Source organism: Telopea speciosissima, chromosome 1 (genome assembly GCF_018873765.1).
Source record: "Telopea speciosissima isolate NSW1024214 ecotype Mountain lineage chromosome 1, Tspe_v1, whole genome shotgun sequence".
NCBI lineage: Eukaryota > Viridiplantae > Streptophyta > Magnoliopsida > Proteales > Proteaceae > Telopea > Telopea speciosissima.
Genome location: NC_057916.1, coordinates 83,058,359 through 83,172,741, shown reverse-complemented (window position 1 = coordinate 83,172,741; position 114,383 = coordinate 83,058,359). Strand labels below are relative to the sequence as shown.

The 114,383-nt window shown below is 39.7% G+C and overlaps 5 protein-coding genes across 9 annotated transcripts; 1 reads left to right on the top strand and 4 right to left on the bottom strand.

Annotated features, from left to right (window-relative positions):
• Nucleotides 1-21,082: 21,082 nt before the first annotated feature.
• On the bottom strand, nt 21,083-36,438 carry LOC122642059 (protein DETOXIFICATION 35-like). The gene is made up of 7 exons (XM_043835464.1): nt 36,136-36,438; nt 31,984-32,609; nt 31,787-31,843; nt 30,940-31,178; nt 22,089-22,207; nt 21,869-21,955; nt 21,083-21,260 (listed from the first exon to the last, which is right to left on the bottom strand). The coding sequence occupies exons 1-7, from the start codon at nt 36,436-36,438 to the stop codon at nt 21,180-21,182; spliced, it is 1,512 nt and encodes a 503-aa protein (XP_043691399.1). The 3' UTR covers nt 21,083-21,179.
• Nucleotides 36,439-44,080: 7,642 nt separating this feature from the next.
• LOC122643336 (G-type lectin S-receptor-like serine/threonine-protein kinase SD2-2) lies at nt 44,081-46,859 on the bottom strand. The gene has a single exon (XM_043836973.1). It carries the CDS (start codon nt 46,805-46,807, stop codon nt 44,144-44,146), a length of 2,664 nt encoding a protein of 887 aa, XP_043692908.1. The 5' UTR covers nt 46,808-46,859; the 3' UTR covers nt 44,081-44,143.
• A 3,216-nt stretch (nt 46,860-50,075) lies between these two features.
• Nucleotides 50,076-63,716, bottom strand: LOC122669378 (probable E3 ubiquitin-protein ligase RHB1A). 5 transcript variants are annotated; one of them, XM_043866142.1, is made up of 6 exons: nt 62,409-62,585; nt 61,463-61,467; nt 52,205-52,332; nt 51,163-51,595; nt 50,886-50,995; nt 50,076-50,573 (listed from the first exon to the last, which is right to left on the bottom strand). In XM_043866142.1, exons 3-6 carry the CDS (start codon nt 52,268-52,270, stop codon nt 50,550-50,552), a joined length of 633 nt encoding a protein of 210 aa, XP_043722077.1. In that variant the 5' UTR covers nt 52,271-52,332; nt 61,463-61,467; nt 62,409-62,585; the 3' UTR covers nt 50,076-50,549. The 5 variants fall into 5 exon arrangements, with proteins under 5 accessions (XP_043722077.1, XP_043722090.1, XP_043722100.1 ...); XM_043866155.1 differs by lacking the exons at nt 61,463-61,467; nt 62,409-62,585 and adding an exon at nt 63,543-63,716 and having other exon boundaries at nt 52,205-52,329; XM_043866165.1 differs by lacking the exons at nt 61,463-61,467; nt 62,409-62,585 and adding an exon at nt 63,563-63,716 and having other exon boundaries at nt 52,205-52,331.
• A 2,526-nt stretch (nt 63,717-66,242) lies between these two features.
• Nucleotides 66,243-69,075, bottom strand: LOC122669411. Its single transcript, XM_043866172.1, has 6 exons — nt 68,770-69,075; nt 67,890-68,016; nt 67,642-67,796; nt 67,449-67,511; nt 66,748-66,819; nt 66,243-66,652 (listed from the first exon to the last, which is right to left on the bottom strand). The coding sequence occupies exons 1-6, from the start codon at nt 68,959-68,961 to the stop codon at nt 66,581-66,583; spliced, it is 681 nt and encodes a 226-aa protein (XP_043722107.1). The 5' UTR covers nt 68,962-69,075; the 3' UTR covers nt 66,243-66,580.
• Nucleotides 69,076-99,545: 30,470 nt separating this feature from the next.
• LOC122647570 (scarecrow-like protein 8) lies at nt 99,546-101,541 on the top strand. The gene has a single exon (XM_043840943.1). The coding sequence runs from the start codon at nt 99,613-99,615 to the stop codon at nt 101,515-101,517; it is 1,905 nt and encodes a 634-aa protein (XP_043696878.1). The 5' UTR covers nt 99,546-99,612; the 3' UTR covers nt 101,518-101,541.
• Nucleotides 101,542-114,383: the final 12,842 nt, after the last annotated feature.

The window sequence follows — 114,383 nt, the reverse complement described above, 5'->3', positions numbered from 1 at the left end:
TATTAGAAAAATTATAAGATGTTTTTGTTTTTTTTCTTTAAATGAAAGTGTAAATTTTGAATCACACAAATCACACACCAATTCCAAAAGGTTAATTGACTTTTAGGATCATGGAATGGCAGATATATACAACACACATCGCACTCACACACCCGTAAACCCACACATCTCTTCTTTTCTTTTTTTTTTTATGAAAAATTATAAGATTATCTACAAATGGGTTTCGATTTACAAAAATTATCCACACAATCTTTGATTTAATCAAAATAACTAGAATAAAGAATGGTATTACAAAACTAGCCAAAATAGTTCTTTGCCCTGCCTTGCCTAGTTCTCCAGTTCCTTTAACAGGGGGGATGGTGAACCCCACCCGGGCAGGGATAGGATGGTCATTCCAACCCCCATGTTAGAGGAACTGGGGAATTGGGCTTGGCAGGAACCTGGAGGGAATAAAGATCCCCAAAACAGTAGAAAATGGATCATCTGCACGTACGAACAGGTGAATGTACATGTGAGAGCCAACCACCTGTCCTATTTTTACCATTTACAAGGGGAGGAGAGGTTTTAATGGAAACAAAATTATAATGTGATTGGCTCTCACATGTATGTTCACCTGTTGGTACGTGCAGAGGAACCGAACTCAAAACAGTACTCATGCATACTTCATATACTTGTTTTTTTTTCTACATATTTACCCCTCTTCTTGGGCCTCTTCCACCATCGTCTTCTAGTGTTGTTGGTTCTAGCACTCTCACATACTTCCTCTCTTTTTCAGAAAATTTATCTGAAGTTGGAATCTCAAACGTGGGAAATGGAATAGGTGAAGCTCTCTCGCCTTTGGTTGTTACATTGGCGAGGGAAATCCTTAGAGCTTGAGCGAGCTCTTAGACTTCCAGCTCACCCAATCTAACGTTTACGTTCATTTAAGCAAGTAAACAAAGTAAAGCACCCTCAAAGAAAAGGTTAAGAAGGTCTCTTCAACAATCTAGTGATAGAATAATTCATGCGAAAACATACATGGAGATCAATGAGCATACAAGCATAATTATGGAGGTGTGATCAGCGTACCTGAATCCATGGTTGTGGAAGCCTTCGTTGCACACGAACTGTATTGATTTGGTCTACCCTCTTCCACAATACTTTAGGTTTTCTTAGGTTAGTCAATTAATGGGTCAGTGATAACTATTTATAGTGGTGAGGGTAGGGACCAACCTTGCAAAGAAACTATGATTTTATTCCCATTAAGGAAACAATACTTTAGGTCTACATATAGAAACTGGACTCATATCATTAAGGTAGCTCCCATCAACATAACTACACCGGTTTTATTAAAATAAAAGTGGGACTATGCCAGCTTACCTTATGAAAATCTTACAATCTCTCACTTGGGTTGCATATGTCACAAGTTTTGATTTTGAAAATTTTTTAAAATGACTCTCCGATTTAGACAAACTGATTGTGGCCACAAAAGATAGTGTTGAATGGAGTACACCTTAAATCTGATGCCTTGGTCCGAATGAAACTACAAACACCCAACAGTGCAGATCATCACATCTAAAGAGGCAAGGGACCTAACACGTCAAAGTGTTTATGGCTTCACTGACTTGGGATGTACAGTATGAGAGTGTGGTATGAAAAATGCATGAGACTGTGATCAATATGCCAATTTTCAAATTGGTCCAGGCTCGAAGCCGAATGAGCCCCCATGAGAGAAATATGTTGGGAGTGATTCAAAATGCCCTGTCCAGATCTTGGCTCGGACGAGGGAGCGATGCGCGCTGGCTGGTGTGCAATAAGGAATTAAAGTTGCACCTTTCCTCACAAGGCGTCTTTTGGGGGATTGGCAAGCGCTTAATCCTACAATTGGTATCAGAGCAGGTGGTCGCGAGTTCGAGTCTCTCCGGTGCCATGGGTGCTTTGTTATTGGGCTTGCATTTAGGGGGGATTGTTGGGAGTGACCCAAAATGCTCTGCCCAGATCTCGGCTAGGGCGAGGGAGCGATGCGTGCTGACTGGTGTGCAATAATGAATTAAAGTTGCACCTTCCCTCACAAGGCATCTTTTGGGGGATTGGCAAACGCTTAATCCTACAAAATATTGAAAACACTTCACATGAGGAAGTTCGTTGGGACTAGGTCCGAATGTTCCAACATACTAGTACACGTCTTCGAAATCGAATGAGGCTCTTTTAGTGAATAAAATGTACGTGTATTTACTTAAGGCCTCAGATACCATAGGAGGCAAATACACCACATAGCCTCAAATATATAAAGGAGGCAAATAATCAAGTGTACACAAGAGAATCTGCATGCATTTACTTAATGCCTCAAATCCAAATGAGACTTTTACTAATAACTGGATGTCCGTGTATTGACTGGAACCTCGTATATCGAATGGGGTAAATACATCACACATATGGCTAATGAGCACATTTATGTGTGAAATCTTAGGGCCATAGAGCATGCAATTTTATACTTGGAACGGAGCTACTCGAGGTTTTTGTTTGTATTTTTAGGTTTTAGGTGAATTCTTATGAAAATGGAGCAAATGAAGCTAAGGAAACATTTTTAATCTATTTAGTGGTGTTTGGCAGTAGTCGGAAGCGCCCAGGAGTTGAGAAAATAAAGTTTGGATTGAGTACTGAAAGAATCACGCTAATAAGTCAAATTTGAACGTGATTATAGTGGGCCCCTTTACATTTTGAGGTGTTAATAGTATGAATGCGTAGCCCATCGAGTTAGCTTCGCAACGGTTCAAACGACACTTGATTTCAAGTTGAAACGAAGAAGTTACAGCCATTTTCGTAATGACGCGCGAAAATGGCCACTGTTTTTAATTTTTATGATAAGGGTTTGTTTGTAATTATTGAAAATCATCAGAGGACAAAGTGAAGCAGAAGTTCAGATTTGAGGGGCTTTAGCATAATTATCAAAAATTATCTTCCTGTTAGCCGAAAGATTCCATTTGGAAGGCTCTGGAGCAGTTCAACTTCAACTTGAGATATCTTGGGCTCCCGAACTCCAAATTGGACGAAATTTGGGTCTATTTTGGGTGATTTTTCGCAAGGCATGCAATAGTGAGGCCTATATAAGCACCTCATGCTCCAATTTTTTTGAAGGACAGAATGGATATTTTATTTGTTGAGTGGAAGCATAGTCATTATTTTCTCTCCTTCAACTTTTCAAGGGCACTTTTGGAATTTTACTATGGATAGATTTCTTTTGAAAAATATTCTCTCATCCATGGAAGGTTGAAAAGTTAAAGATACCTTGATCTTATTGCTTGGAGAAGACACCTACAAAGAAAAGGAAGCACAAGTTTAGAATTAGAAAGTTACTTTTTGAAAAATAGAAGGTTTATGTAGCTAGGATTTTTATCTCTCTTAATTTCTATTTTTATCTTTTTTCTTGGGATTCAAGTAATGTAAAGAAGGAAGGAGAAGAGAATTCTCTTCTCTTCTCTTAGGGAATATTTCTCCTACCTCTTCTCCTCTTCCCCCTATAAATACCCCTTGCCTTTTGGGTTGTAACTAGTTAATTTTTAGTTAGTTCTAGTACGTTCAATTTTAGTTCAATTTTTAGTTCAATTATTAGTGGAATTTCTTCTTCTCTTCTTCTAGTTTTTGGCTTTCTAAGTTCTAATTTGATTTTATGATTTCAATTCCATGGTTGTAATGCTTTTGATTCATGTTTTAATTTTATGTCTTCAATATGGTTGTAATAATTCTAGTTTAGTTTCAAGCTTTCTTGTCTAGGTTTCTAAATTCTAGTGAGAATATTTAGAGACTTGGAAGAGAAAGTCATGGTAGGATTATTCAAGTGTTCAAGCTTCTTCAAATACATTCATGCAAGGCCTAATTAGTTCATGCAATTCAACTTTAGTAGAAGGGAGTATCAATTTCGTATTTTTATTTTTGTGTTATTTTTCTTCTTAATCTCTTAATTCTTCTAGTTTCTAATTTTTTCTTATTCTTTATCTCTTTCTTCTTCTATTAGTTTTATTTTATTAGTATTCTCATCTCCATTAATGCCCTCCATTCTATTAGGAATTTTTATTCTCCATTATTTTAATTTTCATTTTCATTCTCTATCTCTCTAATTCAATCATGCTTTTGGGATTTTTTTTTTTTTAGTTACTATTATCATTATTCATTTAGTAGAATTTTAATCTAATTATTATTGTTTTAATTTCAGATTTAGTAGCGCCATTTCAAGTGTGACATCAACTTCAATCCGGTTCAAGCTTCAATTAGTTAGTTTTATTTCTTTGATTTTTAGTTTTTCTTCTATGTGATTGTTATGTGTGGCTGCAATTTATTTCTTCGAATTCGCGTTAATATTGATAGGTTAGATGCTTGTGTGTTAGGACGTCAATTCAATTCGCTAGATGGTTGGGAGTTAGGATGTGCTAATTTTTGTTAGTTTAATTTAATACTTTAATTTGATTCACTTTGCATTGCTTTAAAGTGAGTAAAATAGAGTGGTGTATATCTCCCTGAGTTTGACCCGTAACCACGATTGATTCGTACACTTGCGGTTATTATTTCTTACAAACAATGACTTCAATTCTGTACGATGCAATTAATCAAGTATATACACATAAATAAATGGCCATAACAAAATATGCATATATATTCTTGAGACTTAAATCAATTGCAACTGAATAAGAAAGACTCCCACTAATAAAATGGATCAAAAGAACTATAAAGTTTCATATTTCTGACATGCTCTTAAAATTTGTTTAGAGTCAAGTCTTTAGTGAGAAGATCAACAATCATGTTATCTGTAGTGATGTACCCTATTGAGTTCTGTGACTAACATATTTTCTTTCTAATAAGAAAGTATAAATATCAATTATGCTGAGTTAAAATTCCTTAACCATAAAATCTGAATAGTGGCATCATAATAAGCCACAAATCCTGTATGCACATAGAAAAACAGTCAGTGTCTGTTATACACTTTTCTAACATATAACACTATCTGTCATCATAAAACAGATATCCAGATGTGGACTTTTAGGTCATGTTGGCAGTTACCTAATGTGCTACTCCAAGATTGCTTAAATATCTACTGAGCACATTAATAAAATAAGCAATATCAATTCATATGTATGAGGTTACATTAAATTACCAACATTAGATGCATAAAGAATATTATTCACCTGAGTTTACTGAGTGTTGGCAAATCTGTCCTATTTTATAAGAGGTCTTTTTATGACAAACCAAGAATGCATATAATTATATTACGGTAAATCTTAATGCTTAAACATAAGAGACTTCACCAAGATCTTTTTAACAAAATGGTTACTACTGTTTTGTCTCATGTAAATGGATAGGATTATTACTTGCAACAAGAATATCATCACTATAAAATACAAGAAAAGATTATCTAACTCCCACTGATCTTCATATAAATGTTCTGGTTCGTAGTACTTTTATTTTATTTTATTATATTCATTCTTTTTACTAAAATCTTTGACTTCAAGTTAATTCTAACTTTGAGTAATATAGGAGATCATCAAACTAAGACAAGAATAAATGAATAATTTATCATACAAGAATCGTATTATGTATTTTATCTCTACTTCACCTAACTTGTATGACATAATTAGTAATTTATAATATAGTCACAAATTCTACTCACACCATCATAAAGAGTGGGTGTAAACATCACAACATCCATGTAAGTGATCTTTCCAGTCTATCATGAATAAGGAATCTTCTATTTATAGGTATAATGAGTTCTTGTTCCTTAGCATTCTCAATCAAAAGTGACATTTTTCTTGATGACCATGTTCATAATGTATTTAATGACTATCAGATATAATCAATCTGACTCCTCCCACTTTTCATAAAGAACATTATCTTCAATGGAGCTATCAGTCAATAGCTTGGGAGGTTCGTTAACTGTAAAATGGCAAAATCCAGTCTCATTATAGCCATAAAAACACTAAAGAATTCCTTTTTATATCCTAAAATAGAACCATTCCAGATTTTGATGGAAGATAATTGAAAATTTTAAACTGGTAAACATGATCACAAAATTTATAAAACATACAATATGCAAAAATTGTAGGCATATCAATATCCCAGTAATATAATTAAAACTGATTAATTTGAGTTTATTAATCAGATTTATCCCAGTTTTATTTTCAATAACTGTAGAAAAATAACAACTGGGGAAAGATCCGACATCATTGGGATCACACCTGTAGTAGCAAGATTGCCCAATACACAGTGGACTCTTTCATATGCAAGGCGAGATGCTTGAAACAACATCACTCTAAAGATTTCGTCACCTGTGGTGGCAGGACAAGAACCTCAAAAGTAGCGAAGCCAAAACATCACCCTTATACCATCAAGTGAAATCAATCAAATGATGACTCACCTGTGGTGGTAAGAGCACATCGTTTGCTATATTGTTTCTTTGACTGCACTCCATCCGAATAGTCAATGATGATCTCACAATCCATATAACTAGCCCACTAAGTGGAAGCATAATCACTTAAATCATGAACCCCATAGACTTAGATTGCTACTGAATGCCCATTTTATTTCAATAATTTTCATCAAGATTATTTTTATCATAAAACACGCATAGCCACTATATTTAAAGAAATGTTACCTACTTTAATCTTTTCGTGACGTTTTGAATTATCACAGGATGTTAATATCATGAATAGGCTACATGTAATTCCTTGTGACGAAACTGAATGTCACAAATTATATAGCACCAATGAGCAAGTAAAAATACATCAATTTGGCTAAAGATTCATAAAAGGCAAATGTAATGCATATAAACCAATATGTAATGCATTCATCACCCATAGTAGGATAGAATTTTATTTTTTTCATGATGAAACCATAAGAAAATTTCATATAAGATCTAAAATTTGTTTACTTTTGAACTAATCAACCTTATTCAAATATGTCATAAACCAGTATGATCAAAATCGGTTAAAATCAAAAGCCAAATGGACAACGAATCTTTAGATTCAAAAACAATTCGATGGGTTGGATTATTGATTCGATCCAACCTAGTGGAACACGATGGCGAAAATATTGATGCACAATAACATGACTAACAAGTTAATAGGTTCATAATTATAACATTGTAGAGGTTCTAAAGTAATAACTGTAAATGCAGAAAATAATCCATAAATATTTCTTGATAAATAATTTTCAGGACCAAAAAAGATATGTAGAACTAATTTACAGAAGCGATTTTTAGAAATGAAACCAAACACAATAATCATAAGATCATATATATATAATTCAGAAATCATTTCAACAAATCAAACTTAAACTGTATGATTTCTGATTCACTTCCATAAACAATTCATGATCAATCCATTTATTAGACTTTTCAAGTAGGTTTCATCAAAACTATGATGAAAGTATTTAATCCGTACCTTTATAAGCCCAAGCTTACTACTTTAATGATCCAAAATCTCAATTATATGTGGATATCATCATGTCCATCTTGTATAGAAGTTACAAAAATTAAAATTTTGATGCCTTCACATATTTATAAGATTGCCTAAAATAACTTTATGGTATAAAAAATGATGGAACATGTGACAACAATATCCCTTCAATGACAAACTTGTAAATACCAGACATTATAAGATTGTGTTTTTCTACATGTCACAAATAACCAAAAGCGTATATCACTGATTATAATACCTTATGACAATACAAAATGTCACGAATTTCTTAATATATTATAATATACATGTGGTTTTATTTACCGCCTTGTGACATAGTTAGATGTCACAACCTTAATGACATTGAATCCACACTTAGAAAAATCCAAAATGTAATGTTGCATATTGTATATGTGTGACATAGCATAACGGAAAACAAAGCATAATAATCATAATAAATAATTAAACAATTAAACAACCAATATGCAGCCAAAGAATTCTTTATGTATCTAAACATAATCTTAGAAGGCTAAAGAGATACTTAATGCCGCCAAACGAACCCTTATGTAGGAATTTAATTTAATGTCCCTTAAATTAAGAGTATACTTTAATATGTTCATGACACTGTATGGAACATTAAATTACCCTTGACTTAAATTTTATATTCTCACCGGTTAAAAAAACTCTTTAAATTCATAATCAAAACTGTTCAAAAATTTGTTTTAAATAGCCTTAAATTAATTCTGAATTTTTTTTTTTTTGAAACTGTTTCTAAAACAGAAATAATTCTCTTATGGGAATTGTTTCTCTAGAACAGAAATAGTTTTCTGAAGCAGAAATATTTCTCTAAAATGTTTCCAAGAATTATTTCAACTAAAAATTATTTATGTGAGTAGAATGAACCAAAACAATTTCTTTGAATAATAAATAACCATATCAAACAAATTGAACCAAAATCTATACAAAGTTCATGATTACATTGTCCCACTGGTCGAACCATATAATCGGCTCGGAGTATATAATTCTATCCTCCTATCGATTCGACCAGTTAATATGACAATGTGCTAAACATGGCATAAAAATAACAATAAACCCTTAATAAACAAAACTAATATAAGCTTGTATCTATATTACACATTTTTCAATTTAATAGACTTTATAATAATAAGCCACCAAAAAACTGAATGAGTTCATTTCCATTGAAAATCCTCTTTAAGTATGTAACAAGTACCACAGTAAATTCCAAGTGTTACCATGCATAAAAGTTTTCTATCGTGACAAATGGAACATCACAAGGTAATATGAAATATGAAAACTAAAAAATATTCAAAGTATGAGCATTTATAGTATTTATATTGTGATAAAACTTAACATCACAAATCAATATGGAACACAATTTTCTTAGTGTTAGCACTCAATAATGTTCTCTATCGTGACAAAAACAGAACATCACGACATTTATATATATGTCCTATCGTTACAATATATAACATCATAAGATAAATATAAAATTAAAATAAAATAATAAATATCTTGTGACACAACTAGATGTAACAACTTTAAATCCTAATAAAAAAACTGGTTCATAATTGTACCAATTAGAAGAACCCAAAAAAAAAGAAAAAAAGAATTGAACCAGATCCAAACCAAAATAGAATTGAACCATTCTTGAACCAGAACAAGATCAGATCGGTCAGAATCAAAGATTGACTAATCAATGGGTCAATCGGCTCGGGTCATGAATCACAAAATATGGACTGGTGGATTGGGTCTTCGGGTCGGGTTAACCCACAGTGCATTTTAGCATCATAAAACCGGCGGATGTTAGCATATCCATCATCATGACAAAACCTTTCAATTATCATTGTCATAAAATAAAATAATAAAACAAAAACTCATCCACCGACAAAAACTCATCCATTATCATTATAATGGGATAAATCTTGTTTTTTTTGGGGAGGAGGTGGTAGCAGCGCGACAAGCATTTTTCCTTAAGCGCGACACTAAGCGCAACGCTTGAATCTGAACCGTTATTTTTTTTAACTTTTAATTGTAACCGTTGAATAAAAAAAGCCATTAACCGGTTCACCCTCAAAGCAGGTTTCTTCTTTTGTCTATTCTTCTTCTTCTTCAGTCTTCTTCTCCATTGAGTCTTCTTGCCCGGAGGGGTTTTCTCCAGCATCGATCGCACCTCCCTCTTCCTTGGACTTAGATCTACTATACTGTGGTGGCGGTGGTGCTGGGTTTGCCATGAGGTTTCCAATCCATCACCATTATCTTCCACAACAACAACAACAGCAAGCTGTTGCCGCTGGAGTATTGCCGACAGCGCATCCACTTTTCTTTTTTGACGCATTTGTTCGGTCGGAGAACATGGGCATGAACCTTCACCGTCTGAGGTTGGACCCAACTACTGCTGATTTTCAGGCTTCTTGATGAGCACATTTATGTGTGAAATCTTAGGACATAAAGCATACATTTTACCACATTGGACAGAGTTACTTTGGTGCTTTCTTGTGTTTTTTAGGTTTTGGACTACTCTGGACTATCAGGAGCTGCATGTCCCAAGTTACACGTAAAGTTGTCATTTTTTCTTCCATGGCTATAAGAGGACTAAATTTGGAGCAAGTTGGACGTGGCGGAACGCAAGTACACATTCGTCTAGCCCACCGTACAATTGATTATTCTTTTCAGTCCAAGAGAGGATAATGTGTCAAAAAGGAGCTGTAGTGCAAGCCCATAGTCAGTCTACCATTGCCCAAGGACGTTTTTGACATTATAGAAGATATTTATAAGCAATGGTGGAGATCCACTGCAAGTACATGGCCGTTTTGGCAATTTTGCATTCTTGAAGAGAGAGAAGAACTGCTACCCACATTGCCATTAGATTCCATTAATTTTGAAGACCCACAAGATGTCCACGATTTTTATGGGTTGCATTTAATGTCCCATGATTTTTAGAGGACACATTGGGAATTTTATTATTTGGTTGAGTGGAATCCTAGTCATCATTATCCTAGTCATCACTCTCTCTCTCCTCCTCCAACTTTTCAAGGGCATTCCTGGAATTTCACTTGGGGTAGATTTATTTTGAAAGATTTTTTCTCATCTATGGAAGGTTGAAAAATCAAAGATGCTTTGATTTTATTGTTTGGAGAAGATATCTACAAAGAAAAGGAAGCACAAGTTAGATTTAAAATTTTACTTTTTTAGAAATAGAAGATTTATGTAAACAATATTCTTTTCTCTCCTTCTTTCTATTTTTTTCTTTTTTTTTGGGATTCAAGGCAATGTAAAGGAGGAAGGAGAAGAGAATATTCTCTTTTCTTAGGAAATATTTCTCTTACACTTCCCTCTTCTCTTTTCTCCCCTTTCCCCTATAAATACCCTCTACCTCTCTTGTAAAGTTTGCTCATTCACTTAGCGAAATTTATTCTCTTCTTCTCCTTCTAATTTGTGATTTTTGGTTTTTCTAAGTTCTAGTTTGCTTTTATGATTTTTAGTTAATGGTTATAATAGGTTTAGTTTATGCTTTAATTTCAATTTAAGTCTTCAATTGGGTTGTAATTTCTTAATTCTAGTTTAGGTTTTAAGCCTTATAGTCTAAGTTCTTAAGTTGATGACAAGACTTGAAGATTTAGAAGAGGAGACCATGATAAATTTATGCAAGTATTCAAGCTTTTCAATTACATTCATGCAAACACATCCAGGTTTTACTATCTAAACTCTCAATCTCATTCTCCATCTCCTCTATCTCTCTCTATCTTCTTCTTCTTCTCCCTCTATTTCTTTTATTTTAATTTTATATGGTTGTGGTTTGTGGATGCAATTTTATTCCCTTATTTCTTTTTATGTGGTTAGTATGTGTGGCTGCATTTTTATTCCTTTCAATTCGCTTTAGTTTGATAGATTAGATGCTTATGTGTTAGGGCGCCGATTTAATCCCTTAATTTTGTTAGAAGCTTATGAGTTATGATGCATTGATTTTCGTTAGTTTAATTAGTTTAATTTAATACTTTAATTTGGTTCACTTTGCATTACTTTTAAGTTAGTTAAATAGAGTGGCGTATATCTCCTTGTGTTCGATCCGTAGCTACGATTGACCCGTACGCTTGCGATTTTATTTTAACTCAAACACTTCTTTTGATGCTTGCGGTGGTGGTGGGCTTCAGAGCGATTCTGACTCGTCCTCAGTCGTCGATTTCAGCCGCCACCCACAGAGTTCTCCTAGGAGATTCGATTTTGACCTGAATCTCCCCCCTGCGTCGAAAGTTGTTTGATATCTCAATTTGGGCGTCGCCGGTTCAGATGGGACTTTTTTCCCCCAAAAAAAATATTTTTATTTCTCGCTCCTTTAATTTTGAACAAAAAACCGAGAGCGGAATTATATGTAAATGTTTTTTTTTTTTTTTAATCCAACACTGATTTTTTTTGCAACTAGAAATCAAAAGTTTCTCCATGTTTTTTTTTTTTGGGTGAATAAAAATTTCTCCATGTTGTTCGTTACTACAGCTATTGTAACCTTTTCACTGATGATTTCTAATTTTTGTTCTAATAAAACATTTGATGATTTCTCTTCATGTCTGGTGTGTTGTTACCATTTTTTTTTGTTCCTTTTTTTTTTTTAAATGGTAGAAAAAACCTTTTTCTTTTGTCGGACAGTGGAAGCTAGTCGGCCGGCATAATCCGAGTTTGTCACGGAGATCAGTGTGCGAAACGGTGTGGTTTTTCATAACAGACGTATGGATGTCTCTGCAGATGAGTTTTGGGTTGCAGATCAGTATCTGAGGAGACAACAGACAAGGAGAGCGAAGGTGAGAGGAGCAAAGGGGCCACTGTGAACAGAGAAGAAGAAGAAGCCGGCTAACCTAAACTCCATTTTCCCTTTCATAAATATAAAAAATAAAAAAAAACCCTCCATCTTGCCGCCGACAATACACAGGAAGGGCAGAGGTGAGAGGAGCGATGGGGGCCACTGTGGACGGAGAAGAAGAGGGTTTTGAGAAAAAAAAATCAAAACAGAGAGAAAATCGAGGATGAGAAAAATGAGAAGGGAGGAATAAGGCTCAGATCGAAGAAGAAGAACAATAGAGGTGTCTTCTCCGGCTAAGGGGATGGAGAGTTCTGTGGCAATCGATTGAATCTCAGGCGTCTTCTCCGGTGAAGGGGTTGCAGAGGATTGTCTCCGGAGATGGGTTTTGGGTTGCAGGTTAGTAGCTGAGGAAGAAGACGTGAGAGCCGGTTGCAGGTTAAAAACTCAACGGTTAAGATTGATTGATTAAATCTCAACGGCTGAGATTTAAGGGGTGCGTTTAGTGGTGCGCTTAAGCTACTTTACTAGTCGCACTACGACTTTTTTCTCTTTTTTTGGTGAAATTTATAATGAGATAATCATTATAAAAAGACAAATCACTTTTCCTTTATAATAAAACAAACCTTTTTAAATACAACAAACTTTTCCATATCTTTAGAATAAAACAAAACCTCTTTTTGTTTTATTACTAATGGAATAAGGAATAATAGATTACCTCTCCTTCTTCCCCAAAACGCAAAGCCAGAAAACGAAAAACCAAATAGGGTTTTAGAAAACCCACTACCGCTGGCTCCAGTGATGGCCGAACCATGGCCTGGCAGCCTCAAAAAATAACGGCAAAGGATCGTCTCCCTCCGGCGACCATAACCCTGCCTTGGTTTCCAGTAAGACCTAACCACAACCAAAATTCAGGGAAAACCTCTTTTTAGGGTTTCAAAATACCACCGTCTCTTGTTACGGCGGCCGAAACAGGGGTCGAAGGCCAGGGAAAAAAAAGATTTGAACAAGAAGAAAGTTCGTTTTTAAGGTTTCAGCAGAAAAAATAAAAAATAAAAACACATGTTGTGGCCGATGCAGGCAACCCAGTGCCTATAAGACCCGAAGAACATACAGAAGATTTCGGTGATCAAAACCCCTTTATCTGACGGGCAAAACACAACATAATCCACTCAAAAAACCTTGTGTGAATTAAATGTTGGGTAATTTACACATATCACCCCTGAGGTTTGACGAAAGGATAATTTTACCCCCCAGTTTCAAAACCCTTTCAACCCTTAACCCTTTCAATCCTTAAGAAATTTAGGGTTTCAAATTGGGAAAAAATCTCAAATCAAAAACCTTTTGCAAGGAAGGAGCACTGGCTTCTCAAAACCCTTTTGCAAGGATAGAGTCTGTGCAAGTCTTCCAAAACAGAACTCTTCATTTCAACTTTGGAGTCTAGGGTTTAATGTTTCAAGTGAGACTTCCATGGAGAAAGACAAGGATAAGCTCAAGGACGCTTAGCTTTAAGGTTTCACATTCTACCTTTTTCAAATTTCACATTTCATCAAAACCCTTTTGCAAGGATGGAGCACTGGCTTATCAAAACCCTTTTGCAAGGATGGACTTTGTGCGAGTCTCCCAAAACAGAACTCTTCATTTCAACTTTGGAGTCTAGGGTTTAATGTTTCAAGTGAGAATTCAATGGAGAAAGACGAGGATAAGCTCAAGGATGCTTAGCTTTAAGGTTTCACATTCTACCTTTTTCAGATTTCACATTTCAATTTCTCTTCTTTTTAAGGTTATCATCTTCAAAAATAGAATTAGAATGTTTATTACTGAAACTTATTTCACTCTGGTGTTGCTGGACTAACACTGTTGCCATAAAAATCGGCCATGATGGATCTGACACTCACATCCGAATGCAACAAAATCCCCGAATCTTCAACCACTCGAAGATTAGGGTTTCTCCTATACACAATCTTCTATTTCCACTTTCTAGCTGGTACCTTTCGATCGCTAGATTTAGAGAGAGAAACTACAACAGCAAGAGAGAGAGAAGAGAAGAGAAGAGAAGAGCCATTGAGTAGTTCGTTGTTTCGCTTTCTTCCTCTGCAACGAATATAAAAGACAGATTTTGTGGAGTCTAGAGAGAGAAAGGAAATGCTTTTGCTTCTCTCTCTCTTATGTTTCTGCTTTAAATCGGCTTCGTCCCTGTCTACTGTTTCTACCTCTTTCTAAAAATTTGTTTTTTCCACTATACCTTTTACAGCGGCCGAGTGGTTGATGAAGCCCAAAATGGCTGTGCAGTCACCATCAAAGTTTAGCCCCCGAAGACCTTCTCAAAGATGTCAGAGGCTATGCTCTCCCACCCCATTATCTCATCTGTAAAGTATCCAGAATCCTTCAGTCTCCAGCCACTTCTGACCCCTTCTTCGAACTCTCCAAGTATCTGAACACTTTAGCCCTAACCATAACCACCTCAGAAGCCAGTGAAATCCTCAAAGCCCTCACCGGAGATGTTCCATTAGAAGCCATGGATGGAGCAATCGATGGGATACCTGTAACTCATCTACCCCAATCCATTTGGGGAAGATGAGTTGCAAGTTTTTTTTTTTTTTTCCCTTGAAGGGGCATTTTTGTCACTTTATCTTTTGATTTTAACAGTGTTAGTCATAAACTGACGGAATGGGTTTATTTGTTACCGTTTATAAACCTCAGGGGGTATGCAGAATTTTCCAAAACTGGGGGGTAAAATCATCATTTCGTCAAACCTCAGGGGTGGTATGTGTAAATTATCCTTAAATGTTTTGTAGTTCGAATCTGAATACTTGCCAAGAAAATAACCGACAAAACCTGCAAGTTATAGAGGCTCAAACCATTGTAGATAACGGCCAATCTTGGTTACTACCGACCATAAAACTCAAATCTGGCGATCACGAATCCGGTAATCCATATTTTAAACCAAAAATTTTTTTATTCAGGTTCATAGAAGCTACGACCATGGTTTCATCCATGGTTGCGGCAGAAATTTATTTTATTTTAATTTTTTATTGATTGACTACCATTCATATATAATAAAAAAATAATTTAGAATTTTAGCCTTTTGATCAACCATGATCCAGCTTTGATACCGTTGATAGAATAATTCATGCGAAAACATACATGGAGATCAATGAGCATACAAACATAATTATGGAGGTGTGATCGGCGTACCTGAATCTATGGTTGTGGAAGCCTCCGTTGCACACGAGTTGTGTTGATCTGGTCTACCCTCTTCTACAATAATTTAGGTTTTCTTAGGTTAGTCACTTAATGGACCAGTGACAACTATTTATAGTGCTGAGGGTAGGGATCAACCCTGCAAACAAACTAGGGTTTCTTTCCCATTAAGGAAACAATACCTTTAGTCCACACAGAGAAACTTGGCTCATACCAGTAAGATAGCTCTCATCAACACAACTAAATTGATTTTATTAAAATAAAAATAGAACTATGCCAGACCACCTTATGAAAATCTTACATGTAGAACTTGATTGTTCTCACTCATTCTACCGTAACCATTCTAACAGCTTAAGAAACTAAAGTTTTAGCATTTCTACATATATTTTAAATGGGAAGAAACATTGAAACTTCATTAACAATTCAAAAACAATAGTAACAAAAAAAATAGGCCAACAAGAAAAAGTGAAGAATCATTACAAAACTCACCCTAGTGGAGAGCAAGAGATTTCTTGGCGATACACAGCTTCGGTCCCTTTTTATCAATGTTGCTCTACATTCACAAGGATTTCTTCCGTGAAAGCAATAGAGATGGACAACTATTGATGGGGATCTACCCCTAAATCTCTTGACAGCCAGCTTGAAGCGTGATAAACCCCTCCCGTCCTACGACTTTGGCCCATGTAGCACACAATTCATGTAGGATTTTTAGCCATTGTGCCGAGGGGCTCCCAAACAAGGGAGGGTTTTCTTTGTTCTTTATCTGTGTGTTTGCAGGTGATGTTGACCCAGGTGCTGGTGGCATCAAGACTATCGTCGGTTCCGAGGCTCCAATCGCCGTTCAATCTTCACCATTGCTTTCTTATCATCGGATGAAACTCCACTTGCCGATCCATCAAATTTGTTTGAAAGTTGGTTGTGGCAGTGCTTCTGGTGGCCTTCATATCATCGGTCGAAGCTCCATTCGTCGATCCAGCAGACTTTGGTAGATCCGGCAAGTCTGTTTGAAAGTAGATTGTGGCAGCGTGTTGACACACATGGGCGTTTTGGCGTTGGACTATTTGGCACGTAGGGGGCCCCCTCTTTTGGCACGCTTGTGCATGCGCTTAATTTTAAGGATAAATTACAGATCATCCCCTGGTTTTTGAAAAAACTCATTCGTCCCCTCTACAGTAACGGTGTCAACTAAAATCTATCTAAAACTTGAAATGACAAATTTAACCCCGAATTTTATTCGACTTTTCATTTTTTTTTTCCATTTCACTTTTCATCTGTCTCCTCTTTCACAATAATCTCTTCCGGCGATGGAGGAGCAGCCCCCGGCGACGAACTCGTCTTCCCCTTCCCTCCTGACCCTTCTGTGATTCTTCTTCTTCATGTTCTCCTTTTTTTAGGTAAACTTTGCATATCTCAAGCTCTGCAATTCCTAGGGTTTTTATTTTTCTTTCAGCTTCTCATTGAGCCCTAAAATCAGAGACTGGTTCGAACATTAACCTCCGGCCGATCGATCGAACGATTTGTATCACTGCTGATCATCTTCTCAGGCCTAAAATCTCACGAACAGAGACACAAAACACAGAGAAAACAGAATTTTTTTTTTGAGTGTAATTGGTAAACCTTGATGAGATCGGCTCTTAGATCAGCGGAAAAATGCAAGCAAACCGAAATTCACCTTGAAATCAAAGCAAATCTAAAGCATCCTTGATGTTCCCCCTTTTTTTTTTCTTTTCCAAAAATCGAAATTCACCTCAGATGAAATCAAAGCAAATCTCCCACTGCCGCTGCATTTTTTTTTTTCTTTTTTTATTCTTCTCATTCTTCTTCCCTTCTCTGTTCCGTGTTTTTTTTTTTATACATTTTTCTCCTCCTCCTTTCCCTTCTTCTATCTTTGTAGCAGTAATGATGGCGGTACCCTGTTTTGGGGTTTTTTTTTTTTTTTTTTTTTTTTTTTTGATTTATGAAATTAATCTGAATCTGACCATCAGATTCAGTTGGTTTCTTAAGGCTTATTCCACCCCTTTGGAAGGTCTTTCCTTCAGTCATGGTGAAGCTCAGAGCAGGCATGAAGATCTTTCTGATCTTGGCTTGCACAGATGGGTTCCTTCGGCGAGGTCTGATATGGAATATGATGGAAGATGAGCGTCGTAATGGCCATAGATGAGGAGTTGAGAGAGAGGATGAGAATGAAATGTTGTTGGAGTTCAGAAGCCTTGCAAGAAGAGGGGGAAGAGATGCAAGGACCAGTGACGGTGGGTTGCAGGTCATATGAGGAAGATAACTGATTTTGGGGTTTTTAGTTACAAGGGTAAAATCATAAATCAACAATGGTCAAGGGTAGTTTAGGGATTTAAATTTATTTAACTGGCTGACATCATCACTTAACATAATAAAACTAACCTTAGGAACTAATTTGTCATTTTGAGGTCTAAATCAGGGGGTGATTTGAGTTTTTTCAAAAATCAGGGGGTGATCTGAGTTTCGATTGAAAACCAAGGGGTGATCGATAATTTACTCTAATTTTAACTGTATCTATAGCTTTTTATCTAGGGAAGTGGTTGTGACCCATACCCCTAGTCTGGATGATCCAGTCAATGGCATGTGAGACTGGGTTAATTTCATTCCTTGGTTTTGGATTCCGTATATCCATATCTTTTGTTTATCATGCTCTCTATCTCTTTTATGTATTTTGATTTCCTTTGGTTGGCGTTGGGCGCGCATGAATGAATAGTCTTCTTTTTACTAAAAAAAAAGAAAATGATTTCTAAAGCAATGACTCCCAACTCTAACTAAACATGCATCACTCCATGAGTGTGTTGGTTGTGTTGAACAATGAGCAACCACATGACCAAGCCACATTGATCAACTTTGTACATTATGGTGTATGAATTGGAAATTGATATTAGATGATATATTTTAGATGACATGTCTATGAATTTACAATGTAGGGTTGTGGAATATATATGCATTAATTTTTTATGTTACAGTTGTTTTGAGAAGCAAGTATTTCAAATAAAAATTCCTCAATTTATATAAGAATAGTGTCATTTTATGGTTTTGTTTTTTTTTTTTTTTTCGAAATATAAACATTTAAAATGCTTACCAATTGTTTTCCGTTTTTTACCGTTCTCTATTGTTATTTATCGTTTTATTTAACCGTCTATTTGTAATTTTACCGTTTAAAACGTGTACCGTTCGTTTCTTTTTTTGGCTGTTCTCGTTTTTGCTAACTATGGTCCTAACTCGCAAGAGAGAATGGTACAAAAAAGAAAATTGGAAGGAAGACGATGGGCATTTCTGTAAAAACATTGTCAGCCGTTTTTGCTAGTACAAGCTGGGCTAGCTTTGGTTGGATTATAACCCTAGGTTAGCCCTGGACAGGATTAGGGTTGAGGGCTTAGGCTTTGGATAAAATTCTTCTCCAATTCTCTAATCTCCAAGTGTGGTGCCGTGCTGACTTGGCCTCCGAAATTTCAGAGTTATGCAGTTCTTTTGACTACATCTTCTTCAGGTTTATCCGGCGCAGTGACAACTGCCTACCGGACTTTCTGGATCGTGGAGCCTCTTCCCTTCAGCTTTCCCGTGTTTGGTCTCCCCCCCCTCCCTTTCATTGTAGTGAGCGGGGGATCTTCACGTACGTGAGCGTACGTGAAGTTTCACCAGACTCTTCTGCCGGGAATCTCTCAGGCTCTTAGTCAATAAATTTTGTCTTTGTCCAAAAAAAATAAAGTGTGGTAAAATGCGGGTCTTGATACACGACACGTGGCATTTTCTAAAGCCAACAGTTAGATCAAAAGAAATAAAAAATACAAAAAAAACTGAATCAATCAATTAACAATAGTTTTTTTTTTTTTTTTTTTTTTTTTTTAATGAAACCAAAGAAATATATTAATTAAAAAACTTGGTAGAACACCGATTGTTTCTCTTGTGCACGAAACGCAAGGTTTAGCTAAACACAAGTCATCTTTAAGCATAGAATAGGTAATGTCTGACGTCCTATTACTTATATACATTAAGTGTTTAACAATAGTTGGATTTAGAAGATGTTCTTCCAAAAAAAAAAAAAGATTTAGAAGATGTCATGTGTTGTGTCTCCAGACTGCATTGTATCGCACTTGGAGATCGACCCCAGTATTACTGGGGGTGCTGTGCGCATCGTGCGGTGCAGCACTACCCATGTGTGCACAGTGGGCCAACGATGCGCACAACACCCCCAGTAATATTGGAGGCGATAAATTTCCGAGAATTAGAGAGGATTTTTATCCGACTTAGTACGATCCAGTATGGTCCATGTTTTGAAATGGACTTCCTTAGACCAGGCTAATGAGCATGCATGCTTATCTTCCCACAAGTTATTATTTTCTAAAAGAGTCCTGGCCTATCTAGAAATTTTATTATTTAGTTAACAGTAAGACATTAAATTATCTCATCTCTACCTCATGGATGATTAGTTAGTATTTCCAAAACCTAGTTATTCTCAAGTGTTTAATATTACGTGGTACTAATTTTGAAGGATTTGGGCTTAAATTGTGTTCAAAATTTCCAATAAACGGATTCCTTGGCTACCAAGGATGTTCAACAAGATTTTGAAGACCTGAAGCTCTCAAACAAATGGAGAAATGTTACAGTAACTAAATTAACAATCATGATATCAATTTTCTGTGTCAAAATATGAACTTCTATGGAGAAAACAGCTTTTGCTGAGATGGGAGAAGGACGAACTAAAAAGGTAACACAGACAGGATTTAAATCCTCTCCAATTCCCCCATGGTGCAGTAAGGTGCAGTTCAGGGGTGGAGAGGTCGACACCAGCTGGCAGGCATAACATCCAACGTACGGTCGGAGCTTGGCCTATCACTTCATCCGAATTGGGGTCCATGCTGCCTCACCAAAGAAAAGGTGCATGTTCAAATCACATCCAAGTAGGTAGCCAAAAAGAATGCCTATCACTTCATCCGAATTGGGGTCCATGCTGCCTCACCAAAGAAAATGTACTTTTTCAAATCACTAGGGTAGAGGGAAACAGATCCTCTACGGCGTAGTTGCCCGAGTGGCCATAGCAGTGCAGGCACAATGAGACGTGCAATGACCGCCTTACCTCTGCTCGGGCAAGGTGCTAGGACAGGGGTAAGGCGGTAAATGCACGCCACACATGATCTGTGCCACTATGATCGCTTAGGCAATTGGGTCGTAGAAGATCTGAACCGTGGGTAGAGACATATCTAAACTTGGTATAGGCTTACAATATGACTTTGGTTAGGTCTTGTCAGGCTGCAAGTGAAAGGGAAAGAAGGAAATTGAATTTTTTTTCTTAAAAAAGAGAATGAAAACAATGTAATCATGATTATGTGATTAATTTGAAATATTGTCAATATATGATATTAAATGTTTTTTTTTCAAATGGAAATTCTTATTTATATATATTAAAATTCAAGGAATTTGATTGAAATGTAAAATAAAATTTAATTCTCAAAGTTAAAAATCTTTAAATAATCTCATAATCATTGTAAATAATGGTTACAAAATTTTTAAAAGTTAAAAGTTCTACATCATCAATGATTACTAAAGTTAGATCATCAAGACCATCCATATGTTCAATAGTGAAAACATGTACTACCCACAAAAATGATGAAAAAATGGCCTTTAATTTGCCAGTTTAATATTAATTAAATATGATCTAACATTTGCAAGGCTCCAGCCATCCTCCAAAGCCTAAAAACAGATACTTCAAAATTTTACCTTCTCTAACAAGAATTTGTCACAATTTTTTCATCTTCCTTGTCTTGCCCACCCCACATTCGCACGCGTTCTGTTGCCTGTTCAGCCTGCAAATTTAAATTCTCAATTACATACCATAGATGTTCAAGGATATAAAGGAACCCCATAACTCAGCGAATCTATGTTCTAGAAATCAAGACCTAAAAGATTCCAAACTCCATAAATCAGCTTGATCATTACTCCAACCATCTATATTACACACAATTTTATGAAGCATTTTAAGGATAAGGTTGGAACATTGATACAAGCTAAAATTACCATAAAACTAGTCTCTTAGGTCTTGCCCATTGGGTGTCATGAATTAACCCCCAAAACGTGGGACCTCATGTAGCCTAAAGGTGTCAAGCGGATGGTTCAGTTCGGGTTCAATTCGGTTTTTTCGCTTTCGGAAAGGGATATATGTTGGAAGCTATAGAATTTTTGTTTCACATTGGTTTGTTCAGGTCCTTAGTTACTTCAGATATTTAAGTGGCTCTTTCCACCTAATCCCTTAAGGTTTTGGGCTGAACCCTCTAACATGTATTAAGTTTCGACATCACTTGCGAAGTGAACCCACATTGATGAAATTGTAAGAGCCCAGTTCATAGACAATAAATCATTTATCCATATAATACCCCCATTGACTAATTAAAAGTAAGGATTATCTAGTATTTACCTCAATCTTCCAGTTGGTTTTCCAAATGATGAACAGTAGAATCAACGTCTGCAGTGCAGTTCCACAGAGCATACCAGACCAAATTCCCTGGAGCAGAGAGACCCATTAGTATATGTAGATGTTCAATTACCTTATCACTCCACTATGCAGTTCACAAATTTTATAGATTTTAGTCTACAAGCATTGGAGAGAGAGAGAGAGAGAGAGAGAGAGAGAGTACCTTCACTCCCATATTCAATTTATAGCCTAAAAGGAACCCAAGAGGAAGCCCGAATATATAATAACAACCCAGGTTAATATAAGCAACCAATGCTTGCCACCCACCTCCAACAGCAACACCTGCAAGAAGATTCAAACAAAAATACCTTAGAACTTAATTAATAGATGCATTTTTTCGTAACAGGAAAAACTTATACCAAACTAAGATGATGCATTATCCATGATTGAATACCAAAAAATAAAACAGTGGGACATTAGAGCTGAGTTTGGTATGCATCTTGTAATGCATTCTAGGTTGATTTTGCATTCTCGGATAATAAAAATAGTTGTTTTTATCGTTTGAGACTGCAAAATCGACCTAGAATGCATACCAAACACAACCTTGATTTTTGAAAGAAAAAGAAAAACCTTAATATTGGGAGGAAATCAATTCCCAATTAAGACATTCTAACTAAAAGAACTTGGAATATCATGTTATTGGTGAAGCTTGATTTTGGTCTAGAAAGTGGTTCAGAGGATCTTCGGAGGGCCATTTCGGCCTCGAAACGATCTCGGATTGTCGAAAAATGGCGTACATCCCTACCAGAGGCGATGAGTTGTGTTGGGCTTGTCAAGACCTTCGAAATGGTATATTTTGGGATATATGTTATGTTTTGGTCCGACCCTGTCCGATTTGGCATTTTTGGGTCTGGGGGCATTTCTGTACTTTCTGGGTTAGGGCTTCTCTATATATTGTTCTTTTTTCTGGGAGGACTGCTGCGAGGATTTGTAACATTTCCAAAAGATAGTGAAATCTGTTCTATTGCTTAGTTGTGGACATAGCTTCCCATCTTAGGGGTGAACCACGTAAATCTCTATTGTTGTGTGTTGTGTGTGCCTTCTTTGTTTCTCGTTTTCTTCTGCAAATCGCCATTCTGGGCGTTGTTGTCTTGACATATCAGAGGCATTGTTGACTCATGAAGAAACAATTAATTTCTCTATATCTCCTACTTCAAACAAGCAACGAGGACAGCAGTGAAATTATTTCCCTATTGTGATATTCCTAGTAGAAGAAATGAGAGAACTACTTATCTTCTAAGTACCTTAATTGAGACAGTTTATATTCTACATTAATAATTAATTTTAAGAGAAGTCTCCTCAACTAAGCTACTTATCAGCCGAATATAGCAAAGCCACGAATGGCAAGTTATATTCGGTCCAGCCTTGTGAATCTTTGTGACAGCCTTGTGAATCCTTGTGAATCTTCCATATCCAGATTTACCTTAGGTGGAGAGCACAAATGCAGCAAGTTATCACCATTGATATCTTTCCTATTATTTCCTGTAAACATGTATAGCAAGTTATCAGTTGAGAATCTTCTCAATCGTTCATGTATTTATACACCATTGTAAACACTTGTAATTGGGATATATAATCAATACAAACACCATTATTCTCTCTAGTTTATCATGGTATCAGAGACAGCCTAATATCTCCAACGAGTTTACTTTTTTTTCTCTTCCTCGCGTGCCATGGGGGACCCAATACATCCACGTTATACCCGATTATAATTAAATATCATTTCTTCTCGGACGGTAGATACCGCGCCATGTATGCGGTGACTGCTCTCCATGATGGTCAAACCTAGCTACAAAATCGGACACAAGACGGGTTTGCGTGGAGGAAAGATTCCTCAACCGCCGGGGGAAAGTTCCTTCCGACTACCCTCCAAGTACCAGCCGAAGCGAGGAGTTCGGAGAGAGCATCTCGACCGTCACCTCACTGGATATTTCGTCGTGATGAGCTTAGCGTTGCGTGCGGCTCGTCGGGTCATGGGTAATAAACCATGACCTAGCCTCAAGTCTTATTAATTATTCTTCCCTTGGTAACCTCGAGGCGGTCCGGCTTGAACCGAGCTATTTCATGAGAGAAGGGAATAAATTAAGTTCGGGTCCCGCTGCACCTTTAGGAAGTACATTGGGGACTTATACCCATCTCATATGAGCCCATCTAAGAATGGGCTTTTCCTTAATTAAGGTTGTGGGCAGGCCCATTTAACCTATTGGCCCAATGATGGGTTATTCCATCCACTTACCCACATAGGACTAATGGGTTGACCCATTAGGCCTCATGACCCATTTGACTAAGGGTACCCATAGACCCATTTATTATAAAAGAGAGGAGGAGGGGGAGAGAACATTACTTCTTCTTCAACATCCTCTTCTACCCTAAATCGTGGAGGAGAGAAAGAGGAGAGAAAGAGGAGAGAAAGAGAAAGAGGAAGGAGAGAGAGGCTTGGGGAAGGTGGAGACCCCATCTCTTGGCCGAAATCGTGGAGCTTTCATCTTGGGGGTAGGTAAGCTTCTTCCTTCTTCTATTTTGGATTTCAAAAAGGGGTTGGGTAATGGGAGAGATTGACCTAGATCTCTCTTGGAACCTAGGGAGTAGATGGAGCTTTAAAGCCAAGCTATGGTGGAGTTAGTTCACTCCATTATGAGCTCTAATGTGAGGGTTCTCATTGCCATTTGGGAGATTTAAGGTTGGACCCTAAGGAGCTTAGGATAGAGTTTTCTAGAAGTCCTTGTGCCTTAAAACCACTTGAAATGGGGTCCTTGGAGGGAATCCTTCGGATTTTGGACCTAAGGTGTGAGGGTTACATGTGATTTCGCACTGCAAGAAACCCCCAAACTACCTTCCCGAGATGGATTCTGTGAAGGTCGGATTTACACTCGGATTCAGCTTTTTCTAAAACCACATCCGCATCCGACCTTGACAAAAATTGTCCCGAGCCCCTGTGAAGCTCGGATTTACACTTGGATTCAGCTTTTCAAACCACATCTCGCATCCGACCTTGACTAAAACTGTCCCGTTTCCTAGGATTTACATGTGGTTGCAGATTTGGGCATGAAACCACTCCCGCAACCACTTCGTCTCTCAAACCTTATACTTAAGTGTTTATGGGAGATCTTTTGGGATCCGCCTTTCGCTCGCTTTAACCTTATTCCACTCTTTGTATAGGTTAAAATATTCACTTTTGTGGCTTATTGCTTGATCGAGGCGACAACCGATAAACTGGTGCTTGGCGTATACGTTGTGAGTGGGTTTGGTTGTTTGGGCTTGTTATTACTATTGCACTATATATTATGTACTCATTATAATTAATAAGCATGTTTGCGCATATTGCATAATTTTATATCTATTTGTTATAATGTTGATTGGTAATGTTGTATCTTGATGGGTCTCGTGCCGGTGGTACCGGTCCAACCGAACTCTATAAACATTTATGAAGAAATTATGTTGAATGTCATGTTGAATCAGATGCGCTGGTCGTACGTAACCGGCACTAAACCGGATGAAAAGTTGATGCGCCGGATTACCTCTCGGACGATAGGACTTGCATGTAGTATATTGTGGCTAGGATTTCACACCCTTATGCTACGACCCTTACCAACAGGGGTTTAGGTGTTGGGTAATCGCATAATCGGATTCTCGGAGGTGGGAGAGGCCACCATGGTAGTATTGGTTATCGGGTCCGCCACGAGTGGTCTTGGAGGCTTCGATCGGCGTAGGTCCCACGTGACAATTGAGGTTTCATTGTGGCGATAAGTTAAGTGACCCACAAGGTCTCCCGAGTTGTCACAAGAGCATATGCCATTGACTTAGTTGTTTGTTAGGTGGAAAATGGACTTAACATGTACATGCATCATTGACTATGTGAATTGCGTGTTTGTGCATTCCCATCCCCTCACCGCTCGAGCTAACCCCCTCGTGCGCACATTTTTTTAGATTATGGTGCAGTGTGACGGATATCTCGCGGGACTTGGAGTTCAGCCCGGGATACGATGAGATCGGTGAGGAGGAACCGAGGCCGTGTTTGAGGAACATGGCGACAGTGTCCTTGCGATGATTGTGCCTACGGGCATGAGGATATTCTGGGACTCGATCCCTTTTTGATTACTTTTGAGGCTAAGGCCTATGGTGAAATACTTATCGTAATACCATTTTCGATAGTTATTAGATGATCATTGGAAATGTAACTAATTACCGTATTTATCATCTAGCTTTGAACATCTTGTAACTATTCGATTTATACGCTCCGCAATACTACTCATCCTTGGAATGTAATATTCCTCTTTTCTCGCATTCGATATTATATTGTGTTAATATTGATATGATCGTGCGTGGGACACGTGTCGTGATCCGGGCGGTTTAGTAGGATGACACGCGTCGTCCTAGTCACCCTTTATATGATATTATATTCCTTGTCTGGAATAGGGGCGTGACATCCACACAATCTTCTTCAAGCACTACCGATCTGCTGCAGGCCTCCACCTCCAAAACCCCTACGGTTTCTTCACCTTTACCATTGCTGAATCATACTTCCACTATAATAGATCCCATTATCAGCCTTAACCAGCAGTTATCTCCATCCGTGCCCAATGCCCACCATTACATATCCATTAAGCTTTCACCCAAAATTTTTTTATATTGGCGTACACAAATTGAAGCCTTCCTTCAAGGACAAAATCTCTTTGGGTTCCTTGATGGCACCAATCCCTGCCCTGTCGATCCATTAAGTGCAGCAACTTGGCGTCAACAGGATGCGGTTCTCCGCAGTCTTCTTCTCTCCTCTCTCACAGAGGAAGTCTTTCCCCTTATCATTGGAAAGACCACGAGCAGAGATATTTGGGACACCCTCACCACAGCCTACGCTTCTGCATTTGCTACCAGAATCCTCTCTTTGCGTCTTGCCCTCCAACATCTTGTGCATCAGCCAGAAGAATCCGTTGCTTCCTTTTTGCAACGTGCTAAAGCCATTGCCGATGATCTTGCCGCTATCGGGGCACCGATTTCAACTACGGATTTTAATATACACATTTTCAGATCCTTGAGATTAGACCTTCGTGATATCATACCTACACTTGCAGGGCATTTGACCCCTGTATCTTATGATGATTTGCATTCTCAGCTTGTGACTCATGAGTTTTTGCACCTCTCTTCTTTGAAAAAATTGTCTCTTGTTGATGCCAGCACCACCACCACGCCTCCTACTGCCAATATGGCCACCCGTGATGCATCTTCATCCAATCAGCCAAACCGTGCCCCATTTGATCGTGGTGTCTCTAGGGGAGAGAGAAGTGGGCGTGGTCGTGGTGGTCGTGGTCGTGGTTATCGCTCCAACCAACAGCGACGGTTGTGGTGCACTTTTTGCAATCGCAACACACACAATACAGCCAACTGCTACTCAAAACCTCAACAACCGCCCACACATCCATCTGCATACCACACCTATTACCCACCACCACCACCATATGCATATCAGCCTTCACAGCCCTGCCGAATATTACCCATCCTTCCCCACCGTCCTACACATCTTACCCTTCCATGTCACCACCATCTCATGCCACCTGGTACCCTGACATTGGTGCTACTCACCATGTTACACCAGACCTGCAGGCCCTGTCATCCTATGATGCGTATTCAGGTACTGATCAACTCCATGTTGGGAATGGTAAGGGTCTCTCCATTACACATACTGGTAGTTCTTCAATTCCTTCTGCTACTGGTTCTTTATGTCTTTCAAATGTTCTTTGTGTTCCTGAAATGCAAAAATCTTTAATTTCTGTTCAACGTTTTGTTCGTGATAATAATGCCTTTTTTGAGTTTCACCCGTCTTCTTTTTCTGTGAAGGATCAGAAAACCAAGCGCACACTTCCTTCTGGTCCGAGCAATAATGGACTTTACATGCTTCCAGCAGCACATTCAGCACCTCTTGCCAATATTGTTGAGCGTACCTCTTCTGATGGGTGGCATCGTCGCCTTGGCCATCCTCATGCCCAAGTATTTAAAAATATTATTAGCAAACATAATTTACCTATTTCTAATTCCACCTTGAACCCACTTTGTATGGCCTGTCAGCCTGGGAAATCGAGTAAGCTAACTTTACATTCATCTACATTTCACAATTCTTTTCCTTTAGCTGTAATTTTTATGGACATTTGGGGCCCTTCGCATTTTATTTCTGTTAATGGTGTTCGGTACTTCATTATATTTGTTGATGACCATACCCGTTATATCTAGTATTACCCGTTAGTGCGTCGCTCCGAAGCCTTGGATGTGTTTAAAAAATTTCAAGCCCTTGTAGAGCGCTTGTTTTCCAGAAAAATAAAAGCCGTCCAATCAGATTGGGGTGGGGAGTTTCGTTCCTTTTCCAATTTTTTGGCTACCCTAGGGATTCAACACCGAGTTGCTTGTCCCCACACCCATGAGCAATAGGGCACCGTCGAAAGGCGTCATCGCCACATTGTTGAAACAGGGTTGACATTGCTTGCCCAAGGAATGGTGCCTCACTACATTGGCATTTTGCGTTTGAGACGGCGATTTACCTTATAAATCGAATGCCATCTCGTGCTACTGGAGGTAAATCTGCTTTTGAACTCCTACATCATCGTTCTCCTGATTACACTTTTTTGCGTGTCTTTGATTGCTTGTGCTTTCCAAATTTAAGACCTTACAATTCTTACAAAATGGAGTTTCGATCCACTCCATGTGTGTTTTTGGGGTACAACCCCTTTCATTCGGGATACCGTTGCATGGACATTGTCACCCATAAAATATATATTGCACGACATATGCGCTTTAATGAGACGGTATTTCCTTTTTCTTCTTCTAAACCGTCTATACTTGGCCCAGTTCCCACGACCGTACCATCACCACCATGGGCGTTGGTACCAATTATGCATCACCCAACTGGACCCTTCCACCCAACAAAGCCCACCACACCATCATTAAATCCTACATCACCACAACCACAAATCCAGGCCCACCTTCAACATCACCACACCCTACACCAACACCGCCGATCAGCCCTAATCCAACTCCACCAACCAGTCCGCCACATCCCTAAGTGGCTCCCCGACCAAGCCCAAAAATCAGAACCATATCGGACCTTTATGCAGCAACCAAACCCATTCCATACCCATAGCCCTCTATCCCACAGGGTGTTTTTACTACAACCCAAACCGAAGATGCTGAACCAACCTGTTACAGTCAGGCCAAACGCAGCCCTACCTGGCAGGCTGCTATGGCGGATGAGTTTAATGCATTGATTCGAAATGGAACTTGGTCTCTTGTTCCCCCCAACCCCAAATTTAATGTTGTTGGCTGTAAGTGGGTGTACAGGATAAAAAGGAAAGCGGATGGGTCAGTCGAGCGCTACAAGGCCCGTCTTGTTGTAAAGGGCTTCCATCAACAACAAGGAATTGACTACAATGAAACATTTAGTCCAGTGGTGAAACCCACAACTATCCGGACGGTTCTTTCCTTGGCTGTAACAAGTGGCTCGTAAGCTATGCGTTTTTACATGGCAATTTATCTGAGGAGGTGCACATGGTCCAGCCACCTGGGTTTGAGGACCCCACTCACCCTGGTTATGTATGTCGGTTACATCGATCTCTATATGGGCTAAAGCAAGCACCCCGTGCCTGGTTCCATAGGCTGTCCCAATTTCTTATTCACTCAGGTTTTCGGGCATCTCAAACGAATCCGTCCCTGTTTATATATCTTGACAATGGGACTACGACCTATGTTTTGGTCTATGTGTATGACATCTTGGTCACAAGCAGCCATTCCACCCATATATCAGCCCTGCGTGATCAATTGTCCAGGGAATTCTCTATAAAAGATCTAGGCCCGCTACACTATTTTTTGGGCATTGAGGCCGTACCACATTCCCAGGGACTTATCCTATCTCAACAAAGATATATATCGGATCTATTGCAGAAGACTGGCATGACAGATTGCAAGCCGGTCCTCACACCTGTATCGGTCTCCAGTAAGCCGTCAAAGACAGGGGATGCACAATTTCATGATGTCACATTGTATCGCTCCACTGTGGGAGCTCTACAGTATGTCACACTCACCTGCCCAGATGTTGCATATGCAGTAAATAGGGCCTGTCAGCACATGCATGCACTGACCGATGAGCATTGGTCCCTGGTCAAGCGTATACTACGCTATTTAAAAAGTACAAAGTCTCATGGTCTCTTCATAGACAAGAGGCCCAGCACACATTCAGGCCTATTCAGATGTTGACTGGGCTAGTGATAGCACTGATCGACGGTCTACGGGTGGGTTCGCTATTGTTCTTGGCAGCAATTTACTATCTTGGTCATCACGCAACCAGCACACCGTGGCTCAGTCTTCGACAGAGGCCGAATATAAAGTCATGGCGATGCTACATGAGAGTTGACATGGCTAGTGGCATTATTCAAAGAACTTGGGGTTACAGTGCCCACTCTCCCACCCTTTGGTGTGATAATATTGGAGCCACCTACCTATCAGCCAATCCGATTTTTCACACCCGAACCAAACACATTGAGATCGACTATCATTTTGTCCGCGAAAAGGTTGCTCGATGAGAGATTTCAGTATAGTTCATCTCCACGGCAGACCAATTAGCGGACATCTTTACAAAGGGGTTGTCGTCAACCCGGTTCAAGTTCCTTAGTGACAAGCTCAAGATCCGACCCATCGTATCATCAGCTTGAGGGGGTGTATCAGCCGAATATAGCAAAGCCACGAATGGCAAGCTATATTCGGTCCAGCCTTGTGAATCTTTGTGACAGCCTTGTGAATCCTTGTGAATCTTCCATATCCGGATTAACCTTAGGTAGAGAGCACAAATGCAGCAAGTTATCACCATTGATATCTTTCCTATTATTTCTTGTAAACATGTATAGCAAGTTATTAGCTGAGAATCTTCTCAGTTGTTCATGTATTTATACACCATTGTAAACACTTGTAATTGGGATATACAATCAATACAAACACCATTATTCTCTCTAGTTTATCACTACTCAAAAGGTACTCACCTGAGATGACTGGCTGGATACTGTTAAGTACCATGGTTACCCCAAGGAGGTAGGCAAGGCGAGAGACAGCTAGCTGTAGCTCCTTACTGCTAGTAAAAATGATGGCAAAATAGTCTTTGGTAACCAAGATGGCAGCCATGAAGAATAACCCAATGAGAAGTGATTGAGAAACTATAACAAAGACAGAATATTTAGCAGCCCTAGGGTGTCCTGATCCAAGCTCATTTGAGACTCGAACACTGAAACAAGAAGAAGAATTATAACTCAATGAGGGGTGTAGAACAATCACCTGAAAAACAGAAAGAACAAATCCATGATACCTCACCATGAAAAACTACAATCTGATTATAAGATACATGATTCTATTAAACCCAATTCTCTTCCCCTCCCATACAAAAGGAGTGACAAAACCCAGCCAAACCTTAGCTCTTATGGGGGATTTTCTTCATGAGGGGTAATAACGTCATTTTACATTCAAACTAGAAAAATGTGAATGACAATGACAGGTTTTGATAATGACATAATAATGATATGTCACTTTAAACTAATATTTGAAAATCATTTTATACTCCTATCTTAAAAGCATTTTGAGACTAAGATAAGGGGCAATTAAAAAGTGTAAAGTTTTAAAAAGTATTCAGCTCTCCTCCAGCCATGGCGGGAGCTGAAAAATCTAGCCCAACAGAAATAGGGGGGTTTGGGTCATTTCACAGGCGCCCTATGAAATGACCAACCCCCCCCCCCCCTGTTTTTGCTGGGCTGGATCCTCCAACTCCCGCCATGGGTGGAGGAGAGCCAGGTCCTTCTATATTCACCTATAGAGGTGTCATTCAGACACTTCCTTTACCTTATAGCAGCATTGATTCCAATAAATACCATTGCTTCCCAACCATTGAGGTTCATACTGAAATAGAAATAAACATGGAGAAGAAGTCAGGATTTAGACAATAATATTTTTGTAGTTGAATCCAAAAGTAAATTTTGACATAGTATACAATAGTTGTATTTCATGTGCATCCACAAGATAATAAATAGATAGCTTACCAAACAGAGATGGAGGCAACAGATATGACTGCATCACCAAGGTGGCCAGTAAGAACAACTAGAGTCATCATGTACCATATCTCAAGGCAAAGCATGACAGCAGAGGCTAGTGAGAGCGTAACGAAGGCCCAAATTTCATTGAAGGCCAACCAAGATAGGCCCTTCCATCCTTCCTTGCACCAGCACACCACATAAACCAACTGAGCTATAGAAATCGCCCAGCCAGAAATGTTGTAGGCCAAGGCTGCACCAGACATAGACATGCTAAAGACATAGATGAAGAGCCAGAGCAAGAATACGTGAAGGAGAAGACCAGCGAAGCCAACATAAGCGAGTACCCAAACCTTGCTTTGGGCCTGCAGGAACTTTGAGATTGGGAAATTGATAGCCAGTGCAAACATCTGAGGAATGATTTGGATAGTGAATTTACCGGCGAGAACAGCGATATCGTGTTCCTGGCCTATGAGCTCTAGGATAGGAGTTGCAAAGATATAAATTGGGCAAAGGATGACACAGGAGACTGTAAGGATTATCCAAGAGCGTTGCATGTAAATGCCAAGCATGTACACCTGCCCAGCACCAAACGCCTGACCACATAGCGTCTCTAGTGCGCTTCCCATACCAAGCTGCCATTTATATAACTCAGAAAAATTAGTTGAATCAGAAGAAAAGACACTAGTTCAGTGCCTTTTTAACTTTTTGATTCCATTCATTCTAATGCTGAAAAAGAAGAGAAAGGGTATCTCTCTCAATCAATTGTTCATTTATTTTTATGATTGCGGGCCCTGTTAGAAGGAGTCCGGATTCTCTACCCACCTTCCACAATCATGGACGGTGAGATCCATGTGGGGGTAGCAACCTCACATGGGGAGCTGATCCCACCCTGTTGTACAAGGGGTTTAGGGTTTGTTTGAAGGATTTGAGGATCCTCTAGGGTGCGGCTGTCGCCTGTGCTGTGCAGACACTGGGCCACGTGCAAAGACCGTCTTATCCTTATCCGAACACCTTGTCCCGAGTGGAATTAAGGCGGTCTTTGTGAGCTGCCCTATTTCTGTGCAGCACAGGCAGGACGGGTAGCTGCGCTGGATCCTCTATTTGGGAGAGTATAGGCACAGATGATCCACTACACTTACATACGAAAATTGCTGGTTTTAAAATGTCAGAACCAGCAAATGCCAGAAGAGTTCACAGGTTAGAGATGTTACTTCTGATCAGTTTAAAGCTGGATTTGATTCTTTTTCTTTTTGGGGAAAAAATTGTGATTCTTATTCATTCCTTACCAGGCAATGCTTAATTGCTTATTGCACGTCGTAAACTGTAAGATATTCTTAGAGCAGCAAAATATTTTTCTTTTCCTCTTGTCGTTGAGGAAATGAATACGTAATAAGAACTGATAATGGTAGTCAATAATAATTCCATCAGGATAAGGATCTAAGATTTTAATGTAAAAACTCGAATTATTAGGTGGATGGTCCAACTATTACATGAAAACACACTCAAGGGGATTGAGCTCCTCTCGAAGGAGCCCGGCGCCTAAGGAGTGTCCAAGGGGCATCCAGGCATTGGGCTGTGCCGCATACATCCTGATGATTGACTGGACGCACCGGGATGTGTGCGGCACAGCCCAGCCTTGGATGCCCCTGGGCACTGGGCTCCCCCCCCCCCCCCTCCTCCCTTGAAGTGGTAAAATTTTTTGCTGCTACCCGGTTAGAGGAACATTCATGTTACCTAGGCCTGTAGCCCAAAGAAATGAAATAATTCATTTCTCCTGTGGGTTTACAAATACCCTCTTAGGTTTTAGTATTTTTCAAAATGATCGGTAAACCCTGTGGAAAGGCAGAAAGGAGTAAGGATGCATCGATCATTTCATGCATGGTTGTACATTCCAAGACACAACACCAGTTATCGTTCCTTTTACCTTTTATTTATTTTGAAAATATAGAATCCCCTTTTAGTTATTTTGAAAATATATAATCTATTGTTACAAAACAAAAAATATATATATATAGGATCCACATGACACCACGTTGACAACTTTTTGAACCAAACATTGGTAGTAGCATGCAATTTTTCCCATGCTGACAACATGGAAAACCCCTCTACCAAATAAAATACTTCTCAATGTATATTCTGAAGAATTAGTACATGGATTTTATTTCTTTCCAATTCCTATAAATGTGTAGTGGTGTAGTGTTAGATCGAGATGTCGACATTTGACAACTCGGACATGCAACAGTCTTTAGAAATTGAAAAAGATTATTTTCCATCGTACAAGAGAGTAGGGTTTGCAACCACGTCACGCCACAGTGCAGTTTTGAGCCAATGAAGGAAGGAGGCAATGAATCGTACAAACAATTGGACATTTAAAGTAGAAATAGTTGTGGAGAGGGTGTGGACGAGAATTTGCACACAGACGTGACGTGGTGGCTATCCTCTTCACCAAACCGATTCTGTTTCTCCAACGCCACCATTCAAAATGTCTACAAATTCTACACCCTTACCGTGGCTGAAAGGAACACCGTACCTTACGTTACTTTATTTAGTTAACTTTTGTCGGAGGAGTTTATTCTTCCCCCTTAGTCCAGTTTCACTGTATTCTGTATTTTCATACAGTGCAAGTAAGGGCAGCGCTCGACATTTTAAGAAAAGAAAGGGAAAATTTCAACGATACCCCCTAAAAGTATCCAATATCTCAGAAACTTATCACCCCCTATTTTTATGAATTCATTTTAATTTAGTCTACTCCATTAGTCTCTGCAGTTAAGTGTCTGTTCACTCTTTTTAAATGGTAAAATTACCCTTATCACAGTGAAATCCCTATAATACCTTTAATGATGAATTAATGATGTTAGAAGTTAGTTTTTAGAAAAAGACAATTTTGCTTTTGTTTTTATTCAATACTTTTTTTCTCCCCTTCTTCTCCTTCTCCTTCTGCTGTTTCTTTCGTCGCCGCTGCTGCCACCACCACCGCCACCCCCTCCAGCCCTCCTTCTATGTCCGCACAATTTCCTCCCCATCTCCTTCTTCTCCACCCGGGTTTCCTCTTCTCTTCCTAATCTTCTTCTATATTTTTTGCTGCACATTTCTTTACACCACAGCCGACAATGGATTTAGAGAGCTTGAAAAAAAATGATGGCAGTCAATGGATTCTGATTCTGTGTTGGGTTTGAAAAAATGGAAATAAAAGAAAAGAAATAGAGATCTGATGGTTATTGGGAGGAAAAATGGAAAAGGAAATCAAAGACATGATGGGACCAGAAATGATAAATTAGTTGAGGATGGGAGTGGTAAGGGCTGGAATTCAGATTGAGATTTTGTTTAAACAAGGATGTGGGTTAGATTAGAAATGAAAAGAAATGGAGAGGAGAATCGGTGATGGTGGGATGAGGGTTTTTAGAATGAAAATGATAAAAAAATAAAGAAAAAAGAATAGGGATGAAAGGAGAGATAGGGGTTAGTGGAGATGATGGCAGTTTTAGCAGAGATGGGTTTTGAAAGAGGGTCGGTGATGGGGTTTCGGAAATGGAAGATGTATTTGCCTCGTTTTGTCGTCCTTCTTCAATTCGCTTTCAGCCAAGGGTGGAAATGGAAGTCCGGTCATCTTCTCATTTTGTCGCCCTTCTTCAGTTTGCTTTCTCTTTGCCTTGCCGCTGGTAATGGTCGCCGTAGCCGGAGCAGGTGATGATCACCGGAGCCGAAGTCATAGAGGGAAGAAGATGAAATGATAGTTTTGTCCTTTTATTTAAATAATTAAGGGGTAAAATGGATATTTAAGGAAGAAGATGAAATGACAGTTTTATCATTTTATTTAAATAACTAAGGGGTAAAATGGATATTTCACCTTTGGATACTAATTGTGCTTAACTTTGTGACATTTTGACCGAGTATAATAAGTTTATGAGATATTGAATACTTCTAGGGGGTGTCCCTGAAATTTTCTCAAAAAACATAATTAAATGCATTTTAAATGCTGGCGGATGAAACAGTTGTCGGCCACTGTCAGTACATGCAGCGTTGCTGAGATACACAGCCCGGCCGACCGCCCGCCACTGATGGACCCTTTCGTGATAACAAACATTCGAAACTTTTCGCTAAAAAAAAGCCAACGGAAAACCAGTAGAGAGAGCGAGAGAGAGGAAGGAAGTGGGTTACCAGGAAGCCGAAGGAGAAGTTAGATATGACGGACAAGGCAATGGCAACGGCGGAAAGCTCGATATTACCAAGGTGACCGACGAAGATCTGCGTGGAAGAGTTAAGCCCATAGAGGCAGAGTATGTTGAAAGCGATAGGAGCAGCGATGACCCACAGCTTTACCGACTCTTTCCAAAACACAGATTTGACATCTGCGAAGCTTTTCAACGGTGGGTAATCACCTTCCCCCGATTCAACTACTATGGGGTTGGATGGCGAATGATGAACGATGGAGACGCCGCCATCGATCAGCGGTTCCTCCATCTCCGGAGAAGACGATGATTTGCTGCTCTTCCCGACCTATTGATCCTCTGTTGGAGTCCAACCCTTTTTTTCCTAATCCTCTAGTAGTACTCCACCACTCAGGCACTCATTCCCTCATTCGTTCTTATAAGTATTATTATTTCTACTCTCTCTTTCAATTTTGTCAAAGAAAAATTCTCTATCGATTGAATTTTTTTTTTCTAATTTGCCTCCCATAATCCCATTCGTCCATGAATGCGACGTGGCGATTGCAAAACCCTAGATCGTTTGTCTTTTGTCCATTTTTTCCTCGATGAAATGTATGGCCGACTCACTGAAATAGTTTGTTGAGAACTTCATTAAATTTTCGTGGCAGCTCATTCCAAACCCCCATTCAATGCTTTCGACCAGTTCTTGAACTACAGATGAGACCGTCAGAGTCCCTTTTCTTTGTTTTTTACGTATGCCCCCTCGGTTTTGGATTTTTGTAAGTAACCCCTTCTTGTGTTGGCTTTTTGCATGAAAACTGCTCATTTGTCCTCATCTCATTTTGGAAAATTTATAAGATTATCTACAATTTAAAAAATTATCCATCCAATCTTTGATTTAACCAAAATGACTAGAACAAAAATGATATAACAAAACTAACCAAAAGAGTACCCTTACTTCGCACACTTGTTTGGGTAAATTACACATCACCTCTTGATTTTCAAACAAAACTCAAATCATCTCTTGGTTTTTTTAAATACTCATTTGTCTCCTTCTATAGTAACGGTGTTAATCTATTGTTAGTTATTAGTGTGGAATAACTATTTTACTTTTGTACTAAAACATTAGAATTAAATTTACAATACTATCTTTCAAAACATATGTTTGGATGTCAAGGGTAGTTTATAAATTTAAATTTATTTAAATGACTGACATCATCAGTTAAGAGCATAAAACTAATGGTAGGGATTAATTTATCATATTGGGATCTAGTATATGGGGTAATTTGAATATTTTTTAAAAATCAGAGGGTGACTTGAGTTTTGTTTGAAAATTAGGGGATGATATGTAATTTATCTTATTTGATTTTACATATTTACCTCTTTTTGTCTTCCTCCCCCTCTTCTTGACCCTCTTTCACAATCGTAGTGTTGTTGGTTCTATTACCATCACTCATTCCCTCTCTTTTTCAGGAAACTTATTTGAAGCTGGAATCTCAGACATGGGAAATGGAATAGGTGAAGCTCTCTCTCACCTTTGGTTGTTGTGTCAATGAGGGAAATCCTTGGAGCCTGAGCGAGCTCTTAGACTTCATATGGGTCTTGGTGATTTGGAACAATGTGAAAACAATGATGGAGGTGCACTAAGCAAGGTTGAGGAGCAAATCAAGTAGATGAGATTGGTGCCACCATTCAAGGTGGAGTTGGATTGAACGAGGGAGTCTCGTACTTGGGCAACAACGACCTACGAAGGTTTAGAGAAAGAAGATGCCTTAGAGGAGGGGCAATCACCTATTTGGTGTTTACCCACAAATTCAACACCAACGGAACAAATTGTGATGCGCGGGCATGCCAGAGTCGTAAGGACTCAAGGGATGATCGAATTGATTATTTTCGACTTTTAATCAAGACCATATGAGATATTTCTAGTGTCTCGATTGCTTCAAAGACTATAAGTAAAAAGAAATCATACTGGATGAAGAAAAAGAAAAAGAAGAACTATGAATCCATGTTAATGAAAAACAATGGTAACAAAACACGGGTTGTTACAATTGGTATTGATATACAATGTCTTCTAAAACACGAGCCAAAAGACATACTGTTGGAAAGTAAAAGATTACACTAAGTAAATGAAAAAAAAAAAAAAAAACAGAGGGTTTTTGTCAAATGCCAATTTGTACGGATGCACCCTTACAACTTTACAATTTCCACTTGCCCTTTACTTTCAAAACATTGTAACATTTTAGTCCATTAGTCCGGTATGTTAGAAGTTACTTTCAGGAAATCTAATGACAAAAATATCCTTGTGACAAAAATGCATTAAAATTAAAGAGTAAAGTGACTAATTGCCCTCATCTTTCTCAAATCGTTAAAAATTTAAAATCGAAAATCCTCCAAATTGAAATAACTGCTGGATCAACCATGGAAGTGAGGAACCAAATTCCAAACCAATCACAAGTAGTCGGTGAAGAAATCAAGATTTTTATTTTCAAAAACTGAAACCGTTCTGTAAATTTAGGGTAAGTGCCTTATGGCTGTTTGTAGAAGCACGGGATGCACTAATGGAGATGAAGACGATTAGTTATCCAAAATCCACAAACCCCATCTATAAGTATCTATCTACAAAGCATCAGAGAGCTATACACAATTGGTCTGATTGAGAACTGAGATTAAATTCTGAGATTTTTTTGGTTCAATAGGTAGAAAGAATACGAAGATGGAATCCCACCAAAACCTAGATCATGCTGTCAGCTAACATGCACATGGTTAAACACAACAATTACAAGCATAAGACGCCAAAATCAATTTCATCCAGTGTGACTGATACAATGCGCGACCCTCTCCATAAACAAGATGCACAAATTTTAGACAAAAGAGAGCGTTGAAAGGGAACAACAGTTTTAACATTAAAAATCAAAAGGAAAATACTCCATTCAGTACCTGTTTTAGAGTAGTGTTTCAAGCAGATTGTTTCTTTGATTAATCCTCATCTGTTTATCCCCTATAAAGTAACTCTCGATCCCAGTTTGAATCCAATCTGGGCTTCTCTGTTCTGTGAATTGCAGATTGGTTCATATCTCAGCGGTACTCTGTTTTCTGGTGTTATATCAGAACTCTTGATTTTTAAATTAATTGGGATTCATTCGGTAGATTCCCCTGAATTTTTGGGCGTATTCTGTTACAAGTAGTAATGCCCAAATATAGGGTTTGGCCATCTCAACTTTTAGGAAGAAATCGAGTGGAAGAAGAAGACAAAACGAAGGAGGAGGAGATTCCCATCCGTCACGACCATCACTTTACTCTGCGAACCCCTCCTCCACAGTGGCCGCCCAACCTTCATCCCCAGCAGCCTTCTTCCCTGAAAATTGTTTAGGGATGATTTTCAGTTTCAAATCTTAAACGGGTTGGGGAAGATGAGGGCATTTTGGTCACTTTATTCTTTAATTTTAGTGAGTTATGAGGAAGGCATTTTGGTCACTCTATTCTTTAATTTTGATGAGTTTTTATCATAAGGGCATTTTGGTCATTAGATTCCTTAAAACTAAACTCTAATGTCCCGGACTAACGGACTGGACTAAAGTGTTACAATGTTTTGAAAGTAGGGGAGCACGTGGAAATTGTAAAGTTGTAAAGGTGCATTTGTATAAATGGATATTTTGAGTAGCGATGTAAACGGATTGGATTCGGCTCGGATATTGCTATATCCGCATCTGCATCCGATTAGCTTTTGGACAGATTCGGATAGTGCTAAACGGATACGGATCGAATATTTTATCCGTTTACATGTATATATAACATTTCAAATAGCTATAGCCTATTCGTATCCGCATCCGTTTAGCTTTCGGACGGATTCGGATAGTGTTAAGCAGATACGGACATGGATACGGAATGAGCATTTTCAGGGGGGCATTTGTAAAAAAACCAAAATAAGGTGTAAACATTTGACTATTTCATCTCTATCAAGACCATAGTTAGTAAAAACGGGAACGGCAAAAAAACGGAGTATTACGATACGGGTTTTAAACAATAAAAACGTACTAATGAAAGGTCAAATAAAACAATAAAAAAAAAACAGAGAATGGTTAAAAGGGGAAAACGGATGGTACGGGCTTTAAACGTTTATATTTCAAAAAAATGAAACCATAAAAACGGCACTATTCTCATATAAATTGAGGAATTTTTGTTGAAAGACATGCTTCTAATTTCGGTATCCATGCATTGATTTTGAGTTGAATGTGATGTCATGAAAAATATAGCATTTCGAGACATCTTTACGTTGGTAAAAGAATCAGCCCGATCCGAGTTTGGGAGAGAGAGATATGGTCTTTTAAGTCCAAGGTCTTAAAAAACACCAAAAAAATGAAACATGTTTTAAACGTGTGCTTGCCATTTTTTCTCGTATATTTGGACAACATTTAAAACGGTAAAAAACGGGAACACGTTTAAAACAGAGTTCGCGTTTTTGCTAACAATGATCAAGACGGCTTGACCATGAGAAACCATTTCTCAGTCGGCTCACCCACTCTAATGTTTCACGGTCACTTAAGCAAATAAACAAAGCAGAGCAACCTCAAAGAAAAGGTTATGAAGGTCTCTGGAACAATCTGAACTTGGCTGTTATCACTATTTTTGCCGTATCCATTCTGACAGCTTAAGACACTAAAGTTTTAGCATTTCTACGTATTCAAAATAGGAAGAAACATTGAAACACATAAACTGAAACTTCATTAATAATTCGAAAGCAATAGTAACAAAAATAATAGGCCAACAAGAAAGTGAGAAATCGTAACAAAACTCACCTGATTTGAGAGCAAGAGATTCGTTGGGGATACACACATTTGTTCCCTTTTTATCGATCTCGCTCTGCATTCACAAGGATTTCTTCCGCGAAAGCAATAGAGATGGACAACAAGTGATACCCGAATCTATTAACAGCCAGCTTGAAGCATGCTAAACCCCTCTCGTCCTTCAATTTTGGTCCATGTAGCGAACAATTCTTGTAGGGTGAGAATCGTAGAGACAAGCGCATGGAGGTAGAGAGAACGGGGAGAGAGATAAACTGATAAAGCACCACTGGAGAGGAGAAAGCAGAGGGATGTGAAGCATCATCGTTGATGCAATTAGATCTCCATAGTTGATTCCGGCGATATCACGGTCAGGTCTTGTGCCATTGTCCTAAATTGTGATCGTAGTTAGTAAAAACGCGTTAAAAACGGCAAACGACGAGCATTCTCGTGTTAAACGTGTTTAAATCGCGTTCCTGTTTGTTTGGCGTTATTTAAAACCTTTGGACTAGTTGAAGTACAATGGCTTACTTAACTTATCATATCTCTCTTTTTCTCTCTCATGAATTCTGATCGATCTGATTCTTTCACTGACATAAAGATGACTCGAAGGGCTACATTTCTCATTATATCACCTTCAATTCAAGGTCAATGCACGGACCTGAAATTGAACTACAAACTGATGCACCTACTAAAAATGGTTTCTAAAGCAATGACTCCCAACTCCAACTAAGCATGCATCACTCCATGAGTGTGTTGGTTGTGTTGACAACAATGAATAACACCATAACCAAGCTACTTTGCTCAACTTTGAACAGGTGTACAAATTGAGAATTGATATTAAACGATATATTTTAGATGATATTAGATGACATGTCTTGCAACTTACAATCAGGGTTGTGGAATATTTATATGGATTAATTTTGGATATTACATTTGTTTTGAGAAGCATGTATTTCAAATAAAAATTCATCAATTTATATAATGTAAACTATAAGTGTTTGAGTTGGAGATAAGATCCGAAGTATCCTTGGTAGTGCTTGATCTATTATCACATGTAACGGCATAGTTGGACCCTGATATCTTGGTTGTTGGAGATAAGGATGAATCGGATGGATTCTTATCGTTTACATATAAGAATAGCACCATTTTTTTGAAATATAAACATTTAAAACGTATACCATCTGTTTTCTGTTTTTTACTATTTTCTGTTGCTTTTTCACCGTCTCTTTGCAATTTTTTAGCAATTAAAACGCATACCATCTATTTCCTTTTTTTTGTTTTTCCCGATTTTGCTAACTATGATTCTAATTCGCAGGAGAGAAGAGTAAAAAAAGTAAATGGGAAGAAAGAGGAGGGACATTTCTGTTTTGGGTATTTATGCAGTAACCATCTTTTTTTTGGGTTGCGACAATAACCATCTTTATTGTGGCTAGTTTAGTAATCTAATCATGTTGGTAGTTACTTTCGTAAAAGGAAACTTAATTGTGGACAATCTAGTAATTTTCCCAAAAAAAAATCCTATAGACCGTCCAACTTTTTTGGTGAATGAATATAGAGATTTAATTTTAGAACCTAACTCGATCAAAAAAAATTTCTGTATTGGCATACATTCGTTCATGTATGCCTATATACTAGTGTGCACTCTTTTACAACCTGAATTTTCAATGCTTTGTTTTACCACATGATAAACTTTATTGATGCTAAAACTTGCATGTAAGCAGAGGTACAGTTGTCAATTTCCAGCCTGAGCCAAGCCAAAACCTTTATCGATTTGGTTTTGAATTTAGGTTTTACGAAATGAGTTCAGTTCCTCTTGGCATACCAACAGGTAAATGTACATGTCAGAGCCAACCACCTGTCCTATTTTAGCCATGTACAAGGGGAGGAGGGGTATTTATAGAAACAAAATTAAAATTTGATTAGCTCTCACATGTACGTTCACTTGTTGGTACGTGCAGACGATCCATTCTCCTACGAAATTGGTAGTTATCAAAGCTAAATATAACACAACAAAACCAATGTAAAAACCTAGACCAAAAACGATAAAACCCAGCATTTTTAGTAGTTTTTAAATGCATATATATGTAAAATCGAAACTAAACCAGTATTACCCCGATAAAGACCCGATAAGAGATAAGAGCTTGTTACGTTAATCGATAGAAAACCAAACCAATTGGACCAAAACTGACTTTTGGCTTAACAGTTTGGTTTTGATTTGATCTATTACCAACTTAAAACCAGTTCAACCTGACTGAAACCAAACCAAACCAACCGTTTGACACCCCTAAGTGGGTCTGGGTCCACAATATTCGAACCTCATCTGACAGATGGGTGTGTACAAAAGGTTCCTACCACAGGTGTATAGGAACTAGGAAGAAGGAACTGGATTCCTCTTATTTGGAATTTGCTTGTGTGTGTGTGTAGTGTCCCATTGGGAATGTGCTAAAACAAGAGAGAAAAGAGCATCTGCGTATGATTTGAGTATAGGGTGAGTGAGCTAGCAGCTGAGGGCAGCTGAGGAACAAGAGGAGGTGAGATCCTTACAAGGTTCAAAGTAACCGGAACCGGCAATGGATTCCAATTCATCTAGAATCAGGAATCGACCTGATCAGTCGGGAATCAGTCAAGAGTCGACCTAAACCCCAGAAACTCTTTATGGATAGACCATTCGGACCTGCAGGAAGAGGGATCTAAGCTTGGCTGATTCCAAACAATTATCTCATCTCCACCTCATGGATTATGTTTACTGATTCCAAAACCTAGTTTTTCTCAAAGTAATTAACATAAGGTGTTACTAACGTTGAAGGATTTGGGCCTAAATTGTGTTTAAAATTTCCAATAAACGGATTCCTTGGCTACCTAGGATGGTCAACAAGATTTTGCAGACCCTGAAGCTCTCAAACAAATGGAGAAATGTCACAGTAACTAAATTAGCAATCATGATGTCTATTTTCTATGTCAAAATGTAGAACTTCGATGGAGAAAACAGCTTTTGCTGAGATGAGAGAGGAATGAACTAAAAAGGTGGGACAGATGAGGCAAGTTTGAGGTTTGAGTAGGAGATGCTGTAGTTAGAGTTTCCCCGCTACCACCAAAATGAAGATCTTGGTCAGCTGAAAATAAAGAAGCTGACATGCTTTGGGGGAAGAGTAAGACAAGCTCACCAGAGAACAGAGGGAAGATAAGAGCAGCAGCGTTTTGATTATGCTGGCAATTAAGGCCGGACTCTTGTCAATCAGAATTAACACCAGCACCACTTGATGGCTTCAGCCCAGAAACACCAACTCCAGGAAAAGAATCTCCAGAGATCAGTGCCTGCAACAGCTGCGGTGGCGGTGGAACCGTGACTTCCACCGTTCCCTCTAGCATCTTCACCACCAGACTCATTGTGGGCCTTGCAACCTCTTCATCCTGAATACACCATACAGCCACAAGTGCCAACCGCTCTACCTCTACAGGGTCGTAACCCCCTGCAAGCCGCTCATCCACCACACCAGCCACATTACCCTCAATTATCTGCCTTGCAGCCCAAGGGGGGAAGAACCATTTCTCTTCCATCACCCCCTCTCTGCCCGCCGATAGTGGTTTCTCCACATTGCGTCGCCCACCTACGATCTCCAGCAATGTCATCCCATAACTGTAAACATCAGCTTTGGCGGTGATGGCAACCCCTGAAATCCACTCCGGCGCCACATAACCTCGCGTTCCTCTCATTGTTGTCAAAACCCTACTGAAATCCCTGCCTATGAGCTTTGCTAAACCAAAATCCGAAACCTTGGCCGAAAAATCAGTGTCCAGAAGAATGTTCTCTGGCTTGATGTCGCAATGTATGATGCAATCCCTGCATTCCTCATGCAAGTATGCAATACCCTTGGCCGTCCCAACTGCCACCCTGAATCTCACATCCCAACTCAAACTCTGCCCATCTCGCCGCAGAAACGCACTCAACGGCCCATTCTGCATATAATCATAAACCAAGAGTCTGTGAGAGTTCTCTGAGCAGAAGCCTCTCAGGCGCACAAGATTAACATGTTGGATGTTCCCGATTGTGCAGACCTCCGCTCGAAATTCTTTCTCACCCCCACCTGGGCGTTCAAGCCGTTTCACAGCAATAGGAGGGGAATCTGGTAGTTCTCCTTTGAAAACAGTCCCAAAGCCACCATGCCCGAGCTTCTCTGAGAATCCTCGAGTAGCTGCGGAAAGCTCCTTGTAAGAGAACACTTTCAAGTTCGTCACCGGAATAACAGCCTCTTTCTCCTTTTTCCGATTTCTCTTCTTCCGCAGCATAAATATCCCTAAAACTGCCATTCCCGCGATCGCCACCAACCCACAAATACCGCCAATCAGAGCCACCGTCATCAATTTACTCTTCTTCTTCGTCGATCCTTGTCTCCCAACCCTGATATAAAGAACCTCTTCCCCTGTGCTACCAGATGTCAGATTCCGGAGGTTCAGCATGTTCCCATGAATATTCTCACACAGACCGGTTTCTGCGTTGTGGGTTATACCAATGCACGAACAGTTCTTCAAGCATGAGGACTCGCAGAAACTCCGGCTTCCGCTTCCGGATAACGACACACCAGTGGCAGCATCAAAACCAACGGTTCCAACCTCTTCAAATGCATCACTTTCATTGCACAGGTAGTCGTCCTTGTGACGGCAACCTCCGGAAAAATCCCCGGAGTTCCACGCGCGTCGGTCGCTAGGTGTGAATCCAGCAAGGCATTCGCACGGCCTCTGAGTACGGCTGCTGCAAAACCCTAAGTTCCCACACAATCCATAAACACTGCACCAATTCTCAGGCCGACACCAGAACATATTCCAACTTTCCATCTGAGTCGACCAGGTGAACTGCTTCAGCTGACCAGAGGAATCAATAAAGAATCGAGTTAGCGGTGGCCGTGAACTGTTGTCCTGAGAGATAACGGTGTACATGAAAGATGCTGCGGCAGTGAAAGGATGGAAGAAATGGAAGGAGTAGATGTACCGCACAGTCATCTCAGGGACGTTAGCGAAGGAATTGCCGGTCCATTTACCGGTAGACCAGTAGGTCTTGCTGCCATTGAAGAGGAGTTCGAACTCGCCATACTGTGGAGGTTTTAGACGGAGAGAGTAATTACCAGGGGACGGATCAGACTCACTTCTCCAGCACTCAACAGAGGTACGGCTAGTAATGTTCATACCTGGCAGCCATGTGTCGGTCGGAAAGTCGAAGCTTTGCCAGACCATCGTCCCTTTGCGCGACAAAAGGACAAGGTTTCCAGTTTCTAGGAGCTGCGCACTCACTGCTTCTTCTGCATTTTCCGTCCGCCAGACATTACGATCGCCGGAATCCGTTATCACGAGCTTGCCGTCTTCGGTAAATCGCATTACTGAGGAGGTGAAGTTTTTGACAGGAGATTTTCGGTTTGCCACCCAAACGTAGGTTCGAATGGGTATGGAAGCGTACCAGATGCCGACGTACCAATTGGATTCGCCATCCGTGCTGAAAAAACCGAGCTCGAAAGTGCGGTTCTCACTCCAAATCGTCGAATTTCCCGCAAGGATAACAGATCCTAACTCCAATTTCTGGCTTCTCCTTGAGATGACAGAGGTTTGAGCAAAGCTGGTTTGTGAATTAGGTTTGTTTTGGTTTTCCCTAGAGATACTCGAACCCGCTTCAATCCGTCCTTTTCTGCAACCATCCAAGATTTTCAAGCCGCAAGGGAGCTTGAGCTCTCGATCGGCGGGTTTCTCTATTACGATTCCATCAGTCAGAAGTTCTCTTGGAAAAAATCTTGTACTGTTGTCCAGTTCGACCCTGGAGCTTGAGCCAAACTCAATTTCCGCTAAAATACAAATAAAAGCAGCAGAAAACATCAAGAGATGAACTTTTGCCCGCGTTATTTGATCCATCGTTTCACGTTTTCAGATCGAAGGAGACCATTTGTTCTTGCAGATCGGCATGAAAGATTCAAGCAAAAAAACTAAACAGGGAGGAGGATAACAGCGAATTAGAGAAGAGAACCCACCAACGATGGAACAACAAAGAAAAGAGAGATTCGAAAGAAAAAGAGAATAGATTTTGGCAGATATTCGTTTCTCACTTCAAAGGCTGCCGTTCACTGTATAAAAATTACCTAAAATCAAAAGGTTTTGGGAAGAGAGAGAAAGAACAATGGCCACTGAACCAGTGAACCTTTTGCCACTGTACCATATTTTTTTTTTTGATAAAGTTTTTGCCACTGTACTTGAGGTCATAAAATTTGTCTCCAAGGGCTTTTAAGAAACGTTAATAACTTATGTGATGATATGACCACAATACCCTTAAACATAAGCTGAGAATCCTTCTGCTTCTGTATAGAAGAACATAAGGAGTATAATAAGGTTTTACTGCACGGTATCAGTCACCTACAAAATCGATATGACGCAGATACGATATTGGCACGGATTGATTATATTGAATATATTTAGCCTTGATTTTTCTTAAAAATGGTTTTTATGATTGTTTTACCTTTTGTTTGTGTCATTTCACTCATATGATATCAATACGGTATTGGGATCAATGACTAGCAAAATCGATATATACCTCACGTATCAGGCGATGCAATACCGATACCTCAAACCATGATCTTAAGACCATGGTTTTTAGTTAAAAATATTGGTATCTGTATTGGTTTCAAACAATACTAATATCAATACCAATATGTATCGATTTAATTAAAGATTAAAATTTGATGAAAACAAATTTGCATTTGCATTTGCTGATCCATTTCGATGTTGTATCAGTATTATAAGCTCCGATAATGTTTCTTTTTTTCTCTTTTGGCACGTTTAACCTCATCAGTCAATTTATAAAGTCATTGAAGACAAAAAGAAAAGGATACAACTTCGAGGAGATCCTCTGAAAATTAAGGAGGTCTTCCATAAATCAAAAGAAAGGTTGTATCCAATGCACATGGCTTCCGCGTTTAGCAAGGTACCAATAATTCGATATTGTATTGGTAGTACTAATCGATATGTATCGGTATAGCTGGTTACCTAATATTGATACAAATATCGATACTTAATCGATAAGAAAGTAATGTATCAGTCCTCATCCAATTGGCTAGTATCAATCGATTTGTATCAATATCGATATCAACATTGATTGGATCGATAATGATCCCGATTCTATGATTTAAGTACAACATTGTTTAAGATAGCCGGGGGGGATAACTAAGATAAATAACTACTAATGCACGGTATCAGAATAGGTATCATTCAACTCAGAAACTGATATGGTATCAGATTGGTATTGGCACGGGTCGGTTATATTGGGCAAATTTGTTCTTGATTCTCCTTTTAAATTGAGTTTTTTTACCATTTGATCCCCTATCCATACCGTATCTCTGATAGAGTATTAATATGGTAACAAGATTGGTCCTTTGCAAAACAAATACGTCGATCGGATACCGATACCGATACCGATACCGCAAGCCATGAAAGCAATAATACTAATCATTATGATGGGAATCATTGTCGACGAGAAATAGTGAATACTGGCTAGTAACATGGGCTTCGATCTGATTAGACATCACTTTTGGACTTTTCAAAGTTGCATTCTCCCTAATTTAATCACACATGTCTAAATGTATGTGTGAGAGTGGGACAGAGTTTTAAATTGAGTTTGGTAACTTCGGTATGAGAGATTATCTTAAATTCTTACGGCAGCAGAGCTTTTGTTTGGGCTGTTTGGTGACTGGTGTCTGTCTGGTCCCCACTCTTAGTCACCAAACAAAGATTTTCAACTTTTTTTTTTTATTGACCTTTGAACTTGAAGCACATCCTTTGGAAGAAGACTCCTCTTTTGGGCAGATACAGACATAAGTGGGAATGGACTATGGAGTGAAAGTGATAATTCCATTAAAATATATATTGGAGTCCGATGCTCCTGGCCTTATAAAAATCAACTATATCCTTACTCCTTCCATTAAAATATATATTGGGAGAGAGATTTTAATTATATATATTAAGGATAAGAGAGATTATTAATTAGTATCTTATATTCCAAGTCAAGGCACATGGGAGTAGGCGGAATGATCAGCTCACCCCCTTAAATGGGCAGTCGATGTGTCTGGGCGCAACTTCTACACACAGAACTTCTCCTCAAGGTTCAAAATCGCCACATATAATTATGAATTAAGACACCTGAAAAACACAAAAAAGAGGAAAACCATAATCACAATAAAAATCTCCCAAAGCCAATAAATGATCTAAATCCCCATGTCTATGGCAAAACAAAGATGGCAAACCTTGGGATCCGATTGGATTAGGACAACTGCTACATTTCCATAATTAATTCCATCCAACTATAGTTAAGAGTACCTCCAAATAGTAACAATATAACCGACTCTATTTCTATTAAAACTTCCTTGAGCCGCTGGGAAGGTACACTAGTATCACTGTACAATCATGAGACACACCTTGTTGATATGCTCCTCTACGCTGTTTGCTTGGAAAACCCTCTCCCATAATTATTTAAGAGAAAAAGTTCTCTGTCCAGGAGTGTGACCTATGCCAACACTCCCATGAGTCTATCTCTCTCCTCCTCATTTGAAAAGACACTTTTACCCCCTGATTTTGTGGAGGAAAGAGATAGACACATGAGAGTACTGGCATAAGCCACACTTCCGTACAGAAAACTACTTCCCATTATTTAAAAAAGAAAAGAGGGGAAAATCCCCACGACGCCAACTTAAATCAGGATCTGCACACAGGCACCTCTCCCAATCACACCCAGATTACTGTAGCAACCCCTCCTGGAATGTCTTAAATTCCCCCACTCTATTTACAGGTTTCCAGTAATAAACCCCCCCTCCTCAACACCCGAAACTGCACACGGGCATCAAAGGGAACCCTCCATAAGAAAATTAAGAAAATATTTGAATATTTTAGTTCACACTTTTAATTAAAGTTTAAATTAACTATACAATATTGATTATAAAAGTTTGCATCCTCATTTTAATAAATCTCATTTCCCTTTTTCCTTGCAATCAGAAGAGCTGAGAGAAATTCAATCAATAGTTTGGTTTAAAAATGCAGCTGATATTATAAACCTTTCACTTGCACATATTGGGAAAATTTTATCATTCCATACTACCATATACTGCACCAGAGGGAGAGAGAATCATACACAATGTACAACTCCTGCAAATAACAACCAACCATGTTCATCTGTATCTGAAAATTGAAGGATAAGCTGTACAGAAAAGAAAGAAGATGAACTCCCGGACTAGAAAACAATATAAAAATGCAGAATTTACCACTTTCTACAGGGAAAAAAATAGAAAGAAAATAAGGGGAGACGCATCTAGTTTGGCATGCAGCTTCAATCATTCTTCTGCTTCTGAACTGCTAACTGCATCTGAGCACTAACAATCAAGGTTTGATAAAATGGAGAAGGCACTGGGAGAAACAGATTATTTTGATGTCTTGCACGTTGATCTCCATCTTTTGCAACTCCAATGTGTGACCCACAAAAATACTTTGGAAATTTCAAAAACGCAAGACCTTCAAAACAACATGACAACTACAGTTGAATCTGACTCTGATGATGACTAATCAAGTAATCCCATGTCTCCAAACCCCTTCTAGCAAGTCTAAGATTGCTACTTGTTCATGAATGGTTGAATACCATTTCCTGTAACCATAAAAAGAAGAGGAGCTTGTTCATAAATGCATAGCTTTCAGAAATTCAAATAGTGTAGAGATAGAATGCAAGAAACACGAAATGGAGGTTGCCCTTAATCAGAAGGTTGAGTTTGTACAAGAGAAATGCTGATTGGAAAAGAAAGGGAACACTTGTTTGTTGGGAACTATTCAATTGATGAGCAAGTATGCGGTTAGCAACCGAACGAATAGCCAAAGCAAACGAATAATTTAACTCATCATTTTAAAGAGGAACATGTTGTCATCTAAACACTGCAAGAACAAAATTCTACCCAAAGCTGACCTGATCGCATACAGGGCAGGTGTCACTTCTTTCCATCCATTCAAGAATGCAGGCAAGGTGAAAATGATGTTCACATTTCGTGATAATTCTTGGGTTCTCCTCATCATACTCTGCAGGGAAGAAACATCTAAAGGTTTATGGCAGTCTTTCTAGTTCAACTACAACAAGAGAATCAGAAAGTTATCCATTGAAGTAAAAAAACGGTTGATATGATTATCCCTCATGTGATCATGATGGAATTGGTAAAAACATGCCAAAAGTAAGATACAGTCGTTACCTTCAAGACAGGTGGGGCAAACATCCTCCTCCTCAACTGCTAAAACAATAGGTTCATTCAACTTTGAACGTTCAACTTCAGACTCCTTTGCAGAGTCAAGTGCAGAATTTTTCTCTATCTTGCAGCCTGATTCTTTCAGACTTTCACACATAGCTGATGTTTCAAAACCCCTGCCACTGATTGTTTCTGCAACGGCCTCGGTATCTGTTGTCTGCGGCACATTGTCAATCTTGTCAGCACTACTTCCTTGAATGACTGGTGGAGTTTGTGGACGCCCTAAATCCATATCATATGGTAGGGGTGCAGGTGGTGCTCGGTAAGTGTCAGGTGTTGATGTTTCCAGATTTGTATGGACGAGGAGCCCAGAAGAGAGTGTAGAGGCTGCACCATGGTGTGCTGATAAGGGCTCACGCTCCTCTGATGTTCGTGGGCACTGCAGACAGGGGATCAAATTGAAAAAGAATATCTAAAGGCAAATACAATCTTACGAAATGCCTTTCTTTTGTAAGACAAAACAGTGATTACTTTTCTACAGAGTCGAGTGGCTATAGCAACATATACAAGCTTTGCAGGACCAGGAAAATCCATTAAAAATCAATCAAATATATCCAAAGAGATCCAGAATTTATGAGGGGAAATCTGAAGCCTGAGAACTCAGGCCACCTTAAGAACGAAAAATGTACATATATGACTAATCCAACCAAAGAGATCGTAAATTTCTGAGATAATTTATTCCCAAACAAAATTTTAGCTAGTCCACATGGAAAAAAAATCATCTGGTAGTTCTAGCCTCTGGACTTCGAAATTTTAAATGTAGCCATTCAGTGGTGCATCTTGAACCAACATCCAAATAAATGTCTAGATTTTGTGTTTAAAAGCTCTGTTCTTGCTTCCCAGACTCAAGATGGACCCTTTACTGCATAAAAACCAACATCTGGAATCCTAATATCCAGAGACCTATTCCCTAAAGCCATAGAAAATTAGCACAATCTAAAGGAAATAATTCAAAATAAATCTGATTTAGAGGGCAGCAATAACTAACATAGTAATATACTGGTGTTGCATTAAGTTGAGATCTTCTGGAAGAACAGCAGCAGCAACCTCCCATTTCCTTCAATTATCTCCAATATCCAGCAGAAACTTTTGGCAGTTGGTACATTATTTTCCCTTCTCTACCCAAAAATGAAAAAAATAAATACCATTAGAGGAAAGAGAAATAATCCCTCAACTTAATGCACAATACATACCCCACTCCCAAAAAAAAAATGAATGCAGACAATTAGAAATTACCAAACAATAATACAATATTAAGAACACAAACTTTAGAAGCATGAATAATTGAGCTCAGGACAAACAAAAATAATTATCTAAGTATAACAAGAATAAATGTAGAAGACATACATTAAATGCAAGCACTACAAATGCATGGAGAAACTTTTGTAAACGTATATAGGTAGCCACACTAATTCCCTGTGACCTCTCTTGTCTGACCAAGAAAGAACTAGGGAGCAAAGGCATGCGGACTATGTTGTTGTTATTGCTGAGTTGTTGTTTAGGTTGTTGTGTTCCTTACTTTTTATTTTTATTATTTAAATTTTGCCTTCGCACAGATCCATGTAGCCGACCCCAATTAGTTGGGATAACGCTTAGTTGTTGTTGTTGTATAATTTCTGCCTATCCTAAAAAGAATGAAGGAAACATCAATAACCAAACTGGTGATATTGTCAAATAACCAAGAGCTAGTGAAACTGATAATAGCATAGAAAGTAGATTAAAAAATGTGAAACAATTCAATAACCAGTTCCCAGGCATTTCTACATCTGCAATCAAGAAACTTTCCAGTTAACCATGTAATGTAGTTCTAGGTTGGTAGGAGACCAACTAGAAGCCCATAACCAGGATCTGTTCTTGAATGGGTAATTCAGGTAGGTCAAAAGCAAGTATTTTGGTTAAATTAGGTTTAGGGTTTGTTGGGAGTTAGGGTTTGATGGTAGGGTTAGGTCAAGTTGATGTAGGGGAGGCTATCAGTGAAGGTCTTGAAGTTTTAATGGTTGGAAGTGAGTTGGAATAGAATTGCAGCAATTTAGGGTATAGTTTTTCGGGTTTTTAAAAAGGGAATAATGGAGGAATCTTGGGTTTAGGATGGGAAATTAGGGCAAGGGTTTGGATCGAGTTCTCCTTGGGGTGAGAGGGAAATTCGATCCAAATATGGGGGTATTTTGATGGCTAGTTTGGTCTGGGCAGAATTTGGGTTATGGGAATGATGTTCAAAGATGGAGGGGATGTTAGGATTTTGTGGTTTAAAGGATTAGAAAAAGAAATGTTAGGGCTGGGATGAATCCAACTCACTGTTATTGCAGAATTCCCTTGGCAAAAGCTTGTTTGATTGAGAAACTTGAATAAAATTGAATCTTTAACTAGAAATTAAAGGAGATCTTCAAAGAATTTGTTGGATTGTATGGGCCAGAATAACGTGGGGGGTATTCTGGACTTTTTACTATGTTTTATCTTATGTACAGCCATGTAGGCTCTATTAAGGGCAATTTTGATATCTTTATTATAAATAAGGCTTGGGGTCTATCTAAGATCATTCAAGCATTATTCCCCAAATCAGTTTTGTTAACATGGCATCAAAGCCAAAACTTTCTATGATCCAGCCCCCTACAGTTGCTGTCCAGCCTTCTATGGCTACTACCCATCCTCCTATGGCTGCTGTCCAGCCTTCTATAGCTGCTGCCCAGCCTCCTATGGCTGCTGCCCAGCCTCCTTTGACTGTTGCCCCTTCACCCGAAGGGAATCCTTTATAGGGGGAAACCAAGGAAACTAGTGGTGGTGATGTTCCTATTCAGGGGGAGCTGACTCTAGTACAGAGAACCATTAGTAAATTTCAGAAGATCATTGACAACTCCAACATTCTCACTTATACAAAGAGATGTTCCAGCAAAGGGCAGCTTCAGTCCACTCTAACACCAATACCTATCCAGTTGCCAACACAGGATCCAGATCCTCCTACTGGTAAGCCTTCCTCTTCCGACCTACCTATTGCTCATCGCAAAGGTACTAGGACTTGCACTCTGCATCCCATTTCTCGTTTTGTTTCTTACAGTTCTCTTTCTCCTTCTTTTTGTGCATTTGTATCTTCTCTTTCTTCTGCTTCCATTCCTAAAAATTGGAAGGAAGCTTCTATAGATGGACAGTGGAAGACAGCAATGTTGGAAGAAATGAGAGCATTTAACAAAAATAATACGTGGGATCTCGTGGCTCTTCCTCCAGGGAAAAAACCAGTGGGATGTAAATGGGTGTTTGTGGTCAAACAAAAGGCAGATGGAACAGTGGATCGGTACAAGGCACGTTTGGTTGCAAAGGGCTTCACTCAGACATATGGAGTTGACTACCACGAGACTTTCCCACCAATAGCAAAACTCAACACTGTAAGGGTATTGCTATCTTGTGCTGTGAACCTTGGATGGGATTTTCAGCAGTTGGATGTGAAGAATGCCTTCGTCCATGGAGAACTAGAGGAAGAGGTATATATGGACATTCCTCTAGTTTTTCAGGTGATGCTACCAAAAGCAAGGTGTGTAAATTGAAGCGTGCTCTCTATGGATTGAAGCAGTCACCTAGAGCTTGGTTCGGTAGATTTCACAAGGCTATGGTTCCAGTGGGATACAAGCAAAGCAATGTTGATCATACCTTGTTCATCAAACGAGTTGGTGATAAGGTAACTATCCTCATAGTCTATGGTGATGATATTGTAGTGACTGGCAATGATGGTGATGAGATCTACAAATTGAAGCTCTTCCTTGGCCGTGAGTTTGAAATAAAGGATTTGGGAACTCATAAATATTTTCTAGGGATAAAGGTTGCTCGATCTTCAAAGGGCATCTTTCTTTCTCAAAGAAAATATATCCTAGATCTATTGTCTGAGACTGGAATGTTAGGATATCATCCGTCACATACTCCCATGAAAGCTACTACAAGACTTAGGGAGAAAGAGGGTGAACCTGTTGACAAAGGCCGTTATCAGAGATTAGTGGGCAAGTTGATCTATCTCTCTCAAACACGACCAGACATTGCCATTGCCGTGAGCTTGGTAAGCCAATTTATGCATGATCCTTATTCCTCTCACATGGAAGCAGTTCTTCGCATCTTGCGATATTTGAAGTCTGCTCCAAGAAAAGGGATCCTTTAATCTCCCAGTGGTCATCTAAAAGTTAAAGCTTATACTGATGCCGATTAGGCTGGCTCTACTGACCGAAAATCCATTTATGGATATTGTTCCTTTGTGGGTGGCAACCTTGTCATGTGGCGTAGCAAGAAGCAGAATGTTGTGGCAAGGTCCAGTGCTGAAGCAGAGTTCTATGCCATGGCACAAGGAATTTATGAACTTTTGTGGCTTAGAGGATTGTTGCAGGATATTGGTGTTGCTGTCCATCTTCCCATGATGCTATACTATGATAATAAAGCAACCATTAGCATCGCTCATAACCCTGTCCAGCATGATCGTACTAAGCATGTGGAGGTTGACTGACATTTCATCAAGGAGAAGCTCGAAGCTGGACTCATCTATGTCCCATTTGTGAAGTCTGTTGACCCGTTAGCCAATGTGTTCACTAAGGGACTGAGTGGCAAAGTGTTTCATCCTATTTTAGTCAAGTTGGGCATGCATGACATATATGCACCAACTTAAGGGGGAGTTTTGATTGTATGGGCCAGAATACCAGGTGGTATTCTGGACTTTTTACTATGTTTTATCTTATGTACAGCCATGTCGGCTCTATTAAGGGCAATTTTGCCCATGTAATTTTGATCTCTTTATTATAAATAAAGGCATGGGGTCTATCTAAGATCAGTCAAGCATTATTCCCCAAATCAGTTTTGTTAACAGAATTTGAAGGAGATCTTCATAAGAACCACCTAGGCTTCACACCGCAAGATGTTGATTGGATCAAACACCAATCCACCAGACTTGATCAAACACAAGACGATCTCCACTGGAGAAGAAACAAGTAGCAGCAGCAGCTTCAAGAGTTGATTTTCTTAAGCATTTAATGGGGGGAAAGAAGAGACCCACGGATGGCTTTTATTAAAGCCTAAAGCAAAATTCCTAATCAGACTAGGAGACTAAGAAGCCCCTAGCCGACTCTATTACAAAACACAGCCTCTCTTAAATTTGTGGAGATGTGTAAACCCAACTTATAATTAAAACAAGGGAAAAGGAACGTCCGGTCGTATGTTGTGGCATGTACTTGCGCCTAGACACAGCCGGATGCGAAATGACAACCCCGCACCCATGGAAAGGTAGGGGTGTGTCGGTCATTTCGCACTCGGCTGTGTCTGGGCTCAGGTACATGCCACAGCACACGACCGGCTGGCATTCGTTCTCCCTTGAAACAAATAAAAGAAAGGTGACTCAAGTCACTTAAATTAAACCACTAGTTTCAAACCAGTTTTGGACCGGTTCAATCTAAAACATGAAAATAAACATAGTATAAAAGCTAATCCCGTATGCAACCTAATTACCCATACTTTAGGTCCATAAAAGTGACCTATTACATTGAAAAGCCATGGGACCAAAGGCCCAACATGCATATAACCCAACCCTAGACTTATTTCTAATCAAAGAAGCCCAGTTTGGTGATAAATCTGCATCTCCATGTTGAGGGGATATGGACATGAATATCATAATCTGACAAGAAATAATTTTATGGGCAAGAGATTACTGTTTGGTCGCATAGCCCCTGCACCAGTGTGGGGCCAATGGGAGCGTGCACAGGGGCATATACATGTATGTGATTTTTTATTTCACAGAGGGCAATGCAGTAATTTTGTGTGCTACAATGTCCGAGCGCAGGGGCCACACAACCAGGCAGCGTTCTTTTTCACTAATTTTATAATAAATATCATATTGATTGTACGGTTACTTCAAACATGTTATCTTTGCAACAGAATATTCTACAAAGAGATAGAACTCACTCCTAGAGTATGACGGATGTCAATTTATGGGGGTAACTGAAGTAACAAAGATAAAGTAAAATGGTAGAAATACCACTCAGAAAAAAGGGCACCAAAATATAATTAGGATATGTAGGAATATCCACCAACTACAAGCCTGATCCTGTCACCGTGTCACTAACAATCCTATGAAATCCTTGAGCAGTTACTCATCTGCAAGCAATTATTTGTGGACAGCTTCCCCATGAAGATATCTCATGTGCCAGCTAGAATTGTGTTTGTAAAAGCTATTCAATTTTATTATTTTTTTATTCACACTTTTAGGTGTTGCTAATTTGATGTTTCGTTTGTCCTCCATTTCTTCTACACAAACCTAAATAAGCAACAAATGCAAACCTTGCAAGGAGTGAGGAACAATAGACATTCTAAATAGATGATGAAAACAAATAAAATAAAAATAGTGGAAAATTTCTATCACTCCCCTATACTCAAAAGTTCCTTTTCTGGTTCCCCCAAAAAAGTAAACTTTCACCTCTCTTTCTCCCCTGCTAATTTCAAATCCCTAAATTACCCCTGCTACCCTCCCCTCCCACAGCTCCCTCCAATGACTGCCCACTCACAGAATCTCTCTATAGCATCTTCTCCACCCTCCAGCCCCCCACCACCTCTCTCCGGTATCTCCCCCACCCTCCAACCGCCGCACCACGCCCTTCGCAAGTCCCAACAACTACAGCTGCCATTGAAAGCGAGCAAAAGGACGGTGACTCCCTCTTCCTCTCCCTGCACTATTTCTCACCCATGCTTGTATTCCAAAATGGTGTTTTTCTCAAAGCCACGTTTACCTTCTCCAAACCTTTCTTCCCCGCCCTCAAGTTGATGAGATAAAAAAACAGAGCTCGATAGTGGAGGCGATATTGCCCCGAGGTCACTGCATCAGGTGGCTGTAAAGTCTTGAATTTTGAAGTGGGAAGCTTTCTTTTCTGGCCACTTCTCCATTGTTGAAAGCAATTTCAATTGTGAGTTGGAGCCCATCATTCTCTATGAATTTTCCTTCCAACTCATGTGGGTTGGAAGAAAAATCTGATTATAGAGGCGCTAGAAGCGTATGCCCTCTCAGTGATGCTCAAAAATCCAGGGAAAAGTCTTAAACAAAGGAAATCTGATAACCTTACCCATTATATGGCCTCTTTTACTTCTATGGAAAAGCTTTAGGGTTTGCCAGACAAGGAACCAAACCTCAAGCGACCAATGAAAGTTTTAAGGGAAACCAGTCTCCATTTTTCGTTCCCCTTTGCCCTTCAGCTTTACATTCAGATATGGTCTATTCCCAATTGCCGCAGTTAGTGTTTTTTGTTAGAGAAGGTAGGAAAACATAGTTTGACAGCAATGGGAAAGAGGATTGAGAGAGAGAATGATATAATGGGGAATTCAAAGCATATTATGTTGCTCTTTGATTCATAGATTCTGTGTGAAACCCCAGATTTCAGAAACCCTGAATCTCAACCTTATGGGTGAAATAGTAATTTATCCCCAGGGATATAGTGGTAATTATGCCCAGATAATTAATTTGGATTTATTAATTCAGCCATTATATGTCATTTAATACAAAAGTAATGTTTTATAAAAGAATAGGTGCATATGTATATACATGTAGTTGTAGCTTGCTGGATAGAAGTTGTTTTGCTTGTGGGAGGTACAAGGTTCAAATTCATTATGTATCAACTTAGGTAGAATTTTATTTCTTTTGGAATTATTACCGAAATTGAAGGAAATACAAATTTAGAGAGGGGAGGAAGAGAGTTCAGCCACGTTTTAGGGTGGGGGCTGTTATGGGCCCCCACCTTATCAACCCAGATATGAGCAAGAAAAAAAAAAGGAAGTATAACTGTATAAGGCTTGGTACTTGGATTTTGTTGCATGCTTTACTATGAGTGACATGCCATGTATGTATCATAAATTCAGAGTTATATGAATGTGATGAAATATCATGACAGCATGTGTTAGAATCTCATTAAGAATACAAAGAAAGAATTGGACACAAGGTTCCAAATCCAGAAATTTAGAATTCAGAACTAGAACCCGGACTGCACCCCTTTCCAGCAGGGGGTTAGGTGCTAGATGAAGACACCATAACAGAATTGAGGATAAGACCTCCCACAGGGGAGCACACTGTCCACCAAAACCAGAACTAGAACCAGAATGAGGGTAAGGATGTGAATCCCCTTAGTCCTCCAGAACAAGATCAAGACCTCCCAAGTGGGAGTTTGCTTGCCCCAAACCGGTCCAGTCAGCCGAGGTAAAAGAGAAATGACTCCTGATGGTGGTCAGCCATGTAATGCAAGAAATGGCAGGCGTCAGATCAACGGTCGTGTTCCTCACCTTTACTAGATGTGCACATGTAGTAAAACCAAAAAGACTTGCATTATTGTACTTAGTTTTGACCATAGTTCATGCATTGTTTATATGTGTAATTTGTGCCTATTAATGCATGTATTATCTATACTTTGTCTCATTGAGCTGTCAAGCTCACCCCCTTTATTATAAAATGATTTTCAGACACAGATGATGGAATATGTTAGTGCACAGATTGCACAAGTGACCAGGAGCAGTAGGAAGCCGATTATGATGCTTAATAGACTTTTAGATTTGAATAATAGATATTAGAATATGTTATTAATTGAATTTGGATTTAATGGTTGGATATTGTTTGATTTCTTTTATGTTAGCTCTTAGGTTTGTTCGATGAACATATAATGTTTATTTAGATTCGCCACCAGATATGGATGAAGTCACATATTTACTATGAATTTGATGATACGTTGTCTGGCAATCTTCCGCGTAGTTAGAAAGGAGGCATGCTTGTATGCTATTGAAATTTTTAAAAAAAAAAAAAAAAAGCCAACTTTTAGACACATGCTAAGTTAGGAAACCAATCGTAAGAACATCGCCCGTGAGGGTTGTACTCTTAACCTTATCCTGGGTTTGGGTCGTTACAGTCTGTGGCATCATATTCCTCTAATACCCTTTTTTTTTTTCTATTCGTTCTCACATCTCTACGTTATAACTAATCTGTATTGTAAACTGAGGCTGGATGAAAGGTTGGGCACTTGGGTTCTACAGCATTTGCGTACAGATATGTATGATTTTGCAAATAATATATGCTCTTGATCATGAGCAGTTCGATGATTTGGAACACCATGCACTTGATTCCATTGTAATTTGTAGGGATCAACAATTCAATCATTCATGGTCCTTGCACCCAGAGAAAGAGTAGGGGAGGGAGGGGGAGAGAGAGAGAGAGAGAAAGACCATGGAGTGGTGCTGGTCGGAGGACGGTGCTGCAATCACTGTCCTTTTGTTTGCTTAACATGGCAGCTGCAGCTCTAATGGTTGACAAGGGTTGTTGGGAGTTACAAAGAGGGAGTGGGGTGGGGGTAGCAAAGGGATGGCTCACAATAGAGGGGAAGGCAGGGGTGAGAAGTTGTGGGGTGTTGGAGGGTGGGGGAGATGCCGGAGAGAGAGGCTGTGAGAGTGGGCTGTTATTGGAGGGGGCTATGGGAGGGGAGGGGAGGGGAGGAGTAATTTAGGGATTTACAATTAACAAGGAAAAAAGAGAAGTGAAAGTTCAACTTTTTGGGGGAACCAAAAATCAACTTTGAGTAGGGGAGTTTGAGTTAATATAGGGTAAGTATAGGGGAATGGTAAAAAATTTTCCTAAAAATAACAGTAGCAATTAATAAATATACTGGACCTTCAGCTTCCATATATACATTTATGCATATGAAAATTCGTTTCAACTCCAACACTAAGTGCTTTCCTTACCACGAACCATAGTTCGAAAACTCATTTCATTTTGGCGTTTCAGTCAGACCTTCAACGAAATATCAAAATTTCGGCAACATTTTATTGAAATTTCGGCAAAATTTTGCCGAAACAGTGCACTTTTCCCCATGACTTTTGCTTGGCCATTTCGGAAGGGGGGTAAACAACCAAAACGAGTGAAATACCGAAATTTCGACGAAACAGTGCATTTTTTAGGCCAAAATGAGCGAAATACCGAAACAAAATGACCGAAACTTTGGATATTTCGGTTGAAACACTGCCAGTCTCATATTTCATATAGAATTTCGTTTCGGTGCCTTCGAAACTACCAAAATTTTGGCGAGTTTTTGAACTATTCCACAAACTGTGTGCCATCTTGGGTAAGGATATCCAGGGTCACCATTCAATTAAACAATACACATAGGAAACTCAATGACTAGTCATCAATAGTAGCACAGCAAATGCAAGCCAGGAAGAGCTTAGAACCAACCTAGTACTCATTAGTTTTCTTTCTGCCTAGGACTCCTGAACTCTACACAATATGGACGGTTTATTTTGACTACTGCATCACCAACTCCACCAGTATACCATTGTTTTTGCATGGGGGAGTGGGAGAACATAATTGCATCACTATTGTTGAGACAAGAATTAATGATAACACACTGAAAGAAAACATACACACACAAAGATAATTAAAACTTAAAATCAGCTAGTAAAAGATTGGATGCAAGGCTATAGACAGCTTTCCTATAGGCTTGAGTTTGAACCCGTATTCACAGCAAAAGACAAGTGCAAGGGATTCCACAGAACCAGAGCCAGGAAAACATTTTAAAAGATCTTTGAATCCAATATAATAAACAAATCACTACTGATGATCCTTGTATGGTTCCTCCATAACCATTGAACTCCATTACAGGTTATGATGTTCTTGCACATCACAAGAAATGCCACTACTTCAATTCAAGTCCATGAACTTGTGCGAAGAATATCCATCACTGTCCAAGGTTTTCTTCCCTAGAATGTGTCATTCAGCAATGTTAACTTTAAATACCTCATTCTTGTGGCAGATTAAATCGAATGTTCAAAACTTGAAGCTAACTCAATAAATTTATTTAAAGAAGAGAAATATAAAAAGGAAAGAAAAAGGCAAATTCAATATATTTGTTATTTGCAAACTTCAAAAAGGAACCTAGTGATGACAAGTCATTAGAAAAGGCTCAAAAAAAATTGAAACAATCAAACAATTTCAGGAAACAAAGAGTGATAATCGACATTAACCATACTTAGAATCCTTGTGATTAGACAAATAAGTATAACACCCCCTCCCAAAAAAAAAAAACAATTTCTTGAGTTCCTAAAACCTTCAGCACATAATGTTTCAGGATAAATTTGACATTAACAATATTTTGAAAATGGATACAGCATCAAGCCATACACATAAGCAAGAGCAAATCAAAGATGAAGTACCTTTTTTGTCCTCCGTATAGATTCCACCACTTAGATATTTTCTTCTTAGTACCTTCACCCGTTACCCACTATTCCACTAATCAATCACTTCACTTTTAGGGTGACTCTACCATGTGCTGTCATTTGGGAAAATCCTTCTACTTTCTAGCCTCAGTGGTAACAAACAAAATCTGCAGAGACTTGATCCAAACAATCGGCAATTAAGTTATTAACTTAATAAGGAAAACATTAAGATGCGAATGATATAAAACAGAATATGGAAGCTACTGTGTTAAAAAATATATGTAAGCTACCAAGAGAATTGTCCAATTCACACAGGAAAAACTTTGAAAACTGCCTTAGCTATTAACACTTTTCAGGAAGAAAAAGACTAAAATATATTTTCTCTTTTTCCTTTTTTTTTTTTGTGTAATAAGAAAAACACTCAACTAGCCGTCAAAAACCTTGAAACAGTTGCGGCGCCCAATTATTTATCCCTTTAAACTATGAAGTTGAATTTTTCTTGACTAATTCATTGATAACCAAACCAGAAGCAGCCAAAACATCGAAGTATCCAACTACTACAGGGTATGGAAACACCATAAAGACCAGAACCAGAAACGAGGCAAGTTCCTCTAAATTAAAGAAAAAATACTTGAATAACAAAATAGATCAATCAGAACAAAGTCCCTAGCAAAATATGAGAATCAATAAAAGCAGCACATGGATTTTATTTACCCTAGAAAAATAAAAAACATGCCAATTCAGATAGATGAACGAGAACCTAATCAAACTACGACTCAGAAAGCATGCACAGGCTAATCAAATCCAAACCTAACCTATTCAAACTGAAGAGCAATAACAGCTATCCAGTTTGTTTGATTAAGGGAAGAAGAAGAGGGGGACAATTTAAATCCCCCAAAAAAGAATTCAGTGACTCTTCCGGCTATTTCAGCTTTGAATGAATTCACCGGACAAGCACCGAACCTAAGCAGAGCATCGAAAAAGGAAGGTAACGGCAACGAGGCAAAAGCAAAAGCAATAACAAAAGAAAACAGTAATTGATGAAGGCGAACAGTACTTCGATAGAAAAGCCAGAGCGCAGAATTTTTATCAGTAACCGAAAATCGAGCAGAAGAAGATAACTGCCGCCTCACTTCTCAATCACCGAAGAAATCGAATTGGCGAAGTTGGTTTTGATTCTTCTCTTATCAAAATTCGGCTCTCATTAGTAGAGAAAGGCAGAGGCTTTTTCCCTCTGCTTCCCTTCTTCCTCTCTCGAGGAGGAAGACTTCATTGAAAGAGTGGGGACTTCACAATAAAAATAGTGACAAATTTGAGGGGCTAAAAATAAAAAAGAGAATCTTTCGTGCCAGAATTGGATTTGGGCCCTTTATACGCTTCTTCAACCACCATCATAGACGTGGACATGTACATGGACACTCGAGCAGGGTAGTCCTACGGTAAGGTTGTCAATCAATCGGTTCGGTTTGATTTGATTTGATTTTAATTAGGTTGAATCAGTTTCATTTATTACTGGGCCAATCTGGAATCAAATTGTTAAAAAAAATCGATATCAATTTGTTTTCATATCGTGTTGTGTTATCAGTTTGTGATTAGACTACTATTGGGACCAATCCTGATTCTCTTAGATCTGACTCGAACTGATTCCATATGAAAAAACCCTAGATACTTGAAATATCTCAATTGCCAGGCAAATAAATGAGAAAATTCGGATTCTTTTGTATTTTCAGTTTCTTATCGTGTTACGATAGGTCCAGTCTCGGTTTTTTATCAGGTTCGATCCACTTTCAGTTTCGATAGATGCATTCTACTAGTCCATTTGGGTGTGGTTGCTACCAGTTCCATAAATTCCAATCCAAAACCTAATTGACAAGGGTTCACTGCAATCCAGATTGAACCGGTCAATTTTGATCTATTTGACATGTTTTAGACTGACTTTTGACACCCTTAGAATGTATTATGATTGGGAAAAAGATACTCACGCGAATAGTGTGGAGTTGCTTCTCCATGACCTCTAACATCCTCACAATGTGGATCTCAAACTAACACTTTCTTTCTCATTCTTAAGGGAAGTAGTTTTTTGTACGGGAGTGTGGCCTACGCCAGCACTCCCATGTGTCTCTCTCCTCCTTAAAACAAGGGGGCAGAGGTATCTTTTCACATGGGGATGAGAGCAATAGACTCATGGGAATGCTGGCATAGGCCACACTCCCGGACAGAGAACTGTTTCCCCATTCTTAATTATGTGAGTGCTTGCTGATCAACTATCTACATCATCAATCATGTGGCATGGGAGATCCCCCCCCCCCCTAACACATACAACGTGGTGCATTTTTTCTCATTATGATTTTATGGTGTTTTATGGTTACGATTCTTAAGTAGTGTTTAATGTGTATTTTTGGGAATAGACGAATCTGAAATACAGCCTAAAAACTTGCTTCTTCTGTTTTTTGATCTAAAATACAGCCTGAAAACTTGATTCTTCTATTTTTCCTCACTTCAAAATACGATTCATAATCTATTCCAAGAATACATACCAAACACTGTCTCAGTAGCGAATGGATATATTGTTGCTTTAATAATAACAAAATAATGGAATGGAGATTTACACATACTCTTATGTATGGAATTCTCAATCTTGTACGTTATCCCCAATTGAAAGTGTCTCACATTTCATATTTAAGAAAATCCAGACCCACATAATCAGAAAGAAGAAAATGTATCATAAGAAAAGTGTGAGAATGATGTATAACCTTCTCCCCCAATAGAAATTAGATGGAAAATAAATTCTTTCTTCATTTATTTATTTATATTTTTGGATTGTGGAATCTTTCTTCTTTTAGTTAGTTACTTGTGTAGTCTTTATGCTTTGCTCTCTAGAGATATTTTTAATGGGTAAGGGGTAATAACCGTAATTTGGCAGCCAAAAAATCTGCCTAGTGGTCTCATATTGACCCACCACTGAATGAGAGACTCTCACATCAAGTCGGTGGGCCATGCTAATACTACCCATAGGCGTAGAGGGTAATTTGGACCTAATGGAATTTTTTAAATTTTAAATTACGTCAACCTCTGCTTAGGTGAGTTGGTCACTTGACTCATCGCAGTTCGTGTGAGACAACCAATGCAAGCCCGCTAAAAAGCATCTCAGAATAGGCTTCCAACGACTTACGACGAAGAATAAGAATTTAAGCAGAGTAGAAAATGATCTCACAATTTCCATGATTTGTTAAAAGCTTTCAGTCTCTCACTCTCGCTCTCACACACGCAAACGAAATCCATTAAGGTAATCTTCTAAGTTTCAAGACTCAACCCTTTTATTATATTGATTATGGCCAAAAGATGCTCACGGCTACCATAAAAAATTTTTAAAAAAAAAGCTTACGGCCTATGGGTTATCAGTTTATCGGTTTATCACTCTCCCCTGAATCCATAAAAATAAGGATCCAGCTCTCCTCCACCGCACTTGTGGTGCGCACATCATGCGGTTGGAAAGCTCCGATCCACACCGCCACACACATCCCGGTGCAATGGCATGTGGATCGAGACCTCCCCAGCAGGACGATGTACGTTGTCCAGCACGGAGAGGAACTCAATCCTAAAAATAAAGCTCCCCCGATATAGGGAATCGAACTCTTGTTTATAAACAATGGTTAAGCCTAAAATCTCACTGTGAAAGCACTTTAATTTCATTCCATAAAATTCTGTGTGTTTGTAATGTATTGTAACAATCATATGGGGGTGGTGGTTAGGAATCTAACGGTTAGATATCATGCACAACAAAACTATACCTATTAACATTGAGTTTTTATCAAAAATAAATAAGAAACCTATTAACATTGAGTAAACACATGCAATGCCTAATGATATATAGATTAAACAGGACCAGTACTGTACAATGGCCAATTCAAAAGTCTTCAGGTGTTTATCAGTGAACGTCTTCACATGTCAATTACGGCATAAATTAAGAAGGTCCACCTTAGCTTAGCCTACTACATGGTTAGGAAGATAAATATAATTGAGCATCCAGAACATTTGAATCTGGATTTGGCCCTCATCAGTACTCACAAGAGCCAAATCTAATGTACTACTTGAGGTTAGACTGATATATGTATTATACAAGCATATAAACCCTCTCATCCTTGGGCTCAAGTATTCCAATGCTCACCACTTATGAGACCATGGCTTTCAATTTCTTCGCTGCATGAATGAATCCCATGATCACTTCAATCTCGTCCAATTGCTGGTGTATCAGAGATGGTCAGTAAAATAATCAGCTGTGAGACATAATACTGATAAGAGATGAAGAGAGGGAGAGGGAGAGGGTGAGAGAGCAACCAGTGATGAGAAGTGCCGCCTTACTGCATCCACCATTTGCTCCCTTGACGGATGGGGATGGTTGTTCCTAGCCTACGGTAAAAGTCACCCCAGTTCAACTCCCAGCAAAAGGAAAAGAAAATAATAATAAACCAAAAATACAAAGCCATATAAGATTTGTAAACCAATAGGCAAGCTACCAAACCATTAAACAACTTTCTTGAAGCAGTAGAATTTTTTTTTTCAGTAAAAAAAAAATCCATTATTTGGCATACACATTACTGCCACTGATATCCTCCAGCCTGGTGGATACTCAACTGCATTGAATTGGATTACACAAGTTTGGCATTTTGGGCAATACAATGGACGACTCATCAAACATTATCAGCAAGTCTAGGGAACTTGGGGGTATATTAAATTATTAATGGATTCTCACCATAATAAAATAAAATCCATCATGACCTGAGAGGTGATCAACCAAATTATACATGTCAGTTTAATATGTTCAATAAAACAAGCTCGACCATGTAAGTGGCAGGCAATCTCTTCTAAATTACCATTCTAACAAAAATACATGAAGCTTTACAGCATGCCTAAGAAGTCATCAGTTCATACACATTGCATGTACGCGCATTCACCACTATTTATTGATAAAATTAGAATTGCAAAACAAAATAATGAAATCGTATAAGGTTCAAAAATAAGAAGTTAGTGAAACCTACAAGATCAAATCGTTTCCAATATCTCCACAATGAATTTGTTCCTAGCTTTGCCAAGTTCACCCTCTGTGATCCAAGACAAACTTTGATATATAAGATCAACTGTTATATAAACTTTACCAAAGTATATGAGTTAATATATGCAAATACAGATAGAATATTCTATGGATATTGCTTTTCTTTGATTTCTTATTACCAGTTGGGGTTTTTGGATATTGGATTGTATTTCTCTGCAATGGCTTCTATTAATTGATTTGGCAGATATCCAGGGCCTTGTATGCCTCACTCTTGGCTTGCTTGATTTGTGGAACTGAATGCTACTCGCTGCCCAAGGAGACGCATGGAAGAAACCTTATGGTAAGAAACAATAGAGTTCAACCTCAAGAAAACATTCACCGAAAAATGATTTAAACATTAGCTTAAAGAAATAATTCTCCTTCTCACCCATTTCTGAGCTACTGCAAGAGTTATCTAAATCATGGTCATCGTCATCTTCTTCATTTCCTGTGGGTGGTTCTATCACACTCAAAGCATTCCTCTGTAGCTTAACTTCCACTCCATTCTTCAGAACCTGGAACTCCATAAACAAAGCGTCTTAATAACAAACATCAACAAAGAAAACAGGACAGCAGAGCATTCATCAAGTAACGGAATTACTAAAAGGAAAATCAGAAATTTAAATGCCCTTTCATCTGTGAGCACAAAGGTAACAAACTGTAAGATTAAAAAAGAGGGATACAGAGACATTCAAAATCATATGACAGTGATGAGGCTCAAATGTCCTAATATTCGATTAAAAGCCCATAAATTACAGGATCTTTAGAATGATGGTTTAGTATATGCAAATTACAAAAGAATAGGGATGGCAGACTCAATGCAGACACAGTTGGATTGAGATGGCTAACCTCTAGATTGTCAGGGGACCATAAATGTAAACAGCTTTAGAATCTTTCATCCCATGCAAGTGTTCTAAGTATCTTAAGATATTCTATTTATACTTTAGGATGGAAGTTTCCCGTTTAATTGTCTTTGTGCAAGGTCAACAGCTCATACTATAGAACAGTGTCTACCCACATCATGCCTCTTTAGATAAAGTTCAATGAAGAATGGGAAACCAGAAATAAATTCCCTATCTGTTGTATCAAATGGTATAATTTCTCAACACCCCCTCCACATTGAATCAAATCAAATAGCATTCAGAAAAAAAAATAAAAGACACAGCATTCAAATTACATCAAGTTATAAATAAGCACAAATGAATATAAAAATAAGAAGTGCATGACGAGTACACTGTATAAAGACTATGGAAAGAAAAGAGGGATACCAGCCAATGCCAGCCACCGAGGCCAACAGCCTTCTTAACAACTCCCTGCAGACCCACCAAGACTGACTTGGTTCGGTTGTTTCCCGTAACAATGACTTTCGTGTGCCGGGGAAGAACAGAGAGCTCCTCATCACCACTTTCTTCACGAAAAGGAGACAGAACCCGAGAAGAACACACCTCAGCTTCCAGCATTTTCTTAATAAAAGTCGATTCCTCCTCAGGATATAAATTAAGCAGACACAGCTGATCAGGATAGATGCAATCCAGTGAGAATCGGAGAATTTGCGGAACAAAACCAATTGATCCGAGTCAAACAGCTGCGGATTTTCTTACGATTGTTGTCCAAATTAACTCTCCTCGTTGTCATTGATCCATCAATCAACCTGCGGATAAAAAGGATCATAGCGGATAGGTGACAACTTCTACAGGCTCAGTAATCCTATGAATGAAATTTGCCTACTTGCATTGACTTGGAATTTCTTACCTCTGACACTATAACAAATACGCAATGCACTGAGCCAGAGGTCATAAAGATATCCAATTCCTCCGATTCACGGACTTTAGTTGATGGTAATAAATGAATGTCAGTTGTTTCATTTTAAAATGATGCCGAACTTTTAAGTCCCTCTGAATTTAAAAACAAAAGATGACATCATATTGTGGCTGAAACGTGGAAACACAAAACTTGAATCAGTTTGGCTTCACATTTAATCAGTTTAGAATCTGGAAGACATTGATGTTCGTCAGTATCTTACCCGAACTAAATTTCTCCCTTTCTCAGATTCTAATTCCACGAAAAGAATCGCGGAATCCACCCTGTCCGGAACTGAATTCCGAAGAGGAACTAAGTCTTTAAGCTCTAATCGATGTTCTCCCGACTACTGACGCTGGATAAATTGTAGAAACCTCACGTCTGTCACCGTTTCTAATCTTATCCGTACCCTACATTTCAACAAAATTCACAGATTACATCGATTCACCATTAAGAAGTAAAGCTGATCTTTAAACTCCGTAAAAAGCATGCAAAAACAAACTAAGCGCAATCGAAGCAAACAACAGCATAGATCGGTATCAATAATCTACACTTAGCAAAAATGCATGAATTTCCAAAGATCCAAAGGTCTAGAGCCAAATGCATGCAAAATTCAACAAGTAAACTGAAATACCTCTTTCCAGTTCTCAAATTCGAAGAAAAAAATGATGGATTCGCCACAAATACACGAAATGCAGCCGATTTCCACCGTCTTAATGAGCTAGAAAAGGTTTCCGGCATCGAAGAAATCAAATTCCAAACACGGATTCTGCAGAGAGCAGAGAACCGGAGATATATGAAGAATTGGAAAATCAAAGTGGATTGGATAGAAGATAGTTGGAGTGTGAGACGCTCGTTTTGCTCCTACTAAGAGGAAAACCTCACCGATCGTAGTCCTAGCTTAACTTAGAGTGTGTGTATGTGAGAATGAGTGAGTGTGAGAAAGAGCTGCAACACACTAAATGCTTACCAACTGCCGTCGAAAGCCGAAACGACCTCCCTTCCCCCGTACGGTCATGCCTTTTACAATCAAGTTCACCGGTTGACTGGAACCAGCCGGTTAGCTTCAGTCCTTGGATACTCAGACAGCGCTGTGGAGTGCGGAGAGTGGAGAGAGCCTCTCGCCTCTCAGCTCGGCTTAGGTGATCCCGTAGCCGACTCGAGTTGCCTTTTTCATCTGTACTCCAAAAAAAAAACAAAATTGTCTTTAGAATTTGAAGTCCGATGATTCCCATAGCCCAAATTAGGGGTGTCAATTCCAGGTCCGACCGAGCCCGTTCGGTTAAAGCCCGATCTGGATCGGATTGATTCTTAAACGTGTCGGGCGTTCTGGTATGAGGTCCTAGACCGTTGGGCGTCCGATCGGATCAACCGTTTTCAAGTCCGACCCAGCCCGCCCAACTATAGCCCGACCCTTTAAGCAAACCACCCTTCATTAATCCATTTAGCACACCTGATCACCCTCTCTCTTTTCCTATTTAACTCCTTAAAATGATTAGTCCATTAAACCCAAATTAATGGGCAATTCAATTGGTGGGTTTCCTTAACTCAGAAAAATGTTTATATTTTTCTCCATTAGCTTCTCATTTCATAGAATCAGAACCAGACATATACAAAAAGGGTTAGAGGTGTTCTTGCTCCAAAGAGAAAACAAATAGCAGGACGAACCCAGTACCGTCAATGATGATTGAGCTGATAAGAATAAGCACTTCATAAATTTGAGTTAATTATAATTACAAAAAGAAACAAATCAGTAAATAAAAACTAATAAACATAAGTTCTTTCTATTTTTTGGTAGAAACTAATAAACATAAGTTCAGGAAAAGATTATGGTTTGAAAAATTGGGTTTGGATTTGGATCTTGAATGTGTTTTGGTGGAAACTCATTTCTTTTCTCTTTATTTTTTCAAGTAGGAATTTAATTCTGAAAAGGCCCGATTAAGACCCGGGTAAAGCCCGATGAAGAGTTAAACAGGCCCACAACCCGGTTAAGACCCGATTAAAGCCTGATTTTAGTACCCGATTAAAGACCGACACCGACCGAACCCCGATCGAGCCCAACATGGCCCGGACCGAATACTTAAATGGTCGGATACGATGCAGCCTGCACAATTGGTGAGGCCTAGCTAGGCCCGACCGAGCTCGACCGGTTGACACCCCTAGCCCTAACCCTAAAAATTAGCAAGAATATTGATTCGATTTGCCAACAATTTTGACTTGGAGCTGAGCTGGCTATGACCAAACAAAGAAAACAGCCTTAATTTCTTGGGATAAATGTTGCAGACCCAAGTCTTCTAGGGGTCTTGGTTTCCACAGGGCCGAAATTCATAATTAGGCTCTTCTAACCAAGTTGGGTTGGCGATTGCTAACTGACCATTCCTCTTTGTGGGTCAAGATTCTCAAAGCAAAGTACTTCCCAAAGTTTTCCTTCTTTGATCCTAGAACCAGGCTCCAAAAGGGGGTCCTGGACCTGGAACAGTATCATCTGCATATCTGAAACACTTGACAAAATGCTTAATAGGAAAATAGGGAATGGAGAATCAACTTTTTTCTGGACTGAGAAATGGGTACCTTTAGTACCTCAAGCCCTCTCTTCTGCATCTCTATTGCCTTTAACACCCACATGTTACTCTACTAAGGCCGCTGATTTTATTATCCATTCTAATTGGAATCATGCTCTTTTGACACAATGGTTGCCTGATTCTGTTTATTCTAAAATTCGGTTGATTACTACCTCTGATTCACCTAATTGCTGGTGGTGTGTCACCTCCAATACTGGTGTACTCACCACCAAACTGGCTCCTAAAATGATTAATTCTAATGTTCTCACCCCCAATCCTCTGATTAAATCTTGGTGGAATTTCTTTTGGAAACTCACAATCCACCCAAAGTTTAAAGTTTTTTTTTTGCGTTTGCTTAATGCAGAACTTCCCATCAAGGCTACTCTCTCCAAATGGATCCAGATTGAATCCTCCTGTGTTTTTTGTGGCACCTGTGTCGAATCTTCATGGCATCTCTTTTTGTCTTGCAATTGGGCCAAACACATTTGGGCTGTTGGACCTCTAGGCCTCAGAACAGAACATCTAAAGTTGCCAAGTCTCATGGACATGTGTATTGCTTTCCTTTACAAATAAGCTCTAGGAAAACAAACCTTAAGATGGTTTTTTAGTGTTTTTATTATAACTTGTTATTTTATCTGGACTACCAAAAACCGAATGGTAGCATCTTCATCCAAGCCTGATCCCCACGGGGTTCTACATGCTGTGAATAAATGGATTTCATATCTAGTTTGTCCCCTCCCTCAATCCCCCCCCCCCCCCAATGTGCTTCTCTTTCCCTTTGAGATGACTACATCTCCCAATTTTCTAACCGTTTTCCTGTGCTTGATTTTCCGATTTTAATATATGCAGGATACAATAGTTCTGGACTGACCATTGCTGGCTGGGCCTTTGTCATTATATTACATGGCTGCGTGTTGTTTTTTGAAGCAGGACAAGTAACTCCTAAAAATGAATTGGAGCCTGACCTGCTTTGTATAAAAAAGTGGTTAATCTGTGCTAAGGGTATGGGGATAGATGTAAAGGAAATCTGGGTTTCTAACCAACTCGTTACCACGGTTTTGCCATCCCCGAGTCCCGACCACCAAACCATGGCCTTGGGATATGCTTGCAGACCTACTGTTTATAGTAGATAATGCCCCTACGGTTACCTACTATTGTAAAAATACTGAATCTGTCCGCTACGTCAAAAACCTAGCTAAAGCCGGGCAATGTAAACACTATGTACATTTCTCTACTGGTTAACGCGTAACTTTTTTGGTTTTTCATCAAAAAACAGAAAAACAACTCTCTCACTGCCGCTCCTTCACCGCTCGTCTCCTCACTCATCTCTTACTGCGACGGCGACCTCTTCTCCTCTCTCACGCCTTCCTTCTTCTCTCATCTCCGCCTCCTGGGTACACGGGTGATAATGTGATGCATTGGAAGAAAGTGGCATTAAGGTTCCTTATTGTTGATGGGATTGGACTAGTGAGACTGTTGTAGGACAAATCAAGCACTGTAAGTGCCTTAAGATTCCCTATGGCTTCTGAAGTTTCTCCTTCAAATCTATTATTTGACAGATTGAGAACTTTGAAGATGGTTATTATGCTCACAAGTATAATCTTATGTCCCTTCTGCAACAATGTCACAGTATCTTGACAGTAGCCATTAGCTGTGTACTGCACTTGGGCTTTCTTCATCTAATGTCATCATTGCTTTCCAAGACCAAAAGTATTTTGATGGCAAACCAAATGTAAAAATTAAAATTGTTCTCAGTAAGGTCAAGGATATGCAACCTAGAAAAAGAAAAACCAGACTAGGATACTCAATGGGGGGCCATGGAATTTATTTGTTCTCAAAACTAGAACCCACAAGGGAAATGTATCTTTGATCTGCACTAATTTATTTGCACTAAGATCAAGCATCCTCAAACCAATTTCATCTGTAAATGTATGAAGAAGAATGGGGCCATGATGACTGTTCCCCCTTAGTATGAGTACTGAAAGAGACTTGCTAAAGTTTCCCAAACACCGGGGTATTAAGCCAGATAAATTGGTTTTTAGACAAATCAATGTATTGAAGAGAACTTGCATTGCAGTTTAGTGAAGGGATTTCTCCACTAAATTTATTGTTAAAGGGTGAAAAGAAGACAGCGGAATTTTTATCCTATGCTGTAACTGCACGGTGCTGTACTGCATCGTGCGGCGCTGCAGAGGTCATGTGCGCCATGTGGGGTCTGCTGTGCCACATGACCTCTGCAGCACCGCACGATGCAGTACAACACCGTGCTGTAACAGCAGAGGATGCGGGTTCGTGGAGTATGATGGAATTGGCAGTGATCCTTGAAGCATATTATTTTTAAGGTCAAGACAGCAAGTTACTCCATGGTAGAACAGTCACAGGTTGTTCAAAACCTTGAAGCATGTTGTGGGAAAGATCTAAATAATGCAAATGCTTCCCTATATTCCACATCCATTTTGGAATCTGCCCATGAATTATGTTGTTGGAAAGGTCAAGATCCAACAATTTCTCTTGGCTTCTCAAAAAATTAGGGAATTCACTAATGTTGCAAGAAGATAGTCTCAGCTCCTGAAACTTGGGGAAATTAGATTACAAGGTGGCATTGGTGATCAATGATAGATTATTACTTGAAAGATTAAGAACAGTAAGCTTTTTGAGCGGTCGAAAAATAGCAAGCTCTGTGTTACCAGTAAAGCTACTTGAAGAAATCTTACAAAATGGTATTGTGAACAGAGAAGAAGGAATTGGACCTATTAACTGATCAGCAGAAAGCTCTAGATGAACAAGTTGGGTTAGGCTGGCAAGTGAGGATGGATTTCAGGCAAATAACCACTGAGACCTGGATCATCCCTTAAAGTAAGGAGCAGGAGGAGGTCGTCGTCGCAGTGAAAGATGAGTGAGGAGAGGAGCGGCGAAGGGGCGGCAGTGAGAGAGTTCTTAGTGAGAGCGGGAGGCACTTGAGATGTGGTTAGGGTTATGGGAAAATTATCTCCTCCAGTTTTCTGCCCGGCCCAGTTCCCCAGTTCCTCTAATAGGGAGTGGTGGATCCCACCCAGGTAGAGTGTTTGGACAGGGGTAGGGTGGTCATTCAAGTCCCCCTTGTTAGAGGAACTCGGGAATTGGAGGTGATAAAGATCCAGGGCTATGGGAATTATCGGACTTCAAACTCCACTGTTGGATTTCAAAACGCCACATGGTGACAGTACAAGGGTGCACTGGGGGATCATGCACTAGATGCGATAAAAATCCGATGAAGAGAAGATGTGTTATACCCAGGAATATTTTTAGGTTTACATATCTAATTGTGCAGGAACGAATGGGAAAGGTGAAAACAAGAGTTTTCAAATCAGAATCCTGATCCTCTCCAATGTGAAGACTGCCCAATGAGTGCCCAAAGAAACATCCAATGGATTGGCTGGTTGGCACACATCCTGGTGTGTACCCAAACGGCCTAGCCGTTGGATGCTCATTGGGTGTTCATTGGGTGATGCCCTCTTTAGAGAAGGCACCAATTTACTGGGAAATAATTGTTTTTAATTCAAAATTTTTCAAATTAACGGTAGAAAATTACAATTATTTTGGCCACTTGGACTAAGGATTTAGTAATTGATATGGGGCATGTCTCGGTCGATACCAATCTCGATCAGGTTAGAGTTGGGGAAAAAGTACGTTTTGTTGGGATCAGACCCCTGATCAGCCTAGGATTGGCCACTATCATGGTTTTAAGATTTAGTATCGGTTTGGATCAGCTCAATATCATTCTAGATCGGTTTGTATCGAACCAATATTGGCTTGGATCAATGTGTACCTTTTTGAAAATTTTTAATCGGATCAGATCATCGATCTCGATCGGTAACTGATCACAGTACTGATACGAATTCCCTGACCATGATTGGGCAAGAATTTGTATCTGCCGAGGCTGATTTTGATCTGATCGCTTCTTCTGATTTAGTATCGATTCCTTGTTCCATGACTCGGACAACCAACCCACCATACTCACTTGACTAAAAAAGAATAATTTCTCTACTGTTATGGGTATTAGCTAGATCGGTCCCAGTAGATTTTGGGGAATCGAAGTTTGAAATTTTGGAATTTTGAAGTTCAGAGAATTCGTTTCGAAATTTTTGGGGAAGGAAGGAAAAGAGCACGACTTAAGAGCTACGAGCCAACTGAAAGTCCAGCCACATAAAAAAGTGAGCCAAAGGGAATGTTAACCCGGAACCGGATACTTTTGTGAGATACGGAAATGGGAGAGTACGTACACGTGTCAGAACAGCAGCTGTCGGATCTTATCCTGGCAGTTGCCGTGAAATCCGAACTGTTTATAAGTTTGATTTGAATGTTGGTTTGGGGTCCGCTCACGCAGCTGGAGCGCACTTATTGAAAGCCCGCTTTCAGATTTTCGATTCAAAAGATAAGCATGGGTCCCACATGGTCGCATTTATTTTCCCCTTCCAACGATCTCTGCTTCTTCGTACAACTCTGTCAATCGATTTCTGACTTGTGGCGGAGTTCCACTCTTGCTCTGACCTTCCTAGTCCCAAGGTCCACAACCAAACTTGTAGACCCTGAACAGATGGTTAGAGCGACCCATACCTAAGGCTCGCATCCAACGTCTGGTTTGCACAGATGAGAGAACCCTAACTCCTTTCAAAAGCCTTATCCTTGCAACCGTCAAAATCTTATCTTTGAAACCCTGGTGTTGTTCTATCGGTATTCTCCAAGTTTCATCGATTTCCCGTCTTAGGGTTTTACCTTAGATCAGGAAGTTGTAGTCTTTTCGTTAATTCTTTGCCCCCAAAATTTATTCAAATGCGATGCGACTCCTCTACTATGGATTCCGGTAGATGCATTAGCTTCCAAACGGTAGCATCGCCAACTGCTGCAACTCTAGCGTGTCTCCTACGTTTAATTTGGTGAAGCCCGTGGTGGCTCGGAAGAATTCGCCGGCGCACCTCACCTGAAATTCCCCCAAGCTCGCCAGTGCAACCCACCTGAAACCCCTTCGATTTTGCCACTTGAAACACCCGTGTGGTTTTCCCCTACAACCTCGCGTTGCGCCCTTTTCATGCCTGCCACTGCCTTGAGGCAGCAGGCCAGCTCGCAACCCCCTGTCTCTTTTATCGCATTTGCTACCGTTCCCTTTCTCACCACACTCCCCATCCCCTCACTCACTACAAAAATCCGCCCCCGCATCCTCCATTCTCTGAATTGTAGTTTAGTTCATCGATTTTCCGTTCTAGGGTTTTCCTTCCGGTCAGGAGTTTCTGGATCGACCTAAGTCGCAATTTCGCCAATTTCACTCAATAGACATTGTTTGAGACATTGTTTGAATTTTATTTTTTCTAAATAAAAGCTCTGATAGTTGTTTTCTTTTGCATTAAGGAAGATTTGGGAGTTAATTCCGACTTCTCCACTCATCTCACTTAGTCCAGATTCTCTATTTCGAGAAGGATGAGAATGGGTCCTACATGGTCGCATTTATTTTCCCCTTCCAGCCCTATCTGCGTCTGGTTAGCATAGACGAGAGAACCCTAACTCCTTTTAAAAGCCTTATCTTTGGAACCCTAAAAATCTTATCTTTGAAATCCCTGGCGTTGTTACATTGGTATTCTCTTAGTTTCTCTTCTCTGAAGTGTAGTTTAATTTCATCGATTTCCAGTCCTAGGGTCTTGCTTCCGATCATAAGGTTCTGAATCGACATCAGTTGCAGAGTCTGTCTACAAATTGTAGTTTAGTATCATCGATTTGTCTCCCAGTTCAGCTGTGGATTCAGTGTTTCTTGGTGGATTCTATGTAAGGAGGCTCTGGTGGATTCCTGGTAGATTATCTTGTTTCTTTCTTTTTTTTTTCTTTCTTTTCTCTCCAACTTCTGGATAGATCTATCCCTTTCTATGCCTGAGATGGTATTAACTTCCTAATTCTTTGATATTCAGCTTCAGATCTTAAAGCTCTCTAGTGGATGGATTAGTTCTGGCTTGCTATTAGTTTTCCTAGAAGCTAATGCGGATCAAAAGAAAGATCGGCTATCCGTCCTAGGGTTTTCCTTCCGGTCAGGAGTTTCTGCATCGACCTCAGTCGCAAAGTTTGTCTTCTATCTGTTCATCGATTTTCTGTCATCCGGAGTTTCTGGATCTATCTAAGTCGCAATTTCGTTAATTCGTTTGATTTTTATTTTTGCAGGAAGATTTCTCAGTTCCGATTTTGACTCCGCTCAGCAACTCCAATTCTTTTTTGGGAAATTTACGTAATACCCCTTGAAAATGGGTTGAAACTTAGATCACCTCCTGAAATCTGAAATTTGAAAATACTCAGATCACCCCTGTATTAGAGCTCAATACTCAGATTACACCCTATCGTTAGTGATCCACCGTTAAACGATGAAGTCAGCTACTTAAATATTTTTTTAAATCCTAAACTACCTTTATGCAACGTAAAGTTTTAATATTACCCTTGCAGAGAAAAACCCTCAAATTCGAATGTGTTCCTCTTCGTTCTTCACTCTCTTCCTAAATGACCTGCAACTCCAAAATTGAAGTTCGCCGGAGTGAAGTAAGACAATGAATTTGAAACATGGCTTGTCGAGATATACTCGAAACCCACTGACAAAGAGTCTGCCTTCACTCACGCCCTTATTCAAGCACCCCTCTTCCACCATCGGCTTCAATTTTTGAAGTTTGCCGGAGAGAAGACAGGCATGAACTGACTTGTTACGATCAAAGCCCACGGACTTGGGACCATAACACTATCTCTGTTGTGGATGCGTGGAGAAGAAAATGGTTTTATGCTCTTTAGCATTCTACCGAGAATATTGGTGGTGAGTTTAATATGCCAAAAAGTTGGAGATTCAAAGGTTTGATAGATCTCAGAAGTGGGTTTCATTCCAGGAGATATTGGGTGTAATCAGTAAAACTTGATGAGATTGGCTCTTAGATCAGCGGAAAAATGCAAGCAAACTGTAATTCACCTTGAAATCAAAGCAAATCTAAAGCATCCTTGATGTTCCCCTTTTTTTTTAGTTTTTCCAAAAACCGAAATTTACCTCAGATGAAATCAAAGCAAATCTCCCACTGTCGCTGCTTCTTTTTTTTTTTCCGTTTTTTATTCTTCTCATTCTTCTTCCCTTCTCCGTTCTGTGTTTTTTTGTACATTTTTCTCCTCCTTTCCCTTCTTCTATCTTTGTAGTAGTGATGATGGCGGTACCCTGTTTTTGGGGTTTTTTTTTTTCAGATTTGATTTTTGAAATTAATCTGAATCTGACCATCAGAATCAGTTGGTTTCTTAAGACTTATTCCACCCCTTTGGAAGGTCTTTCTTTCAGTCATGGTGAAGCTCAGAGCAATCATGAAGATCTTTCTGATCTTGGCTTGCACAGATAGGTTCCTTAATGGGTTTTCTTCACCAAACAGGGGAAAAGTTGTTTAGAGATTCTTTTTCTTTTGGGTTTCACCAGCATCTGAGGCCAGGGTTATGGCCGTCGGACCTTGACGATCGTTGGCCGTGTTTGAGCTTGGCCGCCTGCCTCTGGTTCGGTCATCACAAGAGACCACGGTGGTGGTTATTAAAACCCTAAATGGGTTTTCTCCATTCTCATTCTTGGTTTAGCGATTTGGGGAAGGAGAGGGAAAGGGTAGTGTTGTAAATTTATTTTTAAAGTTTTAGTACAAGGCTAAAATAGTCTTTTTAAAACAATAATTAACAGCAGATTAACACTGTTAGTGTAGAGATCGGGTGGTCAGACTTCGGGGGTGAGACGAGGTGCAGCGCAGTCTGGTTAGTGCATCTGTTTTGGGTACAGAGGGCCATAGGTTTGAATCCTGTCACCTTGATGTGATGCTGAAGTCAGCAAATACTCCAATATGAACATCAATGTTCATATCATAATAACATATGAGTATCTTTCGTGTGTTATCTCCTCATCTTCCTATTTATAAGCCACAGCTTACTTCGACGTTTCCAATAAGGGGGAGAAAAGAGGGAATTGAATTCTATACCAACAAGCAACGGTCCTACTAAACAAGCAACTACCTGAGCGGCGTTAGCGCTAGAACAAGGCGAGCCAAAGGCTCGCTTTCGCGCAATTATTAGTAAGGCGGTGGTCGTAGATCAACTTTTTTTGCTTGCCGTGCCGTTCCTTCTGTTTCGCTCAATCTCCATCACAGGTTGCTCTGTCATTGTCTGATTTTTGGTTATATGAAAACACACAATACTTGATCTGATGTATCTTTATCGTATTTTTGCCCCCTGCTCGGTAGTTTCGTAGCAGGTTTTTTTGGACGTTTTTTAGGATCAGAATGAAACGCACGTGTGACCACCACGTGCATTTCATTCTCTTCGATCTTATGGTCACACATGCGTTTCATTCTCTTCGATCTTATCTTTGATTGCTTTTTATGAAGTCGCATCGGGAGCTAGTGCTTGCTATCTAAGAATTGCTCCATGGATCTCATCGGAAATGTTTGATGCTTCTTGGGGTTTCTTTGGCGACCGTGAAGTCACTGGATGAATTGCCGAGTAGATAGATCAGATCCGGGTGATCTGAGTATTTTCAAATTTTAGGGGATGATTTGAGTTTTGACCCATTTTCAGGGGGTGTTTCATAAATTTTCCTTCTTTTTTTTGTTTGCAAGGGAAGATTTCTCAGCTATGAGTCCACTCAGTCCATGTCAGTGGGGATCCTGCATCTTCCTCACCACCATTAGTTACAAATATTTTTCAAGGGATCCGGCGATAAACAAGAGATGATCTCGAACGCTCTTTCCTCTCCAACTTCATGTCAGTTCAATTCCTTAAAAGTGTTCTTTGCTTACTTCGATCTATCCATACCCAATTAACCATTCTGGTTTAGAAGCTTCATCTACCCGTGGGAGAGAAATGGCTGGATGAGTACATGGATGAAAGCTCAAGGCTTTGGGAAGCCTGCCATGTCCTCAAGTCAGGAGTCTCAGGCATGGGGAATTACTATTCTGCAGCAGTTGAAATTTCTTCAACCCTTGATGTCCATCGCAATCTGAACCCACAGTTATATAGTCCAGTCGATCACCATCTTAAACTGAAACCCAAATCCCAAATCGTGCGCAAGGTGAGTGTAAAACTCTCATTTCTCTTTAAAACCTTTTTCCTGAAACACTAAACCCTCATTTCTTTATCGATGGAGGTGGAGTTTTTTATGACCGATATAAAAGACCAAGTTTCTTTATTTGATGAGGTCAATGGAGATCATCTTCACCTCGCCCATGAAATCTGTACCACATTAGATGTGGAGTCTGCAATTTTTCATTCATTTCAAAGATTTAATGATAATTTTGCCATGGGAGGAATATGGAATTGTTATACAGAAAACACACATTACATTGGTTTGTGGGTCTCTGTGTGTGTGAGATCTATGTTATACTGTGAGTAGATGTGTGATTTGTGTATGGAAAGATAAAAAATATTAGAAAGTAAGTATACAATTGAAACCAGTAATGTAAGGGTACTGTATGTATGAAAAAATAAAAGAGTATTAGAAAGAAAACATACAATTGTAAACAGTTTTGTAAGGAACGTATTGCAGAACCAAATTTCTTCGTCAATCAGGATAACTTTTCCTTCTAAAAAATGCAATAATTACACCTTGATGGCAGGAATGGAAATCGAGTACTACAACAGTTCTTGGTGTAATTATTACATTTCTTAGAAAGAAAAATTATCCTGATTGGCAAAGAAGTTTGGTTTTGCAATACGTCCCTTACAAAACTGTTTACAATTGTATGTTTTTTTTCTATACTCTTTTATTTTTTCATACATACAGGATCCTTACATTACTGGTTTCAATTGGATACTTACTCTCTAATGTCTTTTATCTTTCCATACACAGATCACACACATACTCACAGTATGGCATAGATCACACACACACAAACCCACAAACTAATGTAATGTGTGTTTTTTGTATGACAGTTCCATATTCTTCCCAAGGTCTCAAACAACTTGTTAAGTCATATAACTATCGACCATAGGAACTCAGATATTCCCGCAACTTTCATTCACTCAATGTAAGTAATTAATATTTAATTTTTTTTGAATTATTATTATTTAATATTTATTAGTAGTCATTTCTATTTTTTTTCTTTTGTAGCTTCAAATTATCGATAATGAGTTTCACTGTGGTCTTAAAGAAATGTTTTCTGCCAATCGATTAGGTTCATTGTATTAAGGTGACTTTCAAGGAAAATCTTGACTTAGTTTTTTGTTTTTTTTTTATGTGAGGTATTGAGTATATTTTTTCGAATCTCATTCTTCTATTGTCAATTCTTTTCCTTTTTCTTTGGGAGGGGAGGCGGGCGAGAGGCAAGAGTGAGAAAAGACAAGAGAGAATTCACTAATGATCAAGACAACAACAATTCTAAAATATCTTATGGGAAAAGTATGGGCTCATCGGCGGTATACCAAAAACCCTCGTTCCCCCATCATGGTTTGAGGTATTGGATTGGATCGGCCGTTTTTGGTTGGATCGGATCGGTATCTCGTCCGAGACCAATCCCGATATCGATCAAATCCAACTGTATGGATAGGGGTAAAAATGTAAAAAAAAAAATAGTATTTTTATAAGAAACAAGGACAAAAGTGTCATATTTGCCCGAGTTTGGGCGATCACAATCTAGTCCAGCCGATATCTAGATCACGAACCATGCCCCCCATAACTTACCTCTTGCAGGGGTGTGTCTATCACTCTCCCATATCTTATATATTCAATTGATTATAATTTATTTTTACCCCATGTAGACTTCTCTCTACATGGGCTTTGTAGAGAAAGATAGGTTTCTCCAGACAATCAAAATATTTATGTTCAAAATTTATGGTCAAAGTGTCCTTTCATGAAAAATATTTTTCAAAAAAAAAGAAGAAAAATTTACGTCTGCCACTCTTGTACTTTCAAACAAATGTGTCTACCATCCCTGAAATTTCATCTATTTCATAAACACCCCCCTGTATTTTGAAAGCTCTTACTAATCTACTGTTACCATTAAATGAGAACAGTTAAGTGATGATGTCAACATCCAAATATAATCTAAATGCCCATAATACCCCTACCTTATTATACTTCTTCCCTGACTATCTCTCCTTGTCCTCCACCCCCATCCATGGTGCATCTTCTGCTTATCCTTGCCCTCCACTTTTTATTTATAGATTGTTGATGATTTCCTCTCTTTCTCTCTCTCTCTCTCTCTATCTCTGTCTCTGAGGTTGTGGGAGTTTTATCTTGTTACTGTATCTGGGTTTTTTGCGGAGCTTTCTTTATATGTACAGATACACATTTTAATGGGATCTTTATCACCTCCAGTTGGCTGCCCGGCCCAGTTCCCCAGTTCCTCTAACAAAAGGGGGCTGAAATGACCTCTCTACCCATGCCCAAACACTCTGCCCGGATGGGATCCACCATCCCCCTATTAGAGGAATTGGGGAACTGGGCCGATCAGGAAACTGGAGGAGATAATTTTCCCATTTTAATGTCACCACCCATTTCTTGCTTGGCCTTTGACGCTTCTCAATGAATTCCAAAAATCTAGCTACAGATTATTAACTTATGAATTCGCGGACATTTCTCTAATTTGTTTCATCCTATGACGTCTCAGGTCGTATCTGCAATATGAGATCAGAAGACCTGATCTAGTGAAATTCTAGGTCGAAGGCAAGTTTCTATGTGCCCTTTAAATACCCAAAACCATGATTTGAAGGTTAGATTGATAAGATCTGGAAGTCAAACCTGTGTAGAAAAGTATGTAAAAACAGAGTATTGCCAACGTTTTTGTGAAGATCTATAGCACCTCAGTAGGTGCTTGGATCAAGTGGAATAAAGTACCTAAGGATGTCTTGATGTTGTACACTCAAACCCTAGAACCTTCAAAGAGAATTCCAAAAAACCAAATCTGGAGAAAAAAAAATAAAGTACCACCATGTTGAATGACTAGTAACCCAGATTACGCCTTGAAATATAGATAGTTTTCCCTGTTTTGAATAAAATTAAGCAAGCCTTCGTGGTCCAGCCAAAGTTTGGAATGTCGTTGATTCTATGCGGTTTTTCCCTTCTCAAATTAGGGTTTTGATTTTCGAAACCAAAGGTTTGATTTTTTCAGACCGCTCAGATTCCTTTTGCTTTCTGTTGGACCTGCTAGGGTTTGAATTGGAACACTGAATTTGTTTTCTATGTGATTTTTTAGTTGGAATGTAATTCAAAGAAGGGAAGATGGGGATTGATTGGTCAAGAGAGAGAAGGAGAGAGCATGAGTGGGGCGTGGATTTGGGGCAGCAGGGGGCAGGCTGGTGCGTTGATGGAGCTAGGGGCTGCTGTCCAAAGGGAAGGGAGCAGGGTGGGGGCGGAGTTGCAGGAAGAGGAGGAAGAGGAAGAAGAAGAAGGGTAAAGGGCAAAATAGTCATTTTCTTTTAAAACTAACAAAGTTAGTACTTAGAGTACAGAAGTATTTTTTAAATTTCCAAGGGTGGTAGATATAAATTTCCCACAAAAAATAATAATTTGTAAGCATTGTTGAGGATTGCAACCATCTAGTAGCCCAATTAGTCTGTATTAGCAGTAAATTCTTATTATGTCTAAATTTTTTTCCTAAAACACATTCTATGATGCGATTTTATGAAGCTTTGAAAATAGACAGAGAAGACAATATTATCAGGGATTGAGTACTCTATTTAAGAGTGTAGCATATGCTTTACTTAAAAAAAACAAAATTATGTGTAGCATATGCTAGTGTTCCTTGAACGTATGTTTCTTCTCCCACAATAGAGGGGTAGATATATCAATTCGTAGGGTGGAAAGAGAGATAGACTCAAGGAGGCACTAACGTACGCTATACTCTTGGAAAAAGTTCCTAAGATACCAGAGAAGGGTACACTAGCACACAAACACACTCTCTCTATCTCTCTTCTCCTCACATAAGATGACCTCACCGCCCTCCTATGTGCGAAATCATTCAACCACATCTCATTGGTGACCTCTTTTATGTCCCTTATCAAAATGAGTTATTTGAATTGACCTTGATGCTGCCCTCCAATTTATTCTTTATTTATTGGAATTGCAAATTGAGTTGATGGCCCAACTTGAAAGCCTTGTACTGTAAGGGAAGTTTTTAAATACATGTCATGAGGTATACTGTCTAATCTGGATATGAAATACTGAGATTAATAGCTTAATCATTCCAGACGAAATACCCAATCTAAAAACATTTAATAATTAGAATGTCCATATGAGGCTCAGCCTGGGTTAGCGATTTTTACCACGTTGACCTGCCAACTGCCCTAACTTATTTCTTTTCCCTTTAAGTTATTTGTAATCCCTTTTGTTGGAATAATCCCAAATCGCAACAACTAAGCGATTTTGATTTTTGACTCTTATATCAGGCGTACAGGAGACAGCGTACTACCATACACCTAATGTCATCCTTCCCTTCTGATTTCCATCCAACGGTTGTTGTAAAGTTCACCAGAATCCTTATTTGGGGTCCATATTGCCAACGTGTCTTATGTTGATCCGTTGGAAAGGGTGGGATTGACCTAACCCGATGAAGTGGTCTTGAACCGTTCGATTGGTGTCGAATGCAAGTAGTAATAAATAGAATAATTGATAGACCCTTTTGATTTCTTGACCAAATTATTTGAATATTCCCTCGATCAAATGGTTCAATACGATCTGAATCTCCAGAATCCCAAAAGAGTTTACGGTTCAGTGGCTTCAGAAAATAGTAAAAACTTTAAGGCGTACGTCAGACTCACCACCTACAGTCCAAATAATAATAAAAATGGAAAAGGTCTTTATTATACAGCTTTCTTACGTCGCCGGTCCAAGGCGCCAACGGCAACCAACCTTTTCCCCCTTTAGCGGCACACACGATAATCTCACTCTCCCTCTCAACGATGCGAAGCCCTACATCATTGTACGGAAGCCGCAACCGGAGCTCCGGCCACCGGCACCGAAGAACATTTATTGGAATTCTCAGGTGATTCGATTTGTTCTGATGCCTCTTCTATTCAGAAATCGGCTTCGGGTAGGAATCTTGTGGTGATCGCCAGCAGGACTGTTGCACAAGCAATATGTACGTGCTTTTAAAGGAGATAGAGTTTGCAGTGTATTCACCGTGTAGAATATGGTGGAGATCTTATTGTATTTATAATGATGATAAGGGCAAGAGCCCAGTTACATTCAAATAGGTTACATGATAAGAGCTTGGGAGCTAGCTGTACATGGTTTCAGTTAGAGTTATCTTGTTGAACAAGAGTTTGTTAGATACGAGATACTCTTAAGTGTCAAGAGTTATCTGACTTAACCCTGTGTATTTTATCATCTCCCTTAAACTGATGGGGGGAATCCACAACAGTTTGTTGCGATGATAGTTGAACTGCGGATAAGAGGGCTCCTTGGTGAATATATCCACGAGTTGGTCATTAGAACGGACAGATTGAACACGAAGCTTCTTGGTGGAGACCAAGTCACGTACGAAGTGATAATCCACTTCAATGTGCTTGGTTCGAGCATGAAGCACAGGATTAGCTGCCATATATGTGGCTGAGATATTATCACGTGAAATGACCATTGGTCGTGCAACTGGGATAGAAAGATCAGCCAACAAGTAAGAAAGCCACAACATTTCAAATACAGTTACTATCAGTGCATTGTATTCACCCTCCAAACTTGAGCAAGACACTGTCGGTTGTTTCTTGGAACCCCAAGAGATTAGATATGGGCCAAGAAATATGCAGAACCCAGTGGTTGAACGACGTGTATCAGGATATCCGGCCCAGTCAGCGTCCGAGTAAGCTAGAATCAATTGTAAAGAGCCTAGTTGTAAAGTAATTCCAGCACCAATAGTGGCCTTAATGTAGCGTAAAATACGCTTGGCAACCTGTAGGTGATCGATGGTGGGGGCATGTATATGCTGACAGACTTGATTGACGGCATAAGTTATGTCAGGACGAGTCATGGCCAGCTATTGGAGTGCTCCAACTAGCAGACGATACTAATGAGGATCAAGAACTGGTGTACTAGTGTTAGAAGAGAGCTTCGAACTAGAGGCAACTGGTGTGGAGCAAGGTTTGCAACCGGTCATCCCTGTTCTGTGGAGAATATTGAGGGCATACTTGGTTTGGGAGAGTACTAGCTGGTCTTGGTTTTGGGTGACCTCTATACCCAAAAAATAATGTAGATCTCCCAAATCAGTCATAGCAAATTCATTTCCAAGGTTGTGGATGAATTCATTGAGAAGAGTGTCGTTATCTCCAGTGAGAATGATATCATCTACGTACAGTAGTAGGACCAGTGTGTCTTTGGGTGACCGAAAGGTGAACATAGATGCATCAGCCACACTTTGGGTGAAACCAGTTTGTAAGAGATGATTACTGAAGCGATGGAACCAAGAACGTGGTGCCTGGCGAAGACCATTAATTACCTTGTGTAGACGACATACATGGTTAATTAGGATGGGAGGGATCGACATAGCCAGGGGGTTGTTTCATAAAAAAACTCCTCTAGTAATGTCCCATGCAAAAATGCATTTTTCACATCTAGTTGTCTTATACACCAAGATCTGGAGATAGCAACAGTGAGCATTGTTCGAACTATTGCAGGTTTCACAACAGGGCTGAATGTGTCAGTGAAATCAATCCCGGGTTGTTGATGGAAACCCTGTGCAACAAGTCTAGCCTTATATCGCTAGATAGAACCATCACTTTTAGTTTTGATGCGGTATACCCATTTACAACCCACAATGTTCATGCCTGGATTTGAAGGCACCAAAGTCCATGTAGTGTTTGATAGAAGAGCCTTGTATTCATCTGCCATTGCAGCTACCCAATGTGGATGGCAGCTAGCTTGGCAATAAGTGGTGGGTTCAAACAAAGAAAGGTTAGTGGTGGCGGTAAAGGCCTGAGCTAGGGAATGACGAGTGGTTAATAAGGAGAAAGGTTGTTTAACTTGCCAATTTCCAATTTGTGAGCAAGTCACCATTGGGTGTAAGGTGAGTTATGGAGCTGGTGGTGGTGATGATGACGGGGGAGGTGGTGGTGGTGAAGGCGAGGATATTGTTGGCGATGGTGTTGTGATGGATGTTGATGGAGGGGTGGTAGCAGCTGAAATGGGAGAGTCGGGAGGTGGTATGGAAGGGGTACTATGGAGGGTGGTAGAGGTAAGGGAAGTGCCACAGATGGAGGAGAGAGCTGCGGTAATGGTTTGTCCGAACCATCATGCTCAAAGGGGAAGCATGTTTCATCAAATATGACATGTCTAGATATATAAATTTTATCACTTGAGCGATGGAGGCATCTGTAGCCTTTGTGAAAGGACTGTATCCAAGGAAAATACAAGGCGGTGACTTTGGTGAGAGCTTGTTAGCCTTATATGGGCCAAGATATGGAAAGCAACGACAACCAAATACCCTCGTGAAATGATAATCTGGTTTGCAGCCATAGAGAATCTCATGTGGAGACTGATTTTGTAAAACAGGTGTTGGCAACCTGTTTATAATGTACACAACAGTATTGGAGGCCTCTAGCCAAAATTGTTGTGGTAAATGTGCCTGAAACATCAATGACAACCCTATTTCAGTGATATGGCGATGTTTTCACTCTGCTAGCCCATTTTGTTTCTGAATGTGGGGGCATGAAATGCGTGATACAATGCCGGAGGATCAAGAAATTCTTTGAAAATCCCTTTGGTGAGCTCAAGAGCCCCATCACTTTGAAAATACTGCACACACTTTAAAAGAATATTTTCTGCCAGAGATTTAAAATGTCTAAAACACACAAGAGCATCAGATTTCACATGTAAGGGATATAACCAAGTGTAATGGGTGAATTCATCAATAAATATAATGTAGTATTTATAACCAGAAATAGACATGGTTGGGGAAGGTCCCCATACGTCACAATGGATTACTTCTAAAGGGGAAGTACAAGGAGTAGCGGAAGTAGAAAGTGGTAGCCTATGATGCTTGCCCTATTGACAGGCTTGACAAACTTTATTTAAATGCCTGAAGCTAGGAAAGGAGAACTTATTGGAACGAAGAAGTTGACGAAGAACTGGATTGGAGATGTGCCCTAAACGTTGGTGCCACGTAGATGCAGGTACTCGAGTATTTGCCTAATACCCACTAGTTTTCAACTGTGCCTACAGTCCAGGACTTCTCTTACTTCTGTCCTTGATCATACAAAGAGAAAGGATTCTATCCACCTCATTAGTGATTTTGGTTGAACCTACAACCCATGATCACCCTATCCTGCTTCAACCCTTGGTATACAAAGGCTAGGGTTTATTCCCCCCCCCCCCCCCACAATTTATTGAGCCCATACTATGAGGATGCTATAACACCCCTCTTTAGCATTCTACCGAACAACCAACACAATAACAGTTAATGGGCTTATAGTAATGCCCAACATTACATGCACCATTCTCATTGCAAATTCCCTCAATTTAACAACATACATTGACTAAGGCATATTATCGAACATCTAGCCTACAGTTAATTTTACATAAATGGGAATTTAACAAAAGTAGAACTACTTTCTCGACATAATCCTTTCACCACTTGATTTTCAGAGATGCGCAGTTGTCACCACAATTGTGCCCAATACTCCAATGCACTCCATAATCACTAACACCCAATCTCCACCTTGGCGTTCTTCAACCTTGGGATGTTCCACACAATGCACTCCCACAATATGTCAATATGACACACCCATGATACACATTGGACACCTTCATTATGTCCCAATCACACATGCAAGCACAATATCCATGGCCCCAATTGTGTGTCTAGGCTTGTACTATTTTTCCTGTCTAGGCTTGTACTAGATAATACATCGAACACCTATTGAGCAACTACCCAATAGCCCATTACAATGATAATAAGAACTAAAAATATAAATCCTAACCCTTATAGCATCTAACTAGGTCATGCAACATCAATACACAATCCTAGCTTCATACAATGGGGATTTGAGGAATTACCAAAGTAAATCACTCACTTGGAAGAAACCATGGCATCTACCATCACCAACACCTTCAGCCGGCTCTTGGAGGTCCACTTGAATATAACCGGCCCAAATGCTCCCAATATGTAGTCCAAGCTTCCCTCTTCAAAATATGGGCATTTAGGGTGTTTTCAGCTCACACATGCAGTCCCAAGCTAAACTGCCAATTCTAAATACGTTGGACTAGGTTGGGTTGGGCCGGATCGAGCTGGGCTGGATTCAGTCCGAGGTGTCAACCTTGGTCTAGCCCGGCCATGACTTAGGGTCAGAAATTCTCAGCCCTGACCCACCCTCTAGGCTAGAGTAGCTCAACCCAAGCCCTGTTTGGGCTCAGGCGGGTCAAGGTGGGCTTGGGCCATCAAGGCCTAACTTGAACCCTTAGTTAAAATGTCAAATGGGATGAAAAAAATATATGACAGATTTTACTTTATGGGACTATATATATGTTCACGAGGTTGTAAATTCTTTACCAACTAACTTTATTTGTTTCAGTAAATTTTATTCTATTTAAATCGAATTTGAACCAAAAAACCAAGACCATATACAAACCGAATGAAGCCGAATACAAAAACCGATTAAGAACAGATTAAAACTGAAACGTTTCATCTTTGTTTAAGTTATGAAAACTATTCAATTTCAAATTATACACATCTGTGTCCTAAACCATACTGAAACCGAATAAAAACAAAAACCGAATTGATTGGAACCAAGGTTTAAACAGAATCAGGTATCAAAATTTGTCCGATCAATTCTGATCCAAATGGTTTAGACCAGTCTATCAGAATCGGCCGATTCACCAATCCCTTACCATACGTCTCTTAAAGCCAATTCGACACTCTTCAGGACAAATGCGGGCACCAACCTATTTGTCTCCGAATCGTTATCCCCTCCAATTCCTCACAAATGCGGGCGCCAACCTATTTGCAAGTCTTCTTTAATTTTTCTGGTCTTTCAGTAGATTACGATGAGTGCCCCAATAAATAAATAATAATATAACTTCAAATAAAACAATTAAAAAAAAAAAATGGAATTACCAATGACCAGCTCATCCGTTCTCTTTTAGGCCACTCTCCACATAAGTCCAATTTCCACCACCCCTCCTCTCACGGATTGACGGACGGACGGACGGACGAATGAGAGAGGAGGTGTGAGGACGGGTCCCACCAGGAAACACAAAATCAGGATTTGAATTGATCCTGACTTGGATCGGCTCTATAATGAGTGATTGGATGAGTCAGATTAGTTGGAATCGGAAACCCGATTCTTAGTTGTTCCAACTGAACTATCAAAAAACCCTTTCAATCGGAATCTCTGCTGCTGTCTTCTAGACAGGGGTGAAATGATCGCACTACCCAATGCCCAACACCTACCTGTATGAGGCTGCACCCGACGGCATCCACTGGCGGCAACAGAGGAACCCAATCCAAAACCTTTCCACCTAAAAGTTTGTTATTTTAGTAAAGAAAAAGAGTTGAGCTGCGGGCCTAATCAAGGAAAAGTTTACACCAGAATTGGAAGATTTTCTACGATTCTCTCACCCTACATCCTCTTATTTCCATAATTACCCTCCAAAGAATAATTAAAAAGAAATAACACTTGTGGTTAATTTAGGGTGAGTGGTAGCGAAACGTACGTCCTATCAACTTATTTGCACTGTTTTTTAGTTGTAATTGCAGATTTGATATGAAGTTAATCTAAATCATCCATTGGTTTTTCACTTAATCACCGGTTCACGGCTTTTACGGTGAGAGCCTCATGGTTTGGTCACTTCTTCTGAGTCACTCGTCTCGTCTCCCACCATCTTCGGCCCCCTCCTTGCATTACTTGCATCACATCGCCTATTTTGAACACGAACATGAAGCTGGAAGGAAGATAAGAAACCACCATATCTAGGTAAATCAAACAAAAATTCAAGCAAATTCCTTTCCTCAGTTGTACATCTCCCTTGCAAAAACCACCATATCTAGGTACGATGACTTTGGTTGCAACTCTGCAAAAACAGTCTCTCTCTCTCTCTCTCTCTCTCTCTCTCTCTCTCTCCTCACTAGATTCTTACACGACAATCTATTTACTTTTAATCCCCTTGGGTTCCATATTCCATTGACATTGTTAGTTCAACAATTTTGATTACAAGAGAAATGTCGCTAAACTTAAGAAACAAAGAAAAGAAGTGTAATTTATTCCATTGCATTTCACATCTCATGCCCAATTTCATGGTTCGCCTCCATTTTCAACCTAAAATCTCGTTATAAATTTAACTAAATCTTTAGCAGAGATTTCTACATTTTCTCTTCATATATGTTAATCTCTTGTGTTTGAAAGAGTATGTTTGTAAAAGTTGCAGTCAGTGTATCTGCTTCTGCATATTTAGCTCCCTCAAAAGGGGAGGAAAGATTTTGGAGGCGTTTGGGTTTGTGTAGTCTTGAATGATCCGTGGTCGGTTAGGGCTAGACAGAAAGGTCTATTGTTCAGGTTTTGGTTCCTCAAATTGTTGCGTCAACTCTTGCGGTGAGTGTTGTAGCTGATGGGGTCGGGGCATTGTTCAGGTTTTAGTTCCTCAAATGGTTTCATCAATCCTGTGGTGAGACTATAGCCAATGGGGATGGGGATGGGGGTGAAGATGTCTACACAAAGCAATTTGCGTTGTAGAAGGCAATGGCTGCTAAATCGTTGTCTGCAGTGGATTATGCTCTAAGATTTGAGACTGGAGATTCGATGAGGTTCTTCAAAATTTTAACCTTTCATTAAAGGAACCAACAATGGGGAAGAAGCTCAAGCTCTCTCTGCATGGTGCAGATGGACGGTAAATACTGACGAAGAAATTAGCAGTCCTTTGTTGGGCCTCCTGTGAGTTGTAGGTTGTAGAGAGGGGCGTAGAGAGAGAAGGAGGACAAACCCATCACAAGCTCACAGCAGGAGGTCGCATGATCTGATATGAGATGAGAGTTGCAGAGGATGAGTTCAAGGTAAAAACGGTAACAACCTGTCTCGGTGAATTGAGAGAAAAATGTTCAATGACTGAGATTTAATATAACTAAATCAACGATTGAATTTGATCCACGATCTGTGAACATATTTTCACCCACGTCCTGCCACCTTTTAGCCATTAGGGGTAACAATGTAACATAGGCTGTTCTGTGTTTTTGCCCCACCAAAAAAAATAAAAATGTAACATTGGCTATTTATTCAACACGTGTTACTACAGTTAGCAATGATTCTCCTTAATCCACGTAATAAGGAATTAATATGAATGGGCGAGCGGTAGCAGCGCTATAAAACAATGATGGCAGTGCTCCATCAATCTCAGTCATTGATTTTCTGACATAAAATCTGAATCGTTCAATTTTTTAAAGCACAATTTTATTTATCTTTTAAGTTATTACCGGCTGTTACAGGTCTCTTCTTTCTCTCCTTTTTTACTCCGGAGCTGGATTTCTCACTGGCGCAGACGGAGATCGAGAGACACCGTGAAGTTGATCGCTCTCTCTCTCTCTCTCTCTCTCTCTCTGTCTCCATCGGTTACGGTCAATGAATCTCCATCATCTTCCTAAAGAAAAAAGTGACCCTACTGAGATGAGATGAAAAAAATAGAGCATGGGTAGGGACTGGGATGGGGAAAAAGGGGATGGGGGTGAGGAGTTAGGGGAGGACTAGGGAAGAAGGAAGGCGTGAACAGGGTTGAAAGAGCAATAGTCATCTCCGCCTACATGAGGTACCTATACTGGATGACTCCGTTGGATTCAAGTTCTTGATTTGGGGATTTCTCAGTTGGATTCTTAAGGTTCTAAAGACTCTGTGTTTCTAATCTTCTGAAGTCTCGCACCCCCGAAAAAGTAAAAAAAATTTCTTAACTTTCTACGAAGAACAACATTGTTCAACACATTATTGATTGAGGTCTCTGACAATGGTCTTAAAAAATAGCTGGTTTTCAAGAAAAATTTTAGTCAACCCTTATGTTTCCACAGTCATACTCATACATCAGTCCTTGTAGGATTTGGGTTTGCAAATCCTGAACCTGTTTAAAATTCCTTACCCTTAACCACAAAAATTAATCTACCATTAATAAAGAAGACGAAGACTAGCAATTCAAAGCCAATCTACCATTACTCTGTTTCTGTTTTTCTGTTGTTATCTTCCTTCATGTGTCCATGGTTGTACAAAGTACAAGTTAGATTTTCTCTCTCTATATTTATTTAGAATTGATGCAAATGGTGTAAACGAGGGTAGGTTCGGCCGTAGGGAGAAGAGTTGGGGCGATAGTGTTTGTCGCTTTTGCAAAAGAGAAGGAGAGAGGCGACGTTGCAGGGGTCTTCAGCGTGTGACGAAGATGAAGAAGAAAATGACTAAGAACTAGGCGGTGGTGTTCGTCACCTCTTTTTGCTTCTTCCCTTCTTCTAAATAGAACTAGGGCTCCAGCGGCGGTGGTCCTTGGAGAAGAAAACTAGGGTTTAGCCGGTTATGGGTTAAAATTTTGAACAGTTAGGATTTTTTGGATTAAAATCAATGGTTGATCTTGACTTGGTGTGTTTAACGTTGCATTTATCCATCTTTATCACTCGCGCTGCGACTTTTTTCCTTTTTGTTTGTGCTTCAAAAATTGAACGGTTCAGATTTTATGTTCGAAAATCAATAACTGAGATTGATGGAGCACTGCCATCCTTGTTTTATAAAGGCAGCGCTGCGACCTTTTAGCCTTTATGAATTAGGCGAGAAAAGAACCCGAGAGGGAGAGAGAGAAAAAAAGAAAGTTGATTGGATTGGTGGTTCAGTTTCTAACAAATTTCTTCTCTTTCCGGCTCCCCAGGTTTATCACCCCTCCGCACGCAACCATGGAGAGACAGATTAAAAAAGGTTTTTGATTATGGAGTAATTGCGTCTGTTTGAAGGTACACGTACAAGACAATACCCTGTGCTGAGCTTTTCTCCGGTTAACACACACAAAATTCTCTCTCTCCCTCCCTCCCTCCCTCCCTCCCTCCTCCAAACTTTCCGCTCTCTTTGTTTCCTCACGAAACCCCTGAACCACGCATGGTTTGACCAATCAGCATCAGATTGGTCGGGTCGAGACAATTCATATCGGTGTTGGCAAATTACTGATATTGATTCCTGGCGGATCCAATATCGGAGGATTGGTACAGATGAAGGGTAAAGTAGTTAAAAAAAAAAAAAAACGTTTTTTTAATGAGCACAAAAACAAATCTGTCCGACGAGACCGATATCGATCGCTAAATCCCTTGAACCGAGTCGAGAGGGAAGCATAGCCCAATCAAGTGTTGTTTAAAAGTAGGGGTATTATTGGGATTCAAATCCTCTATTATTGAGTTTCCTGGCAAGACCATGCTATTAAGACACAGTGAGACGCACAATGATCGCCTTATCCCCACTCGGATAAAGCGCTCGACCAAGAGTAAGACAGTCATTGCACGCCTGATCATGTCTTGGCAACACGATCCTGCCAGGTAGCTTTGCAGTAGAGGCTCCAAATTGATGTTACTGTTGAGATTCAAGTAAAAGCAATGATCTCATGTCAAATGTGAATAATTCGTTGTCAATGTTGATAAGAATTTGGATACCCTTTCCTAAATAATTAGTTTTTAAGGATGGAGGCATATATGCTGACTCTAGTCTACGTGCTTCTTTAAAAATTAAATCTATATTCCACATGTGTTCCTGTATGAAAAGGGATATTCTTGTATGTTCACGATGTAAAAACTTATAAGAATGATCAATGAGATTTCTATGGTACTTCCATTATTCTCTTAATAGAAATTAATCAACTACATGCTGCCCCTTCACGTAACACAGGGGTGTATGAAATAAGCATTGCACCCATGGTCATTTCCATCTTTTCAGAGAGCTGTGGTAGTCATTACACACGCCCCTGTGTTTGTCTGAGCATGGAGACGGCATAACTTACATGACCAATAAGCCGTCAAAGACCTTCCTTCCTTTATTCAAATTACTTAATCACAAAAAAATAATATTCTGAATAATACTATTAGATTAGTTAAGTAACTTAATGGCCATCTAAAAGCACCATAAGGAGACACATGGTTGGCACACAATTTAAGTCACGATTTCTCAAAATCCCCACCGTTCGTATGGATAATATATATATTTTTTTTTGTAAAGGTGAAATGGGGCGAGAGTCAACGAACATGAATACTAACTCCAAAGTCCAACTGGATGGATGGGTTGGTCGCGAAACGGACAAAGCAGACGGGAGAGTATTAGTAATAGCTATCGGAGAGTTGGAAGAGAGAATATGAGATAACTTAGAAGGAATTGCAAACCCCCAAAAATTTATTATTACATTAATTCCTAACATCAATACAATAATTTCATTTAATTACATTACATTAAGAATTAATTATTGATTTCATTCAACATTTTCAATATGGTGGGGCCCGGGGGTTGTGAAAGCCGACCATGCATGCGTATGCACAATTTGATTCTTTTACTTCCGCTTGCCCCTATTATCGTTTGCGTCCTACACACAAGCAAGGCAGAATGTACCGCCTTACTCTTTCCGCTTGTGCACATGCTTTGCCCTTTAGATTCCTTGTGTGCAGTGCTTTTCTTTCTTCAGAATACGGACCTATAAGTGTTGTGGTACTTCTACTTTATTACCTGCCGCTAACGCCTAACCTACGGCTCCTTCTGTTCACTCTCCAGTACCAGTTCGTTACTTATTCATTAATACCCCTCCCCTCTTCGCAGCCAGTTACTTAAAGGTGCTTACAAGGTAAAAGGTTTAATGTGCATTAACTATTCACGATCGTACTTTCACCTTCAACTTTTGAATGGAAAGAAAAGGTTTGTGTTATTAAGCATAGGGTTTTAATGCATTTTTTATATTTATTTTTTTGAGTAGTCCTACTCTTCTTATTTAATGGGGGAGGATAGGTGTGAATTACAACGTTTGAATCCAAGACCTCCTAGTAGCAATAAGCTTAATGTATTATATTGATACTAGTATTGGTCTCGTCAATACTCATATTGATACTAATATAGGTCGATTGTATTATGTCTAATCAAATCATTTTACCCATCAAAATATCAATACGTGGTTTTTTGAACCATTTTTCCCTCCCTTGTTTTGGATGGATTCCACCAATACGTATTTGTATCGATCACAATCAATATCAATATTTATTAGTCGAATCGATTTTGACATATAAAACCATGTGCATGCGGCACTATGCCTCCTCACATGAATTACTATATTAAATTATTAATTCTCTCACAAAGAGAGAAATAATAAGTAAAAAAAAGAAGTTTGAAGGGGTGGAGGCTACTCCACTTGCTTAGAGAACCCTCTCCATTAAAATAAAAATGAAAAGAAACAAAGGATACCAATCATTCATTAGTAGGGGAGTCAAAGCTAGACTTGACTGGTTGAAGCTCCAACCAGCTAGTTAATAATCCAATGCTAGGTCTAGCCCGATCGAATTTTTTTCTTTTGGGGAGACAGGAGGGGTATCCGACTTTAGGCCGACTAAATCCCCCCTAGGCTCATACATGACCCCCGCACCACGCACGAACCGGGAGCTTCTGGGCCCTAGTGAGCCTTAGGCGGGTGGCCCCAAGAAATTATACAACGGCAAAGGTTTGATCACGAGACCTCGCTTCCTGAGGCGGGTAGCCCGATTATTATTTGGGTGTTCATAGTGCTTCGTTTGTAGCCCCTTGGATGGCCATGATCGACCTTTCATAGCCCGTTTATGGCCTGATCAACTCGTTGATGACATGTTTTCAGTAAACACCAATTATAGCTTGATTAGTTTGATTAATTTGACCCCATATGAATCGATAATTGATTTAAGCAAATATGTAACGCGTCCATATCTAACCTACAAAGTCTATCTAACTAAATAATGCGATAACAACGTCGGGCTTTAAATTAAAAGGACCAACTAGGGTCGATCAAAATGGATCGATTGAGACCCCCACTCACCAGTAAGGTTGTCAATGAGTAACCACTAAGGCAGTAACCAAGTATCAAATCTGGATCTGGATCGAATACCCAATTTTGATGCGGATTGAATTTAATATGGTTAAGTCCTGGATCTGAAAATGGTTTTATAATTCGGATCCGAATCTACCCATCTATCCGGCGGATCTATTTGGATCCAGACCGAATACCCGCCTTAAAAATTAACATAAAACTCTAATATTTTATTAAGTTTAATAGACTCTAGTTGACGCCTTGACGGTTACGTGATTAACTTAATTCACATTTCTTTCTCTTTAGTCTTTACCGTTTCATCTTCCCCTTCTTCCTCTTTAATCTTTACTGTTCCAATTAGATTAATATTCTATCAATATTTCTTTTACTTAAGGAAGTCATATATTTTGATCTCAAACTTTTGCTTTGCGTTGTCTCGTGAATATCATAACCGAACGAGAACTGAATGACATAACTGAATTTAAATTGAATATAATAACCAGATAAGAACTGAATACAAGAATCGGATTGTAACCAGATCCAAATCGAAACCGTTCAAGAAAGGTTATGGTATTCAATTCTAGAAACGCTCCTAGACTTGGTACGGATTTGGATCTCACTGCCATTGTTTGGAATCGAATCAGACCCGGACCGAATATCCGGTTCTGTATCCAATTGACACCCTTACTCACTAGTAAAGTTTGAGGAATGAGTATCGAATCGTCCGAATCAGGTGATTTGTATAAAAAATCGGTCGACAACAATATCGATTCCGAGGTTATCGTATATTGAAGGGTAAAAAAAATCCGTTGTTCAGAGAAAACCAACGATTTGAATTGGTATTGGATCAGTATCGGACCAGGATCCTCTGCAGTACTGACGGGGCGACAGTGCACATCCGACGGTATAACAGAGGCCATATGACCCACATGGCCCACATGATCTCCGCTGTACCGTCCGATGTGCACCGCCGCCCCGCCATGTATTGAAGAGAATTTTAATTCCTCAGTATCGGCCACCGATTACTAAAACCGTGATCGCCATTGAAGCAATGAGATATTCTTTTTCTCTCATTTCAACTTATTTACTTTAGAAGCGATGATCTGGATCTTCTTTGCAGGAAACTTTAAGGAGATTTCAATTGTTTAATACTTTTTTATTTATGAGAATCGTGGGGACACTTTACTCCTCACAGAGATGTTTTTTTAATGGTGGGAGCTTCGCCACTGGATTTTGAAATTCTGCAAGAAGACGTCAAGAGGGAACACTGAACCGACGGGTGGAGGTGAAAACTGCATCAACGAACCGGTTATCGACAGTTACGAGAGAGGAAGAGAAGACGATATGAATTCTGGGTTAAGTGGTTGAGTGGTTTCAACTTCCAAATTCCAAATTTAAGAAAGGATCCCACAAAAAGGGTAGTTAAAAAACACGATTAGTGGGAGGAGGAGACAGAGAGGGGCGAATGCTATGCTAGTTGGAAACGGAAATCGATGCTTCTGAAACCCCACCACACCGATTAAGCCAATGACCCAACCCGGTTATTATGACGGGAAGGGAATCGATTCGTTCTGGGGGCATTAAGGGAAAGCGCAAAATCTCTGCTTTCAACCTCTATCTCTCTTCTCTCTGATCAACTTTTTGTTGGTTGTTTCTTTGTTTGTTACCTTCATGCCTCCTCCCATTGATCCCAGTCTCTCTCATCTTCACCTTTTCTCTTAGATTCGATCTTTGGCTCTGCTAATTCTTTCCCATAACATCTTTCCACAATCTAGTTTTTCCCGACAATGTCGTCTGGGTACCCAGGCGGTGCCGATTTTTACAACTCTGCTGGGATCGGCCGAGGTTCGGCCGTGATTAACAATGACCAAGTTCGGTATCGATCTCAACTGGGAGGTATTCTCCTTGACGGGTCTTCAACAGCAATCCTTCCTCGTCAAACCGATATGGTTGCAAAAAGACCTCTTTCAGAACTAGAGATACAGCAACAGTTGCAAAAACAACAACAACAACAGCAACAGCAGTTGGGAGCGGGAGCCTTTCTCAGGTCCGTCAAACAGAGGAGTTACCATTATGCATCTCCTATATCTCCTCTTTCTCCGGTCGATTTCTCACCGCCGGACTTCTCCGGTGCTGCAGCTCTTGCCGCACCGTCGTCGACTTTATCAGGAAGGTATGGTCTTCCCCTTTTGCAACAGCTTCGGTCGCATTCCATTAACCCCAACAACCACCACCAAAGCAATATCCCTTCTTTGCCCGGATTATCCTTCAGTAATTGTCTACCGCCCAACAACAATCGAGCCGTGGTTTTAGATTCGGAGCCTGAATCAGAGAAAAAGATGAGGAACCAGCTTCAAGAGCTGGAGAAACAGCTCTTAGATGATATCGATGAAGATGAAGGAGATGCCGGTTCGGTTATTACCAACAATAATAGTGAGTGGAGCGAAACCGCGAACCTGATTACCACCCCCATTCAGAAGCAGAACCAGAAGCCTCTCTCGCCTTCCTCGACCTCATCATCGTCTTCGTCTTCGTCATCCTCTTCTTTAACGTCGCCATATTCTTGTTCTTCGAAACAGTCTTTGCTTGACGCCGCTGCCGCCATTTCCGAAGGGAAGATGGAAGCAACGACGGCGACTCTTGCGAGGCTGAAGCAAGTCTCGAACGCGAGAGGCGATCCGGAGCAGAGGTTGACGGCTTACATGGTCTCTGCTCTCCAGTCCCGAGGTAACCCAGCTGAGAATCCTCCACCGGTGGCGGAGCTCTGCAGTAACGAGCACGTGAATGCAACGCAAATGTTGTATGAGGTGTCCCCTTGTTTCAAGCTTGGGTTCATGGCGGCCAATCTTGCCATCTTAGAAGCAACGAGCGACCAACCCAATAATGTACACGTCGTCGATTTCGACATCGGACAGGGCAGCCAGTACATGACACTCATCCATGCCTTTGCCGAGCGACAATCGGGCAAGCCCATCGTCGTTAAGATCACCGCCGTCATCGAACCTGGCAGCAGCAACTACAACGAGGACGGATTAGGATTACGAGTGGTGGGTGATCGGCTGAAAAAACTAGCGGAGCGAGTGGGTGTCAATCTTAAATTCAACGCCGTGAGTCGGAAAATGGCTGATCTGGACAGGGAAGCATTGGAGAGTGACGCCGACGAGGCGCTGGCGGTGAATTTCGCATTCTGGCTGTACAGAATGCCAGACGAGAGTGTGTCGACGGAGAACCGTCGGGACCAATTGCTGAGAGTGGTGAAGAAGTTGTGCCCTCGGGTGGTGACGCTAGTGGAGCAGGAGATGAATGCCAACACAGCACCCTTCGGTGCTCGGGTAGCCGAGGCCTCCGTGTACTACGGTGCTCTGTTTGACTCGCTCGACGCCACCATGGCTCGGGACGGCGCAGTGCGAATTCGAGTGGAGGAATGCTTGGGGCGGAAGGCGGCCAACACGGTTGCATGCGAGGGGTGGGAGAGGGTGGAGCGGTGCGAGGTGTTTGGCAAGTGGCGGGCTCGGATGGGGATGGCCGGCTTCGAGGCGAGGTCTCTGAGTCAACAGATGTCCGAGTCTTTGCGTTCCAAACTCAGCGAAATGACTCGGAACCATCCGGGTTTCACCATTAAGCAAGAAGGCGGAGGGATCGTTTTCGGGTGGATGGGTCGAGTGCTTACTGTAGCATCCGCATGGCGTTAATAATTCTCGATACTAAATACTAATTTTAAGCCGTCCATCTGGCATCTCCATTGAGATCGATAGATAGATAAATAGATATTCTCTCTCTCTCACATTCCCACTGCCACTGTATAAGTGGTACCTGGCCCCTTTCTCTTTCTGGGTTTTGTTTCTTTCTTCCACTCTGATTATCGTGATTTATGATCATCCCTTTGATGAGCCTTTATTTATTTAATTTGACTCCCCCCCTCCCCCCACCCCTCTTATAATTAAATTGGTGGGTTCCGTCCCCTTCTTCTTTTGATTTATTTAGTTATAAAGGTCTGTATGACATTTGGTACTTCATAATAATGTTATTGTGCGGCCGCTGGTATATCATTATCATGTATGGGAGGGACTTGATAGGAAGCATCGTTTAAAGTTTGGGGGTCCTATTAACCTGCCACGTGTCTACTCGCTTAAGTTCTCACCCAAAAGAGGTTGTTACGGATGGGGGTTGATTTCCTTGTAGCAACTAGCAAGTCATATTACACAGTCCAATTTACCCTCCAAAAAAATAAAATAAAATAAAAAAAATAATAATAAAAAATATATATATATATATTACACGGTCCACATGTTTGTAGCCGAAAAAAATGAATAAATAAAATAAGGTAAAATAATAGAAGAAAACCAGCGCTTGAGACTTGAGAATAGGCCTGTAAATGGATCGGATTCGACTCGGATACAGATCGGATGTTATCAAATCCAGTTATTCTCTAGCTGAATATGGATCGGGATGGATTTGAATGTGGATCGAATTTAGAGTTTTGATCATCAATTTATATTTACATTTCTTCCTTGTGTGCCACCCTCCCTCATTTAGAATTTTATTATTATAATTTTTTTTGCTAAGATAACAATGCCTTTTCCTCGAAAAAGATCTCTAATTGGTAGTGTTTCCTATGCTCTCCAATGGGTGAGCACGCTTGGGTATCTACCCAGGGAGTAGAGGTGTCATCTTGTGTGAGAGGGTATAGGAACACCACCAAATAGAGATCTCTTGTCTCTCCTTTCATTAATCTTTTGGAAAAGGGTGGGGAATTGCGGTGTAGATGTCAGGCTGTTTGACCCTTGCACCAATGTAGGGGCCAATGAAAGAACATAGGGAGGCATCCAATAGGGGTGAGGTTGTCATTTTGCTCTGCCTGTGTCTAGGTGGAGACGTCACACACCTTGGCAGCGTTCTTGCACCGGATACGAGAATGCATAAAAAGGCCATTCAGCCCCTAATGAAACTGAAAATATCATTCAAATCAATGCGTCTGTGCACTTTCATTGACCCCGCCCTTCTCTTGCCAAAAAAAAAACAAATAGAATTTTTTTTTTGGTGAGTAGGTGTGGGCTTCCCGTTCCACGCTTGCTCAGAGAGCCGTCTCCCATTAATTAATAAGCAAAGCAAGCTAAAGTGGCCCAAAAATCGTGGATTTCTTGGATTAAATAGTCCCTACGCCTCGACCTCCCCGGCATTGGGCAGGGCTGGACAGACAAGGCAGCGGGCAGCAAGATAGAACAAAGTCAATAGATTTGCATGCCTCTATGCCTATTAAACCTCATAAATTTCATCCACCCAAAATGGGCCAAAGCCTTAAGAACCTTTGGTGACTTGTGGGCCAAAGCCAAGTACTGCTTCCGCTATCAAACATGAGAGAATAGAAAGCTACCAAACATGAAAGAAATAGAAAAAAAAACAGAAAGGCAAATTTCAAACCTTCCATTGGATGATCACCACTAAGCATTTAGCCATTGGATTCTTGAAAATAAAATCCAACCCAACCCATCCAATCCTCTTGTCTTCTTCTTTTACTTTAGTGGGAGCTCATCGGACCATAAAAATCACAGTTCATTACAATGTCCTTGACTTTGGTGGCTATAACAGTAACAACATCAGCTTCTCTATGATTATTTGAATTGTAGGAGAACTTGTCCCTAAAATTCGGCTTTGTAAGGTAAGATAAGGGAATCCAAGGCCAAATCAATCTTCATCAAGTCTTTTACGAAATCGATGTAGGATCAACCCTCCATACCACTAGTTTAGGATTGTAACATATGATGATGATGACTCTTTCCTTTGGCTATAACTTTGTGGCTTAGATGCTTTTTTTTTTTTTGGAGTTACCAATTTTTTTTTTGTTTAGGAGGGGTATCCGACGTTAGGCTGACTAAATCCTCCCTGGACTCGTACATGAACCCTGCACCACGCATAAATCGAGAGCTTCTGGATCCTAATGAGCCTCAGGTGGGTGACTCCAAGAAATTATGCAGCGGCGAATGTTTGATCACAAGACCTCGTTTCGTGGGTTGGATTACCAATTTACATCAACAATCTGCTACTACCCTCACGATTTCTCCATATGAATATACGCTATCTGCCTTGTTAGCTGTAATACACAATATTTTCACAATATTACAGCTAACATGCCCAATCTTTTATTAGTGGAATGGTTTTTATTGAGGGCAAATCTGTCAAAATAAAGGCAAGAGTGGGAAACGTAACTTCTTCTTTTTTCTTTCTTTTTGATAGTGATATCATGGAAAATTATCTCCTCTCGCTCGGGCAGAGTGTTTGGGCAAGGGTAGGGCGGTCATTCCAAGCCCCCCTTGTTAGAGGAACTGAGAAACTGGGCCGGGCAGGGAACTGGAGGTGATAAAGATCCGTGATATCACACAAACCACACGCCAATCCCAAAAGATTAACGGACTTTATATACACAACACATACCACACTCACACTCACACACCCAATGTGAAACTAAAACCCATGCACCCAATGCACAAAATGAAACAAATTTTTTTTTTATAGTGATATCACACAAACCATACACCACAAAACTTGTCTCTCCCGATGCCATCTTATTTCCTAAGAGGAGTATACTGGCCTGCTGTAGCCAGGGTAGTCAACTGGTCGGGCTTAGTTGGACCTCACAATGCTTAAAGCCTGCACTGTGTCCACCCGTTTATATAATCGGGCTGGGCCTAAACGGGCTCGGTTGGGATCGAGCTACTATAATCGGGCTGTGGGCATGTTTAAGTCAAAATCAAATCGAAACCGTTTACCGAAAACGAACCGAACTATGAAACCGTTTAATAAATGGTGGTTATGGTTTCAAAATTGAGGCCGTTTCGTTAAACGATTTGAGTCAAACCGAACCGTTAAACTGAATAAACCGTTTAACACTCTTGAATGTACATAAATGTGGCAAAACCAAATAGAAATCGTTTACCAAACCGTTTAATAAATGGTTCGATTATGGTTTCAAAATTGAAACCGTTTACTTAAACGGTTTAAATCGAACCGAACCGTTTAACCGAAATGACCCGTTTAACAAGCTTACTACTGGGCTCTAAACGGTGCAGCCACAAGGACTGAAGAGAAAATCAAAAAAATGAGAAGAACCATTCAAGATGTCCATTTTGACCCATTTCATCTTGGTCAAGTCAATTTTGAATATAATGGGCTTATCAGGATAAGATACTATGTGTGGACTATGGAGTAGAAGTAGTTTAGCTTGCAGGTTCAATGGGCAAGTCGTTGATTGATATACAAGATATGGGGCCTAATACAACACTGAGCTGATCATTATTTTCTCCCATTTAAATACCAATTATGAAATAAAACGTCTCATACTCAAGCAATTGTTGTTTTACAACATATGATGAGAAGAAAACAGTATATAACAAAATCAGACACAACCACACAGGGGCGATCCGGTGAGGGAAAGGGAGGGGAATTTTAAAGTTAAAGGGTCGGGTTAGGTCGTGCTATAACTAAGCGAGCTAGGTTAGGCCTGGAATCGGTTAGTTGATCGGGTGCCTGACAGGCTAGAATCTCACATTGAGACCGCCCAATTACTAAACGTGCCAGGCCGGGCTTGGAATTGACACCCCTAGCCAGGCTTCAAAAATTGGGAAGTGAATCAATGAATCGTTTGATGTGTGATGTCGATCCTGATATCCATTGATATTAATCGCTGCGCTTGAATTGAAACCAGAATGGTGATTCCTGATTCCTTAATCAATTCTCATCTTTATTGTGTGACATCTCGCTTGTTAGTAGGGACATAAACGGATCGTATTCGACTCGAATAGTGCTATATCCGCATTGGCATCCGATTAGCTTTCTACTATTCATTTACACCTCTACTTGCTAGTTTCCACCCATCGATATCCTCTCTGAGCCTCTCTGTATACTGTACGTTTGTATGCATCAATCTATGTGTCGGAAAAAAAAAATCCCCTCCAATTCTTTAATCTCCGAGTGCGGTGCAGTTCGGGGTTTGAAACTCGGCACTCTGAATTGCAGAGGATTTTAATCCTGGAGTTGTTTGTAACCCCTATTCCCTAACGTACGTTTCTTCTGAATCTTTACCATTTTCAGGCGAAAAGGGTGAGTGCCTAGCAAAAAGCTCAGAACACCTGCTAAGGTTTGTAGCATTTCTCCCATTTCTCCTTTTTTCCAAGTAGGTTTAGATTCAATTACTTTCCCAATGAGATTGATAATAATTCATTCTCTGTAGGAAGATCTCCGAAACCAAGTCGTCGAAGACGAAGAGGTCTACTCTGGAGAATAGATGGATGAAGACAGTCACGATGGTGTTTTGCTTCATAGTCATTCGAGTGAATTGAGTGATAACATGTCAATGGTCGACCATTGAAGAAGAGAGATTTCACCAAGCTAGAGCTGAAGCCCGACCATGCTAATCGCCCACTGTGGCTTGCGCCGATGGCTGGATTTTTCTGGAGACTTTCTCGCCGTTGTACTAACAAGCTTATGATTTTCTCATTGCAATTGCCTTGCCTTTTTGCAGGTACAGGTTTGTTTGAGACTTCCATATAAAATATGCTTTCACTCTCAATTGAATTCTGTTTCTTTCTAATTCTGAGTTCAGTCTAGACATAGGTTCGGGTTGCGGACATTCTCTAGAGGAGAAGGTGCTTAGGCCTCATTGAAATAATCATCATTAAACAATCTGAACCACCAGGGTTGTTTCTTCTATTGCCCACCAACTGTAGGCTCGCATAACAATGATTGGGAATTTAACTTATCAGAACAGTACTCAAGAGTATTCTTATGTCTTCTCTCTAGCTACAATTGATCTGTAACTTGAAGACCTGGGATCCATCTGAATCCTATGTCTCTTAAAGACAGGGGGTTGAGTTTTCTGGTGCAGGTGTGCAGCTTCGGCTAAAAAGAGATCAACAAGGTGATAGACATGTACAAAAACAAAATGCAGCGAAGTCGTAGCTTTGACTATCTTCATTCAACATTCAGCGGACAAACCAAGGCCTTCATCGGGTCAACATAAGGACATTGTCATCACCAATACTGAAACAATGTCAATGCAACTCTATTTTTAAAAACATTTCCTCAAGGGCAGCCCCCAATAAATGATATCCAAAAGATTCTCAAACGACAACAGGATAGTGAAAAAGAACATCACATGTTCAGCATATATGAAAACATAGCATAAGAAACATATTCCATTCATTGGAACAAGTGCTTTACAGACCTCTGAAGAAATCCTTGCACAAGATATAAGCTCATCCTTAAGCAATGTACTCAGTACCTGCAAATGCAAGAAAGCCAACTAGGTCAATTCATGTGCTTCCATTACAGCGGCTGAATGGTTGAGACATGGGATGTTGCTTTTACCTCTGGGAAGGGAGACTCCGCGAAGTATCTATTCTTCTTGAGCACAAGCTTCACATTCCCATAATTAACAGTCGATGTATGGATAAAATCAATCTCCTTAACTTTGGTTTTTGGTATTTTGTTGAAAACAGTGATGGTGGTCTTGGTCTCAACCCATCTGACACACCAGCATACAATATTGAGCGTAAGAAGTTGTAGAAGTTCTTGTCACTGTAGAGGAAAATCTGTGAGGGGCAGGTTCTTCACCTGTGAAAGTAGACAATTGATCGGACAACAAGAACCTTGCTCCCCCGGTCTGGAGTTTAGATTCTGGGAGATTGGGAGGGTCTAGATAGCAAAGAGCCAAATGGAATGGCTGAATTCTGGAATTACAAATTTACAATTCCTGATGAATGCGAGAATTCAGAGTTTATGACTTGGGGAGTGTGAAGTGAGAAGGGTTTTTTTTTTGAAGGATGCATTAATATAGTTTGTTCAAAGGAAGGAAAAGGAATCAGCAATTATGGTCATAAGGATTTCCTCAAAGGTTGGAGGAAAGTTTAAGGTCATTTCCTAGTGAAGCCTTGGATGGAATTTAGAGGGTTTGAGAGTATAAAATAGTGGAGAAAATCAAGTTCTGATGTGATTGTGCCATTGTGGTTGATGCCTTGGTTCATAGTGGAGATTGACAGTCTCAAAATTGCACTGGAGTATTTATGATTATTTGCTTGTCATTTTTGGTTTTGCATAGGTCTATGGTTTCTCATAAAACAGTGGTATACACATTGTACAAAATCTGCTGCGCATGTGTTTGCTCACTAGACTTCTTTGTACCTGAAGTTGTACAAATTTATTGTTTTGTGATGATGTTGTGAGAATTTTCATCAGAGACAATGTATGTGTTCATGTTCTTTTACATCTTTGGCTATCTGCAAGTGTTTCATATCATATTTTTGTAAGCATCTAGGTATCTTCCATGATTGTAAAATATGTTTTGTTTTGGTTTCCTTTTCCTTGGATCTTATTTCATTTTCCAAGTTTACCATCAAATTTAGGTACCAAAGAAGTAGATATATTTTCTTAATAAGAATAATAATTTCTTATTATTAATGAGGTTCCCTCTAAGGGAGTTAAAACCTTTTTTCTTGGTCCTATGTGGGGTTTACATGGAATGATGCATTTACAATTAGCAAAACAATGGGTGAAATTGAAAGTGGTCACTGAATGGAGTTGATTTGGCTGCTGCAGCTGAAGAAAAAGACCCGGCTCAGGTTAACTGTGGTTCTGGTTCGGCATTGGGGTACGCTGTAAGAATGTGTTGAAAATATTTTCATATGAAAAATGTTAAAGTTTCTTTCTGCTACCTTCTTAGGAAGGGGATCCTGCGCTACCCATTGCCATTGTGCCATGTGGACAAGTGATGTGGCTATTTCGGCCGTTGGATAGAGAGGGCATGATCTAGGTCAAACACATGTCTAATTTCAGAGCGTAATTCAATCAAATACCCTCCCGTGCATTGGGTGCATCCCTGTGTATATTCCATGCTTGCCTACTGGTACTGCAGCTCACTCTCCCATAGTTATGTTTTTTCATAGTTCTATGTTGCCACTTGGAAAACTTCGTATGGGCTGAAATTTGACTGGAAGGTAAAGCAATAATTCCAGTCTCTAGATTGAGCTGAGTCTTGACTGGAAACTTTGTTTGGGCTGAAATTCGACGAACTTCGTTTTGGTAAACTGTTGATTGAGCTCAGTCTTGTCTGGAAGGTTCGTTCAACTTATTATTGCAGGTAGAGCAAGATCTGGAATTATTGTTTTACCATTTGGTGGTGGAAAATCTCTCATTGGTGTTTCAGCAGCTCGTTGAATCTGAAAGTGCTGCCTTTGCTTAGCAACAAATGCTGTTTCTGTGGCTCAATAGGTTCTTCAATTCAAATTATGTTCCACTATACAAGGTGATCAAATTTGAATATAGAAATTGTTGATTGCTCAATGTGAGCGTGTGGTTGTTTGCTCCCTCTACCCCTTGCAACTCATAAGTTTCTTCTTAGATTTCCCCTCTCTTCTATCAGGCCCTCCATCACTTGGGCTTACTGGTCTGTGTTGTGTTGCCATGTGTTTGAACTTATGGGGAACGGTCAACTTCACATTTTTGGCAGTCCTAGTCAACGGAAAAGACTGACATTAGAAATCTCAGTAATATCAAAAAGGTGTATCCAGTGCACGAGGCTCCTGCCACTGCAGGGTCCGGGGAGGGTCATAATATATGCAGCCTTACCCCTGCTTGGGCAGAGAGGCTGTTTCCAGACTTGAACCCGTGACCACTTGGTCACAATGGAGCAACCTTACCATTGCACCAGGCCTGCCTTCAGAAATCCCAGTAATATTGCTTAATAGAAATTCTGTCTTTCAAATTGCAGCTACGCTTGGGATAGAGGATGAATGCATAACAGATCTGAGTTTTCTTATTAGTCTGAAATTGTATGAAGCAAATTGGTTAGATTTAGTTAAGCGAGGATTCATCACAAATCCCAGTAATATTGCTTAATAGAAATTCTGTCTTTCAAATTGCAGCTACGCTTGTGATAGAGGATGAATGCATAACAGATCTGAGTTTTCTTATTAGTCTGAAATTGTATGAAGCAAATTGGTTAGATTTGGTTAAGCGAGGAATCATCACAAATGTCCAATGTGCTGGAAGATGGTGTCCAATGACACAGGATTTCTTTGCTGAATCTGAAAAAAGAACATTGTAAGAAAAAGCAGGTCTGAATTATATTTCTAATCTGTGATTCCTTTCTCACGTTCCATTGTTAAATAGAATTGCATCCTAGTTTTGAAACCGTTTAATAAACAGGACGGTTCTGGGATTGGCCCCTTGAGACTGGAACCGTCCCTATTGAGCCTTAACAACTACCATGGGAATATGGGATTACCTTCTCAATGTCAGATCGGATTACTCCAGCTTGATCTCGATTGATTCCAAGCAGCAGGTGAGCATTGGCTCCTGCACATGTGCAACCTCCACAGTCCACGCACTTGGATCCATCCTCTTCCTGAATCTGGATAGATGAGGAACGACACTATTGGTTGGCATGCATTTTGTCACCCAACTAATACAAGGAGAGAGTCTAAATATACAACTGTTGTATATTTAGATCATCAATAGTCCCCAGAGACCACTGTTAACCAGTCCGCTTGATCCACCCCTGTTGATCCCCTGGCTGCTTTTACTTCAAATTCATTAATATACCACAGTTGTATATTTAAATTTTCTCCTTGTATACACTATTGGTTGGCTAATTTTCACCCCAGTTTGAGAAGAAAATCCCTATACATGAGAGTGATAGGTCGTGGTTGTTCCACAGTTGGAGTTTCGTTCCCCGGCGTGGGTGGATAATTGAGTGGTAGTGAGAAAAAAGACAACCAGATTTCGAAAATATTTTGAAATTCATATTCGGGAAGAGTAACAGAGGAAGAATTCGCTGATGTTCTGACCGATTAGACTGAAAGGAGGCCTCACATAATCACCAGATTTTGAGGTTTTCAAGTTTATTTCTTCAGTGTCTAGTTTGAATGAGAATTCTGTACTTTTTTTTTTTTTTAGCATTGCTTTATATCAATTCTTTTTGTTTGTTTGTACGTTCAAACCATTCTTTTCTCCAGTTAAAGATGGGATTGATATGACTAGTTAAGTCTCTATTGGTCTAAATCTATTTTTAAAATTTTGATCTCATTATTATTATTATTTTTTATTTATATCCTGAATCAGGTTCTTCCCATCGTTGCAATTTTTAACTCGACTGTTACTGCTTTCTTAACTGCTAATTCTTTTGCTGATAACTTATTGCAGAACCTCAAGTTTGATCGCCAACAACACCAATGGCAGGCAACACACGCTCAAGGTCTGACTCAAGATCAGAATCTTAATGATCATTTTGAAGTACACCTCTGCTTGAGCCTGCTATTTTGTACATAGAAGTCAGTTCCTTTATTATTGTAATATAAGACATTAAGGGCTTACAGCCAATTGAATAATGTCTCTTTCAGGGACTTTTGTTGGGGAAGGATTTAATGTCTGTGGTTCTCAGAACAAAGTAAAGCTTGGTAGTAGTAAATCATTAACTGATTTTACAAAGCTCTATATCAGGCAACAAAGAAGGAGCGATTCCAAGAATTTGAGTGCTACGGGAGGAAGTAGCACACTGTCTAAATCCTTTGCTTTCTGTTTCAAGGACGACTAATGCATATAAAAGGTCAAGTAAATGTAGGGCCTAGGGGTAGGAAATCCCTCACTGATGTCACCAATTCATGGGAGCCATCTATACATCAGGGAACGAAGAAGAAAGATTCCAAGAGATTTGAGTGTTAAGGATTAGTATTTGTTGAGGGTTTTCCCTCCGTTGATCCTGCTCTTTATCATCTTTCACCATTTTCTCTCTTTTCTTCTAAAATTTTCATTGAAGGCTTGGGATTGATTGAAGGGTCTCTTCCTTCCTTGCTCCTGCCCTCTGGCTTTTCTTTCCTTTTTGTCCTTTTTTTTTTTAAGATGTTACCAACTAATGTAAAGCTCAGGAGAAATCGGGGCTTGGTGTTAGGAAAGATATTAGCAACATTGCAAGCTTGGAGAAACTGTGTCAGCATCAAGCATCACAGAAGACTTATTCCAACAAGTTAAATGCGATTACAGAGGAACAATGCTTGCATGATCATCAAGAATGCATTAGTTCACATAGAAGGGCAATGGACATGGATTTCCTTCCAATAATGGTTGGTAATTAAACCTCTGTTAGTCTTGTATGGTTGTCATAGAAAAGTGATTGAATTTTTAGTTGTTGTTATTCTCTGTTCAAAAATTTTCAGTGTAGATAGCATCTCCAAGTGGGCTTTCATTATTGAAGCAAGCAAAGGTAGGTGTGCTTGTCAATTGATCTCTTTTACATTTATTGATTCTTAATTGTCATTACAGAGCATATAATAATCATGGACAGACTAACACTGAGTTGTGTTTTCAGGTTGATAGACCCCCCGAGGTACCTGAAACTGGAAGATATACCTGGGTTGAATGCCTAAATTTCCAAAGACATCTCTACATATTGGGTTGGTAATCCTTCTCCGATCTGATGTTGAAGGGAACACCTGAATTGTTCCAAGTATTGAATCCCCAAGATCCTAGTACTCAAAAGTGATGTTAAAGTGGATGATATCGTATGTGTTGCAGCAAGCAGTTAACTGTTAAGCTTAGAAGTGTCATATATGCTTGTCTTTACACTAGTAATTGACGATGAACAAGACCTGCTCATTAAATTTTAGACCATATTATTTCACCATAATTCAACCTGTGATCCCTGAGGCCTACTGGCGGGAGCACCAACCAACTGCTCTGGTAAGGTCTAGTATTTAAGGATCAATGATCATATCAATCGAGTCAACTTGGGTTGATCAGAGCTCGGCCCTAATCCCAAGTTCTGATATCCTATTTGAACAGACATATGTAATCCCCAGATTTGCCTGAACTCAGGCTTATCCTTGCTCATAGCACCTGACTTCACTCGAAATCCAGCCAAGGGCGATCTGAGCCCTTAGTCCACCTATTAAATCCTTGAGTTTTTCTTCACCCATGGTTTTGTTTTTCTGTTTGTTAGTACAAACATCAAGAAACACAAAGAAACATTATAGATTTAAGCAAGGATGACATTTAACACGTGGTACGCATACCAATTAGATGTGTTACATCTATGTGTAAGGCTGAAGATGATTCACTATATGATGGAAGAAAAATACAAATGGAGATCTCTCAAGAACACCCAAAGTTCGCAGCAAAAACTCTCCCCAGAAAACCTTTATACAAAAAATTACCAAATCCCATTTCTTTTTCTTGCTTACAAAACAAGATTATAAAACAAGGAAATACTCCTCCAAGTCTGGTTGATCCATCGGTTTGGATTGTTCCACACCCCCATACAAGATCAATGATCGACTACTATCATACACCTCACTATTTTTCTCCTTCAATTCACCACCAAAAAATGTTGGAGCGAGGCGAGGCAAACTTTCTAAAGTGGGTACAAGAATTCTTGACACACCCATAACAATAGGATTCCTTGAATAATGACCCTACATGTTATCTCATCATGACCTTCTTCTACTGTTTAAGGTCTACCAGTTAACCATCATAACCCTTGGATTAAGAGATTCTCTTCACCTTTATCCCCCCTCCCCTGCTCTAAAAAGAAAAAAAGAAAAAATCTCTGCAGTACCGTGGATGAAGGAAAACACTGGCCTTTGTTTTTTTTTTGTTCCCCCTTGTACTGTTGGCTAAAAATAGAAGCTCTTTGCAGTATTGCTTTTTTAAAAGTTTTTCTTAATATTTCCCATATAAAACTATATTAAACTCAAATTAACCAGTTGAAGTTCTTCAACCCTCAATCAGATTTTGCATCCTTTTCTTTCTATTTATGTTCCAATGTCCACACAAGCTTAGGTTGGCATACAAATCCAAGGAGTGACATACCAGGGAATAGAGTCCTAGACCTGAATGGTCCTCGGCCGCCGTTGATATAGTCTTCATGTGTTGCTATTGATTTGCTTATCACACAATAATTGTTACCATAGATGGTCAGTACTTGATGGATCGAGGTTTTTTCATCACATACAATGAAAAGAGAATTTCTTCGCTCATGAGTTCTGATGCTTAGATGAAATACCTGGAACAGTAAAAAAGGTATTTCAAACCTACTCAAATTTATGTAAGAGAAAAATGCATGCCAATTCGAGGTTAGTGCAGATGTTAAGTGGATTGCAATCTCACTTCTTCAACTGAGCGTGACCGCATTAAGATTTCTTTACAGTGAATATATGATTTGCCTTTTGTAGTATGATTCTCCACACTGGGAGATTTTGAAAATTTCCAGTTTGGATGACCCTTTGACTAATTTGGACTTTCATGTGCTTTTAGTTATAAAATTACACACCTTTTACAAATCCATGCTCTTTACATTTTCTTTGTGTTATTCCCCCCCCCTCTTTAATGCAGCCATTACCCTCAAGGCAAAGATTCACTTAGATTAAGGCAATACCAAACAAAAGACCAGATACTGCTTTTCTGATTATGTTCACATTTGAAGAGGGAGGGAGGGAGGGTGGGGGGGGGGGGGTTTTGAGGGTGTAGTGGAGGAGAGAAAACAAATTAATAATTATTTCCATGCACTAACTCA

Bases quoted from the DNA above. Each gene is read 5' to 3' on its own strand.
- LOC122669411 (XM_043866172.1), bottom strand. From the start codon at position 68,961: ATGCTGGAAGCTGAGGTGTGTTCTTCTCGGGTTCTGTCTCCTTTTCGT. The intron at 67,512-67,641 runs GTAATAAGAAAT...CTTGGATCACAG, and splicing joins ATATCCAAAAACCCCAACTG to AGGGTGAACTTGGCAAAGCT. The intron at 66,820-67,448 runs GTAGGTTTCACT...CTTTTACCGTAG, and splicing joins ATTGGAAACGATTTGATCTT to GCTAGGAACAACCATCCCCA.
- LOC122669378 (XM_043866155.1), bottom strand. From the start codon at position 52,270: ATGGGAGGTTGCTGCTGCTGTTCTTCCAGAAGATCTCAACTTAATGCA. The intron at 51,596-52,204 runs GTTAGTTATTGC...CCCTGTCTGCAG, and splicing joins CAACACCAGTATATTACTAT to TGCCCACGAACATCAGAGGA. The intron at 50,996-51,162 runs GTAACGACTGTA...TCTTCCCTGCAG, and splicing joins TTGCCCCACCTGTCTTGAAG to AGTATGATGAGGAGAACCCA.
- LOC122647570 (XM_043840943.1), top strand. From the start codon at position 99,613: ATGTCGTCTGGGTACCCAGGCGGTGCCGATTTTTACAACTCTGCTGGG.
- LOC122643336 (XM_043836973.1), bottom strand. From the start codon at position 46,807: ATGGATCAAATAACGCGGGCAAAAGTTCATCTCTTGATGTTTTCTGCT.
- LOC122642059 (XM_043835464.1), bottom strand. From the start codon at position 36,438: ATGGAGGAACCGCTGATCGATGGCGGCGTCTCCATCGTTCATCATTCG. The intron at 32,610-36,135 runs GTAACCCACTTC...TATAAATGGCAG, and splicing joins ACTTCTCCTTCGGCTTCCTG to CTTGGTATGGGAAGCGCACT. The intron at 21,261-21,868 runs GTAAATACTAGA...TTAAATTTGCAG, and splicing joins AAACCAACTGGAAGATTGAG to GCTGAACAGGCAACAGAACG.